Here is a 144,179-nt window from a genome sequence, read left to right as displayed (position 1 = left end):
AGGTAAATGAAAGTCGCAATTACTTGCCATAAAACAGGCACCGCCATGTGATTGTTATCACTTACCTGATACCCCTGGCCGGTGCTCCTGTTACCAGAAACTGCCTGGCCCTTAAATTAGCAATAAAACTGCAGGTATTTATTATATACTGCATTGTGTGGGGCCCTTGACTGTGAGACTCCCCAGACTCATGACTCATTAACTGTTTGCATGAATAGATGATCATTATTTAAATCGGATATAGCGACTGAGTAAGCTCTGAGTAAGTCACTGGTTTTGATGTGTGGACAGAATAAGTTGGTTGGAAGTGCAGACCATTAAAGGGATTCTTTCATGATTTTTATTTCTAAGTTTTTATTTCTAAATAACACTGTTTACACTGCAAATAATTCATTCTACAATATAAAAACTCATTCCTTATCTTTCTGGAGTTCAATACCATGGAATCTCCAGAAGTCCAGAAAGATCTTTGTACAAGTCATTCTGAATTGAGAAAGCCAGTCAGATGACTAGCAACACATCTTCAAATAAAAAAAAAATAAAGACAACAAATCCAGTTGACTTAGATACACAATGACCTGGATGAATGAGAACCTTCACAGATACACTATTTGGCAGCCTTGGAGAAACAGCACCAAAGGTGGTGACTCACAACAGAGAAAAAAATGGTAAGTCTCATACAAATAACCTAGAGGTGAAAAGAAGTAGTAATGGTTGTAATAGCTGGGGTGACAGATTTTTGGGGGGCATGACACCGTCCTTACAGTATAGTTGGTAGCTGCAATTCAATGTTTATCAGATGGTTATTGATGTCTATGGGAAAAAACTGGAACAGAATTAGGAGAAAATTTTTTCCCCTCAAAGTAAATCTCCCTATACGTTTTCAAGTGATAAACCATAGAATAATGTTTTTCTTATGGGGTTGAAGCTGACCCTATGGGACAATCTAGGAGCTGGACAATCTAGGAGCTGTTTTATTCACCTCTGGCCCATTATCTGTTTTATACATGTGCCTTTTTACCCTACTCAGCTGCTTATTTATATAAATTGTAGTTGTTTCTTACCAGTGCATAGATATGCATTTAAAACCCTTTCAGTTTTTGGTGTTACTGGTTCCTATATTATGAGAAGCTTCTTATTAATTTTACCACCATACTGCTTCCTCCTTTGAGGGAATGAGCTCTTTATCTGAACTCTATCATGTTTCTGTGTAGCCTCTCCCTACTCTTTGAAAGGGTAACATGGATTAAGGTTATGAGAAACCTTTTGCATGGTAATCCTGTCATGTACGTTTAAGAGTCACACTCACGGCTAAAGGTCTCAAGGATAGAGTAGTCATATCATTTACTGCTGTGTTTCTAATTTTGCTAGTGGCAATCTTTTCTATTTATATATATATAGAGATATATACTGTATATATATATATACTTTAGTTCACTGTGGTCCTTGTGAACAGTTTTATAAAGCTATACAAATAGCCGCCAAGAAAGAAAGTACAGTTATGTGCTATTTTGTTACTTTCGGAAGCTACTAATGCAACATTTCTGTTTTAAATATTTGACCTTTAGAAAAGTAACACTAAAACAAATAAATGCTACACTTTAAGCTCAGTCAGTAATCCATGCAAAGTGATCATGCACTATAGACAATCCCTTCCGAACATGGTGATTATTGCCTTGACAAAGTACTACAAGCCTAAATCTGGTTTAACCTGTCTGAATTTTGCAAACATTCCAGTGGTTTTCTCAGCAAGAAGAATAACTAATAAAAAAACAAACAAATACAAAAAGTATTGTAGAAGTGATACCTATATTGGCTAACAATAAAAATACATTGCAAGCTTTCAGAGAACCAAGGCCCCTCCGTCAGGCAAAATACAAATGAAAGAAAGGCACAGCAAATATACTGTTAGAGCAGTGAAATGTATTCATGGGTAATAAATTAGGAAGTTACAGATAGATAGAGATCAAATGTAGAGATAATATAATGAATTAGGGTGGGTTGTAAATAGTCCAGGAGTCTGGATTCAGTCAGGTCACATAGTGTGACATGAAACCTGACCCTAAATAAAGGCCCTGTCTAAATGTGTTAAATAACTCCATATATTTGAATTCATAAATCTTCCTTTATCGTTCAGTTTTAAAGTTCCCTTTTAGAATTAAGACCTGCATGTCCTGAAGACTGTGATTTTGACTGCAGAAGTGTTGCCCCACTGGTGTATCACATGATTTGGTGTTGATTTTATGTCTGTGATGGTTCATCCTGGTGTGCAATCTTTGTTTCACCAATGTATATGCCTCCTGTAGAACACCTAGTACCTACCACATTGGATGAAGCACATGAATAGTAGTCCAGAATGGTGTAGACTTTTTGTGTATTTGGAATAGCAACTTGATCTTTGCACAGGATGTATTTGCAGGTTTCACATCTGTTGCTGTTGCAGGGAAATGTACCTGCTGTAGTTGTTTTAGGAAGAGCACTTCTGACAATCATTTTCCTCAGATTAGGTGTTTGTCTATAAGACAAGAGAGGTAGCTGCGGGAATATTTGTTTTAGTCGGGTATCTGTGTGGAGCATGGGTTGCAGGTCTCTGGCTATTTTTCTAATAATGTTCAGTTGTGGGTTGTAGGTAACTACAATTGGTACCCTGTTGTTTTCTGTCTTTTTTTTGTAATCCAAGAGTGTGTCTCTGGGTATTTGAGTTGCTCTGTCGATTTGATCATCAATAACCTGCAGATGGTATCCCTGATTAATAAAAGTTTTCTGTAAGGAATGGAGATGTTTATTTTTGTCATTAAGGTTTGAGCAAATCCGGCTGTATCTCAGAGCCTGGCTAAACACAATTGATTTTTTTATGTGATGAGGATGAAAACTTTCCCACATAAGATATGCAGGACAGCCTGTTGGTTTTTGGTATAGGGATGTTTGTATGGTTCCATTTTTGATGTAGATGGTTGTATCCAAGAAGTTGATGTGTGAGTAAGAGTGGTTAAGGGTAAGGTTGATGGTGGGGTGGAATTGGTTAAATCTTTGGAATTGGAATGCCAATAGTTGTTTTTCTGATGCTGTCAATTGATAAGTATGTCATCTATATACCATAAATAGGGTAAGGGCCTGGTGTTGCAGGAAGTTAGGTAATTTTCCTCCAACTGGGCCATAAACAGATTGGCATACTGAGGTGCCATTATGCTTCCTATAGCACTTCCCATCAGTTGGAGGTATATGGCATCCCTTAAAGAGAAGTAGTAGTGTGTCAGTATAAATCTGATCAGTTGTAGAGTTGGTACTGTGGGCATATGATTTATTTCTAGGGAGTGCTAGCAGCCTGCAATACTGTCTTCATGTGAGATGTTGGTATACAGAAACTCCACATCCATGGTAGCTAGGATGGTGCCCTCTGGAAGTGGACCTATATTGGCCAGTTTGTTCTACAGAATATATGCTGTGCCTTTCTAGCTTTCATTTGTATTTTGCCTGACGAAGGGGCCTTGGTGTGAGGATTCAGGTCCGCGTTCTATCCGGCGCAGGCGCCTAAGACGGATGTGACGTCAGTACGGCGACGCTGGCAAAAAGGCGCCAAACTAACAATATTTAAACCTGGTTCAGATGGAGATGCATTGCCTGGTTATTAGGTTGTTCAACTGAAACCCTAGCGTCTCTATACTCTTGAATTCCTGTTGTTGACCTTTGCCTGTTCCCGGACATGATTTCTGCCGCCTGTCTCGACTCTTCGGCCTGTCTCATCGTTTACGAATCTCGCTGCCTGCCTTTTGACCTCGGACCTCCTGACTACGACTTTGCCTAATCCTTTTGTACTTCGCTGATCGTCTCATTGGCTACTCTCCACAACCCTGCTCCCTGTTCCACTCCAGGTGGGTAGCGGTTGTGTGAGGCGCTTGTGGGTTCACTATCTACGGCTCCAGCTCCTTCTACGACTGGATTATACTGGTAAGCGTGACACTTGGTGCTCCGAAAGCTTGCAATGTATTTTTTTAATTGTTAGCCAATAAAGGTATCACTTCTACAATACCTTTTGTATTTGTTTGTTTTTTTATTTGTTATTTTTGCTACTAGCTAACACGGTACCATGTTTTTGTTCTCAGCAAGAAGAAAACATTTTAGGGCTCTGACTGCAGGGCCCTTGGTGATTCAGTCCGACACTACTTTCTGTATCATGATGGTTGCGCCTTTCCGATGTGTCTACTTTTCTTTTATGAGCCTTTTAACATGACAGGGCAATAGGAACACCTGCAAACTCCAAAAGTGCAGACAGCTTTCAAGAATAATGACTGTGCATGCTTTACATTGGTCTTACTCCCAGTCTGCGAAATGCCCTGATGGGGCAGCACAGACAGTTACCTTATTGGCAACCAGGCCTGGACTAGGAGCAGCCCTTCTGGCATTTGCCAGAACCCACAGATTGCCAGTCCGGGCCTGTTGGCAACATCCATTCTTCCTAACAAAGAACTCATTGTCCTACCTACTCGTATTGGTTCCCATAAGTGTGAGAATCTGCACTGAACCACATAAGCTTCTGGATGAAAAAGTGGAAGCCACAAGATAAAACCATAACCTGTCTATATTATGGCAGTCACCCCTTATTTATTCAATTGCTAAATTATATAAAATAACAGAGGTACTGGTCAAGTTTCTATCATTCATATTCACCTACCAGAAAGTATATAAGTGGAAATATGTGAACTATTAGAAAAATACAAAATCAATATACTGTGCATATTGTGTATACACTGGGTTTATTTCTTTTCTATTCGTATCTTATTTCTTTCTACGGCGTTAAATGTTAAATAACTGTCAAACACTAGGTGGAGCCATATATCTCTTTAAGGCGTAGAAAGCATTCCTTGGGGTTGCTATAATTTTTTACCATTTAGTGAAAGATTAGTAGTAGTAATAGTTTCATGTTAGTTATTTTACTAACAAGCACAATAAGATATCAGTCTAGTGATGTGCCTGTGCTTATTTAAAGGGGTTGTTCATCTTTGCATTAACATTTACTATGATGTAGAAAGTGATATTCTGAGACAATTTGCAATTGGTTTTCATTTTTTATTATATGTGGTTTTTCAGTTATTACGATTTTTTTGTTCAAAAGCTCTCCAGGTTGTAATTTCAGCAAATCTGGTTTCTAGGGTCCAAGTTACCCTAGCAAACCTCCATTGATTTGAATAAGAGACTGGAATATGAATAGAAGAGAGTCTGAATAAAAAGATTAGTAATAAAAAGTAGCAATAACAATAAAGGGCACATTTACTAAGTGTCGAAGTGAATTTGAAGTGAATATTCGAATTCAAAAACTTCGAATTTCAAAGTAATTTTTGGGTACTTCGACCATCAAATAGGCCAAATTCGACTTTGACTCGAAGTGAAAATGCTTTGACCATTCGATAATCAAAGTACTGTCTTTTTAAAAAAACTTCGACCTCGACACTTCGCCACCTTAAACCTGCAGAATTGCTATGTTAGCCTATGGGGACCTCCTAAAACCTATAGCCAGTATTTGGCTAAGTTTTGAGAAGCCGAAGGATTTTTTTGTAAAATTGTACGAACGTACGATTAAATCGTTCGAATCTTTCGGTTCGAAGTAAGATCGAAGTACGATCGTACAATCTTAAAAATCCTCCGACTTCGGCTTTGAATGGTGGACTATCCTATTCGATGGGCGAATTTTGAAGTTTTTTTCACTTCGAAATTCGACCTTTATAAATCTGCCCCTAAATGTGTAGCTTTACAGAGCATTTTTTTTTTTTAGATCGGGGTCAGTGACCCCCATTTGAAGGCTGGAAAGATTCAGAAGAAAAGGCATATAATTAAAATAATAAATGAAGTCCAAATAAAAATGAAGACCAAATGAAAAGTTGCTTAGATTCGGCCATTCTATAACAAACAAAAAGTTAACCACCCCTTTAATAATACCATAAATACATAAAGTACTCTGCTTTCTAAGTTACTGAAAGGAGTCTTGCTTTGTTATCCTAGTGAAAGATGAAGAATATTAGCTGATTTGTTTGGAAAATTCCCCTCCTGTGTTAAAACAATATAGAGCCCACAGGGGTGCCTAGAACCTGCTAATGCCTATTTGTGGTAAGTATGTACCAATTCAAGAGTATTATCAATCTACAGACAAAACGATAATTTTACTCCAAAAATTGTCTCCAAAAGCACATTTCTGTTTAGTTTTTTGCAACTTGTATTTTTTTTATGGCTTTGATTGGCATGCTTGATTAAGGGGCAGATTTATAAAAGGTCGAGTTGTGTTTTCCACGAAAAATTTTAGTTTTCAAGGGTGTTTTTGAGTCAAAAATAGATTTTTCGGGTTAAAAAAAAAAGAAAATTTTTCGAGTGTCCTTATAAAAAACTTGAGTTTTTTTTTAGATTTATTATACCCCAACCCTGGAAATAGCTCAAATCTGAAAATACACCATTCAAAATCTGTCGAGGTCATGTAGAAGTCAATGGCAGAGGTCCCTTCAACCATTTTAAGATGTTAATAGCCTTCATGATGTGTGATTTTTTTCTGAGGCTTTCGCTTGATCGATTCGAGCAATTCCAGTTTTTTCCATTGGAAAAAGTGATCAATTCAAGTTTTTGAGTTGTTAACCCCGAACTCGCTGATTCAAGTTTTTTCTTAAATTAGAAACCATTTGAGTTGGGAGTTGATTAGAGGTCTTAAAAAGCTCACATAACTTTGACCTTTGATAAATAACCACCTAAAAGTTACAGGCAAATCTATTTACATATTCTTTCATTCTTACTATTTAGACCTTGAGCACTATTTCTTTCTATTTCTGTTTTTTTTAATTCAATTGAAACTCTTCTGGATGGCAGCAATGTACATCTGATTGATTCTGGCAGAGTTTCTTTTGCTCATGCATGCTGGGCTGGGGCGGTGCTTGCTATTCACAAGCAGACAGCATTATCATATAAACAAGTGCCTGGCATGTGTTTCCCATAAACCAGTATGCTGTGGAAATGCACTACATACCAATAAACAATACAGCTGGTTTATTGCACATGGGACATGTTGTTCGTAGGTTATTTAGAAGTCAGGCAAGCAGTAATTACAGAGGTCCAGGAAGTTCCAACAAAGGAGGCTAGCCTATAATTCAATTGTATTATAATCCTTTTATAAGTAGCTATCAAAGTGCAAGGCCTGCTGTGATTGGGAGCATCCTTAGTCTCTATGCCCCATGCAGCAAAGTACTGTGTCCCCTAACTGAGAGGTTGCATTAGCTGGTGATGGAAACATGGGCTTAATACTTTTGTATTGCATAGGGCTGCTGTGTGTGTGTAAACATGAATAGCAGACATTTTTGAATTGTAGTTAGATTTCATTATAGCAGAGGTTTGAGATTCTTAGGGTGGCTACATATATCTGTGTGTAGCATAACCTCAATAAATATAAGTTAAGCTGATAATGCATTGTCTGTGTGTTAATTCAAAAAGCATACATATATTATTAATGTTTTGTTATTAATCCTTTAATCCCCTGTGAAGGTGTAACCTGAACTCTCTGACATATGGAATAACCTGTAAGTCATTATGAAAAACAAGAATAATGTGGGTGGGAATATGAATACAAAAATATCAATCTCTTAACACAGAAGGAAAGATATGTACTATAATTGCCAACACAAAATCCCACACCCAGGTGTGGAGCGCAGTTGGTGGAATAGATTATATTAAAAAGTTGTGATCGGGGACATGAAGATGGTCCATCCTTGAAAGAATCCTCCACCCGATAAATGAATTTCCTTTTTTTTCTTTATTGCATAATGAAGAATTTATCATTCTAAGCAACACTCCAATATATATGCATTACATATTTTCAGTGGTTTGAAACATATTTATAAATTTAAATACAATTAAAAACATTTGTTTATCCCTTTCTGTTCTCTGCTTCCGACTCTTGAAACCATGTGGCAGAAGTCTGTTCTCATCCAGGTCTTTTAATCAGCCGGATTGTAACACTGTTTCAGTAGTGCAGACAAAGTAAAGAGCCAGACATACCTCTTTTAATAGCAACTATATTTAAATGTTGTGTGAAAACCACTAAAAAAGTTAAATAAATGTGTATAGATATGTTTCTTAAAATTAGATTTTCTTGCATTATGCAAACAAATGTTTTTTTGAGTGGAGGGCCCCTTTAAACATTTCCATTCCCTTATGCATTGACTTGTCTAGTGTCTGATAGGAGGGAGTCATAGAAATGTGATTTTATCAATCAGGTCTTCTTATATAGGCATGTTCACTTGGTTTATTCAGCTATATCATGCAAAGCATTGAAACAGCATTGTCTGCAAGAGTCATACTGTACCTCCAGAACTGTAATGAAAAACTGTAAGATCCTTTTTCCTGTATGCATAAGGATTAGTTACTGTACATGCTGTGCTAGACCAAATGTGTATTCTCTATGCCTGTGGCAATCTCTCCCTATGCCTGTTTTCTTTCATACTACCAAAGTGATTCTTGACGGGATACTGTTATGGGAAAACATGTTTTTTTTCAAAAGACATCAGTTAATAGTGCTGCTCTAGCAGAATTCTGCACTGAAATCCATTTCTCAAAAGAGCAAACAGATTTTTTTACAGTGTCGGACTGGCCCGGCGGGACACCGGGAAAAAACCCGGTGGGCCCGACCCTCATGGGCCTCCATTGGGCCAGCTCCACTTGCGCTCCACCTGCGCGTTGCGCCGAACGAACCCTCATGCGTGCGCGCCGGCCGCGTCTTCATGTGCACACACTGAGCGGCGTCTCATAGAAGGGGGCGGGCGGAGAGGCCAGAGGGGGGCCCTGGACAGCAGTCCCGGTGGGCCCCGGGCCCCCCAGTCCGACCCTGTTTTTTATATTAAATTTTGAAATCTGACATGGGGTTAGACATATTGTCAGTTTCCCAGCTGCCCCAGTCATGTGAGTTGTGCCAGCATTTTAGGATGGAACTACTTTCTGGCAAGCTGTTATTTCTCCTACTTAAAGTAATTGAATCATTCTCAGTGGGACTTGGCTTTTACTATAAAGTGCTGTTCTTAGATCTGCCAGGCAGCTCTTATCTTATGTCACTTGCAGTACAGCAGTAAAGAGTGACTGAAGTTTATCAGAGCACAAGTCACGTGACTGGGAGCAGCTAGGAAACTGACAATATGTCTAGCCCCATGTCAGATTTCAAAATTAAATATAACAAAATCTGTTTGCTCTTTTGAAAAATGGATTTCAGTGCAGAATTCTGCTGGAGCAGCACTATTAGTAAACTTTATTGTCATCTCAGCAGTATACGAATACACAGTGAGACGAGACGAGACGAAGTGGCTCCAGCTAGTACATATCACAAAAAGGCACTTATAAATACACAATAAATATGTAAACATGAAATGTGCAATATATTGGCAGGAATTTGATATATGCATTAACTGATATATTAACTGATGTGTTTTGAAAAAAACATGTTTTCCCATGACAGTATCCCTTTAATGATAACGGTGAAGGTAATAACCGGCAGGCATTGATCCCATTCAGTGCTAAAGAATGGCACTACAGCCAAAACACCAAGGTGAGACAGGTGACATGACATGTATCTATACTGTTCTTTATTGCTGCCTGACTCATAGTTGTTTAGCAACTACATTACATCCTCTCAGAAGACAACTGAATGCATAATATCTGCATAATGAGAAACAGAGATTTATCAGTATTTTAATCACCCTGTGATTACAGAGTCCTATTACAATACCATTTCACAAATAATCAGAAAAGCATAGTTCATCCTGAACAAAATGTATTGTTTTATTGCATAGAACTACCCCTAAAATTACTTTTTAAATTAATTTCTTTTTTTTTTTTTTTTTACCATTTTTACAAAATACCTTTTAAAAATTATTTAAACTTAGTTCACCGATGTTTCCCAGTAGTAACACAGTAAGGGGGTTATTTATCAAAGTCGGAATTTATCTCAATATTTTCTGCTACAAATTCCGATCAAATCCGGTAGGGTTTTTTACGCTTATTTGTTATTACATTTTCCCGAAAACATGCTTTGCAGGAAATCTGATTTTCACAAATTTTTTGGATTTTTTCATCTGATTTTCATGATTTTCCCGTAATTTTCACCCAAAAACTCAGAAAACTTTGGGGTATTGCCCGAAACCCAGCGCACATCAAAGAATTATTGGGACTTCTCCCATTGACTTATATGCAACCTCGACAGGTCTGAGATGCCGGATTTTCAGATTCAGATTTTTCCATCCTCGGGGGTTTAATAAATTCCGAAAAAATTCGTGATTTTTTAAAAGTCAGATTTTTATTTAAAAAAAAAATCACACACTTTTCGTGATTTTTGCATTCTGAGTTTAGTAAATAACCACCTAAGTCTAGTCGCAGACTCTCTTAACAGCTACGGTTTTTATACGATAGCTTCTGGCTTCTCTCAGCAGCAGCTTCAGCCCCTACTGTGCATGCTTCCAACTTGCATCTTACTAAAGTCTGATAAAGAACAAATGCATATTTGAAACACCTCGGTTGGTTTTTATATTCATAATTATATAAGATAGTCAACATTTTTCTGAGTTGAAAATCTGGATTTTGTCCATCTGGCAGCAGTAACCTGTTATGCATGAACTGGGTTTAACAGATGGGCTAATAACATATTTAGTGCTTCTAACCATTGCAACATTGTATGACCTACCTCATATCACATATAAGGTGTGTCAAAATTACTGGTTTGTAGAAACACTTCCCTCTAATTAGGTATGTTAGATCTCATACACTTGTTTTTTTTATATATATTTGTTGTCTGTGTATATATAAATATATGTATATTTATATATATATATTTACTACATACATTCACTAGTTGTTTATACTATCTCTGGCAGGGAAAGCTTTAAAATTGTCTCCAATCAGGGTGAGAGTGATATGCTGTTTTGTTGTACCCTCTTTATTAATGCATACAATAGACACAAGAAATGTTACAGTTCCTGCAACAATATTAGAGCAGTGGATACTGTGTGTGAGTAATTGGATAATGCCCCAGAGTAGTTTTCGTAATCATAAAAGAAGCTGCACAACTCTGTGCATGTGACACCAGCGTCTTGTACATGTTAAACACTGAAGTTTGCTTAGACATAAACTGTTAAATCTCTGTGTGTTTTTCTGTGTTATAAATTTAATTACATTCTTTTTTTTCCATATTTTAGCTTTCATATATCAGTGTATGTTCTTCTAGGAAGAAAAGTGTAATATAAAGACACAGTTTAAGATGCCTACCTTTTACTGCATATTGTGACCTAACTTCAGCTTAAGTATGCATGGCTTGATCACTGAAGGGAAACGACTGGCAGTTAATTATTTAACTTCAAGCATCACTTCATTAAATAGGGATTTGATTCCAGTTTTAACCCTCACTGGCAAAACTGTTATCTTACATTACTAGGGATGCACCGAATCCAGGATTCGGTTCTGGATTTTTCAGCAGGATTCGGCCAAATCCTTCTGCCTGGCCGAACCGAATCCGAATCATAATTTGCATAAGCAAATTAGGGGTGGGGAGGGAAATCGCGTGACTTTTTGTCACAAAACAAGGGAGTAAAAAATGTTTTCCACCCCTAATTTGTATATGCAAATTATGATTCAGATTCGATTCAGTATTTGGCCAAATCTATCACTAAGTTTTCGGGGGCTTGGCCGATTCCAAAATAGTGTATTTGGTGCACCCCTATACATTACAGCCAAAATATAGTTTAATGATTATAGTGAATTTCAAGAGAGAAGATTAGTAGCTAGAGTTTCTTTTGTGAATGTCGAGATTTCAGATTCTGTATGCCTTTTCATAATGTATATGGGCTTAATCCTATATTGTTGTTGTTCTGTATGGATTCTCATGAGTGAACAGTCAACCAGTCTATTGACTGTTCACCTTTAAGTTGACTTTTGGTTATAGGACAGCTAGTTCTTAGCAACTTTTCAACTTTATAGTATTTGAATATTTGACTTTTTCTTCTGACTCTTTCCAGCCTTCAAATGGGGTTCACTGAACCCATCTAAAAAACAAATGCTCTGTAAGGCTACAAATTTATTGTTATTGTTACTTTATTTTTTATTGCTCACCTTTATATTCAGTTCCTGGCATTGGGTTTCATGTGACTAAAATATATAAGATACCTTGTTCAATTCTGCTTGGGCATGCCAGGTGTATCAGATAACTCATTAAAACCTGCAAATTATAGGAAATAATGTACAATCTGCTGTTAAATAATGCATGGACATGTTTATATTTTTGTGTATAGTTACAGTTTGTTACAGGTCTAAAGTCATGCAAAGTTAAATATGAAAATAAACGTAAACATAAATAATAAAGTCGGCTCATTTAAAAAGCTTGTCAACTGACAAACATGCTGGCCTTACTGCCAACATTCGGATCATGATGGGGCCTAGGCAAACCTGCCAGGAGAGGGCCACATCAACGCGTCAATTCTTAGCCAGATATCAGGCAGGCAGGCTATCAGGAGGTCCCATACACCAATAATCTTTCAACTGGTCCTACCAAGTGTCATAGTAGAATATTGCTAAATCAAAAAGTAGAGAGCTCTGACCTCCAAATGAATGCCTTTTGTGGTACCAGTTGCTGTACTGGGAGACCGACGCCTGCCACAAGGGTCAGAAACTCATATGAAGAAAGTACCAGCAGTACACATTGAAAATTGAGTTGCAAGGTTTATTTAACCCCAAAACATACAAAAAAGGGTAACTTTTTGGGCTACATCATCATAGTAAAATATTGCTGTGAACCTGAGTGTGTGTGTGTGTGTATTGTGGGGGTTCACTCGCTGGTAGGCTGCAAATGAGGCGACTTCACACACCAGGAATGGTTTAAGGGCTTCCTGCCCGCGTTTATTTTCCAGCGGCTGCAGAAATTTCCCCTCGCAGGGGGAAGTTAACCGAAAAACAGCAGTTCAACAGAAAAAAATCCAACCTTCTGGTTAACACAAAACAAATGCTTTGCTTTCTCTCCTGAAGCTGAGAACACCAGCAGTTTGTCTCACACACATTCAGCTCTGCTGCTCAGCATCAGGTGTACTAAATAGGCCTAGGGCCACTTGAAAACCTGGCCTACGGATTTGGGAATCCGCCCCACCCTACTCTTGCGCGTTCTCAGTAAGACCCGGATCAGCAATTACAAAAATCTTGCAGAGAGACATAGGGGCAGCTTCACTAAAGGGCGAAGTGACTAACGCTGGCGCAAATTCGCCAGCGTGATGTCATTTTGTAACTTCGCCAATTCAATAACGGGCGCTGGCGTAAATTCGCTAGCGAAGTAGAGCTACTCTAGCGCTACTTCGCACCCTTACACCAGGCGAAGTTGCGCTATGGCGAATGGGACGGAACTACGCTAATTCACTAACTTGCGCATTTTACTGAACGTTACCTCTTGCGCCAGACTTGCCTTCGCCACCTCAGACCAGGCGAAGTGCAATAGAGTACATAGGGATTGCTTCAAAAATAGTTTAAATTTTTTCCTTTTTTAAGGGTGATAGGCTGAAAAAGATCGTAAATGTTTTTGGGGGTACCCTCCTTCCCCCCTACATTTCCTAACATATGGCACCTAAACTATACAGTGGGCACATGTGTAGGGCAAAATAACAACTTTGAAGGTTTCCCAGGCTTGTGTAGTGTAATGTATTTGCTGCTACATATACGTCCATTCAACTTTAACTTGGCGCCATATGCAAATTAGGCATTGCTAGCGTAACTTCGCTTTGCTTAACTAATTAACGCTTGCGCAAATTTGCTACCGTTCGCCTTCCTGAGCGCAACTTCAGATTTTAGTGAATTAGCGGCGCCCTGTCGAAACTTCAACTGGCGAAGTGCGGCGAAGTGTGGCGAAGCCTGTGCTAGCACAACTCCGCAGGTTAGTGAATTTGCCCCATAGTGTTTCTCTGCTAAGAGCACTACTGGTCTCACCACAGTAACAATATCTGAGAATCCGTGGCCCAACATACATTCCATCAATCACTTTTCCCCTGGAAACTGGGGACCTTTTTGTCACCATACCACAATATATAGTGGATAATGCACCCCCTACCGTAATTTATAAAGATATTACAAGTCACCGAGGAGTTACGTGACCATATAAAAGCACGAGGCCGCAGGCCGAGTGCTTTTATACAGGTCACGTAACTCCGAGGTGACTACAAATATCTTTATAAATTTCGGTAGTGGGTGCATTATTCATTATAATCTACACATACACATAATCTATGCACACTTCAGTTTATTTCCGTTCCATTTTCCCCTATGCTTTACATAGTCCCTGTACCTGTGTTGTAGCTGCATTTTTGTCCTCCTTTGATATGAGTGACTGTGGCATGCTGACTATATATGCCATATTTCTGCAGGCTGTTGCAGTGGAGGAAAGGGAAAAGAGATAGAGAGTGGAAAGTGCACGGGCACAGAAGAACAAAGGGTTAAAGCAGCAGTGTGAGCAATACAGACAGAGATATAGTAACCACCTATAAATCTGTGCTCTCCTTAGAATCGGACCATTTGTTTTCCAGAGTTGACATGAACTGTAGTTTCAATGCCGGCCCGTAGATGAGGTGGGGGGTTGAAAGACGGAGAGAGACTCTGCCAGTGTAACCGGAGATTAAGGGGGCGGGGCGGAAGAGAGACACAGGGGGAGCGGAAGAGAAAGACTCTGAGGAAGCATCGGCAGAGGGCGCAAGACCTGGGAGGCAGTGAGAGGGAAGGCTACAGCCGTAGCGAAGAAGGAGTAGCGACTGTTTGAAGTAAGGGAGGGAGGAGGAGGAGGAGGAGGGGGGGAATATGATGCGAAGCTGGAGGAGAAGCTTCAGGGACAGCACGCCAGTAATGATTGCTGTCTCTTTAAGATATAAACGGCGCGTTCTGACGCAGAAACGCGCCGTTTATAAGGATATAATTTACAGTCTGGCCAATAGGGAATTAGCTGGTTTGTAGATTATATACATATATAGTCCATAAAAGGAGCACTCACAGGCAGCGCCGGATTTCTTTGCCGGCCGCCCCTTGGCCGCACGGTCCGACCTGGCAAAAAAACGCTGGCGCAGCTGGTGTAATTGAATGGGGACGCACACGTCCCCATAATGCGGCTGGGCGGCATGCCGCCCCTATTTTTTGCCGCCGTAGGCCGGGCCTATGTGGCCTTGCCACAAACGTCAGTTTTTGTATATATATATATAAATATATATATATAAATATATATATATATATAAATATATATATATAAATATATATATATATATATATATATATATATATATATATATAGATATATATATAGATATATATATATATATATATAGATAGATATAAATAGCAACCAAAAAAACCGCACTCACAGGACTTGATTTGTGCAAACAAAAGTGGTTTTTATTCCGACGTTTCGGCTCTAACACTCGAGCCTTCTTCAGGAAGTGAAGGCTCGAGTGTTAGAGCCGAAACGTCGGAATAAAAAACAGTTTTGTTTGCACAAATCAAGTCCTGTGAGTGCGGTTTTTTTGGTTGCTATTGGTATTATTATGTAACCAGCACCCAGGCAGTTGCCTATTTTGCATGTGAGTGCTCCAGTTTGCTTGTGATATAGATAGATATATATATAACTCTGCTGGATTGGAGTGCACCACAGCCTGAACTGTATATATATATATATATATATATATATATATATATATATATATATATATATATATATATATATATATATATATATATATATATATATATATATATATATATATAAATATGAGCCCCTACTTTAAATAAGGCAGGCCTGCTAATTTGTTTTGTTTGCCAGATAATAAGAACTTGTCCCATGACCTTCAGGAAATACACTGCCCGATGCAAGCACAAAAAGTCTTTCTGTTGGAGGAAAAAGTAAATTAACTTGTTACATAACATTGTTTTCAAGCATGAATAAGTACTTTGATGAAATTTTCCATTTAGGTTACCTTCTATGCAGAATGTCCTACTATTAACAGAATACAAGAGAAATTGTATTTTCCTCTTAACATTCCCCTCAACCTTCTGTGTGCCAGCAGTCAGCTCTTTGATCTTTCAACATAATGTAAAGAAATGCATGTCATAGATCAAAGAGCCAGCAGGAAACGTATAATATATAGCACTAGCACTATGTTCTCTTTATGAAGGCTCTGTAGACTCTTTTTTTGGTGGCACTAAAATAATTAAAACAGGGGAACTACTGTGGGTGAAATCTGATCTGTGCATTGGTCTCCCTTAACAATGTCTCATTAAATGTAGGTTTCTGTAGGATAGCTAACTTTCTTGTATGCATAACTTTCTTAATGAACCTGTTAATAATTTACAGTGGGTCACATGACACTGTGTGAATGTATCTCGTAACATTTTCCATAAGGTTTTTATGTTATGAAGCACATGCATGATGGGAGAGTCTGAAAGCACTAGACAACAGAACATTCAACTGATTATAGGACAGTGTCTACATGCTGTACAATCCTCAAGTGACTTGGTCACATTTTCTTCAAGGCCTTATGCACAGAGAGTATCTGTCTTTGAAATTAGATGTTAGTAAACAATGCCATAAATGTGTCACACTCTAATTCCTGTATGTGTAGGAATACATGAACACAGTTTTAAAAGTCATGTAACACCTGCAAATTATATTGCTCTAAATGCATTTACATACAATGTTAACTCTGGACTTTCAAAAATGTTGTACGATTTCTAAAAAGCAACCTGAAAAGCAAGCAGACCAGATTAAGGGGGTGATTTACGAATTTCTTTTTTTTTCTTAGCAGTTTTATAACATATGTTAGCATTTATGTCCAGTGATTAGGACACGTTCAATGGAGTTAAAGCAGATATGGGTACATTTCACATGTCATATCAAATTGGTAATATGATTTGCCATAAGGAATCAAGGCTATTTCCACATTGAAACCGTATGAACATTCGGGTGTGGAACTATGTTGAGGAGGTCAAAAAAACTAATAAAAAAGTTGGATTCCGAGGAGATATAAGTTGTCTTCTAGTGATCAATACAAGTGGGTGGGTCCTGTATATTTTAACTTTTGGGGAGATCTAGGCACTACGGGTACAGTTCCTTGACTACTTCTGTAGTGGTGAAGATATTCCATTAAATATTGATATTGGTTCAACACACTAGGAAAAAACTGTATATGTGATCTGACATGACAAACCTGTTTGACAAATCAGTTTGGCTGATTTAATATAGATACTGATGGATATGTGATGCATATATTAAAAAAATATCATTTACTCCATGACTCTTGGGGGCCCATTTATTAAACCTTAAAATTTTCTGGTCCCATTTTTAAAGGGGAAAACTCAAATTTTTAGAGGGAAAAAAAAAACTTGAATTGTTACAGATTTATTAGACCCCAAAGCTGCTAAAAATTGGAATCCAAAAATTCTCCATCTCAAATCTGTCGAGGTCATTTAGAAGTCAATGAAAGATGATCCCTGAAGATGTTTCTTGACATTGTGATCAGTGCTGGTTTTCAATAATCCCATAAAGTCGGGTTTTCGCAGTGACAATTCAATATAGTTGAGTTTTTTGGAGCATCAATTGTACGTTTCGAAGTGGCGCTCGATTATTTTGCGGTGTTTTATCGTTCCGACTCTTTTGAGAAGAATTATTGGTAAATTAGTTCAATTTGTGAATGGGAGTTAGGTCGACGTTACTAATGATAATAATGAGTTTACGAAAATACCCCTCTTGGCCTGACCCATGGGTAGATCATGCACATACTACTTTCTAATCTAAAATAGTACCTTATCTGTAACATTTCGTATTGATTAACTTAATGACCACAAGCCTTCAGTGAAGATACAGTAAGGGTCATGTATGACCCTGGAAGGTGCAAGAGCACTAAGGGGTGTAAGACCTTTGGGCATGCAGTAAGGACAGGGCCCTAATGCAGACCGCACATCCTACTGCTCCTGCGGGTAGGGGGTTGGAGGAAATCTACGTGCCTCTGCTGCCCCTTTTGAATTAATTGTAGTCTCATTCAGGCCACACTCGATTCAGAGCACAGTCTGCAGGTCTCTGGGTTCCAATTGTGGCCTTTTTGTGCACACCGTGTGTGCATTGTAAATGAGCCCTATTATGTTCAGCCAGTGTTTAACCTACACTGTGATATTTGTCCCTGACTTAATACTAATATATGCGTAGAGACCACAGGGCTCATTTACTAAATGTGAAATTTCTAGCCTGAGAGCTGCAGAACAAAAATGCAAATATGTCAGGCTCTGCTGGGATTCAAGCCAGGGACCTTTGAGTTTCTGGTTCAATACCTTATCCATTGGGCCAGGTGAGCAGCCTGTAGGATTGCTCACTATATGTTTCCTGGCCTCTGCAGCCCCAGCCCAGCAGCAGCCTGATTGGTTGCAGTCAGCCAATCAGGGCTGACTCTGCCCTTTATTAGACCAGCCCTCCAAACACTCCTGGCCGGAGCATTGTTTCCCAGACTAGCAGTGTGGCATTGTCCCTAGCTAAGGGTTTCAGCTCTAGCTTTAGGGTTGCCACCTGGCTGGTAAAACACCTGCCAGGGCCGGGCCAGTATTACAAATTTACCAGCAATGTAGCTGTAGGTAAATTGTAATACCCTTAACAACAGCCCTTGTATTTTTTTCATCTTCTGGTAATGTGGCCCCGCCCCCTTTTGCGGCCCGACCCTGTGGCTGTGCTCCTTTTTGTGTCACGACCTGCCTTTAGTTCCACTGGCCGGTAATTTTTTTAAAAAAGGTGGCAACCCTATCTAGCTTCCTTGCCTTGTCCTGTCCTGTTCTGCCCTACCTTGTACCTTTCCTCCTTATCTTTCCTTGTTCTGTTCCTGCCTTGTCTTTCCCTCCCAGTTATGCTCCATTCCTACCTTTTACCTTGCCTTAACCTATTTCTGCCTTGACCTTGATCTGACCTTGCCTGTTCCTACTTCCTGTTCTGACTTGTAACCTTGCCCTGCTTTCCTTGCTATTCAGCTTCTCACTCCAAACCTTTCCTTGCCTTAACCCTGTATTGACCTTGCCTTGCTTGTTCCTGATTCTTGCTTCCTGTCCCTGCCTTGTACCTTGTAACCCCTCATCTCGCTCTGCATCTTGCCCTGCCTTTTCCTCCCTCTCCTGCTATCCAGTCCTCTCTCCTTTTGCTTCAGTCTCCTTTTGCTCCAGTCTCCTTCGTCCAGTCTCCTTCTGTATCCTGTCCTTCCACTACCCTGTCCTCCCGCTATCTTGTCCTCCTGCTATCCTGTCCCCCAGATCTACACCCGCACCGTCCTGTCTCATCCTTTCAGTCTGCCCCCGATCGACACCCTCAACGCCCCCTGTCCTATTCAGTCTGTTCCGGTCCTGACCTTCACCCTCTCTGTCCTGTTCCCCCATCACCCGTTCCAGTCTGAATCGTCGCCCTGTTCCTGCCTTCCCTTTACGTGTTCCCTAGGCACATTCAGCTCCTACCTCAAGGACTCATCCTTTCCCCATCATTCTTCACATATCTAATCCTTGACAGAATGCTCTGGCCAAAAGATTCTTCATGGGCTGTTCCTGTGCCTTCTGACCCGATTCGCAAAAATACTAAATACTCTTTTTTGACCCGCAGATACTGTGTTGGCTCCCCAAGTAAAATTTCAATATTCCTAGAGGAAGTTCTGCTCCTTTAAGAGAAAGAACACTATTTGAGTGCTCCTCCAGTCGAGCAAGTTCCTGAGATCATTTTCTTCCTGCTAGAAGGTAAAGCTCGTTCCTGGGCAGAGAACTTGCTGCGCAGTAGATCCCCTTTAATCTACAATACTGCTCAGTTTCTGCTGGCATTTCTAGATGAATTTGTTCTAGTTCCAGGGCCAGCTACTCTGCAGCAGTCTGCCTCAGTTTCTGAGCCTGCTACCCCTCAGCTGTCTGCCTCCGTTCCCAGGCCAGTTACCCCTCAGCTATTTGCATCAGTTCCCGGGCCCTTTACCCCTCAACAACTGGTTCCTCAGCAGCAGTTGCTGGCCACAGCTCTAGTGGGGTTTCCCCAGCAGCATCCACTGCCTACAGCTCCAAAGGTGGTTTCCCAGCTGCAGCCACTGCCTGCAGCTTCAGAGGGGTCTTCCCAGCAGCAGCCACTGCCTACAGCTCCAGAGGGGCCTTTCCAGCTGACTACAGCTCCAGATGAGCCTTCCCAGCAGCCCCAGAGACTGGCTCCCCGCTGGCTGCCTCCCATACGAGTGCCGGCTCCCCAACAGCTGCCCCCTGTACCTGTGCCGGCTCACCAGCAGCTGCCCCCAGGAGAGGGGCTTCTGCCGTGTCCTGTCCTCCTGCTATCTCCTACCGCTCCAGTCTCCTTCTGTATCCTGCCCTCCCGCTATCTCCTACCGCTCCAGTCTACTTCTGTATCCTGTTCCCTGCTCGGCTATCCTGTCCTCCTGCTAACTTGTCCTCCTGCTATCTTGTCCCCCAGATCTACGCCGCACCTTTCTGTCTCATCCTTTCAGTCTGCCCCTGATCTACGCCCTCATCGTCCTATCCAGTCTGTTCCAGTCCTGACCTTCGCCCTCTCCGTCATGTTCCACCTTCACCCGTTCCAGTCTGAATCGTCGCCCTCTTCAACCTGTTCCTGCCTTCCCTTTATGTGTTCCTTAGGCACATTCAGCTCCTGCCTCAAGAACTCACCCTTCCCCCATCAGTCTCCACAGCGCCCCTACCTAATCCTTGACAAAATATTTCTGAATAGCTGTAAGTTTTCTTACAAATAACTACTCTTTCATGTGATTTTTTTTGGGGTGGCATAATGGCATTCAGTTTGTGGGGTCGTATTGTGTATATTTTCTGTCCCATCCCATGTGTTCCCCCTTTTTAATTCTAAAATCTTGTAGCCCTAGCAGTTACCTATAGCAAATAATAAGAAATCTACTTTTATTTTTAAATTTGTAACAGACTGATAGATGGCCAAAGACAGATTGGTTGCCCTTTGCAACTGCAGTGGTGCAATTTCCACCTATGCTAGGAAAGGCCTGATGTAGATGCGTGTAGATATGCAGTATTTTATTAATTTTGAGGTTTTAGTAATGATGTAGCATGGACCATATATGAAGTATATTTAAAGGGAAGCTTCTATATATGTATATATGACAATTTTATTTTTCTGCCATGGAGTCCCTGACTGCAGTACCCCCAATACCTCCCTTATGGCAGGCCTGTTAAGATGTAGTGATTTTAAAGGGATCTGCTCCTTTTCATTCCCTTCATACCATATTGTTTTAAGATTATCTACGGTGATTCTTTGCCCCTAAACCTCTGTGAATTGTGGCAATTTCTCAAAGGTACACTTGAGAAATATATTTCTTAATAGAGAGCATAAACTGTAAATAGTAGTTACATCTTCATTCATATTCTTTCATAAAAAGATTAGCATTCATCAATGGCGGAATCCAGGACTTACCTGTAAAAACATTCAGTGAGAGCATTTTGTTTAGAAAGTCATAATCGCCTGATTTGCAATTGCATAGACAATCTCCTGGCAATTACATGAAAGTTGGCAAGGGCAGAGACAATCCAGGGTGACAGGTTTTTGGGCATAGGTTAGTTATGCCTATGGAAATATTCCTGATCTCCCAATATTCTGAAATATTCCAGCACCCCAGATGTAGGAAGAGCATTGTGTTACAACAATAGTAACATATTTCCAGGAGTCATCTGCCTCCTATTACACCACCTAATTCTTTTAAGATAGATGTGTGTAGGGTCTTTCATAAATGTAATCCATCAATTGCCTATACACTACTGGGCTATAATCTGCATAATCCATGATTACAATCCTCCCACCCTGTTAAAATGGTGTAATGAAAGTGACACAGACTCATGCAAATTCTTTTGAGCTATTCATTTGTAAGACTTGCAAGAATTTATGTATATTTTATTTATATAGTGCAACTTCTGCATATTAGGCAAAGAAAAGTGAGTAAAGGGAAACACTTTAAAATTGCTCCCATCTGATTATTAAGTTGACTGAACATTTAAACAGGACAGTGACGGAAAACATCCAACTGTCAATACAAACCCAACCCAAATCCAAGTAATTTACATATTCAGTTACCTATTATGTTTGAAGCAGCTCTTTGTATGCCTCTATTCTCAGAGCATCCGATTCCCAGACTGTATTACAGTGCCTCCTTGTTAGGAGCTATTGTCTAGGTTGGTTTATTTTTTCTTCGAAACAAATGCGCACAAGGACAGCTCTCTTTGGGTCTTTCTTACCGACTTCAAGATCTCTATAAATAGTAACAACACTTTGCAAAAATATTTATTTAGAAGATGCCAGTATAGTTAAAGGCTTGTTCAATTACACAGTTTATTGTTACAAGCAGTAGGGGCGAGCCATTTAGGTAACTAAAAATACACAATGTGTTAAGTAAAATGTACAACAACAGGCCTTAATAAATAATCAACTATATACAATAGTAAACTGTAAATCATTGCATAATGGGATAATTGCTCCCCTATACCTCCTTGTCCTATCAATGAATAAACAGGCTATATTCTTATTCACTGTCTCAGCTGGGCAGGAACAAATTTCAACAAACATTTACCGCTGTTAAACATGCACATATATGTCGAGTGATATCATTCTGCAAAAGTACCCAATTACATGTCAGACATATACTATTTCTTTTAAGTAGATCAATACACTTACACATATGTGTACCTATACCATTATATGAGTTTGCATGGTGAATACGTTTTATCGATATTAGTTGCAGAGTATGTTATGGAATATTGTAGCATAGTATGTCAAATTGTATCATAGTTCTGTGACACTGCTGCAGTTAGGGTATTGTTTAGACATTGGTTAGACTTCTGCCTACATACTGATTGGAGGAGTGCAAAATGAAATACGTTTACTACACATATAAGAAGAATTATATTAGGAGAAATGCTGGTACTGGTTTATGTATTAACAGCATATGCCTTACATAAAAGTATGTGTTCCTATATATTGCACAGCAGCAGAATTCATAGAATTAGTAGACCCTCATCTTCATCTGAAAGAAAAGTATGTTAAAATACAACAACAATATTCCCTTCAAATATTGGGTAGATAGGTTGGATAGAGCCCAGGGCACAGTGTGGGAAAATTGGGGCATGGGGTTAGCCAAGATTCTAGGGAAAAAATAGTATTCGAATATTCAAAGAAAAGAGTTGAGTATTGAACTGCCAACTATACGTCTGCATGTTTGATATCATTTAGTGGATTTTGCCTAAGAGTTTGGTCTTCAAACTCATGCTGCGATTCGGGGAGATTATTCGCCCGGTGACAATTCTCCTCTTCTTCTGGGTGACTAATCTCCCCGAACTGCCTCCCCTGCCTTCCGACCGGCTAAAATGAAAATCGCCAGGCCAGCATGACTTTGGAAAGCAAAGCAATCCGAGTGCCATCCCGCCAGCGATTTTCATTTTAGCAGACAGGAAGGCAGGGAAGGCAGTTTGGGTAGATTAGTCGCCCCGAAGAATAATACATTCTCTACTTGGAGTATGGATCTTAGTAGGGTCTTCAGTTTGTGTACTAACCACTTTTATTTAATGTTAATTAATGACTAGGAGGTGGGCATTGTACATGGATAGAAAACTGAATAAGGGCAGAGACACAAGCTGCGATTCGGGGAGATCAGTCACCCGACAACAAATCTCCTCTTCTTCGGGGCGACTAATCTCCCCAAACTGCCTCCCCTGCCTTCCTGCTGGCTAGAATGAAAATCGCCGGCAGGATGGCACTCACGAGGAAACGTCGAGTGACTTTGAAAAGCGAAGCAATACAAGTGCCACCCCGCCGGCAATTTTCATTATAGCCGGAGAGAAAGCAGGGGAAGAGGCAGTTTGGGGGAGATTAGTCACCCCGAAGAATAGTACATTCTCTACTTGGAGTATGGTTCTTAGTAGGGTCTTTGGTTTGTGTACTAAGTTCACCTTTATTTAATATGTTAATTAATGACTAGGAGGTGGGCATTGTATGCAATGTACTGGTGTTTGCTGATGAAATTATGTAGTACAATGAAATCCACTCAGAATGTGGCATCTTTGCACAGGGATCTGGACAAACTGGCCAGCTATGTGACAGTGTAAGTGTAATGTTGATAAATATAAGATTATTTTGCTGAGATTTAAAAATTTGCAAGTCACGTATACCCATATACTAAGTAGTTAGGCAAATCCTTGTTGGAGAAGGACCTAAAGATCCTGCAACCTTTTGATCAGATTGATAGTCTGCTCAGATATTGCCAAGGCTTTTGTTACAGTGTGATAAACATGTGCTTTGTAAATATATGTCTGTCAGTCTTGGAGATGCTACGTGTACATGGTAGTAGATTGTGTACAGAGATCAGCAGTCAAACATATACTGTGTAACGAGACTGAAGCAGGCATTAAAAGAAAAAAAAGGCTATTGGTACCCTTTAAAGCAGGGGTCCCCAACCTTTTTTACCCATAAGCCACATTCAAATATAAAAATAGTTGGGGAGCAACACAAACATGAAAAAGTCACTTGGAATGCCAAATAAGGGCTGTGATTGGCTATTTGGTAGCCCCTATGTGGACTGGCAGCCTACAGGAGGCTCTACTTGGCACTATACTTAGTTTTTATTCAATTAAAACTTGCTTTCACGTTTGGAATTCAAAAATAAGCACCTGCTTTGAGGACCCTGAGAGCAACATCCAAGGGGTTGGAGAGCAACATGTTGCTCACGAGCTACTGGTTGGGAATCACTGCTTTAAAGCTATGATTATACAATATCCATTTAAGTTTAATAGATGTTTCATAAATATATTTCACAAATATTATTTTTTTTTCTTCTAACAGGTGCAAGTCAAAGGGAGCACTTTAAACTAATGCCTCCTCAAGGCAGGTTTTATAGCTATTTTTTTATAGCTGCCGAAACTTCACTGCAGCAGCATTATCCAAAGAAGTGACTAAACTTCTATAAAAATGCAGTTAAGAGCACTCTCACATATGAATGCTGTTGTCATTAAAGGTCATAAATGGGCCTACCCATACAATGCTCTGACGGATTGTATGTGGACTGAACACACAAATACTTTAGGATACACTTGTATGGCTACTTTTCAGTTGTTTTGGTCAACAATTTAACAGCTGTGGCTTCTCTTCACACGCTTTCTGCTGACCAATGGAAATTTTCCTTTCAGACAGATAAACTTGGATTCACAGGATTATCTATTAAAAAATGGCACAAATTTGCCCAGATGGTCAGGCAGCATGGCCGAAATTGGACAAACTGTCAGTCCAAATGTGGGTATGTATGGCCAGCTTAAAGTTGTCCATATATGCACATATATTATCATTGTCTGTTTTTCTACAATTGGGCAGATGCATCCCTTCATTTGTATAACACCATATGTGTGCATGTACAACCAATCTAGCAGTAGCAATAGGTGACTAAAATCTTATTGTTACCTTTGGGGCCATTTACTAAGCTTGAGTGAAGGATTCAAATGAAAAAAAACTTCGAATTTCGAAGTATTTTTTTGGGTACTTTGACCATCGAATAGGCTACTACGACCCTCGACTCGAACGAAAAAAAATGGTTTGACTATTCGACCATTCTATAGTCGAAGTACTGCCTTTAAAAAATACTTTGACTAAATACTGTGACAGTTTAAACCTACAATGTTAGCCTATGGGGACCTTCCCCAGCACTTTTCTTACATTTTTTTGATCTCAGAAAAATCCTTCGATCAGTCGCTTAAAATCATTCTAATCATTTGATTCGAATGATTTTTACTTCGATCTTCGATTTTCGCTAAATCCTTCGAATTCGATATTCGAATTCGAAGGATTTAACTTCAAAGGTCGAATTCGAGGGTTTATTAACCCTCGAAATTCGACCCTTGATAAATGTGCCTCTTTGTGTACATGGCCCATCTGATTGCTGATCTTTTCTCAAAAAAGTAACATTTTCAAGAGAGCTATCTTCATGTAAATATGTAACTGCTCTGTTTAATAACTGGTCAGTCTTATGGCAGTTTGTTGCTTATATGAAAATACCTTTGCGTGTATGATAAGCTTTACATTGGCCTGTAACCAGTGGTCCTAGATGCAGCCACTTTGCCCTACCCCCAGGAGCCTGCACGAGTGTGCACCATCGAGATGACTAGTGATGAGCTAGTGGCATGGGAATATGTGCAGAAAAAAAAGCACAGTTATTTTACAATGTGTTAACTCTGTTCTGTTATTGTCACATCTTTGGCCCTGCACCCAAGCTATGTATAAGGCCAAATAACTACCATTTGCTCTATAGCAGGTGTTAATTACAGAGTTCCATGTCTGCCGACAGGACAGGTCTGACTTTTTGCAAATTTTTGAATACAATTGTCATGTGCTTTCTGTTGTTTTAGGGTGTTGTTTCTCTATGACAAATGGCTGCAATCATTATCACAGAGTCTCCATGAGAAGCTTTTAGCAGGAATAGTCTCTGTGTCCCCACTAATGTAGTCTGATTGCTGTTTGTTTCCAAATTGACAGTTGGGGAGGGGCACACCGCTGGGCTAAATAGGGATCCATTTTAAGCTCTATGAGACAGCCTCAGAATCATAATGATGTCGGCAACATAGGAAAGCTCAGCATATGGGGAATGAAGCAACAGTGAGAGATTAGTGTATAGAACCAGAAAAGGAGAGCAACATATATATATATGTGGAGAACATACACAATATGTTACTTCAGCCACAATGCCAGGAACTGTGGCTAAATACACTGTAGGTCTGAATGCCTCCTTGGTTCATAGCTTCCATTCTCTTCCTTCAGTAACGTACCAGAACAATCCTGCACCTACAAATCACAGCAGACAAACAATACAAAAGTATAATCCTAGAAATGTGCAAAGCAAATATTCATTCCATAGTATAGTTAGATTTACTGACATTTTATAGGTTAGTCAACCAGAAAAAAAACGTAAGACCAATGGGAGAGGGTCAGAAAGCAAATGTAAGCATTTTAAAATAAAACTAACTGTAAAATTGACCCTTCACAGTCCTTTTTTTTTGTTCATAAAATCTAATGCATTAGGCCACAATTGATTTAAAAGGGCAGGCTGGGGAGCAACGTAGGAGTCCAACAATCCCACCAACAACTCACCCCTACCTAGAGTTGCCACCTTTTCTGGAAAAAAATGTTGGCCTTCCTATATATATTTATCTTTTTTCTGTTTTAATATCATCGGGATCAACCATCGTTTTGTACCTGCCAATTGGCAACCCTACCTTGTACATCATTCAGGAGCATAAGATATGGAGCAGCAGGATGCTGTTCATATCAATCATGTTAGTATCTATAAGAATTGGGACATTAGAACTGGCTAGCTTAGACTGAGGCGTGAGGCCAGACAATGTGGCTCTCAGCCTGTAGAGAAATATAGGCCGAGAATCCGCTACTGCCCTGTTGCCCATTGTGCCTGTAACTGAATTCATTGCCTCATGTGGATTTCAATGCCAAAATGTGAGATTTTACACTTTGCAGCTAAAACAGCTGTGTCTGTCTGCATATGAGCTGAAGCAATGCATTTGGGTGGCAGTAGAGCAGCAGAAAAGGAGCGGATTCTCGGCCTGTGTTTTTTTTCCAAAGGCCGAGATCCGAATCGTCTGCCCCCAGCCTTAACATTGTTAAAATGCGATAGCAGATACTTGGGTTGATGCTGTCCTGGGTGAGGGGGATAACATAGCTGTGGTTATTTGTTAGTGATATTGACACAATAACTATCATTTTAAAAACAATGACCCTGAGACTGAATGGATTGGTATTTGCTGACAACAGATAAAAGGTCTGTTAATAAAGGGGATACAAGCAGATGCACTAATAAGAATCAAGATTGGAACACCAAAGAAAATTCACAAATACTTTGTATAAATAACTAGTATCCTATTACAAATATGCTCTTTGTTTCCTGCTGTATGCCAGTTGATACACGTTGAGATGAAGTCGCTCTGTATCTAGACACCCATGCAGTACAGAGAAGTAGTGGTGAGACTTGTACTGTGCAGAACCAGAAAAATAGTCTGGCTATTTAAGCTGCTGTTCTGAATTAATGGGCAAATGTGAGTCATAAGTTAATAGTTAGTTCTGCCACACAAAACTGAAAAAAAAGACTTCAGTTGATTTGCACTGTGGGCAAATAAAGTTACTAATCTTGCCTTTGTTTGCCTCATGATTATGTCATTGAGAGACCCTGGCAAGCTGTTAGGCTATTGATCATATACAAGGAACGTTTCTACCCTTGCTCAGATTTCAGTATATACAGTAAATGTTGTGGAAAATATATATAGATATACACACACACACACATACACACACACAAATGCATGGCACACACACTGAGTTGTTCAATATCAAGACATTAAATTGAATTGTTCACAAATCGGGATTGGCGAATTTGACCCGTTTAGTCTTGCCAAAGTCTATGGGCGCCAGAAGTCTATGGGCGTCATTTCTGTCATTTCAGTATTCACAAATACTGAAAGGACCAATATGCGCCTTGCATTTTGTTTATGTATACAGGTATGGGATCAGTTATCTGTAAACCCTTTATCCAGAAAGATCCAAATTACCCAAAGGCCATCCCACAATCCTCAGGTCCCAAGCATTCAGGATAACAGCTCCCATACCTGTATTTTTACCTGAAAAAGTAGAGCTATAGTTAAAGAATCTGAGGTCTTGAAGTTGGTCTGTTTTGTCTCAGTGCTTAACTCGTCTTTGTATTTTATTATAATACACAAAAGCCATGAATATCTTGTAAATTATATCCTTATAAATGGTGAGTAGTGATGTCATCAGTTATAAACGGTGAGTAGTGATGTAATTTCTGTCACATGACTCACTAAAATTTGTGTATTATAATTAATAAAGTACCCCCAGTTGTAAAATATGAGGATATTATAAGTTACCTCGGAGTTCCATGACCTGTATAAAAACACTCGGCCTTCGGCCTCGTGTTTTTATATGGTCATGAAACTCCTCGGTAACTTATAATATCCTTATATTTTACAAGAGGGGGTACTTTATTCACTATATTATGCATCTCTTCTACTGAACCAGTCCCTATCCCAGTAGTAGGAACAATTTTCCATGTGTTTTTCCATGCAAGCTTTCAGTTTTGTATCACCTAATGATAGCCATGCTCTGCCTCCAGAAAACTCTGATTTCTCCCTCTCTGATTTCTCTTGATATAGTTGAATGTTTCAAATAACCAACCTCTACTAGTCCTCAGCTTTGGGCAATATTGACATAGTAGTAAGTTTTACTAAACAAGCCTAAAGGGAAATGATTTCAGCCTATCTTGCCTATCTTGCAGTAACCTAACTTTACAATTGCTCTTTATGTTTTTATTATTTGCCTTAATTATTTGCCTTTCTATTCTAGATTTCTATTAATTTAAATTTAAAATGGCGTGGTTGGGTGGTTTTATTAGTGAACCCATGAACTAGAAAGCACAGGATAGTTGTTTTTGTTTTAATTAAAGACCATTCTGTTTAGGCTTGTTCCTGTTCATCCTTCATACTGACAGTCATACAATTGCCTGGTTGCTAAGCGAGTCTAGCATATGCTATAACAGTTACAAACTGTAAAAAGAAAGGTTAAACTATTCAGAAAAACAATAGAATTACAAGAACTGAATAGAAAAGCTACTGCAATATAAATCATAATTTCAAACTAATTGTTACATTTGATACGAATTCCACTTCATTAAATTAAAATATAAAATACCCCACAATCATTAATATCTTCCAGGTTGTCTTAACAATATACTGGCAGCAACAATGTACTATATATCAAAATGGGCAGTTACAGGAAATATAGTTCCATTTGTCTTTATTTTGGATTGTATTTATTTTAACAAATAAAAAAGCAATAATAAGGTTAAAGAGAGGCAGAAAGTCTGAAAACAAGTCGTCAAAGACAATAAAACAAAACAATAAGAAGGAACAAAGGGGGATGGGCACAGTGTGACTTAGACACAGCAGCACTGAACAGGAATACTGCACAAAGAGTTCAACTAAGGTCAGTGATCTTATAGCAACCAGGTTAATTTTAAATCATAATCTCCTTAATCCTGTGCAGAAAGCAGATTCGAGGCAGACTGTGAAGGTGCAGGAGGTGTAATCCAGAACTGAATAAAAATCTGGTTGCACATCCAAATAAGCGCAGACATTTTTTTTTTTTTTTTATAACTCTTTATTTAAGTTGTTTTATGAGTTTTACACAAATAATAAGTAAGACATAATAAAAGACATAAGAAAACAGAAAAAAAAAACATAAAGGAAAAAAGAAAAAATTACACAGTTAAGAAACTGAAGTATGCATAGTTGTGGATATGATTGACTAAATACAATGCAATGTCATAGCTTTATAAGGTTTCACAAGGTGCAGACCCACCCTACAGCAGAGTTTGGAGTGTAGTATCTGGGCAAACCAGTCAAAAAGGGTTATCGATTTTGGAGGTGGAGGCCTACAGCATCCCAGAATAAATGGAACGGGGAGGAATTAGCCGCAGATCAGCCCTACTCGAGGAACGCAATTGTGTCCAGTCTCTGTAGCCACAAACTACATATGTAGTGTGGGCGCTCTGGGCCCCAAACTTCCTAAAGGTTGGAGCGACTAAGTTGTGGTGTAAATGTTGGGAAAATGGTATATCCAGTTTGTCCATATCTTATCGTAAGCCGACTTGCTGTGACTATGTATAGCCGACATATATTCCATTCTACGTATATCTTCCACCTTATCCTGCACTTCAGTCATCGTAGGGGCTAATCTTTGTTTCCATTTTGAACATATAAGTCTCCGAGCCGCTGTGAGTATGTGGTTCATTAACCTTTGGTCTGCGTTAGAGTTCTCCTCAAGGGGTTTACCCAGTATATACATCCAGGGATCCAGTGGTATGGTAAGCGCAGACATTTTAACAGTTGATGGAAAGGAAAATGTAACAATAAAATAAGAGACAGTAAACATGCTTTTCAATTTTTTTCATGTGAAACGCAGAAAATGAGCAAGGTAGAAGAATTAGATATTGGGTATTAGCTGGTAATTACATCAACTAAAGAACTAATTAATACAGTGTTACAGTATGGGTAATATCCAGATATGGATTGCATATCTTCACAGTTCAAAAACTTGGTTTTAAACTATCTCAGGGAATAACATCTGCACAAAAACAATTTGTTGGGAGAATAATATTTTTAACAGCTATGTACAAGCCTAACATCACTATGCACATTGGCAAGTGCCTGCTGAAGTGGTATTAAAGTGAAGATTCATTCTCTGGAGTGATAAATATTGCTTCACAAACATATGGAAAAGTCTGGGATTGGCAAATGACAGAACTGTACCAGCCTGAATACATAATGGCAACTGTAACATTTGATGAGCATAATGATTTCTGTGGCTGTTTTCCAAGATTAAGGCTATGGCTCCTAATTGCAATACAAGCATGTTTACACTACAGTGTAAATGACATTCTTGACAATCCCATGCTGCATTCTTTATGGCAACAGTTTGTGCAGGTGCTTTCCTGTTTCAACAAAATAACATCCCATTTACAAAGATGGGTCCATACATAATTGTTTTGTATAGATGGGAATGGAGAAACTTGACTGTCCTGTATAGTGCCCTGATCTCTACCAAACTGAACATCTCTGGAATGAATGAAATGCCAACTGCAAAACAGGCCTGATTGTCTAATTCAGTAACCAACATCAATAATGCATCAATGTTTGCAGATGAATGGTTCCACCAACACTATTCCAGTATCTACTGCAGTGATCCCCAACCAGTAGCTTGTGAGCAACATGTTGCTCTCCAACCCCTTGGATGTTGCTCTCAAGGTCCTCAAAGCAGATGCTTATTTTTTAATTCCATGCTTGAAAGCAAATTTTAATTGCATAAAAACTAAGTATAGTGCCAAGTAGAGGCTCCTGTATGCTTCCAGTCCACATAGGGGCTACCAAATAGTGAATCATAGCCTATATTTGGCACCCCAAGGGACTTTTTCATGCTTGTTCCCAACTCTTTTTACATTTGAATGTGGCTCACGGGTTAAAAAGGTTGGGGACCCCTGATCTAGTGAAAAGCCTATAAATTTCCTTGGTTTGGGGGATGTTAGACAGTCATGCAAGCATGACTGCATAGCCTCAAACCAGAACTAAGAGAGTAGGAGGAAGCACAGGAGAAGTCATAGTCATCCAGACTTATGGTCAGTATAGGTTAGTATAGGAGACATCGTGGTCAGCTGACAAATTATCATAGGTAACTAAACTATACATTCAATAACAAAGCCATTGTCAGGTAGCAGCCAAAACAGCACATAAAATAATGTTTCTGTTCCCATTTATTGTATTCCACATTAAATGAATCCCTGTAAATAATATGTTCGCCGCTTTATGTGTGCTATTAAAAAGCCCTATGACTAGGTGACCTCACAGCCTGGTTCCATTGTAAACTGTGGCATGCATAGGTTGATAATTGTATGTTCACCCTGCAGGCTGTAATAACCAACCACATGGATGCCAAGTTATCTCCCATTCATGCAAGTGGTAGGAACTTGAGACTGGATTTGTAATATAGACAGACCAGTAGTTATCCAGTGGTACTGCTTTGAAACTGCCGCAAAGGCACTCACACAGAGAGAAAGTCTGGCAATAAAAAGAGGCTGTTGTCTCAGTGTATCCATAGTGCTAGGCAGGTACATAAACACTGCCAGAAAGTCTCTTACTTATGCAACCTTCCTTACGTCAAAACCACAGGAAAGATCTAAACTGCAGTTAAAATATTTAATGTGCTTCTTCAGCAGACACACACTAGAGGCTTCATAACCCCAGGAAAGTGTAAAGCTCCAAGCAGAGCCAGAATCAGAAACATACAAGTATTTAATAATTTGGCATTTTAAGCTGTACAAGGTATTGGTTTCCAGGACCACAGCCCTAAGTGAATCCACTTCATTTATACACACTATACCCCCTGATGGCTCCAAGCAATTCAGTCAGCAAGAACACACAATGAACATTTTATACTGACATAACATGTGGCAAATATGATTTCAATAACTATATTTAGGATGCTCTATAAAAAGGGATTTTACTCTGCTGTTCAATATTCACTAAAAATCCACAGCTAAATAACTTTGTATATACAGCTGTGAATTTTCACCAGAGACTGTATTATTTCAAATGTAGATATTGCAGGATATATGGATCATCAAATATTTATTGCTAACTGGGTTTTTAAAATTACTTTAGTGATTGTGTTTTGACATTCAAAAATATGAATACAGAATGCTTAATAAGAATCCAGCCCCCAGGAGGCTTGCTTATATTTTATTTTTGCAGTCCTCAGTTCCTCTCTTTTCAAGTCATAACAAAAATGCTTGATGCTGCCTGTTTTGTTCTGGCTACATCTACAAAAGCAAATTTTACATGTAGTGAAGGGTTTAAACAGACAACACCCATTCCTCAAGTAGTATTTTTTTAATGCAACAAGGAAACAAACAGGAGGGTATCTCAATTAAGCTGTGGGTAATACACAGCTTATCAGCTCTGGTTATTATTGTCTAATGATCTATAGGTAGACTGCAAACTACTGGGCCTCACTGCTCTAAAGAGTGCAAATATGCCATCAGATATCTACAGAAGGTTGTAAGGAGAATGCAAGCATGTGTGTTCATTCAGATCGCTATCTGCAAAAAGGAAGCAATTCTGCATTAAGAGGAAGTACCCCATGTACAAATTTAGTACTGTTCTGAATTACACTTCAGAATAGCCATTGCAAGTATTGCAAAAAGTTTGTCAGGAAATGGCCTAGTTACAGCAATCCTCTAGACTCCAGGCCACATGAGAGATATTGATCCATCCCCTATGAGCTGTAATTTCAAATACTATGCAACATTTTAAAATTATACAGAGGATAATTTGTTCTACAGAAAATTGCTTTGGATCATGAGCAAAGCTCAGTTCCCAAGAGCTCTAGGACACAGACCACAAGTACCCTATACCCCTATAGTACCCCTATAGAACCATGTCTCTACAATACAGAACAAGAGTAATTTTGACAATTTTTTTTGTAAGCAGAATTGTACAATCAGCTTACAGTCGGGATATACTGTATTAAATCATTTACTATTAAAATTCAAAGTTCCAAATATTAGTGTTAATATCTGTAACAGTTTTTAACTATTGTTTTGTTCACTTTATAGTAACAGCCTTGTTTAAAAAGACTTGGACAAGATGCAAAGTGCAACAAAAATGTCAGCAAAGCTCTAGGCATAGCTAAAATGGAATGCAAAGTGTTGAGCCACATTCTGAACAGCCAAGCTCTGGTTGTGTTCAGCATGGCTTCATCCAGAGTGCGTAGTAGGAAGGTGTTATGGAAGGATCCTCAGGAGAGCTATCTAGCTTAAAGGGGTGGTTCACCTTATAAGGGGCGGTTTACCTTTAAGTTTACTTTAAGTTACCTTTAGTATATAATATAATTACCAATTCTAAGCAACTTTTCAATTATTTTTTTATAGTTTTTGAAATATTTCCAACTTTCATATGGGGGCCACTGACCCATCTAAAAGTAAATGCTCTATAAGGCTACAAAGTTAATGTTACTGGCACTTTTTATTAGTCATCGTTCAATTCAGGCCCTCTCTATTCATATTCCAGTCTTTTGGTTAAATCAATCTATGGTTGCTAGGATAACCCATAATTCCAAAAACCAAGGAAGTTTGAACATCTCAACATTTCGATTCTGGTCTTTGTAAGAAATAACATATATTCGGTACAAGTCCTCATTTAAAGAACACATTTTGAATACAAGTGTATATTGTCATTATTTTTAATTGTTTAAGTGGCAATATGCAGCAACATGATAAGGTAATGATAAGGTAATGATAAGGTATAGGTAAGATGCAATAAATGATAGGCAGAGGGCACTGGAGCCAAGAAAGTATATCTGCAGCTGTTCCTAGCCATGTTTATTTCTGGCTGTGACCTACTTATTAACCTGCCAGGACATCTAGTATTTTAATTCACTATGTTGCTAGTCTGATTCGGTATGTGTAAAATATTTTCACTGCAGCGAGCAAGAGCATGCTGCTGAACATGGATAACAATTAATATAATAGCACTTTATAAATAAAGGATAATAATGGTTAGTTTGAGTTAGGTAATATGGATCATATAAATCTGTACTAAGCAGGTTACTGAAACTGAATTTGGGCATTGAAATACCCTCTTTTGTCAAGCAACAATTGTGGTGTGTTGTTTCTAACTTTACTAACATTCAATACATTCCTCCTATGCTACTTTTTCCCCATGAGTTTATTTTTACTCAGTTTACTACAGTATTTTTCAACTTATGCTCTGAGGTGGCATAAATCCTTGTAACCCAATGGAACATTCTGCCTTGATAAGAACCTCAGCTCAGATGGCACTTTAACAGGGGTGGCAACATAGGTGTAACTTGAGATTCTCAGGCATCACCACCACCACCCACAGGACTCACCTACACCCATGACCTACAGTAACTTCCAAGCAAATTCGTAATCTAGTAATTCTTACCCAAGGCCCTTGGTGATCACAGTTAGAGATCTTGCCCTTTTGCAGTGCAGAAAGACAGTTTTTTTTGTCTTAGAGTAAGAGGTTTCTAAATTGTGGGGTTATCTCCCCAAGGTGGCTTAGCCTGAAGGCCAGTTAGGAGCATATTTGGACAAAATGCTTATTTTCTGATACACCTCAAAGCCTATCTGAAAAGTCAATTAGAGCAACATTTTAAGTGAACACTCATGTTTTATTTATAAAAATTAAGTTAATGATACAATTGATTTGATTTGATTGAATATAATCTTGATTATTTCAGAATCAGTGCAGAATTATTAATTGATTGTATTTAGAAAGTTTCTTATTTCAGTATGGTGAAGCTTATGTTAAATTTTCATTAAGGCCAGGAGTGTAACTACAGAGGAAGCAGACCCTGCAGCTGCAAGGGGGCCCAGGAGGTAGAGGGGATCCCATGAGGCCCTAATTCACATACAGTTTCAATAAATTTTGGTAAAACAAGTAAACAGTGGCATAACTAGATATTACTTTGCCCCACTGCAAATAATTTTTTCAGGCCACCAAAATGTCTAGAGGTCAACTTGCTTTACCAATATGTATTTAAATTGTATATGAATTAGGGCCTCATGGGGCCCATATACCTCCAGATTGATCGATTTGATTGATTATTAGGATATTGACCCTGTAGGAATGGTAGCTTAAAGGAAAGTCCCCATGCTCAAAAGAATTACATATTAAGCTGGCCATAGACGCAAAGATCTGATCGTACGGCGGAAATCGGTCGTTTGGTCGATCGGACAGGTTAAAAGATTTCTGTCGGCTGCGGGTAATATTCCTGCATGTATTGGCGATTGTACGATTTTCAGAGGGAGACTGTCACTAGCTTTGGTCGGACATAACTTTCGTACGATTGCTGTCAGGGGCAGAACAACATGTTCTTTTGTACTTTTTTTGATTGGAATGGTGAGTGGCAGGTCGGGAGATGGGGAAGTCCGATCGTACGTTGATTCGTACGATTGGATTTTTACGCATGTGGCCAGCATTAGGCCTCATAGAGTCTAAGTTTTTACTTCCCAGGGAGACCTTTGCTAGAGCTAAAACCTTAGTCAATAGTACAATATATCATAAGTTTGTTTTAATTGCATAAAACTAGGTGTGCTGCCAAGAAGAGCCTCCTGTAGGCTGGCAGTCCATATAGGGGCTAACAAATGGTGAATCCCAGCCCATATTTTGCATCCTCAGGGCTTTTTTCATGTTTGTATTGGTCCCAGGGCCGCCATCAGGGGGACACACGGGTACTCCTGTACCGGGCCCAAGCCTAAAGGGGGGCCCGGCTGTGCTGCACTTTTCGGAATAGCCGTGCCCCCCTTGACAGCGCCAAAGCCGTGCCGCTTCTTCCGAAGTCCTGAACCGTCGAAGTCCGGAACAGCTGAAGTCTCCAAAAAGCCAAAGCCGCGAAAAGACCCAAAGCCACGAAAGGAGCCTAAATTAAAGTACTGAAGCCACAAATTCAGTTGTACTGAACTTTAATGTGTGTTTTTTAATTTTTTTTAAACCCCTATCCACCAATGTATTATATAATATTCTATAGTACCCTGCCACCAATGTTTGTTTTTTTTAAAAAAAAAAAAAAAATTCTCTGGGGCCCCAATGTTTTATTTTAACTTGTAAGGGGGACCCTGGCGCCAATTTTTTTTAAATACTTTTATGGGGGCCCTGATCACCAATGATTTTTTTTAAAAAAAACTTTCATGGGGGAAACCTGGCGTCAATGTTTTTTTTTAACTTATAGGGGCCGTCACCAATTATTTTTTTTAACATGTAGGGGGGGCCTTGACCACCAATTGTTTATGGGGGGCCCTTTACATCACAGTTTTTTTTAACTTATAGGGGGCCCTGACCATCAATGGCTTTTTATAACCTGTGTATGGTGGTGTTTACCGTTTTTAGCTCTGATGTCTGTGTGGTCTTTCAACTGTGGGGTATGCGGGATCTGGGGTGGGGCTTGGCCGGACTGAGACACCATTGGCTTTCCCAAAAACCTTAGACCAGGGGCCCACCAAAAAACCTTAGATCAGGGTCCCACTCTCAGTACTATTATTCTTCCTCTACTTCCTCAACCTTTATTCTCCTAGTCTCTTTTCTCTAAATACTTTAATATATTATTCCATCTATTTAGCCTTTTTGTTCTCATAGAAATAGGGAATGGCAATGAAATAGGCCAAATGTTTAGCAACATGAGGGCCCACTGACACCTGGGCCCACTGACACCTGGGCCCACCGGGAGTTTTCCTGGTTTCCTGGTGGGCCAGTCCGACACTCGGGCTTGGGTGGTCGAAAATTTTATTTGTACTGGGCCCCGTGATTTCTAACAGCGGCCCTGATTGCTCCCAAACTCTTTTACAATTTTAATGCGGCACCCGGGTAAAAAAGGCAATGTGACTATGATTTAATACACTAATGGGAAGGCATGCTGATACTGAATTGCCCCATCTCCTCGAGATGCCATGCATGCGCAAAAAAGTGGTAATGTCACATTTTGCCAAGGCAAACGACATGATCTTGGTGGCACGCAGGGGCGATCCTGGCCCCTCCGCCGCCTGAGGCAGCCCCTCCCGCGGAAATTGGCTCTTAGGGCTATTCCACACGGGGAGATAGCGACGCGTTTGCGGTCGCGGCAACAAAGCGCCGCGACAGTCGCCGCGACCGGCGCAGGCGACAGTTTTGTATGGGCGCCTATGTAAAAACGCCTGTGCTAACCACACGAGGCGATGCGCTTTTCAACAGTCGCCTGAAAATGCCTCGCCAGGCTTTTTCAGGCGACTGTTGAAAAGCGCATCGCCTCGTGTGGTTAGCACAGGCGTTTTTACATAGGCGCCCATACAAAACTGTCGCCTGCGCCGGTCGCGGCGACTGTCGCGGCACTTTGTCGCCGCGACCGCAAACGCGTCGCTATCTCCCCGTGTGGACTAGCCCTTAAAGTACCAGGAGCAGCATTTTTGCTGCCCCTGGTAGCTAGTGGGGCGCTGCCGCCTTTGACGACAGCCTCAACTCGCCTCATTGGCGAAGCACCCCTGGTGGCACGTATTAAAGGAAAAGGAGATGTGGATTCACTAGGGGTGCCAACATGTTAGGCACCGCCCAGTATATTCAATTGTGAATACATATTTTTCCCTGGAATGGTGCATTGGCCAGTGGAAGGGGAAAAACTTAGAAATGGATTCATGAGATTTAATGAGAAGAAACATAAAGTGCGCCAGTAGTTCTGCCCTATGGATATTACAGCTACAGCACCTGCAGGCAGCCTAGTATTCCCAGCATCCACTCAAGGACGAATAGTGTAAAGAATCAACGACAGTGTATATCCAACTATATATAACTAAGAGTTTTTATGAGAAAGGAAAGTAGTTATTATAGATGTTACACAATTTCAAACAGTATTTCCAGGACCTGTGAATAAAAAGAGATTTGTATACAAAAAATGTCCCAATTCAGATCCTACGACACATCTCAGCCACACAACATCACTCCACACAAACACGGCTCAGATGACGCAGAAACAAACTGTCATGGGGGCGTATCTCCTGACGTGTTCAAGGGGCGGAGGGTTGTCCTGCGAGCAGCAGCCGGCCACCGATGAACATCCCCTAATAGTGCGCTCCCCCGCGGCAATTAGTGCTGCTGTCCCACTTTAATCCATCGGTTTCCTCACAATGAGGCGACTGAGCGTCTGAGGGCTCTCCGTGCATGGACGGCTCGGCGGTGAGCTGAGGAGCAGAGTCATAGGGTTATATCACCTCTCGCGCTCCGGTGACAAAGTGAATAATGACGGGCGCTCAGGACGAAAACGCGGTTCGGGTGGCCCTCCGGTAAGTCACTTGCTCCTCATTGTCCTTCCAGCGAGTGTGGGGGTCGTGCGAGAAACGCTCGTGTGCCTTGTGCTGCCCATGATTTATTGATGCACCTGTACTGGGAGGGGGCGGCGGAGACAATGTGCTGCGCTATGGCTGCCTGCTGGGACGCACAGGCCATTTGTACCTTGGACGGATCTAGTGGTCACTATTAACCTCTTCACTACCAGGGCCTCAATGCGGCAAAGACGTGCATTTCTCCTGCGCCTGGGAAGGCCTATCCGCAACGTTCCATATTCATGTGTTCAATATATCAACATATACAGTGTTTAGGCTTGTTCCCTGGCAGGAAGCTGATTATTGGCCTCTCATCTTGCAGTTTGTTTGTGAATATCTACTAGAAAATGACCTTATGGAAATGCTTTATGTCCAGCACAGTTATACGTTTAAAGCAGCCTCAATGTAATAAATAAAGGATTTACCCCCCTGCTAGGACTTGTGGGTGAGGTCAGGTCCCATGTTTGTTACTGCAGATCTGTCAGAGCAGTATATGCTGAGTGCTGCTAGTAAGCCTTGCTCACCTCTGACAGCTCTTACTGGGACACTTCTTGCTCATATACTGCTCCTTGCTGCACTTACAGTAACACCACTTCCCCACTTACATATGCCATCTCATGTTTCACCCCCCACTGCATTTTGGAAGTTGCACTGTAGAATGACTGACTGCAATAGTCTACAAATTGCCCAATATCTATTGTTTAGATTACTTATCATCTTGACTTGTTGTTTTCCCTCTGGATTTTACTGATCTTGTTTTCCATCAGCATCATCAGTGTTCACTGTACAGTGTCAACCGTAATACAGCTGGGTGTGTCCATCGAATTCAGCGCCCATGCCATCTTGTATTGAAAATTAAATTCACTGCTATTTTACTGCTATAGCCAGTCCAACCCTAGGCTCTTCAGATGGAAGGCTCTTTTTGGAAGCTGCTGGACCACAGTTTGGGCATTCACATTTTTGCACTGTAATGTTACACCTCTGCAGTACCTTTGTAACATTTCAAAGGTGTTGTAACCTTGTTTTAATATTTCTCATCTCCCTTTACTCTACGTGGATTCCACTTAGTTGCGCCAAATAAGGCTATGTGCTGAAATATGTGATACATTGCCTAGTCTAATAAAGGAATACATGCAGGTGTTTTCAGAAACCTGGCTTCTGACAAGACCATAGCAGTGATTCTGTCCTAGTGCAAAAATGATTTATGGTAAATAATTTGTCCCGTTGTATAATCATAATGTAAAGCTTGAAAATAATTTAGTGACAAATGCTGTATTTTATGTACTCAACCGACTGCACTAGTCCTAAGACACAGCAGCCATATAACATTATCGATTTCATGCTTACAGTGTGGTCCCCTGGAACTTGCCATCTTTTTTAATGCATTGACCTCCCTCATAATCAATATGTGCTGTGTTGCTGTACACTAGAACAACAAAACTTATATATGGTCTCATATTATCAAATCAGTAGCAGAAAGCAAAAAAAGAGAGCAAATGTATTTGTATTGTAGGCCTGATTACGAATAAACTCTGATAATGTCTACCCTGATTGTATGCTGCCATCTATTATAATGACATTTACACATACTCATTAAAATTTTAAATAATATGACATAAATATCCTATCTGTACTACATCACCCCAATGGATGCCTAAAAATAAGAGCTGCATTACTCGATACTTTTTTATGAGTGCATATTTGTTTATATATTGCTGTTTGAAATATTTCTATAAGTTATTACATTGAACTTCATATTATGACTCAAGTCAGATATATACTATGGTGTGAACTGTCCTCTGTGCAATTACGTAGTATGAGGATTAATAGTTAAGCAGCCATGGAACGTGAGTAAACACTGCAGGGCTTTTAGTGCATTGCATGTCTACCTAGAAGCCAGTGCAGTCAAAAGTTGGCATTAGGGCAGCAGTGTTTTTTTTCTAAATTGACGTACTGTACTTTAGCAGGGGATCAACAAATGACCCTTTATCTGAATTAAAAATGACATATGACCAATATTTTGGTATATTGGGAGCACTTTATCAATGTCTAAATATTTATGGACGTAGCTGTCCTATTTGTTGAAGTCATGGTGAACAAAATGGTATTCTCCTCAAAAGGGTATTATCACAAAATAACCTAAAGCTACCCGATGACCTCTGGGACAATCATAGCCCACAATGTGGTGCACTAAAGTTATTTTGTATACCTGTGCATCACCTGGACAGAGAATAAGTAACTGGTTCGACAGCATTATTACTTGCTTCAGTCTGGACTTTGACAGCTTCATACTGAAATGATCCCTGGGGGATTTTACAGAAATATGATTAACTTATTGCTGTCTTCTGCTTGCAGCATATTTTTTTGTTCTGTGGGAACTGTTGTCCTTTGCAACGTTACCATTTGCACCAGATTATATATATCTTTACCTGGCTTTATAATGTGCATTGGAACTTAATTACACACCCAGAGACAGTTATGAAGACTTTGGGGCATGTTTTATCACTATTATTAGAGCAAACTCACCTATTGGTAAATATTGCACTAAAAATCTATACTAGTGAATAGAGAGCTGCTGAGTTATCTTGTAGTGAACTTTGGTGAAACCCCCCCCCCCCCCCCACAACTAAAAATATGCTACTAATCATTTAAAATAGATGTGTTGCCTTGTCTGGAAAATTAAGTACATGTGTAAATTTCACCCATTTTCTTTAAATGGTAACATTGAATAAAGGCTTTGGAATGGCACTATTTCATAGCTCAGGTTAGGCTCTTTATAAACTAAACATATTTAACAGTTTACATGTATTTGTGAATGTGATTGCAATCAATATTTGTATATCCCGTTTTGTTGTTTGGGTCTCATAACTGAAACATTGTAGTTGAAATCGGCTCTCCGTGGCATTTAATGTGCTTCTGCTACATTGTTCCAGGATTCAGATCCAGAGAGGGATAAACAAATATTTATTTCTAAATACTGAGTACAGAAAATGTAAACAGTCTGATATTGTCTGTATATCACTTTAGAACCATTGAAGATGTATACTTGAAAGTTGCTTAGAATTAACTTTTTCATACAGTTTTTGACTGGAGGACCCCTTTAAAAATGTCATTTGGATATGCTAAATAGTGTTAAGTATGTTAAAAAAAAATCCTGCTGACATTGTTGTGTTGAGTGTAATCACAAAGCATTAGCTTGCCTTTTATGCTTTGAATATCCGCTTACAAGCAGCCTGCAATGCAGCATCAGCACACATCCTGTGTAGACTGTGAAGTCTGTGTTATTTCTGAAGCATTGTCACAAATCCAAGCACCCAGAAGTATGTATAAACTGCCATTAGGAACTTGAGAAAATATGCATATTTGAAAAATATAGGTGAAAAAGATCAATTCTTAAGACAGAAATGTTTATTTATGTAGCATGCAATTAGTGGTATGCTAAGGTTGGGCCTTAGATTCATTAAAACCACATCACACAACACGCCCACTCACTAGGCCATGCAAGTTCTTTTGTCAGATAAAATATGTGGTTTTGGTGTGATGCTTGGCAGTTGAAAGAACCTATAGAATAGTCATGAGAAGACATGATGTTGATTTTTAATCAATATATATCTATGCATTTTTTCCTACTGGCACCCATACAAAACAGGCTACAACAGGTTTCCTTCTCCTTCGTTAATTATGTTTAAGCAAATGGATCATAGATCTGTCAGTTAATCAGATTGGGTGTGCTCTCATAGTTTTTGCCACTCATTAGTACTGAACCTAGAGCCTACATATTCATGTGCCTGCATGTTTGTGTAATAGGCTGGCTTAATTTTTGGGAAAACGTGTTAAACCACCTGCTTTGCTTAAATTTGAAGTTGGCTTCTGAAGTGGAAATCAGTATTATAATTGATAAGAAGTACTGTAAAATATTTTCTTAATAGATTCGTTTAGCATTTTCATTTTTTTTATTTACTGTGGCTTTTTTTAAAGGAATGCAAGGTTGTTTTTTTTTTTGGAAAAGCTATGAAGTAGAGTGTTTGTTTAGTCATGCAACACAGCATGGTAGTAATGGCAACACAAACTGTACATACAGTGCATTGTATTTGTTCATAGAGGGCTTCTTGTGACACACAGAATGTGATATTTGCTTAACTGTGCCTGTAGTATGGCATTTGTGGGACCGACAACAATAGCTGTAAGTGTGAATCAAGGAACACAGGGGAAATATTAGGAATTTTGAGGCTACTGTACCCATGGGCACACTTGTATCTCAGCATTTTTCAGAAACATAGTATGGTGCAACTTAAAAGGGTTTGTTCAACTTCCAACATTTTTTTTTAGTTCAGTTGTTTTCAGATAACTCGCCCTAAATAAATATTTTTTTAAGTTGTACTTTATTTTCTATTTATGACCGTTTTTCTAATATCGAAGATTAAAGTTTCATATTGTTTACCTTATTATTTTTCACCATTCTGTAGCAGCTCTGTTTTAAATGATACATTTCATATATTTGGCCCTGCTGAGCAGAATCCCTGAATCCGAGTTATAATTGATACAATAGTTGCTATTGTTCCACAGATGCTGCTGAGAAATGTATTAACTAATGTAGCAAATTATAACAGTTCAGAATCTGAACCTGGATTATTACTGAGCTGCCAGACTGAAACACCAGAGACAGGAACATTAAACTTTCAACGTCAGTTTTGGAAAAACGGTAAAAAATTATCTGAAAGGTAAACAACCCCATTAAAGGAAAACTATACCCCCCAAACAATGTAGGTCTCTATAAAAAGATATTGCATAAAACAGCTCATATGTTAAACCCTGCTTCATGTTAATAAACTATTTTCATAATAATATACTTTTTGCCATTGGTTAATCCTAAATAGAAAATTAAAAAATAAGGACCACCCCCTGGGATCGCACGATTCACTGTGCATACAAACACACCAAATAAACCATACATGTTTGGTTACATGAGCCAATTAACAGACAGTGTTCTGTATTTTGCTTCCTCACTTCTTACTCTTACAGTTAGAGCTGTGTTATTTCTGGTCAGGTGATCTCTGAGGCAGCACACAGACCATCACAAAATGGTGGCTCAAGGCAAGAGATGTAAAAGGGCAATATTTACTTAAATATATATTCCATTTTGGTAAGATTCTTCCATATGCCACTTAATTTCATATAAACAATCTGTTGCTTAAAGGGCAGCTAAAGTCTAAAATACAACAATGTTACAAATGCTGTATTTTGTATACTAAATATAAACATGAACTTACTGCACCAGCAGCCTAATAAGACAAATGATTTATGCTTTCAAAGTTGGCGCAGGGGGCTGTCCTCTTGTAACTTTGTTAGACATTTCTGCAATATCAAGACTCGCACATGCTCAGTGTGGTCTGGGCTTCAGTTGGGAGGCTAAGCTTAGGGATCGTCATAAATTATCAAAACAGCGCAAGTCAAATAATATCTGCCATAGAAGCCAATACAGCAAGACGATGATTAATAATCAGATTATAGAGACTGCACTGAGTCTCTGGATACAAATCTCTATAGGGAATCCAACATTGCTGCTCGAGTTCTGGGAAGTAAGGTGGGGGTGCTCCCCTGCCATTTGAAAGTATGATCATTTACCTGCACAGCAGTTGGGGACCGTCTGACAATTCCTATTCACGGCAGTAAAAGAAGGGGGAATTTCACTCCATACAGTCAGGTTTATTATAAAAACAGTAGACATTTTTTAATTAAAGTATATTGGATATAGATTTATTTTTCATTAACGAAAGTAAAAATGGGATTTTATATTTTTGCCTTTACATCCCCTTTAAGTATTCATTTTGGGGGTTAAATAGCAATTGTTAGTAAATTGCTATATTATTCAAATTTAGGGGTGAAATTCCTTCTTCAAAGGAAAACTATCTTTGAAGAAGATGCAGCTAAAAAATATTTGGCATCCTTGTTTGTGTGATGAAAAGTCATGTAATTTTCTCGGATTCGGTTTTGCCAGGCAATTGGATTTGAATCCGAATCCTGGGTTCAGTGCATCACGAACTATAAAAATATTCACCTCTTTGGAAGATTTCATGATTTATTTTCATAGAACATTCAATTAGAGTGTTTTTGATGTGTGTTTTATTCTAATTCACAGACTCTTTCATGTCAAAGTAAGAACTACAAAGTGATTTTAATAATTACAACAAAAATTCCACAAAATAAATGATCTCATCGGTAATCAAGTATTTAGTAGATGTACACTTGGCAGCATTTATAGCCTTGAGTCTATGTGACTATATGTCTCACATTATTTGGACTCTTGTTTTTTTTCCCATTGCTTTTTTTAAAACTGCTCAAGCTCTGTTACTTGGGGATTGTGAGCTTTTACAAGTCCAGCCACAAATTCTTTATTGGATTGAGAGCTGGACTCTGAACCTTAAAATTGCTGTTTATAAACCATTTTTGTATAGTTTTGGAGGCATTGCCTTGCTGGAAGACATATCTTCTCTATAGGCTCAGTTTTTTTGTATAATGCATTGTCTTCCTCCAGGATTTCATTGTATTTTGTTGCATTCATTATAACCTGTAGCCTGTCAAGCTGTCCTTCTGTATTGAAGCATCTTCAACTGCATTATGGCGCCATTATCATGCTTTATGGTTGGGATTGTGCGTTCATGATAATTTTCAGTGTTTGGATTATTCCAAACATTATCAAGTATTCCCTGCCTTGAGTTTCTTTATTTTGTAGTATTGTACTTGGATGGAATTCAAAGGGAGTGATTTGTACAGCTGGGCCATTTGTGGAGTTTTTTTTAGATTTTGGCATTATTTTTTGGGGCACAGTCTCATTTGTATTATAGCCCTACATGTAACTCCTTTCTTACATAGATAATATCCTATTACATTAAATAAACCACTTTGTTGACATAATGCCATATTGTTTCACTTGCTTACAAAGTACTGGCTTTATATTTAGATTAAATTGTAGGATGTTTAACTATATTTGTCCTTTCAAGAAATTGTAGCTTTACAAGAAAAATCGGTTTAACTATTGACCTTAACCAATGGAAAACATAAAAGGGCTCCTTTATGTCCACAAGTGCAGTTGAGGTCCCCGCAGTCCGTTGCACATAAAACCACTTTCATTAAAGGTAGGTATCAGAATGCTCTCTTTTCACTTCCGTATATTTGTGCTTGGCGCTGCTCAGTCCTTCTTGCTTTCCATTCCAAATTGAGCTCTGCTGTACCTATTGATGCAAGGGAACCCTGGAGCGCTTCCACCTTCTGACCAGGCACTAGCTCCAGGGGTGCTTCATGCCCAGGGTCAATAATGACTGCAGACTTGCATCTAAACAATCAGGCACAGACATCACTCGCATGTCGGAAATTACGCCAGAATTGTACCAGACACAGTGCAATGTCATCAAGCGCATAGTCCCCTTGTGACCGTAATAATGCGGAAATACTGCAAAAAAAAAAAAGTTGAGTTAAAAAACATGACGATTTGCTTGAAATTACACTGTGCTTAACTGCACTTTCAAATGTAAATGAGTCCTAATGCGCCCACTGGGGGTAAAAGTTTTTAAAAATAGTTTTGTGTGTATGTGTTTTTTTTATTTATTTTTTTGCATTGTATTTTGCATTATTCTTGATTTTTTATACGCAAAATTTTTCAGTGCAATATTTTCATTTTGAAGTCTCTATAGGACAAATACGTTTTGAAATTCGATGCATTTATAAAAAATACTATACATCTTAAAATGATCAGAAGACCTTTAGTAACATAATAGATAAGATGCTGTACACTGATTTGCAAACTTTAAGGCAAGTTTTCAGACATTTTATATAAAAATGATAAAGCAACACTACCATTTCTGGGTTTACTGTAGTTGCCTTATCTGTAATGCAAGCAACAACTGCAACAAAATAAATGTAGCATTTTTTTGTAGGTGCTAAAAAACTCTAATGAATTACTGCTGAATTGTGTACTAGTTTCTAGTGACAATAGATTAATCAGAAATGTATCAGTTTGTTTTATGTAGCCTCTAGCTACCTAGCTAGTAACACTAAGAGCCTTTCAGGGATAAACTGACACCTGCGTTTTTTTTGCCACGTGCTTGAACTCTAAAGAAAGCAAAAATCTTGTAGCCTCTAGGTTTTTATGTAAAGTAACTGGGAATTAAAAAATTAACCCTTTGAGTACCAAAATAAGTGACGGTTACTTCCTACTATGTATATAGTTATGATTTATGCTGAAGCATTTCCTCTGCAGTAGTATTTAGGCTGATGCCACACAAGGGTTGATCTCAGTCTGCGGGGAAAAAAGCAGGCCAGTAAGCAGCCCCAACACTGGCATCAGCTTTCTTCTTCACATGCACTCAAAACTATTGCATGACTTGGGTGCAGGCGCACACGGTGGATTTTCTCATATGCCGAGATCAACCCTTGTGTAGCATTCGCTTTTTGCATGAGGAAAAAATGCTATGTGTCACATTAGCACAACACATAGGGCATTTCTAGATCAGAAATAAAATATTGTATACATTTTCATTCCATGGTTCTGTCGAGAGCCATGAATGGTATATGACACCTGTGTATCTATCTGTACTAATACATTTAAAGCAAGGGGTTTTCACCCTGCCAGCAGTATCTGTGTGCCAGTGAATCTTTTCTATCTGTACTAAGCCCATTGGGTTCTAACTGAAGTATATGTATCAGTATTACCCTTTTACATCTTTTCCCTTGAACCACCATTTTGTGATGGTCTGTGTGCTGCCTCGGGTATCGCCTGACTAGAAATATGCAGCTCTAACTGTAACATGAAGAATTGTAAGAGTAAAAGATAGAACTATGTCCATTAATTGGCTCATATGACCTCACACGTATGTGCTCCCTGGTTTTTGTGTGCACCGTGAATCATAAGATTCCTGGAGGCGGCCCTTTTGTAATTAAAATGGCAAATTTCTATTTAGTATTACCCAATGGCACTTACTACTAGATTTTTATGAAAATGGCTTATTTAGACAAAGCAGGGTTTTAAATATGAGCTCTTTAATGCAATATATTTTTTATAGAGACATGCATTGTCCAGGGTATATATTAAATGATTTCCTAGTACCTGTAAGGTATGAAAATACAAATAACGATCCTTTTATCCAGGGAACCATACCTGGATAATTATTATTGGAGACAAAACTATCCTATTGGGTTTTATGTTTAAATGTTTTTTTTTAGTAGATTTATGGCATATACTTGCACTCAATATAAAATGTAAAGTCAGCTGTCCATCTCTTCTAATGTTTCTGTTTTAGGATTAGGATGCTTATTAACTTCTTCAGGTTCAATGATTATTGAACCTGCTTTTTGGATAACTGGTACCATACCTGTATATTTGTGTTTTCAGATTACAGAAATACAATTATGGGACCCGTTATCCAGAATGTTTAGGATCTGTGGTTTTCTGGATGTGATTTTTCTTTTGTAATTTGAATAACCATACTGCTAAAAAATTATTTAAACATTAAATAAACCCAATAGGATTTTGCAAACAGTAAGGCTTACTGTATTTATTTTGGATCAAGTACAAGGTACTGTTTTATTTTTAAAGAGAAAAAAGGAAATTATTGTAATTAAAGTCTATGGGAGATGGCCTTCCTGTACTTCTATTTACTAAAATCCAAATTTATCCCATTATTTATTTAAAAAAACCATGACTAAACTCCCATCCCAGATTTGACCTTATTTGTTATTTAAAAAGTTTGTATTAATCGGATCGGGGAAAAATCCGAAAAACAAAAATGTATGAAAAATCATATCGAAATGATTGGATTTTCGGGCTAAACCCAGCCCGGACCACAATAACTTCCAATTAGCATAAGAACCTCTGCAATTGACTTATACACAACCTCAGCAGGTCTGAAAGCGCGTATTTCGGATTTGGCCTTTTTGCAGCATTGGGTTTTAATAAATCTTGAAAAATTTGAGTTAAAAAAAAAAAAAATTAGTTTTGCCCCAGAAAGCCCAACCAGATAAATTCGAATTTAAATAAATAACCCCCTTAGTGTACTTATTGACTGTAAATTTCAACTGATGAGCTCTATGTGAATATGCTAGACAGGTACACAATAAGAAGAAGTAAAGACAAAACAAATAAATAAAGAAGCCTGTTCATTTATTTCTGTTGAAACCCCTTTCTCCTCAATAAAATACTGGTTTGGCAGGTGTAATATAGTTTTATGAGCGGTGATAGAATTACATTAATGCGGAGTTGCCCTTCTTGTTCTATAGACTGTATTCTAGGAATTTTGGAAACACCTGCAAAGTCTGATCTTTTGTGTGTGTTGCGTTTGTGAAGTGATTATGGTGGAATTTTTTTGAACTGTCATGCACCTTTTGAGGGTCATTTATGACTTGCATTTTTGTATAGTGGCGGTAATTGCCATTTTATCCTTTTTTTTCCCCCTCTTTTTTTTTTTGAACCCCAGACAAGTGTTCATTTGGTGCCACATAGGGACACACTGAATCTAGGATTCGGTTCGGGATTTGCTCCTTTTCTAGCAGAATCCGAATCCTAATTTGCATATGCAAATTAGAGGTGAGGAGGGAAATCACGTGATGGGGAGGGAAGTAAAACATTTTTTTCCCCTTCCCACTCTTAATTTGCATAATTTGGTTCTATATTCGACCAAGGATTCGGGGGTTTGGCCGATTGTAAGCGCTGCTGGGACACAGACTGATGTAAATGATGAACAATCTCTGTAAAGTGCTGGTAAAATGTGTAAGTGTAATATAAGTACCAGATCATAAAAATAAAAAGTTTGTTTAGGGCAGTGTCACACAAGGCATTTTCTCAGGTGGGGTATCATCTTTTATAGTGTGCCCAGGTTCTTCTAGTAGCATAAAAAATTGAGATGGGTGGGGGGGGTAAGCATTTATTTTGTCTGTATAGAGTTTTTCAGTTACATAGCTCCCAACATTTTGGAAAAAGAAAGATAGACAAAAAGATTTGCCATGCTCTGCGCGGGGAAATTTTTTAACCATGCCCATTTTGTGGCCACACCCTTTTTTACCATGTTCATTTTGCAAAATTTGGCAGGTTATGAAAGTTTGAACATATTTCTGTGTTTTTTATGTGTTAAATGAAGGTGAATTACCCTTTAAGCTGCAAGTCACAGTTTCCCCAAGAGACCTCCTTATCTTAAATACTTACAATTGTTTCTTTGCTTATCTTAAATTGTTAGAAATGTATCGAGATGCACCTGCCATTATGGGCTCTCTGCCAAAAGCCAATTAAGTTTTAGAAATGTTGTATCTTTTTCTGGCTGTTGAGTGCAGGAGATCAGAGATCGAGTCAGAACATTTCAGTAAGAATCCCGGACTGCGGGTTGAACTGTCAAAATTGGGACTGTCCTGTGAAAAACGGGACATTTGGGAAGTATGCAGTTAGATGCATATGTAGTTTGAGAGGTTAGGAAGTATAGTGTTCAAAATTTGGTATAGCTAGGCCTAATTCTTAGATTTGGGAATGTAGTGAGGTTCTAGCAACTGTTGGTAGCCAGATAAAGTCTGCTTGGAGACAAACTATTGCTAGTAATGTGGGTTTGCGTTTGTTACAGAGCAAATTAAATAACGTTTAAATACAAACTTTAGAAGGAAAATAATTTTCAGACAATTTGGGTAAGCAGAAGAGTACACCAATGAGAGAGAGTGTTTTTCAGTGATTGTAAAAGTGGTTGAAGATTCAGAGGGAAAACGCAGGCCACGAATACGATCCTTGTCTGCTGCTTAAAATCTTAAATTTCAGTCCCAAAATCTGCTGCTTCGGCCTGTACCCAAGCAGATGCAATGTTTCATGTTTCAGGCACATTAATCTGTACAGGAGCAGCAGAGAAGTGGATTCTTGTTTCTCTGTAGGCCGAGATCTGCTTCGTGTGGATGATAATGAATACTAAAGGGGAACTATCACGAAAATGAAAATTTTCAGCATACGGAAATAAGAAACTTTGTAAATACAATCAATTATATATTCTGCATCATTTCTGAAATAATCTGGTTTATGTTCACTATCCCCTCTCTCAGCATCTGTTTCTCTTCAGTCTCTCTTCATGCAGGAATTGGGAGTAAGATAGTCATTGACAGTTAGATCCAATATATGTTATTGGGGGGCTTCCTTTCCTAGCTGGTGTATTAGAGCTCACTCAAGTTTGGATTCCAGTCCAAACTAAATCTAACAAGATAACTGCCTTTTGCTCAAATCCTGCATATAGAGAGACATGATGTGATTTTAATAGTGATTAATAGTGAGCGCTAATACATCTAGGAAAAAACTGCATGAAGAGAGTATGAAGACAAACCGATGCTGAGAGGTATATTGAAGATAATCTTGATTATATCAGAATCATAGCAGAATTATTAATTGATTGTATTTAGAAAGTTTCTTATTTCAGTATGTTGAAGCTTATGTTAAATTTTCATTAAGGCTAGGAGTGTAACTACAGAGGAAGCAGACCCTGCAGCTGCAAGGGGGCCCAGGAGGTAGAGGGGATCCCATGAGGCCCTAATTCATATACAGTTTCAATACATTTTGGTAAAACAAGTAAAACAAGTAAACCGTGGCATAACTAGATATTACTTTGCCCCACTGCAAATAATTTTTTCAGGCCACCAAAATGTCTAGAGCAGGGGTAGGAAACCCGCAGCTCCGGAGCCTCATGCGGCTCTTCGTCCTGCTTGCTGCGGCTCGGTGTTGTGACTTTGCCTGTCACGTTGTCTATACAGCAATCGCACCTGCTGGTGGCTTCTTGAGTGTGTGACCGCGGTAAGCTAACGGTTAGCTTACCACGATCGCACACTCGGGAAGCCACCAGAGGCTGTATGAGACGTCCCAGGAGTGACAGGCAAGACTGAGCCGCAGCAAGATGATTCATCATGGTCCTTACCGCGGTCACACACTCAAGACAAGAGAGGGAAGATCAGCATGGAGCTTCAGAAACAGAAGTCACATTAAACAGATGAGAACACTAGCATTTAATAGGGCTTTTCAGTGTTTAATTTATTTCAAAGTAGGCCTACACATACACACTGAACTTCTGATTGTTGTATTTTGTTGTTGTAACAGTAACAATTAAAAAAAGGTTACAACTTTTAAAAGTTTATAAGCTGTGTTATGTTTTGCGGCTCCAGACTATTTTTCTTTAGTGGAAGGTTACTGACCCCTGGTCTAGAGGTTAACTTGCTTTACCAATATTTATTGAAATTGTATATGAATTAGGGCCTCATGGGGCCCATATACCTCCTGGGCTCCCCTAAAGTCACAGGGTCTGCTTCATCTGTGGTTATACCCCTGGCTAAGGTGATCACCATGCTAGTTAACCCGGGTCAATCTGGCTTAATGCTCTCAAATTCCACAGCCATATGGGACCATTTCCGGATATCTTTCTCTAACTCCATACACTTGCTAAAATTCCTAAAGGTCCTTAGCCAACCTTTTTGCAAAAAAATTGACAACTACTTGATATCTGCATTTTGTGGAGGCCTTGAGTTGGTAAATGTCACAATTCTTGAGCATGTTTTTTACAGGCTAATTTCTCTGTATGTAATTCATACAGAGCAACAAGTACATCAGTTTTTAAAAAATACAAAGGTATCGTAATTATATAGTCCTATATATATAAAGAAGCACAAGTTGCAAATGCCAATACATGTTTACAAAAGCAATTTATTGAAATATTCTGTTCATGCTCTTTAATGTCTTATCAAATGCCTTCTCAAAGATAACCTTACTAGTAAAAAAAATCCTTGTACCTTGTTGGTGATTAAGTACAAGAAGATGCCTGTTATAGTTTTTTTTCTAGTTTAGTCAGCTTAAAATAAATGTTATGAACTGGAGTTTTGTTAGTGACATCACATGAATGCCTTACAAACCATAAAAAAACCCAGAAAGAGTGAACAGCTCAGCTTCTGTTTGCAAACAGAGCTCTTGTGTTCTTTTGGTTCCATTTATAAAAACAGATGCTCATTTGAGTTCCATGTTAGAATGCAGAAGTCTACTATTGGTAGAATTTAAATGTTGCTACATGCAAAATATGTAATAAAAAGTACAGATTAAAGGTAAAGTTTGCTTTTAAATGAACTTGAACTGAAGTGAAGTACGTTGATAGATGGACCAGTTCTAAGCAGTTTTCAGTTTATTTATTTTGTATGTTCTTTTTAATTATTAGAACATATTATTATTATTAGACTTATTCTGCTTATTTGCAGCCTGAAACTAAAAATATTATCTGGTTGCATGGAAGTGGTCAGGGTTTTAGTATGATAACACATGGCTTGGGCAAATTACAGGTGTGACCATGTGTGCTAGGGGATTTTTTTTTTAATTAATATTTTAAGAATTTAAAAAACACTAACGATAATATGATGATCTGTTGCAAATTGACTTCGAATACACTATAAAGCAGCTTAATTTTTGGCGAATGAATGGTTTCAGTATTGCAGATTTTGTAAACTTAATTTTCACTCCAAAAATGCAGGGCATTTTTTTTTTGCTTCTGTTGTCTTTTGGAGAGCAGCTGTGATCAAAATGTCCTTTCCTAAATTTGTTACCTATGAACTAAAATGGATCGCACGTTCTGACAGACACTTGCAATGCTCATGAAGCCAGTATCTTTTTGTGGCTTCAACAAATCCTCTGCCATATCTATTTATTTAGGATGGAAATAGTCTTCCTGTTGTTTAGCATAGTAATGATAAGTGCACAGTGAAAGATGTATAACTAGTAATGTGTGTGTGAACCAAAAGTAAGGGGGTTAGAAAGATAGTCAAGTTGATAAAGGCTTAGGTTATAGACTTAAATGAAAAGGTGGGTTTTAAGTGATCATTTGAAAGCCTGTTGCTTCTGAGAGTCTCTAATGGCATGGAGGAGAATTCCAGGGGATGGAATCACCACACGGAGCTAACCAAGCCATGTAAACTAAGTCCCAGTAGTGGTGCACAGGATGCTCAAGCAGAGTGGAACCCAACACAAACTTCAAAAAGAGGAACTACATTCACTTCCTCAAATGATTTTGCATAAAACAAATGTATTGATATTTATTAAAATGACTATAGTGTTCAAATAAGAAGGGGGGTGAGTAGGCTTAAAGCTTTTCATGGCATCAAGCCAGCCAGAGTATAGATGCACCATGGGAAAAGTCCTGAATGTGGGAGTAAGTAGTAAGTTAGAGAGGGGGCGAAAAGGAGGTCATGTGTAGACTATTGATTACTACTAGGGGATGTATTTTGTAAGTTACGTATGGTGGTACAGCATTGTTGAGTGCTAAGAGATTACAAAAATATTTGTGAATGCCATGTATGACAGGTAGCCAGTGCAGAGGCTGGAAGAGAGGGGCAACACATGGAGTGGAAGGAGAGCTTTATTGGTCTGGTAGTAGTGTTCATGATGGATTGCAGTGTGGTCAGTTTAGACAGGGGAGTCTGCAGAGCAGTGAGTTGCAGGAGTCTATATGGGATCAGATGAAGACATGGATGATGGCTCTTTTGTCTCTTATTTGAGTAAGGGTCAAATGTGAGAATTGTTCCAAAGGTGAAATCATCATGATTTAGCTAGCATTCGAATGTGAAGACAAACAAGTAGCAGGTGACTCCCAAGCAGTGAACTTGAGGAACTGGAGATTAAATGCTTGTTTTCCCACACTAATAGTGATGTCAGGCAGAGAAACACAGAAGGATATATTATAAAGATCTGAAGATATACAAGATAATGCAATAATCTTGGATCCCTAATAAAGTCAGAATAAGGAATCAACCAAGTCAAAGGTTGCAGATAGTTTGAGCAAAATTAAGAGAGAATTCATAGGGACTAAGGTTTACCTGCAACTTGCTTTTTTAAGGTTAAAACTCCCAAATTGTTGCCATTTTTTATCAGGCACCACAGGAATCACCTGACCAAAGTTTGGGAAAATTGAAGGTACAATATGAAGCTGGCTCCTGTTTAAACCACTAAACAATTTCAGACAATTAGACAGGGGTGCAATTAGGTTGAGACCACAAAACACATACACAAAAGTCCTGCACTTACCTGTATCATTATATTTAAGACATTTGGAAGTTTTGAACATAAAGCTACTAAAAACGCTTGGGACCTTGTGAATAAGTTTCTTTAATTTTGCTTGCAGAATTCGGCCACAACTAGCCAAAGAAAAAATTGAAGGCTGCCATATTTGCACATCTGTTACCCCCGGGGAGCCTCAGGTAGTCCTAGGAAAAGACAAAGCTTTTACTTTTGACTATGTCTTCGATATTGATTCAAGACAAGAGGAACTCTATATGGATTGCACTGAAAAGCTTATTGAAGGCTGTTTTGAAGGATACAATGCCACTGTTTTTGCTTATGGCCAAGTAAGTAAACTATGATCATGCTAGACCTTGAAGTCTCTCTCTCTCTCTCTCTCTCTCCCTCTCTCCCTCTCTCCCTCTCTCCCTCTCTCCCTCTCTCCCTCTCTCCCTCTCTCCCTCCATCCGTGAATTCCGGGTGAACAACCCAAATAGTCTAATTAATTTCAAGCAAAACCCTCCAAAAAATAACCCCAACATCATGAAGGCTACAAACATCCTCAAATGGTTGAAGAGACCTCTGCCATTGACTTCTACATGACCTCGACAGATTTTACCTGTATTTTCAGATTCAAGCTATTTCCAACTTCTGGGTATAATAAAACTCGAAAAATGATTAAAAAAAAATCAAATTTTTTTTTTATAACCTGAAAATTCATGTTTTGGCTGAAAAATACCCTTGAAAACTCAAATTATTTGGGTTAAATACAACTCGACCTTTAATAAATCTACCTCTATAAAGGTCATGTAACTCTGTGGTAATATAGGAATATTTTAAAGCAAGGCTACATTTTATTTCATTCACAGGTTTCAATGATTCATTTAAAGGTAAGCCTGATATGGCCACCTATGTGCTGGGCCATATTGGGCTCATACAATCATTTGCCTTTGGCTCTTCGCTCACGATAGCGGAGTCCAACGCAGAACGTTGGGAGAAAGCCACATCATTGAGCCAATGTGGTCCTGACAGGGAGGAAGCCAGGAAGGGCCCATACACAAGCTGCCAGTTCAGTCTGAGAGGACCCAATTGGCAGCTTAACATACAGTTAGGTTCATAAATCTTTGGACAGAGACAAGTTTTTTTTCTAAATTTGGTTCTGTACATTACCACATGAATTTTAAATAAAACAAGACTCAGCCACAGTTGAACTGCAGACTTTCAGCTTTAGTTCAGTGGGTTGAACAAAATGATTGCATACAAATGTGAGGAACTAAAGCCTTTTTTTAACACAATCACTTCATTACAGGGGCTCAAAAGCAATTGGACAATTGCCTCAGGCTATTTCATGGGAAGGTGTGGGTAATTCCTTCTTTTTTTCATTATCAATGAAGCAGATAAAAACCCTGGAGTTGATTTGAGGGGGGGGGGGCTGCTTGTGTGTGGAAGATTTTGCTGTGAATAGACAACATGCGATCAACGGAGCTTTCCATGCAGGTGAAACAAGCCATCCTTAAAGGAAAACTATACCCCCCAAACAATGTAGGTCTCTATTAAAAGATACTGAGTAAAACAGCTCATGTGTAAAACCCTGCTTCATGTAAATGAACCATTATCATAATAATATACTTTTTTAGTAGTATGTGCCATTGGGTAATCATAAATAGAAAATTGCCATTTTAAAAAATAAGGGCCGCCCCCTGAGATCGTATGATTCACTTTGCACACATACAAACCACATGTAAGGTCACATTAGCCAATTAACAGACAGAGTTCTGCCTTTTGCTTCCTCACTTCTTCCTGTTACAGTTAGTGTTGTAGTATTTCTGGTCAGGTGATCTCTGAGGCAGCACAGATAGAGTCACGAAATGGTGGTTCAAGGCAAGAGATGTAAAAGGGCAATATTTATGTAAATATATATTCCAGTTTGGTAAGATTCTTTAATATGTCATTCAATTTGATATAAACTATCTGTTGCTTAAGTATTCATTTTGGGGGTATAGTTTTCCTTTAAGCTGCAAAAAAAAAAAACCCATTAGAGAAATTGCTACAATATTATAAGTGGCAAAATCTACAGTTTGGTACATCCTGAGAAAGAAAGAAAGCACTGGTGAACTCGGCAACGCAAAAAGACCTGGACTTCCATGGAAGACAACAGTGGTGGATCATCACAGAATCATTTCTATGGTGAAGAGAAACCCTTCACAACAGCCAAACAAGTGAGCAACACTCTCCAGGAGGTAGGCATATCGATACCCAAGTCTACCATAAAGAGAAGACTGCAGTGCAAGGTGCAAGCCATTAATAAGCATCAAGAACAGAAAGGCTAGATGGGACTTTGATAAAAATAAAAAAAAGTCTAAAAAAGTCAGCACAGTTATGGAAAAACATTCTTTGGACAGATAAACCAAGATCAACCTCTACCAGAATGATGGCAAGAAAAAAGTATGGAGAAGGCATGGAACAGCTCATGATCCAAAGCATACCACATCATCTGTAAAACATGGCGGAGGTAGTATGATGGGACACTAGTGTTATCCATGATGTGACACAGGACAGAAGCAGCCAAATTAATTCTGAGGTGTTCAGAGACATAATGTCTGCTCAAATCCAGCTAAATGCAGTCAAATTGATTGGGAGGCATTTCATAATACAGATGGACAATGACCCGAAACATACAGCCAAAGCAACCCAGGAGTTTATTAACATTCACCTGATCTGAACCCAATTGAGCATGCATTTCACTTGTTGAAGACTAAACTTCAGACAGAAAGGCCCACAAACAAACAGTAACTGAAAGCTGAAGCAGTAAAGGCCTGGCAGAGCATTAAAAAGAAGGAAACCCAGAATCTGGTTATGTCCATGAGTTGGGATTAAATTTTATATTTGATGTAACTTGCTTTGTGCAACATATCCAATTTGATATATATTGTGATGTTTCATAACTTGTATTAACTATACCCCTAAACACCTTAATACCTTATACCCCTTAATGAGAAGTCTTAAAAGCAATGACCTGACCCAAATCTTATTGGTCTTAACTTATGGGAGGGTCTGTTTGAAAATGTATATATATGTATAAGGGGGCATGTATTTGCTCTTTGAGATGGCCTATGATTAAGTGCTGGGTACGCATGAAACACATTAGGCTCCATGTGGGTGAATGTATTTTAGATGTTTCAATAAATATATATTTTAATATAGCATGACTATAGAGATTTTTGTTTTGTCACTGTCATTGCCAGCAAAGGGTTTTCAACCAATTATTAGAAATGAACATCTTATTTTCAGTTTTTTAATTTGTCCAATTGCTTTTGAGCCCCTGAACTGAAGTGATTGTATTAAAAAAAGGCTTTAGTTCCTCACATTTTTATGCAATCTTTTTGTTCAACCCACTTAATTAAAGCTGAAAGAGTACAGTTCAACTGCATCTGAGTTGGTTTATTTAAAATTCATTGCGGTAATGTTCAGAACCAAAATTAGAAAAAAGTTGTCTCTGTCCAAAGACTTAAGTAAAAAAAAAAAGATGTAAGTAAAAAAAACAAACCAAGCTCAAATTATTATTAATATTGGCATTGCTAATAATCATTTGTTAGGACATTTTTACAGGTTATTTATGGCTGTTCCAAAGTTTAAAGAATATAAACAATTTCTCAGAAACAAACTAATGACATGAGAATCTCAGGATCCGTTGTATTTGTTTTGGCTGTGTTAGGGGTTGATTTCTATTTCCCACCCTCTTCTGCATGATGTTTTAAATTTTTTGGAGGGAAACTTGCGTATCACACATTGATTACTAGTAAGTAAGTAAGCATTTTCTTAAAACTCTTAACTGACCAGAGAAAAATAACCATCCATTTAGCCTAATGAATAAACATGTAGACTTTTTGACAACACAATTGAGGGCCAGGCTGGTCACTAAATTCAATAATATTCTTTCTTTAGTTGGCCTAGTGACTAGATCAATTAGGAGGCCTATAAAGCTCTCTCAGTTGAGGATATCCTACATGCTCCAAGCCAGGATTTTTAACTTTATTTAACTTGGTTTATTGTTTAACTTTATTGACATTGTTTGCTTTCTATATTTTGATGTTTTACTTTCCCTAAAGACAGGTTCTGGCAAAACCTACACAATGGGCACAGGATTTGATGTTAACATATCTGAGGAAGAGCAAGGTATCATTCCTCGTGCTGTTCAACATCTTTTCCGGCGTATTGAGGAGAAGAAACGGGCTGCTTTGGAACAAGGCCTCCCACCCCCTGAATTTAAAGTTAATGCTCAATTCCTGGAGGTTTGTCGTTTTTTTTTTTTTTCAAATGTCAGCATTTGTTCATTCAAAACACATAACTTTGCATCTGCTTTCAATTTAAAATATGGTTAGGTTATGCTATTGGTGTTTGTAAAATATTTTATGTGCAGACATCAAAAATTTTATGGACAGTATCTTAGTTTAATACAGTGTAAAGGAAATAGTCCTACCAATGTTTATATTTCCAAGATAGCAAGATACAAAAATACATGCAGTCTCAACATGCCCCATATGGACTATTGCAAAACATTGTGGTCTCCCATTTTCTAAACTGACCCCCTTCCAATTGAATTTTTACATGGTATTACTATACTGTACTAAAGTACTCCTGTTAAATATATCTAGCTCTACAATGAAGAAGTTCTTGATTTGTTTGATACTACAAGGGATGTTGATGCACGAAATAAAAAATCCAACATCAGAATACATGAAGATTCAGCTGGGGGAATTTATACAGTTGGAGTCACAACACGAAATGTCAGCTCAGAAACAGAGGTAAGTGTTTTATGTGACAGGTGCCTACATATCCAATGCTGAGTTATCCCTTTCTTTTATTTATCACAATTTGAGCCTCACCAAAGCTCAGCTTTTTTAAAAACATTAGGACTACCTAACCTTAATGTTACAAAATGTTGTGCTTGGAATTACTTACATTAGTAATTATTATTAATAAGTTAAAATTGTTATAAGTGTCAAACTCATGTGAATGCTGGAGGAGAAGGGTGACATTTTGTTATTCATTTGCCAACACATATTTAGGATCTAGAGTGGTAGGCCCTGTGAAATGGCAGGTGAGCCGTTCAGACTTCTCTTGTTGCTTTCCTTCTTTATAAGGTGCATTTATGTTGTTCACAAAGTTATCACTGGTTGTATGAAAGGAAAAGTCAAGGCAAACCTATGTCAAACCTTTTTTATACTTGTTCACACCACCTATGCCTTTGTGACATATACCGTATGTAATTTTCTTTGCTGTTCAGTTTGCCTTGACTGCTCTCTTTATTCAGTTGTGTCATGATATATATTGTCAGCAGTGATAGCACAAAATGCCAAAGAGGAAGAAGCTCAAGGCCAGTGGCATACACACAACTCCTGTCTGCCCTGTGTTGTGTGTGCACTGACAGGCACAACATTGGCCTGTCCATATGCATGTAGAGTTGATTTAGTCATGAAAATGTTAAACAACCTGTTTTCACTTCAGAATCCACTTGTGTGAGCTGAAGGACTAATGCCATGTGCATAAGGGTGATGGCACATGAGGAAATATATCTCCCACAGTAAAATCTTTGCTACCATACGTGGCAAGTCTCTTGATAATGACTTTCCACAGCATACTCACTGTGGCTTCACCACAGAAAATTTGAATTGAGGCAATTTCCAGTGATTAAACAGGATTGCCATGCCACAGCCCTAAACTGGGGTGGACAGGAGCAGATCAGCCAGTGAAGACAGCCCTGTGTGTGCTACTGGCCTTATTCCAGCTTACCTTATTGTGTATTACACTAAGGCGGTAATATTTATTAAAGGTTGAGTTGTGTTTTTCCAGAAAAATTTGAGTTTTCAAGGGTAGTTTCAGTAATAATTTGAATTTTTTAGGATAAAAAATAAAACACATTTTTTGAGATTTATTATGCCCCGAAGCTGCAAAAAGCTTTAATCCAAAATACTCTAAAATCTGTCTAGGTCATGTAGAAGTCAATGGCAGAGGTCCCTTGAACAATTTGAAGTTGTTCTTAGCTTTCATGATTTTCTGTTTTTTTTTATTTTTTTGGTGTTTTGCATTTGAAAGCTTGATGAATTCGAGCTATTCAAGCTTTGACTGGCTTTCAACTGGATCATTTAGAGCAGGGATCCCCAACCTTTAGAACCCGTGAGCAACGTTCAGAAGTAAAAGGAGTTGGGGAGCAACACTAGCATGAAAAATGTTCCTGGGGTGCCAAATAAGTGCTGTGATTGGTCATTTAGTAGCCCCTATGTGGATTGTCAACCTACATTGAGGCTCTGTTTGGCAGTACACCTGGTTTTTATACAACCAAAACTTGCCTCCAAGCCTAGAATTAAAAAAAAAACACCTGCTTTGAGACCACTGGGAGCAACATCCAAGGTGTTGGAGAGCAACATGTTGCTCACGAGCTACTGGTTGGGGATCACTGATTTAGAGTATTCAAGTTTTTCACCCCAATTGCATTGATTCAAGTTTTTCACATTCGGTTTTTTTTCATCAATTAGCAAACATTCTAATGAGTTTATTTCAGGTAGAAAAAAACTCACAAACTCGACCTTTGATAAATAACCTCCTATATGTCAGCCACAAGTTATCCCTGTTTAAAGAAACTAAGCACAAACTAAATTCAAATTTATAAGGATGTAGAGGTGACAAGCAAACTAAAAGAATGTGTCTATACTAAATATTTTTGTGGTTTTCTCTAGATGATACAGTGCTTGAAGATTGGTGCCTTATCTAGAACTACAGCAAGTACACAAATGAATGTTCAGAGTTCTCGTTCACATGCAATTTTCACCATCCATTTATGTCAAAATCGAGTTTGCCCTAAAATCGACACTGTAAGTCTTATTTCAGTAATACATTTTCAGAGGGAAAATGAGTGAGAAATAACATATTATATAAATATTTCATATTGTGCTTTTTTTTCTTGCTGTTATTTATTTGTTGTCATTTCCTGCACCCCGTTATGAATTAATCTAAAATTCTCCACTAGCAATCTTATATTGCCTGTTTTCTACCTCTATGCCACTAGCATAACAATGTCCTCGCTTCCTTTATACCACCGCCTTCCTGTTCCCTTACTGCACTTCCTTTCCACTCCTCTCTGCTCTGTTGGGTGAGGTTGATATGCTATATTTCTTGCCAGGAGTGTGGGGAAAAAGTGGGATACTTTTCTTACTCTTCACTGTGAATGTGTTATGAATGAGTGTTACTCAGGACAAATGTTCATATACAGTAGAACCCCCATTTTACGTTTTTCAGGGGACCAGATAAAAATGGTGTAAAATCGGGGGAAATGCTTTGTGCATTATATATTGATGTGACCACAAAAAAAGTGTAAAATGAAGAACATAAAATCAAGGGATGTAAAATTTAGGTTTCACTGTAATTTTTAAACTGTATCAAATTTTAAGTAAGGGTAGATTAACGTTAACGGTACACCAGGCTTTAGAACCACCCCAGCTTAATACTTAGTACGCCTTCTTCCCCCCCCCCCACACCATTTATATGATAGTTCGGTGCAATCTCCTAGTAAATTACTCACCCACATGTCCTTTTCCATTATAATGCACATTTTATAGCCTCTGCAGCTAATATCAGCCTACAACTATGAAATATATCTGACTGTGCAACCCCTTGGTTACTTTGAGATGCAAGTTAGTGGGCCTATCTTACTATTTATCAGCACATTTCAAATGTAATGGCTTACTCAGACTCCGAGTGTACCACTGATAATGTCTTGCATAAAAAACATCCGAGACTCAGATCTTAGAAAAGATGTTCAAGTGGCCATGTAGTTTGAAATCTTATGTGGGGATCACATTCTGCATTCCAGGATTGAACTGAAGTGTGAAAATACTAAACAGCCGTGTGATTGTTAGCCTCAATGTTCTTTGTTAGAATTATATAGGAAGAAAAGGATGTGCTGTGTATACTCATTTCATGTGTTTAATAAATAAGGAAATCATTGGCTTTACAGCAGAAGTGTTATACATTATTTCATATAACCCTATCTTATTTAATGTTATTCCAATATTATTCTGTATTAGACTGTAAAGATTTCCATTCAGATAGTAAACAATTTGTTGCAGGAATATTTCCTGCTGTACTCTAGAAAATATTTTCAATGTTACATTGTAGCCACAGTATTTAAAGCATTTACTAACACAGAATTGCAGTGGAGTCTAGTAGCTGCAATAACTGTTGTCCTGTAACACTGTTGGCCAACAAAAATTCAGTCCTAACAATATAAAATACATTCACCTTGGCTTATAAGTGGTTTATGATAATTGTACTTAACTTCTGGTGCTATATAAATAAATGATGATGATGATGATGATGATGATGAAGCCATTGCTTTACTTGATACTGATATGATATTGATATGGTTCCGGAGCACTGATTTTCAAACACAACTGGAATTTTTGGTTGGTGTAAGGCACATCATGAGCTATAAATGGATCACCTTAAAAGTATTATAAACCGAAATGTGGAATTTTGTGTAATGAAATTTCATTTAAAGTTACTTTCCTGTATACATTATTTACACATTTGGTTTTGTAGTTAATAATTCAATAATAATTTCAAAATTGGGGTCTCTATTTGCATTGCAACAGTGTATTAATAGTCCTCTCCATTCCAGCCAGTACTAAATTTTCCTCACTAACTTGTATATTTGTATGACTCTCCTTGTTCACAGGTCTATTAATCACAGAAATAGTAAGGGTTTGTGAGAATTTAAGTGCTGGTTGGAGTGGAGCTGTCTACTGTAGCATTGTATTACTGATGATGTAGTCAGAACCAGCAGTGCAGAGAATGGCAAAACTCAGGAGACGCTCAGGCAAGCTTCCAGTAACATTCATTATCAAGGAGGTGACATCAGTACAAATGAAACTGTGTTGGTATGATTGTAGTTCAGAAATTGATTTGGTATAATTTGTAGAATACACAGGAGGTCTGCAAAAGTTTATTGCTTGTATAATAAAATCAAACTGCTGTCATGCAAAACATAATATGCTCATTTAACAGGAGAATGATCTGGATAACAGGATGGCCTCAGAATTGAATCAAATGAATGAATTTGAAACACTAACTGCCAAATTCCATTTTGTTGATTTGGCTGGCTCTGAACGTTTAAAGCGCACAGGTGCTACTGGAGAGAGGGCCAAGGAAGGCATTTCAATCAACTGTGGGCTGGTAAGATTAACAACTACTTTAAATATAAAACTTTTTCGCCAGTTGCTAGTTTCCCCTCCTAACTGCAGCTTACTGAAATTAAGATATTTTAAAAGAAATAATTGGATTTAAATCTGTCTCGTACACAATTCTTTCTTGTGGATGGAAAGTTAAGTAATATGAAAACATGTTAGTTTATGGAAAAATTTGAAATCAGATTTTTTTCCCATTAACCGCTCTCCCATTCTTTGGATGACTTTAATCTGGGGAAAAACAGCAGATTTTACCTTTATGTACATCATATATATTTCTAGTATGTACTGACAATATTGTGCTTTTTTCATATATTCTAGTTAGCCCTGGGAAATGTTATAAGTGCTTTAGGAGACAAGAGTAAGAAGGCCACTCATGTGCCTTATCGAGATTCCAAGTTAACAAGACTGCTGCAGGACTCACTTGGTGGAAACAGGTAAGTAACATTAGGTAATTTGTCTGTTCAACTGTCCTACATAAAAATCTTTATACAAGGGATTTCTTTGTGGGTGGACACCAATGCGACCAGTTTCTGCCCCAAGTGTACAACCAGCTTGAATGCAATCTGCGTAGCACTGCATTGCAAGGAAACTTTATAAACAATGTACCTTTAACCTTGTTGTGAGCTAAGGAGGTTGGTAAAATATTGGACATTAAAGGTCATGCTTAATCCAAAAAATGGTTTGACCTATGAAAATACCCAGAAGAAGAAGAACGTTCTATAGAAATGTAGGTCTTACTGTTTTGTTAGAACTTGAGTAGCAGCCTCATTGCTATATTGTAGCTTGAATATTAATATTATTATTATTGTTATTATTAACAACACATATTTCTCTGTACGGCCCTTCCTGTCAGTTCAGGACGATTGGGGTTAAGTTGCTCCTCTCTAGAGGCAGGACAAACTAAGAACTCTTCCTTCCCCCCCTCTTCCCGTGACTCCACCTCCAACCTCAGTTTTTTTTAGTTTGTCCTGCCTAGGTTATAAGTATATTCACGGGTAGAGCCTATAACGGTACAGAATCGCCAGGTAAGTACTACATACATGGTTGAGCCCAGGAGTGCTCCCTATATTTTACCAATGAGCCTTGTGCTCCTTCTTGAAGAAGTCTGGTGCTCCCCAGCTTAGAGCTTTGGTTGAGCCAGGATATCCATACGTCATATATAGTGCTTCCCAGCTTGCAGCTTGGTGAGCCCATGGTATCTGTAAGCCAAAAAAAAGTGCTCCCTTATGGTCTGAGTCTGGATAGCTATGGAACTACTAGCCTATCCAAGCCGTCGTTAGACGGGTCGGCAGCCATCTTAAAAATCCTTGTGCTGAATCTTTCAGCAGCCATGTTAATAAAGCTGACGTCACTTCTGCGCAAGAATAGTATTCGCGCCATTCGCTAATAACCATCGCCATTTTGGTTTGTTATACAGAGCAACTACACCATTAAGGCGCAACTCTCCAGCAAATACAGAGAGACTCAACATGGCTTCGGCAGACGAGGAGCTTCTTTCTCTCATTGACGCTAGGAGGAAACACAGACCTTTGAGCAAATAGGGTCATTACCAAGGCACAAATTCATAACTCACAATGCACACAATTAAATATTGCGGATAGCCTATCAATAACTAATGATGTATCAGAACAGCACACGACAGCAGTCATACCAAGGCGAGAGTTCCATAAACTGAATTATCATCATAAAACTGGATCCTTTAGTGGTAGGTCTAATCGAAACAACCACAGGACCAATCCAGCAAGCGTTTCAAACCAGCCTGGCAGTCTTCACAACGCTCCACTAGGAAACCGATCCCACCAAAATGGCAGGATTCCTGATGCTTTCTCCAAAAATAAATCCCATGTTCATAGGAGGCCAATTGATAGACTATTTGCCAGCATGGCAAGCCTCCAGCTCTGACCCTTGGATATTAAATATTGTAAACCATGGTTACAAAATTCATTTTCGCAGAAGGCCACATGAAAACAGATTTGTATTATCTCCAATGCCCTGGCTTCTTCACAAATCGAAAGCACTACAGACTATTATTTAGGAACTCTTAGAAGCCAAAGTCATAGCCATAGTTCCTGCAAAACACAGATTCAATGGCTATTACTTGAACCTTTTTTTAGTTCCAAAAAAAGACAGGCTAACAGAACTCAATGTTCTGTTCGCAACACTGAGAACTCGAGGTATCGCAGTGACCGCATACCTTGACGACATAATAATCACAGGCCAGTCACAATCAATAACTCAGCAACAAGTAAAAACTTGCATCCAAACCCTAACTCAGCACGGTTGGCTCATCAACCACAAAAAGAGCATCCTCATACCTACGCAAAAGTTAGAATTTCTCGGCATGATAATAGACTCAAACATAGGCAAAGTATATCTGCCACCGCCCAAGGCGTTAGCACTTCAAGAGATGGCCAGGGCCTTCACCAATCATCCTCAACAGACAGCTCACAGCATTCTCAAACTCCAGGGACTCATGGCCTCCAGCATAGAGGCGATTCCCTTCGCCAAACGACACCTCAGACCACTTCAGTTGGATTTTCTCCGTCAGTGGAACAAAAATCATCAAAATCTCAGAGCAGTTTTCTGACTCAGTGGCAGGAATCTCTCCTACACAAATACATTTGCATTCAATCCGACAACGGAACAAAGGTTGCGTACCTGAACAGACAAGGCGGCACAAGAAGTGCAGCAGCCCTCAAGGAAGTGTTCAAAATCATGGACTGGGCAGAAAGCTATCAGGTTCACATATCGGCAATATATATTCCGGGAGTACAGAATTGGCAAGCAAACTATCTGAGCCGTCACACATTAGATCCTGGGGAATGGATGCTAAATCCTTCCATATTTCAAAGGATAACAGAAAAGAGGGGAACTACAAGCATAGACGTAATGGCCACTCGTCTCAACACCCAGCTGCCTTACTTCATGTCAAGAGTACACGACCCGCAAGCCATAGGAGTGGAAGCACTGGTCAGCCCTTGGGTAGGCAGCTTAATATATGCATTTCCTCCCATTCCGTTAATTCCCAGACTTCTACAAAACATACAGTCAGAAAGAGTTCAGACCATTGTGATAGCCCCATACTGGCCGAGACGGAACTGGTTCGTAACTCTCATACAACTGTCTGCAGACAAACCATGGATTCTTCCAAAAATTCCAGATCTACCATTACAAGGTCCAGCAAGGGCAGACAATGTCCCAAGACTAAACTTAGCGGCTTGGCTATTGAAACCCAATTATGGCGTAAAAGAGGGTTTTCGTCAAAAGTGACTGAGACTCTGCTAGCGGCACACAAGCAGTCCACTTCCACATCTTATTATAGATTATGGCAGACTTTCAAAGAGTGGAACCATTCACATCAACTGAATTGGTCTGACTGCCAATCCACTCATATTTTAGAATTTTTACAAGATGGGGTGGTTATGGGGCTCAGAATATCTGCTCTTAAAGTTTCCACCCTTGCCGTACTGTTCCAGAAACAATGGGCCTTACTGCCAGAGATCAAACAATATTTTAAGCTCTGGTACGGCTTCATCCTCCACGTAAGAAGCCCTTACCTCCTTGGGACCTTAACCTCCGTTTGAGCAAATGGCGACAGTACCAATTCAAATGGTATCCTGCAAAATAATATTACTCATGGCCTTATGTTCAGCCCACAGAGTATCAGACTTATCTACTCTATCGTACAAGACCCCTTGGACTATATTTCACCTAGACAAAGTGGTTCTATGTACATTACCATCACATGACTTCAGCCTTTCACATTAACCAAGAAATAGTGATTCCATCTTTTTGCCCTAAACTGTCTAATCCTAAGGAAGTGGCATTACACAAGTTAGATGCAGTTAGAGCATCAAAATTCTACTTATCTAGAACTTCAGAATTAAGAAAAATAGACTCTATTTTTGTCATGGATGCAGGCGCCAGAAAAGGTTTACCTGCCTCAAAAGCCAGCCTAGCAAGGTGGATTGTTCAGGCAATTTCCCAAGCTTCTTGCTTGGCAGGAAAAGAGCCACTGACACAATTAAAGGCACATTCCACTCGCAATATGAGTGCATCCTGGGCTTTCCACAACCAAGCATCCATGGATATGATTTGCAAGGCAGCAACATGGAGCTTGTTACATACTTTTGCAAAGTTTTACAAGTTATATGTACTGGCTTCGGCTGAAGCAGCTTTTGGCAGAAAGGTGCTGCAAGCAGTAGTAGTGGCACCTAAGTAATCCTGCACATCAAGACTATAGTTAGAACCCTCCCTTTTTTGAACGGCTTTGGGACATCCCCAGTCATCCTGCACTGACAGGTAGGGCCGTACGGAGAAAGGATGATTTACTTACCTCAAAATCCTTTTCTCGTAGGCCCGTACTGTCAGTGCAGCATCCCATCCATGTGGCAGGGGTGCCGGGTTTTGCTATGCGTCCTTAGTAGGATTGTCATCTTCTCGTTCTCCACCGGCAGACTTTGGGACAAAAAACTGAGGTTGGAGGTGGAGTCACGGGAAGAGGAGGGGAAGGAAGAGTTCTTAGTTTGTCCTGCCTCAAATAGAGGAGCAACTTTTAACCCCAGTCATCCTGCACTGACAGTACGGGCCTACGAGAATAGGATTTTCCGATAAGTAAATCATCCTTAATAAGGCCCAACATATTCCACAGTGTTAAATAAAACTTAAAATGTATTTGTTTGTACCTTGTCTTGGCTATGCCACATAAATATAAGAAATGCTGGATAAACATAGAAATCTACATAATTTAAAAACCCTGAGCATATTTGCCTCTTCATTTATTCTTAAAGTCTTAATACCATAATCAGTAAAAGCATTTTTTTTCCATTTTCTAGCCAAACTTTTATGATAGCTTGTGTAAGTCCTTCAGACAGAGATTTTATGGAAACCTTAAACACACTTAAATATGCCAATCGGGCACGGAATATTAAAAATAAAGTGATGGTTAATCAAGACAGAACAAGTCAACAGATAAATGCACTGCGTAATGAGATTGCACGGCTTCAGATGGAGCTCATGGAGTACAAAACAGTGAGTGCAGAATGCTTTGCCAATTATCATTTTGTTTCTTCTTGTTTTTTTTTTTTGTTTTTTTTTAAATCAGAGCCAGAAGTATTAACCCCTAAGTGGTATAGATGATAAAATCTACAGTGCTGACACTAAAGTTTTTAGACATGTTAGTAATTGAGAATCTTTCCAAAGACAATGTGCTCAGCAGTATGGTAAGATCTTATTTTCCACCATCTTAGTAAGATTTACTCATGTCTCCTCTGCCCCCCCCCCCCCAAACAAAAGCTGACTTTCTTTCTGAAAACAGGTGGGTATGTATTATTTCACTAGGCTATATAAAGAGAGAGAGATACTGACTTACAGGACTTTAAAATATGGTGATAAAGTTTATTTATTATTCTAACATTTATTACTAAGTTTATGCCTCCTGACCCATAAGAATTTGTTTAGAATGAATTGTATAAAATATAACTGAGTATTGTACAGAGCATGTCATTTATTAAAGGGATCCTGTCATCGGAAAACATGTTTTTTTCAAATCGCATCATTTAATCGTGCTACTCCAGCAGAATTCTGCACTGAAATCCATTTCTCAAAAGAGCAAACAGATTTTTTTTATATTCAATTTTGAAATCTGACATGGGGCTGGACATTTTGTCAATTTCCCAGCTGCCCCTGGTCATGTGACATGTGCCTGTACTTTAGGAGAGAAATGCTTTCTGGCAGGCTGCTGTTTTTCCTTCTCAATGTAACTGAATGTGTCTCAGTGAGACATGGGTTTTTACTATTGAGTGTTGTTCTTAGAGCTTCCAGGCAGCGAAAATCCATTTCCTGCTGAAATGAAAAATATAACAGGACTACACTAAGGTGCAGATTTATGAAAGTTCATAGAACAGACATTTCTCTGAATTGTACTTTTTAGCGTGAACAAACAAATTATTCGTATATTTACTTAATCCACCTAGTGCAGAGAATAGAACTCAATAGTAAACAATGCAAGTCCGACCATGACAGTTGCATTGAGTAGAAGAAGCAATAACTATTCTGCAAGCTTTCCCTTTGTGAAGTGCTGGCTCTTTCTGAAAGCACAGGATCAGGCACAACGACCCCATGTATTACAACAAAACAAAATACCTTTATTGGTTCAAGAATAAAATTATAAATGATAGCATTAAATATTTGCAATGTACGCAGTGTAATTTAGTAATAAAAATCATGATAGAATCCCTTTAATATCTTGGATTCTTAAAAAAAGATTTAAATTGCAAAATTACTTATACATTTTACATTCATCTATTTTAAACGTTTACTTGAAGTTAACTTTGCTGTTATAGAGTATCTGACTGTTGCAAAGTATGAGATAATCGACATTCCAAAGAATACCTAAAATAAATACTTTTTTGTTTCAGGGTAAAAGGATTATTGATGAGGAAGGAGTTGAGGGCATTAACGACATGTTCCATGAGAATGCAATGCTACAGACAGAAAACAACAATCTGCGTATGAGAATTAAAGCAATGCAAGAAACTATTGATGCTCTGAGGTCCAGGACAACGCAGCTCATAAGCGATCAGGCCAATCAAGTTATTTCTAGAGCAGGTATCTGTTAACAATGTTTTAATGTATGTAACACTTTTGTTTTACTTTTTATGTAATTCTGTATGTTCATAGTATAAATCATTATCATTATAAATCATTTATTGCATATTGCATGCCGGAATATGTTGGCACTCTATAAATAGCAATAAGATAATGAAAAGTTATTTTTTAAACTTGGCTCCCTTTTCATGGACTCTATAGAGACAATTTTGTAAGAAGTAAATTATGCAGGCCTTTCATTCAGTTAACTAATCTCTATAATGGATCCATTATAATGTATTATACCTCAGATGTGCTTATTTATACTTTTTGCATTAATAAACCGTGCGGCTACATTTCCCCTTTTACCTCTGCACATTTGCTCCACGTGCAATGAATAGCAAAAACCAAAGCATTATTTCTTGGGCTTCTGCTGCTGCATTAGGGAAGCAGAAGAAATAACTATGGCTGGTTGCCACTGATGTAATGGCATTAGTAGATTTTATATGTGACTCATGTCTGGGAAATCTGCAGTATTTTTTTTCTGAAATATAATTATCTGGGTCAGCATATCAATTAACCATTTTTCATGACTCATTTATTGAATAAACCAACTTTATTTTCTGCCGTGGCAGTAATGAAGAGACATTTGGTACAGTATGTTTAGTATCCAGTTATAGGCAGGATACAGGAAACTTCAGTGCAAGAGGGGTCTAAACAGCAGAGTAGAGAGTGATGCTACAATGTCCTTTTAATGGGATTTGGCCAAGCATGTTTATAAACAGTAAGCAAACCAAATCAAATTTTCTAACTGCATAAGCAATACCTTTATTGCAGTGCAACTGTTTAAAATATTATAATGCTTAATAAAAAGGAAGTTACCATTTGAGTAATCTTTTAAATTTGAAATGGCTAGAATGCATATCATGTTTGTCCATGTTGCAAAGGCATGATATTTCCAAGTGCCCTGGGTGCCCCCCTCTCCTTCCCTGTATTAGGATAGTCACACTGTACATTAGGCCTTTAGGCAAGGGCAGAAATTATTGTTATACATTAAGTAAAGATCAATGGAATTTAATTTTTTTTTGTTCATGAGGGCCTTGGCACAAATTATTCAGGTAAAGACTTAGTTCTCAAAGTGTTAAAATTATTGGTTGTGCTAGTTTTTGTTTATTGATCAATCTAGTCTGTACAGATAACGTAACCCTTTTCTTAAGAAAAAAAATCCAATAACATTTCTTGCTATATTCTACAGGGGATGGAAATGAAGAGATAAGCAACATGATTCACAATTATATTAAAGAGATTGAAGATCTCAGGTACAAAAATAATGTTTTAATAGGGAGATGAACTATATAGACATTATTAGAGCATTGGTGCCAGGAAATTCAAAAATTTGATGTTTGCATTCTTACTGGGTTAAGCTTAAATGAACCATGACATAAAACCACTGTGGGCATAATAATAATCATGTTCTATTCACCCTTTAGCTATTTATATTTCATTATTTGTATTTAATATGTGTTCATTGCACATGTATCAGGACTAGTTTGTTCATTATATGTGATGTATAGTTTCACAAAAAAGATGGTAGATATGCTAGACGTGGAATCCTTTGCACATTAATTTTGCTCTGTTTGCCCTTTGGATACTGCTTAACTGATGTGGTAAGAATGGATTTTTGCAAAACTACTGGTGCATGACTCCATCTAGTGGTGAAAATGAATAGCTGAATGCTTAGTTAATATATTTAGTGTTGGTTAGTATTATTTTATGTACAAAACAGGATTGTCCATTTATCGTTACAGAAGTTACAGAAAATAAATAAATAAAAGTTCTTTCAAGTTTATTGAAATAATTTCTTGTGGGCACATTGACCTTATATTGTGGGAAATACCTTACTTAGCATTGCTAAGTTTTCTGATAATGCTAAATTCTTGGGATTCTGTAATTTAATTAGAAGATGTTAAAATAAATAACTCTCTGGCACACGGTTGGGGGACTTCTTGTATTTAGATAACCCCACCAAGCCCTGTTGTGTAGGACTTTGTTTGTAGCCCAGGGTGGGAACCAAGGGGCTAATTTTATGATCACTGTATTGTTTTTTGGGGGGTATATAGTGTCAGCAATTGATAGGGCCAATCTCCTGCCCATGTTTTATTCACTACTGCTACCTGTATTTACTGTCTTGCACCATTGTCTACTTTGCATATGCAAATTAGGCATTGGAATCCTAAGCAAAGAAAAAGTCTAACGCATTTGGCAAAATGTATCAATTACGCATCTCTAGCGAAAGGACCTTTTTCACATTGGCAGTGGAAGAGATTTGTATTGTGAGAACCTGAGCCTATTTTATATAGGTGATATATTTTGAAACATCTACAAGCATTCTTGCCTTATTGCTAAATCTGTTACTAATTTTTTTTACCTACTGTTAAAAATAAATGCGATATTTCATCTGTCTGAATGTGGTAAAAAAACTAAAAAAGAATTTTAGCTTGTTGCTTTAAAGAGATGGTTCATATTTAAGATAACGTAAATGATGTTACAGAATGCCCTATTCCTAGTAACTTTGCGGTTGGTCTTCATTATTTCCTGTATACTAGTATATATAGTAGTATATAGTTTATTTTGTTTGCAGTGGACAGGGAAAAAGTAAATGTGCTTAATCATTTCTTTTACTCATTGTATCTAATCATATTTTCCTCTTAGTATGATTTCAATTAGACAAAAAGATATCATCAACTATATGACTCTGTCTATCCAGTCTGATCTCCTAATTCCTGTTCTTAATTTTTGTAGAGTGAAACTGTTAGAAAGTGAAGCAATAAATGAAAATCTGCGAAAAAGCTTATCAAGAGCTTCATCAAGGTCATCATACTTTGCTGGCCACACTCCTTTTTCCTCATCTTTAATTGCTGCAGAAAAAGAGACCAATGAAATAATAGATTTGGCCAAAAAAGATCTTGAAAATCTGAAAAAGATAGAGAAAAAGAAGAAGAAAAGGTAACCATTCTGGCAAATAGTTTGTGGTCAAACTTTAATAGTTAGCAACTTTTATACTTGGCTCTAGCCTTAGCTGTTCTGCATGCTTTTCAGCAATCTGTCTGCGACTGCATGTGCGTATTTGCTCTGTATATCGGCACCAAATTAATGTTCGTACTTTTTCATTAAAGCTGTCCCATTACAATATTTTTTTCTACTGTCAAGGCTTCTGTTCATCATTTTGACAAACCACCTTTTTGTGGTCAACTAAACTACAATTCTAGTATAGTATCTCTGACAGTGAATATGTGTTCACCTCAATATTTCAACCTGATTGGCATTCAGATTGAGGCTTTATGTGGGCATAAGTACCTCAGTTTAGTTTTAGGCAGGACAAAGAATGTGGCACCCATACCCACAACACTTACCCCAGTTGCTAAACACAACTAGGAGGACTGTTAAATCTGGATGATTACTATGGCAGTAGTTTTTTGCTTTTGTATATTATAATCTTAGGGAGAGTGCCAATAATTTAGATCCAAAAGTCTAAATGCCAGTGTCTTAATTAGAAAGGTTCAGTCCTGCAGGAAGTTTATATTTAACAGCAAAGAAGTTAAAAATATAAATTGCTGTGCAAATAGTACATTCACCCAAGGCAGTTTAAAATGATCAGTACCGTAGTTTTTTCTCTTTATTACTCATGCCCTGCTAAAGAAAATATTTCTGCTGAAACCAGAACTATTCATAAATTTATAAAAGGCAAAAATTGCCTTAGGGCAGCGGCCGACAGGGAGATCTTTCCTCCAGAGGCAACAGTGGCCGACTTTGCAATATGTTGGTTTTACTGCCATTGATTTCATTTTTTTCCAATGGAGACGCATTTTTTGGAGATTTGTTGCTCGCAGTTATGCATAAATATTCGCGGGCGAAAAATATCCTCATTGAGCACTGCTCTTAAAAAATTTAAGATTGCGGGTGAATGCAAAAAAAAAAAAGTATTAATCTATTAAATCTACAAACATAGAATATTTATCTGCTGTATATCACATGTATTTTACTTACATCTGCATTTTGTTAACCAGCGTTGTCAAAGAAGAGAATGCTGATAGTGAAAAGTTGGAAGAAAAGGGCAGTGCGGAAAAGGAATGCCATGAATTGGTAATTGTGAGTAGAAAGGAGTACAGAGAATTTCCCCGTTTCCTTACATTATGTTTTTGGTGCTCTTCACATATTATATTTACAACCAGATAAAAAAAAATACAGAATAAAATATGACTAACAAAATTATTACAGGGAGGCCTATTTATCAAAATATTTATTGTTATTTTAGAGGGTTTTTTTCTACTTTGAATAAACTTTCAATTTTAAAAATGCAATACAAATATTGCATTATTTATTAAATACTTGAAAATAAAGAAATTAATAAAATTGTAAAAAAATGGATTACTGTGAAGTCGTGGTTTACTCATCATTTGTAGTGAGAAAAACTAATAGAATATGTTATGGCTAGAACAGTTTCTATTGACTGCTACTTGATCTCACAAGCTTTTTGATGCCGAAATTTGGATTTGAGTTTTTTTGTGTATTTTTCCACTTAAGAAATATAAAAAAATTTGTTTTATAATCCATTGTTCACATTAATGATTTTTATTGCAAAAAAATTGCAGAAAAAGAAAAGAATACTAACCTTGATAAATAAACCCCCCTTAGAGTTTGTCTCTCTATAACACATTGACAGGTAATCAAAAGGGGAGCTTCCCCATTAAATAAACAGAGATGTTGAAATTATTGTTTACCTGCACCAAGATATTAGATTTATAGATACAGAGCATGCAAGATTATTGAAGCTGCCACATAGTTTTAATATAAAATAGTTGCTTCTGTGCAGCACAGAATACATCTGTGGTTATATTTTCTTTGTGATCACATATTGTAAACCTGATTAATATTAACCTTATGACTCAAAGCAAATGACCAAAATCTAGCTTAGAGGGTGTTTACTTTTATCAAAACTTAAGGGCAGATTTATCAAAATATGAGATTAGAGTTTCCCACAGAAAAAACTTGCCTACTTTCTATTGATTCCTATGGGATTCTTAAAAGTGTACTTATCAAATTATGACTTTCATTCATTAATAAGTACACTTTTAAAAATCACATTGCAATGAATAAAAAGTGGGTGAGTTCTGCGGTAAACTCACATTTTGATAAATCTGCCCCTTAGTCAAAGGTTAAGATACTTTTCCAACACATTACACTACAGACACTGTGTCAAATATAGCAATTCCCACTCATATAAGGGTAAACATCACTGGGCAAGGTGTAATGCCTTTATCAAGTCACATATATTTCTAAATGGTGTATTTCCTATGATGTAGGAAGAAGGTCAAGAAGGTAGTGACCACGAGGAAGATGAAGAGGTAGAAGAGGATGAAGAGGATGAAGATGTAGATGCTGCTGAAAGTTCAGATGATTCAGATTCTGAACTGGAAGAAAAAGGTAACATACTGATATTCTGGATTATATGGGATGTGGGAGCACTTTGACCACTGCTGCTTGCCACTTGAGATGTGCCTTTCTGACCACAGCTGCCTTTTAGCCCCTTTTGAATGAATCAAGGTAATCTCAAATTTAACAAAATCTGCAGTGAAAAGCTCTCCTACTATCTTCCATTAACTTTGTAATACTGATGGTATGTCTGTTAACACTATTGATTAAGCACACTGTCTTGGGGTAATTTTCCCCTTACCCTTCTGTCACTTTTTTCAGTATTGTTAAAATCTGCAACTTGTCTCTGTGAAGCACCTGGTAATGCTAAACATGTCCTAATCCTATCACACCCAGGCTTGTGCAATCTTCTACTAACTAGCTTCCCAGATTCCCCTTGCCCCTTCTTCTATTTCTGCCATAAGGCAAGGTGAAAACTTTGAGATGCCTTTACAAGCCAGAAGGGTCATGGCCTTACTAGGCAATAAGACGTGGCAAGATATCATTGTGGGCATGACTAAGCAGTCATTCCATATCATGGAATGATATCGTTGGGGGCGTAAACAGTGCTGAAAGTGGCACTAGGGATGACTCCCTGAGTATTTAAATGAGCATGTAAATAAGGTTTATTATATAAAATTATACATAATCAGTTTATTACATTTCTGATGCTATAAAACAACTGTTTCCACAACTTTGTAGGTGTCCGTAAGCAGTGTTATATTTTGTATTTCCCTGGTACCCAAATAAACTTACTTTGAACATTGGAAACATACTTAAGATTAGTAGATGGTGGGCAGAAGAACGGACACATCTTAATTTCTTAATTTGATCTTCTCTTGGTGGGATATGTATTGTTTTAGACTTCATAAAAATCAAATCAATCTAATTCAATTCTAAATTGAGTAGTGTTTAATTTGGGCTCAGCATGGCACATCCCATGTGTCCTTTGTAGGAATAGTTTGGCACAGGTCTATGTACCTGTGCCACAGCGCATTTGCTCCATATCAGCTCTTTTGAGATACCCCCAGAACTGAGATACGACAGCAAGAAAACCTAAGCATGGTATTGTGTGATGTAATATATGTGAAAATAAGGACAGAGTGGCCCATTTTTCTGTTTTCTTGCATGTCATGATGTTCTAGACATTATTACTCTCTAAAGAGAAGATGTGCCCCTTTATGACACGAGCTCAGTTAGGTAATGAAAAAGGTGTATAAACACCTGAACTGCAGGCATATCTGATTCTCCATACTAAAATAAAACTATGATAGCCTGTCTCCCTTTAGGCTCATTTCTGCCACCCACTGTGGAAAGCAAGGGGACTTCAAATCCCAGAATCCATCCCTTCATCGCTTCAGAATGGAACAAGCTATAAATTCAGGAAAAAGTATTATACATTATGTATTGGTGGGACCAAAAAATGAAATGCAGGAAAGCTTAAACTCAGGGGATGTAAAAAGTTTCATTGTATTTATTTTGTTTTTGTTACAGAGAATTATCAGGCTGATCTGGCAAATATTACTTGTGAAATTGCTATAAAACAGAAGCTAATTGACGAATTAGAAAACAGCCAAAGGAGACTGCACACCCTAAAACAGCAGTATGAAGAAAAACTGATGACACTGCAAAATAAAATTAAGGACACCCAACTAGAAAGAGATCGTGTTCTCCAAAACATCGGTAACATAATTTTTTTTCTTAAATTAGTTAAATTTGGTATATTCATATATATTTTAAATTATCATCTGATTGACCATTTTGAGTCATGTGCCTGAAATTACAACAGACCATTCTATGCACGGAAAAGGGGTTTAATGCAAATTATTTAATACATAGGCTTTCATCCTGTTTTGGGCTTCAGTCATAATTTCTATTATATTATTATGTTATATGTTATTATAGTTATTTGTTTTATTCATACTTATATTATTTTAACGGTGCCAGAATGTGTGTTTATAGATTGTATGTTTACAACCTTCTCAGGATCAATGGAAACATGCACAGAGGAAAAAACCAAAAAAATCAAAGTGGAGTATGAAAAGAAACTGCAGACAATGAATAAGGAGCTTCATAAACTGCAGGCTGCCCAAAAGGAACATGCTCGTTTGCTGAAAAACCAATCACAATATGAAAAACAAATGAAGAAACTGCAGCAGGAGGTTGTAGAAATGAAGAAAACAAAGGTAATAAAGTTTTTTTCCCAAATGTTATCATTCTTTGGTTCCAGTTACTAAAGATTGATGCGAGAAATCTTAAATTATGATTTAAATGCATCTTATTAAAACCGATGTGTGGGGGGGAAACTGGGCTTCCGTTTTCATAAAGAAATATCTTTACCTTGATATAATTCTGTGGTGAAGGTGGTTTTTCAAAGGCAACTCTATAGAGTTCTGTTCTCGTCAGTGTCCTGGCTGAAATGAGCATGTTTTAACATTTTCCCCCAGGAAACTGTCATGATTTCTGATGGACAAATGAACAAAGACTATGCCTGTTCAGTTCCCCCACGTACCTTTGCTTTATTCATGGACTCACTCTGTATATACTTCAGTGTTTCTGCATAATTCCAACAGTGACCCCTGTCACAGAGCAGAGTGCCTATGCTACTGTGGAACTGAGAATTATGATATATGATCATACAGAAAATATGGGTGATCCAGTCCTGTGACAAGAGTAACTGAAGGAAATGAATGTGTTGACCCCTTATACAAATGAACAGAGCTCTAGCTGAATTAAATGACACAATGGTGCATGTGATAAAGAGCCAAGCCACATATGTTTTTTTTAATATGTAAATGTGTATTAGTCAGACAAGGAGAGAATGAGCTCTTGCCCTGCTCCTTACTGGCTGATGATCTGCATTGCTATGCAGGGCTCTGGTGACCGTAGAGAATCAGCTTCATTAGATAGTCCATACTAACTTGTTAGCTGATCTGACCTGCTCAAAGAAGCATCTCATAACTGAAGCAGATTGATGCAGGATGCTTTCTGCAAGTTAAAGGAACTAGCAGGCAATTTCTTTTTCAGTTTTAGGTTTTATACTATCAATGAGCCTAATGTATAATATGAAGGCAAATGTCACCTTTAATTACCATCTCAAACTTTGTATTTGCCAAGGTTCGGCTAATGAAACAAATGAAAGAAGAGCAAGAAAAAGCAAGAGTAAATGAAACCCGCCGAAATAGAGAAATTGCACAGCTTAAAAAAGACCAGCGCAAACGAGATGTGAGTTTGGTGAATAATGTTTGAGCACTTCACATTAAATTCTTTGGCTAGCTTTTTGCTTAAAGAACTGCTATAATATATTTTCCCTTTTTCTTTTAAAATATGATGGTACCATTTTTATAGTAGCTAGAAAACATAAAGCAAGATAAAATAAAGTCAGGTTTGTTTGTTGCAGCTTTAAGTAAAACACTAAGTGAGAGGAACTTTTTTTCCCTTTGTAGCCCTCCTTTAGTGCAGTAGAAAAGTCTTGAATTCAAGATGGCATTTTCAAATAAACTTTCAGGGTCTGGCCAGTCGAAAAAGTTGTTAGTATTAGTTGGAGCAGCTATCCATACATGTATTTTTTTAAACAATCCATGCGTAGGGCTAATATTGGCTGATGATTAGGCCATTGGTTTATACTGTACATAAAACTCCCTTAATGTACTCCTGTTTCAGGGGGAGTACTAGCTTAAAATTTTTTTGGCAGAGCTGCTTTATTTGAAACAGTTTTGCACCTTGTTTTGCTTCCGCTGGACATAATTAGGCCTTGTATACCATTGACTTGTAGGTAGAAATTTGCATTTTAAGAACTGCCTGGTTACACTGTTTACTTTAGGATTTGCACTGTATGATAGTGAAATCATTCAAGTTGGTGATGACTTTTTTTTTTCGCTACAGAATCAGTTAAGACATTTGGAAGCCCAGAAAAAACAACAAGAAGTTGTGCTGCGTCGTAGAGCTGAAGAGGTGAATTATTTTTTGCAGTATAAGTGTATGGTATTATATTTACTTTTGATACTGTTTTTAACGACACAATTTCTTAACCCTGTAGACTTAAAATATCAAACTGTTTTCCTTAGGTTACAGCACTTCGCCGGCAAGTAAGACCCATGTCTGATAGGGTTGCAGGAAGGCTAAGCCGTAAAGTAAGTTTGCCCGAGCCTATTGCTGAACATATTTCAAATATGCATGAGGAACACGATTCAAGCAAACCTGGTTTGCAGCATAAACCAAGAATTCCTGTTGCCAGAGTCCAGCCCGCCACATCAACTGCCTTAAATGGAACAAGGTAAAAGTTTGAGTCTGCAAACACAATTTTTCTAAAATTCATTCTGCCTTACCACATATTAGTTATATTTTTCACAGAGGAAAATTAATTTTCTTAAACAGGGTACTGGTACTGCCATATTTTAGAGCTTTACAGATAACTGGTTTCCAGGTGATGATAGTTTCCATATCTGTACTTAACGCTGCTAGTGTATCTCATTTATTTTTACCAGCATATTCAACCTCAACCTCTGCTAAATAATCAGTGATGTAAATATAGAGGGAGCAGATCCTGTTCCGTGGGGGGCTTTGTATACTTTACAGGTCACCTGCCATTATGTGATGTTTGAGTGTTCACACACACTCTGAAGAGAATGGGCTGTTTTTTGGAACCAAACATTCTGACTTTAGCAAGTGTATACGCTCTGCATGCCCTTGCCCTAAAGGGTTGCCATTATGTTAGGCATCTCTCTAATGTATGAAATCACCAACTCATTCTTCTGTTCTCGTTTTCCTGTGCTTTTAAGCAAAGTGCCTTGCCACCATGTTATTGTTTCCCAATAGTCCCTTGCGCAAGCAGATGCATAAGTCTAGATTCACACAAGGGAGTCTTGAGAAATACTAATAACATAGCGCTTGGCTAAAATGATCCCTGAAGCAGTTACATTTTTAATTAGCACTGCCAGATGCATTTTAGCTGTCAGTGCAACAGCACTGCATCATAGAGAATCATAGATTGTGCTATACTAAAATATCATTGCATCATTGTGTTTTACTAAAACCAGTTGTCTAATTAAGAATGTCTTTATTGTCCACAGAAAAAAATATCAGAGAAAAGGAATAAATAGTTACACTTCAAAGGTAGCCAGACAGAAATGGCACTCATTGGAGCGCAGAGTCACAGACATTGTGATGCAAAGGATGACTATTTCCAATATGGAAGTTGACATGAACAGAATGTTGACGGTAAATCATTTTGTGGCGTGTATGGATTTTCTTCTACTGTAAAACAAATTAACTCCCTTTGAAAGATGCTTCTGCTCCTCCCTCACTTTTTCCCATTGTAAAGTGATCAATTCTGGCACTTAGTCGTTCTGCTTTCCAGATAATCTGTGAATTATACACTATGCAAAGCTGAAGTCCCAGAAACCATCACCTCATAATGGGAAAAATTGAGGAAGGGGGTTGGAAAATTATTCCTAGGAAATCAGAGTTAGACTATCATGGTTTCCTGTCAGTCTGAGGAATCATCTGTGACTGAAATGTTCAGATGTTAATGCACTTTTTACATAAGCCCAACTTTTTGTAAGTTTATGTCAAAAAGGAGGTATTTTTCCCCTTTAAGCTACAGTTTGTTCTGCACAACTTGGCCAAAGGATTAAATTAATTTAATACCTACGTTGTTCAGCTATAGTTTTCCTTTAATATGTTTATACATTTACATGTCAACGTGATGGTCTGTCAGTGAGCTATACTGTAATACTGTATGAGCTGAAACTATTCATATAAGAATATAAGAATATGTTTGTTTATTCTCTATATTTTTGTCTTTATAGCAACGGGAAGAACTAACAAAAAGAAAGGAAAAGGTCACAAAGAAAAGGGATCGCATTATAAAGGAATCTGGGGATGTGGACAAAAATATTCATAGCCTCAGTGAAGAAATTGAGTCCCTAAATGCAAATATTGACTACCTTAATGATAGCATATCTGACTGCCAAGCTAGCATTATGCAAATGGAAGAGGCAAAGGTATACTTTAACTTTTTTTTCAATAACACATTTGCAGTGCATGTCCATTCTATAATGAAGGGCACTTACACGTGATTTATTTTGTAACAAATGCACTCTTGTAGAACAGTTGGCTAAAATTTTAGGTACATGTAAAGTTGACCATAGAAAGCAAATGCTTTTCATACTGTTGTACAAGCACATAGGCTTCACATGATATACAGAGAGTTAGGGATGTCAAGACAATCACCATTCTGGACAAGCAATCTATTTTGTAAATGTTGTACATTCTGGTTTACCTTTTTATCTGTATTTTTCCTCCGGTTGAAGAATAAATGTGAGGCTGAAACTGTTTAGGTTTTGAATATGGTATTGTTTTAAGCATTAAAATAAATTATACACAGCACACTTTTTAGCATGACACACACAAAAAGGTTGCATTTCTGATTAGTTTGGGTATTGTCATCTCATTTAATAGAGCTAGCTGATTGCCCAATATACCATGTTAACAGAGTGTAGTATAATTCTTAAGGTGGTATTTTGCGGGTCCTAAATAGGTGCAAAATATTTGTATATAGTATGAGCAATTTGAATATGTTTACATTGCATAAGATATTTGCTGTATAAATTAGCTTGATTGCCACGCCCAAGATTTCCCTTATGCAGGTAAGCATTGGAAATGCCAAAACTATGCCAGGCATGCATGCAAATGCTCACCCAAAGTTTTTGCATGATTACACATTTTTATTTACACACTTTAGACTTACCCATGGAAGGTTGTTAAAACACCGGCAAAAAAATGCCCCCTGTGCTATTGTCCTTAAGAGGTATATTTGTTTTTGTGTCTGAAAACAATTGTAATGTTGATTATAGAGTCAAGTACTATATGAATATAATTTGCTTTTCTTTGAACTGTCACTTATGCACTTGAATTTCCAGTTATTCAGGTGCTAGATCTGCTTCCTTTCTCTCAAAAAGGAGACGTATTTTATGACTAAGATTTCTAGCTAACTTAGTAACTGGTAGCTTTTTGCGTTACATTTTAAGGGATTGTCATGATTTTTATGGTTTACTTTTTATTTCTAAATTACACTGTTTACATTGCAAATAATTCACTCTACTATTTAAAATGTTATTCTTGAACCAACAAATGTATTTTTTTAGCTGTAATATTGGTGTGGAGACAACTCAGTGCATTGTGCCTGCTTCTGAGCTTTGAGAAGGAGCCAGCAGGACGGAACTGTTTAGAATAATGTGGCCCGCTCGCACACCCTGGCCTTCGAAGGTAGATGCCTGGTGCACGGTGTTGGAGGGGTCGGCACCCTCCCAAGCAATCAGTTTAAGAATATACTGGATCTCACGGCTGGTTCAAGCAGGGAGATACCCTTGCGTGTTTATTTTCTGCAAATAAACACGCAAGGGGATCTCCCTGCTTGAACCAGCCGTGAGTGCCAGTGTATTCTTAAACGGGAACTGTTTTGAGACGGTTATTGTTTCTCCCCTTCCCATTGTATTATACCATGACCTAGGTTGTGTTTGCATTGATAAAAGGGAGAATATGAGAGAGGGGTTTTCCTGCTTTTGTGCTATTCTCTTGTCTACCTTTAGGTGGTAGCAATGCAAACAAATCCTTCAGCAGAGGTGTAAGGTAGCTGCTATCTGGATGAAGTCACATGACCCGAGGGCACCTGGGAAAAGGACAATATGTCTAGCCCCATGCCAAATTTCAAAATTAAATATGAAAAAATGTGTTAGCTTTTTTAAAAATAAATTTAAGTGCAGGATTCTGCTGGAGCAGCACTATTAACTGATGCATTTTTAAAAAAACATGTTTTTCCACAACATTATCCCTTTAAAGTTTGTTGTTTTAATCATCAAAAGGCTAAGGTTTTTGTTATTTTTTTAGCTAAACAGGGAAAACAGAAAACTACTCCATGTTTCGTCCCTATGAGGTAGAGTACAGTGCACAGGTAATCCCTTTTCATAATGGAATCCTGCTATGAAAACATTCAAAGGAGAAAGGGAGGGGCTTATATTCTAGAAATCTAATTATCTAACTTACAAGGGCCAACGATGGAGTATCTTAAATTTCCTTATTTGTCTTGTGTAGCTAAAGAAATAACAAAAAACGAATATGTTTCATGATTAAAATAAGTGATGTACTGCTATTTAGGTTTCTGTAGTGTTTAAAGAGGTGGGTTGACTTTAAGTACAAGTTTAGTATGTTATAGGATGGCTAAGGCTAGAAATCTTTTCAATTGGCCTTCATTTTTTCTTTTTTTAGAGATTTGAATTTTTGCCTTCTTCTTCTGACTCTTTCTAGCTTTCAAATGGGGTTCATCATCTTAAAAACAAATGCTCTGCAAGGCTACAAATTTATTGTTATTGCTAAACATTACACATGTATCACCAGCAAAAGTGAAACATGCATTTATTAAAAATAGACATTTATATTAATATTCTGTTCTACAGTGACCCCCAACCCCCTTCTTTCCTTGTACTCCACAAGAAGTTTACATATTCAGTATAGGTCACAATTTTGTGCCCAGGTCATGACTTTATATTTCATTATAAAGTTTTATGTTTGGGTGTGGTGCACCAATATAGTTTAAGGTCATTAATTACTCCAATTACCAGATATTCCTGATATAATTTCACAAAAATGCTCTTGTGCTTTGCAGAAATGACTGTTTGGGGCTATTGCTGATGTAAGTGGTTGTAATATTCATCAATCATGGTTGAAATTGTGATGTGTGGAATATATGTCTGTTAAAGTTTAGGCATCTTGCACACATGTGCAACAAGCTAGACAGATCACATACCAATAATCTCATTCATGGACTTCCATTGCTGTTGGTTGTGTGTTCCAGCCATCCTTGGCCTTAGTCAAACTTTCAGGAGGCCTTATTTGGATTAAAAAATGTGTTATTAGGTAAACTTTTTACCTGTTTGTATCTGTCTGTGGTGTTTTACAGGAAGAAGGCGATACTCTGGATGTAACAGCAGTGATTAATTCATGCACTTTAGCTGAAGCACGTTACCTCCTTGATCATTTTCTGAATATGGCTGTCAGTAAGGTAAATATATTTCTTTTTAACGGTTTTTAAAGCTTTTCATTCATCTGCACATTTCTCAAGGTCGCTAAACAAGTGGATCTTTCCCCAATATTAACACCTTGAGGCGGACAATAGGGTGATCTGATTGTGTGGCCCTAGAGCCAAACAAACGAAACACAATGAATGGGATACAGGCCATGGGGCTGAGGACTTCATCAGTAAGCCAATTTGTCATCACCCGGACAACATTTTTAATCCTTTCTGATCAATATCTGACCAATTTCCAGATGATATCCATGGGTGACTGTCACTACTATTTGTCAGACATAACTTTTGCATGATTGCTCTCTGTCAATTCATGACCAGAGCATTTGAAATCAGAGCTTACGCAACTATAACTGGATGCGCAACACAAACGGGACTCCAAAAGACAATATAAGTAATAGAATGAGTGTGTGCCTCCTAAGAATAATATCACCAAAGTTTATCGGATCTGTTCCGTTCCCCAAAACTTAGTCTCTTTAAGCGCACTGTGTGTCTCAGTACAGCAATCACTTTCTCACATCCACCACTCATCTGCGATCCTCAAAAATACAAATAGAGACACTATGGGGCCGATTCACTAGCTTCGAGTGAAGGATTCGAAGTAAAAAAAACGTCGAATTTCGAAGTGTTTTTTGGGCTACTTCGACCTTCGACTACGACTTTGAATCGAACTATTCGAACTAAAAATCGTTCGACTATTCGACCATTCGATAGTCGAAGTACTGTCTCTTTAAGAAAAAACTTCGACCCCCTAGTTCGCCATCTAAAAGCTACCAAACTCAATGTTAGCCTATGGGGAAGGTCCCCATAGGCTTTCCTAAGTTTTTTTGATCGAAGGATATTCCTTCGATCGTTGGATTTTATCGTTTGATCGAAGGAATAATCGTTCAATCGCACTATTTGCGCTAAAATCCTATTCGATATTCGAAGGATTTTAATTCCCAGTCGAATATCGAGGGTTAATTAATAGGGATGGGCGAATTTTTTCGCCTCGTTTCGCCGAAAAAATGACGCCCATAGACTCGTATGGCAGCGTGCGTCAAAAAAAAAAGACGCGCGTCAAAAAAATTTTTTTTGACGCCCATAGACTTTAATGGGCGTCTGCGACATTTCGCCAGCGGCGAATTTTTGGCGAAGCGAAACGGGTCAAATTCGCCCATCCCTGTTAATTAACCCTCGATATTCGACCCTTTGTGAATCGGCCCCTATGTGTAGTACTGTGGTATTAATGATCAGATCCCTGCTAAAGATTGTACTTACAGGATCCTTCCGATCATATAAGCAAACAGGCTTCCAAACGTTGGGCGCTCCGGCTCACAAAACAGTCTGTTGTTTCTTGTTCCACTTGCACACGATCTCCCTTTCTCTTTCTGGTTACCGCATGCAAACTACGGATCCCCAGGAGGGTCAGTCCACGGAGCTCTGTGTGCTGGAAAACGTTTTCGAGCAACAAAATAGGGGCTCAGAATCTTTGATTATACTTTATTACAACAGATGAATATCCAGACTTACATTCAATACTAAAACTTCGCGTTTTGTGAGAATTCTCACTTCCTCAGAGGCTCCTATCCAGTTCATTGGAGCAGTCCTATTATACTCCTCTTAATTTGAATATTCCATTAATTAATCAATGCCAATTAATTAATCAATTCATGCTAACAAGTTAATGCTCCATGAATAAATATGTAGATGTATAAAAGCTGTATAGCTAACATGGTGTGAAGATTACATCTTAGCTACATGTGATGTTACATCATTATATACATGTATAGATCATGAACAAGGCATAATGGATCATAATCCATTCAATCGATTTAATTTGATTTATATTTTCCTTTCAGAGTCTTCAAGCAGCACAGAGAGAAGCTCAAATCAAAATTCTTGAAGGGCGCCTTAAACAAACAGAAATAACTAGTTCAACCCAAAATCAGCTCTTGTTTCATATGTTAAAAGAAAAAGCAGAACTAAATCCAGAACTTGATGCACTACTTGGCCATGCCTTACAAGGTTAGTACTATTGTAGTTTATTATGCATGCTAGTGTGAGTTACAGCATGCTATTTCAGCAGTGCCAAGGGGATATTTATCCTTTGCACACGATGTGGCTGCTTGTACTCTCCAGTATATTTCTGAAAGTGGCATACCATATGAAACATTATATCACTTAATATTTGCATTCATACTCCCTAGAAAATATACATTAATCACTCCACTTATGTCCATAGGTAGATGATTATTTTGTTGTCTATAACACGTTCATGTTAATTTATTATTGCCCCTATATTATATATAAGGGCAGCTAGCAAGGATTGTTCTGTGCCCAAAATGAGATTTGTGTGCATAATGAATGGTATATTTATGCTTTAATCTTAACAGTCCCAATACCATAATCAGTATGAAGTCCAAATGCTTTACCTTTTTCACTATGGTAAAAAATAATCTTTCATAGTTGGGGCTAGGACAAAGAAAGTGAGAAAAGCGGCAAGGTGGTTTCTTGGTTATCGCGTATCAGTTATGTATTCTATATTCATTTAGTCTTTCAGAAAATGTTATATCTGTAGCTTCAGCTTTACTGGAAATCTGTGTTTATAAAATAGATTTAACTTTATTTTTATCCAGGAAGCTGAATTTATTTTTGTCAGGCTATATTAAGTATATAACCTTCTAGAGTATATTCCTTGTTTTATTAAAGATCATATGAAAGCCATTTTATCGTTAGGGAAACTTTCCAACAGTCAGGGTAGTGTTATTACATTTCTACAATTTTAACTATTTTAAATTATAATATATCTACCCCTGAATCTAACAGTAAATGACCAGCATTTATTGTGTTTATTCTTAGACAGGACACTCTAGGTCCTTGGCAACTTTGAGAAGCGAGGAGAAAGAAACCCCACCCCAGAATTTTTTAACCGAGCACCGTCCTTCCCCTTCCCAAACCACGTTGGTGCTTGCCCTGAATGCTCCCTCAATCCCACTTACTGATGCTGTAACAATGCACATGTTTCTGGAAGGCAGTTAGAATCAAAGCACCTTCTAAATGCATACCTTTTTACATCATTGAAATCACCTGTCACAGCTCTAGCAGTTGTCCAATAGCAGCTCCTGAATGGTTAGGATTTTGTTAGGTTAGGGATTTGGTGCTGTTGGTGTTCTGGTGGATTGTTGCTTAACTGGAATTGCTGTAGAAAGGTTTGTAATGGAGCTGTGATTGGATATAAATTATGTAAGCAAATATAGGGAAGAGTTTTCAGGATGTAATTCTACTTTTTGAAGACACTCTGATTCTTTTAATTTAATGTTTCCAAGACCCTTTATGTCCACTTTTTAGATATTAGGGTCACTGCAATTGGTTGCAATTCTCATTTAGAACAGCCTCCTGCTCTGTTGTGTTACCGGGACCTATTTTGTTGTTCGAGCGGGGGATGACATGACTGTTAATGGTGCATTGTTTTAAGTATTATGTCAGCAATGGAAGTTTGCATACCGTTTAATTTTTTTTTTTGCAATTTACTCCAAAACATTGCACCTCAATGGACTATGCAAAGTCTATTAATGTAAATGGAAACAAGTAAATGCTTAAAAAGAAAAGAGAGCGCATAAGGGAGAACTCCCATTGTGTATCACCAATGGTATAGTTGCACGGTTTCAAAATCCTGTTACAGGCAATGTGAGTAATATGTATCAGGTAAGGGTTCACCACAGTGCTCCCCCTCCCGCCTATATACTCGCAGGCACAATATTGAGTCGCTTTTCAAAATACAATTTGATCTGTCAGTGTTTCAGCAATGGCAACCGAGTCGGTGGGTGAGAAAACAATAGAAGATACAAGATATATATATATATATATATATATATATATATATATATATATATATATATATATATATATATATAGTAACAAAAGAGTCCGCACACACAGGGCTTATGTGAAAGAAAAAATGGTTGTTTATTCAACGTTTCGGCTCAGCTACACGAGCCGTCCTCTTCCTGAGGACGGCTCATATAGCTGAGCCGAAACGTTGAATAAACGACCATTTTTTCTTTCACATAAGCCCTGTGTGTGCGGACTCTTTTGTTACTTTACTACAATTGTGTTTCCAGTTCCAGCACCTAGGCATCCGACCTAGCGCTGTTGATATATATATATTTCAGAGCTTTATGGATAACGAGTTTCCGGATAACGTTTCCCATACCTGTCCTGGCCTTGTTTTATATGATATATTCTATATGACTTTTCTGCAGTGTGCATCCAGGCATTTTCTCCAATAAGTGAGTGCAGCTATTTTTCCTTTTTTAATATATTTATATTCATATATAGATAGATATCTATATCTCCACAAACTGTTTCTCAACAAGTCAGTGGTGTACATTGATGCAGCTTGGGACTCCCTGAAAATAATTTTTGGGTGCCCTTCACTTCACTTGTTATCCTCTGTGCAACTTACATCCTCCTGCCCCTTCCCCCCATGCAGTGGGCTCACTGTGCTGGCTCACTCTCAGCAGACAGCATGGAGAGAGGATACAGCCAAATGAGGATGGTGTAAAGTGGTTGAAATGCAGGTCTGGGCCCCATTGTCATGGAGTATGCTGCACACAAGTTACATTACTCGACTCTTAAATCTTAAGGTGCCCATACATGTGCTGATAAAAGTTGCCTACTCCGTCACTCAAGAGATAGTTTGCAACTTGCTGGCCAGTGTACGGGGCCTACTGTCTGAATATCAGGTCCTAAATCAGTCATATATCTTTCAGGCAAGTTAAAACATTTTGCACATTGGCAGGTTTCCATAGGCCCCAGTGTATAATCAGATCATTGGCTCTAGAGATCAGATCAGCACATGGGTGGCGGAATTGGATGGAACTGGAAAAAAAAATACCAGCCTTTATTTTTATTTTGCCCTATTAATAACATAGAAATCAACCATCATTTTTACCGGCCAGGCCAGTAAACTACCGTTCAAGTAGCAACCCTGTCCATACTTAAATCATAACAAACCGAAGCAGTATGGCGGTTTCTGTCCTTTTCAATCAAAAGTTAAGAATATTTTCTTGCAGAATTCCTTTCATGTGATCTTTAATTAAAATATGTTAAAATTTGCTTTGTATTGTTTGGCTGATTAGTTTTTGATTGCAGTGTTTTTGTTCTCTTGTTGCTCAAACTTACACAGATCTAGATAGCATACCGATAGGTAAGTATTTTAGCTTACTCCATGTTATGCCAATGCATGACTAACTCATTTTTCATAAGCGCTAACTAGAAGACCACGCAGAGTTTCTGGCAATGTGCACATTCTGCATGTCTTTTAATGGAAAGCATTCTTAACTCACAGTCTACGAACTTCATTTCTCTTGTAATGCAGAACATCTTAACTGTTAAATGCTAAGTACTATTTCCCTTATAGTAGATTATGCATAACATTAACAGTTGTTAACTTGGAAATTATACTCCATAACATTGTTTTTCTCACATTCGCTCCATTTTTTAATTCTTTTACCATAAAAAGTGCCATCTTTCTTTTTAACACATAATACCAGTGTCTTCCAGGACTAGTAGCTATTTCCTATATATGTACTGTATATCTATTTATATTTGTTGACATGTAAGGCAAACAATATTACATTTAAGGTAAACTAATTAATTTAATTAATTTATTTTTATAATGTTTAAAATGGCAAATTAAATCTCACTTCTACAAATGCATGTTATTCCATTGAATATCCCTACATAGCACACAGGCTAACAAGAGATATCCTAGGTCTCCAGATTATCAAATAGAGAGAGTTGTTCTACAGCTTGGTCAGAACCTTACTAGCGTAGTATGTATTCAAATTTATAGAGAAATGTGCTATGAATGTTCATTATTTCAGCACTTGTCTCATTGCCCATACTCATCGAGAGTAAACACTGGAATAGACAAAAAACATTATGTGAAGACAACCCCATGTCCACTAGACCATTACATTACAGGTCTACATGAGCAATCTTTCCTGTATTCCTGGGGACATTCCTAAATATAGTATTCTAAATCTGTCCTCAACAAAGTTATACTGAGGAAGCAAAAATAAACGTGCTGAAATGGCCAGCAACACCATAAAGTAAAATATACAAAGAAATTCTTGTGACGGATGGGGAAAGGGTATTATATTGGTTGAAACTGCACACCTTCAATCCCCAAGGTCCTATTGGGGATAAAAACAAAATACAAAGAACAAGTAGAAGGTGGACTCCAACACCAATATATTAAAAGTACAATTTATTATATAATCTGGCTGGCCAGGAAACACAGTGAATGAATATGAATAAATAATTCTAAAATCAGTAATAAATACAATCCAGGTCACCACTGATAAGACATTAAATCACTGGAGACTGCTTTGTCCTGCAGTTTTGGCACTTAATTCAACTGTTTTATCAGTGCCGGTTAAAAATCATACTGTGTGCCATTGCCCTAACCTTTTTTTAGCTGGAGAAGTGCTGACTTCTGCTACATTGTCAAAACCAGGAGTGCACAAAGGGACAGACAAATAGTGCTTTCAGTTATATTTTCTATACTATGTATATGCTGTATAGCCTATGTGGTGTCTGCTATGCAGGTAGGGGCAATACAGCCTTATTGGATTTATTGGTTGATTTGTTGCCCACATTAACCCACAGGTGAAAAAACAACCGAAATGTAGGGGGTTATTTATCAAAGGTTAAACTTTAGAGTTTTAAAAAATGAAAAAAAAAGTTGTGAGAAAGAATTCACAATTTGAATGGTTTCTAATTTAAGAAAAAACTAGAATGGTAAAAAACTAGATTCAGCGAGTTCGGGGTTAACAACCTGAAAATGTGAATTATTTCAGCTTTCAGCAAAAAAAACAAAAAAAAAACACAAAAGCTTGAACAAAAATCCCACCGAAAAAACTCGAACATCATGAAGGCTTTTAACATGTTCAAATGGTTCAAGGGACCTCTGCCATTGACTTCTACATGACCTCGACAGGTTTTAGATGGTATATATTCGAATTCTAGCTATTTCCAGGGTAGGGGTGTAATAAATCTTAAATTCAAGTTTTTTTAAACCAGAAACTGATTTTTTGACCCAAAAAAATATCCTTAAAAACGCAAAGGTTTGTTGAAAACATAGCTAGATTGATAAAATTTTACATTGCTGTGAGTAAACTTTTAAAACTGCATAGTTGCCAAAAATTGCCACAGAGGGTTTTTGAAATCATTTGCCCACAGCAAACTACATTTCCAGCAATGCCATGGTATTTTGTTCAAAAAGACTTAGATGTGGAAGAAAAGTGTTTTACCCTTTTAGCTGTGAGCTCCAAGTTTGTTTGTAAACAGTTTAACAATATAAAGTTCACATTTGTCCATAACATTGTTTTTAAAAAAAATGTATGGGAAAAAATCTCATGTCCACCTTTTCCAAATAACATATTTATGTAGCTGCCCTAGGCTTTATAGGACAACTAAAGCTTAATAACGAAGTAGGCTAGACAGGCTAGACATATTTTCCTCAATGTTTTTTTTTTTTCATTCATTTTCAAGACTAACATAACAGTTTAATACATAATATATAAGGGTTACAGTAGGTGGATGGGGTGATTTGTTGCCTGGATTTATAGTAGGGATGCACTGAATCCACTTGAAAAAGAATCCCAAATCCTTCTTGAAATATTCGGCCGAATACCGAACCAAATCCTAAATTGCATATGCAAATTAGGGGTGGGAAGGGGAAAACATTTTTTACTTCCTTGTTTTGTGTCAAAAAGTCACAAGATTTCCCTCCCCATCCCAGATTCGGTTGGGCCAGGCAGAAGGATTCGGCCGAATCCGAATCCTGCTGAAAAAGGCCGAATCCTGGATTCGGTTCATCCGAAATTTATAGACATGCCAAGAATTCGTCCTGTGTGGTAGTACCCTTAGTTCTACATGATGACCTTTCTTACTCATTTAACTCTTTTAAAAAACAACTTGTGTAATTGCCCTAATAGTAGCTTAATACTGTAAACACTATACTTTATTAGTATTAATGGCCTTTAAATTAGTGTCAGTTTGTTAAACAACCCATTGTTACAAACAACTGAAGAGAGTGGACTTTGTTAAATATCAAACCAGTATCTGCTACCTAACATGCTATGGGTTGCTGGAACTGGAGTTTTATTTGGCCAGTAAAGCAGTTACGGAGTGGCACTGGATTTTACTGATTTGCACTGATACTTCCTTGTCTTTCTGCAGAGTGAATGATATTGACTAAGCTACATTTCTTATAGTTACAGATGTTTAATGGAGTATTACTGAGTTTTGCACTTAAATAATAATAATATATATGTAATATGTAATGATATTAATGCTGAATTATAAGTGACTGAGATTAAATCAACACGATTTACTCAAAGACTCATTTGACTCCATCTGTTACTTTAAGAGTGACATATATTTCCTACCAAATAATATTAGAAACATGCTCATTTGGAGGTCAGATGTGATTTGGGAATAATACATGCCACATCTGTATCATTTCAGAAAGTGAGCCAAATGCAAGTTGTTTTGATTTTTTAGGATTATAATGTGATTATTGTGTAAAACAGTTTAGTTACTTTGTATGATTTGACAATAAATATATAGCTCACAGGCATGGTTTATGCCCAAGTGTGCATTTTTGTTTTTAGGTGATAATTGTAGTGATTCATTTAAAGACATTTTCTGAAAAAAGGTCTGAGACAAAACACAGTCAAATCATGACAATAGCCTAATGGTGTGCTTTTGATGTTAATTTACATTTGATGTTAATACCAGCTGCAGGCAATTAACTGGGACTTATATTATGATAAAACCTGCTTGTAACGATCATTTCATATTTGTGTTTTTTGTTTCTTATTCTTGATGTATGCATTTAAATATTTTACCTTGCTTAGCCCCGGGTGCACGGTAGAAATTCCAAAATATACTAAAAAAAGACTAGAAATGTATTAAAAGGTGCATGTACAGACAACGTGACGTTTCGGTCCCACTAGGGACCTTTCTCAATAATATTTGTCCATTGACATAGCGAATTAACCAGAAACCGATTAAAATGTATTATATATATACAGTATATATATATCTGAGAAGGTATTTCTACTCTCCCTCATTGCTTACCGCAGAGCTGCTAATGTGTTTATACACTTTCCAAAAAACTGAAGTGGAACTGTCAAAATGTCCATGCAGGTTTCTAAGGCATCTTATGAGCATGGCCAGTTACTGTAAATGGAATTTTGCTAATCACAGTGCCAACTGCTTAGGTTTTCTCACAACCTGAAATGGGAGATACCATAAAGCCAACATATGTATTGCTCTAAACAAAACTGCTGTTAGGTGTGAGGGTATAGTGGCCCCAATTATTAACAGTTAATTACAAATATTCATTTCTTCATTTCTGTTTATTAGTTTCTCATTTCTGTTTTGTATAATTTTTTGACAGAAAATGCAGAAAACAGCAGTGATGATGAGGACTCATTACAGAGTCCCAATACAGAAGGCAGGTGTGTATTGCTTTTTTGAGTATTTGGAATGTTTTTTCTGTAAGTATTTAGTCGTAGGGTGTGAGTGGGTCATGGGTTAATTTTGTAAATGCATGGGTAGAGAAAAAAGCCCCAAATTACCTTTCCATTAACTTTGAATTGAAATTGCCTGAATGTACTAGTTGCCATTCAATACTGATGATTACTGCTATTCTCATACAGTTGAGTAACTGTAGAGGAAGCCTGAGGAACAGGGGGGGCTGGACTTGCGGGGTCTACTTCCTCTATAACCACTCTGTAACCCCTGAAAGTTTGTGCAACCGATATGAACTATCTACAGTAGGCAGGAGTGAGGAATGGGGTGAACGTGGCAGGTGGGTAGGTTGCTATGAGCTGGGCCCCTTTGAAAATGTCTTTGCGTTGGGGGGGTGCAGTATGCTGCTACCCATCACTGATTCTCTGCATCCATACTGTACTTTTTTCATCTTTAGCTATAGGTGTTATGCGGTCAGTGTGTTTTATTGGTGTCACATTTTAAAGTGATAATGTCATGGCCATTGAATTGAATCATAAAACCTATTCTAAATGCAGTTTAGCTTTCTGCATCATTCCATTAAAACTAAATCAAATATTTTTAAATGGAGACCTAAAAGTGCATGTGTATTACCTATTCCCCTATAATAGACAGACAGGGGCATAAGCAGGCAGCCCTTGCATGGAACCAACACCATTAAAAAAAATAGTAGGATTTGTTTTGCCATCAGCATAAATTTATGCCAGCTTAATTACCACCAAGTAGAAGGTACTCATTTTTTGAGGAATTCGTTTTTTAAATAGGACATAATGGGAAATGTAATCATGGTGTTTGCAAGCATTGTGGATAATGGTTAAAATCTTAAATTCTTAATTTTGAGAAAAATCTCAATATATTTTTTTTTCCTTTTAATAAAGTTCTTTGTCCTCTGATCTCATGAAACTATGTGGTGAAGTCAAGCCCAAAAGCAAGGTAAGACTAATATTTCTACAAACTTTGCTTACATGTTTGTTTCAGAGAGCATTATAATTTGTTGCATTTTTTTATGAGCATTTCTTTACGGTAAGAATAACTGGCAAGAAGTAGGAAGCATCTATTATCTAACTTTATTTCTTTCCTGCCCTCAGGGGCAGACTTATCAAAGTGTGAAATTAGAGCTCACCACACCTACTTTCTGTTCATTCCTATGGGATTTTTAGAAGCGTATTTATCAGAGTGAAATTAGAGTTCACCATTTGATAAATACACTTCTAAAATTCCCATAGGAATGAATTTAAAGTTGGTGTGGTGAGCTCTTATTTCACACTTTCATAAATCTGCAGGACAGCAGATGATCTTGAACCTGTTTACTACAAACACCTATCCATTGAGCCTTAAGCTGGCCATAGACGCACAGATAATATTGTACGAAACAAACTTTCGTACAATATTCGGTGCGTGTATGGTGGGAAAAGAGCCGACCGATATCAACAGAAGACTTGGATATCGGTCGGCTCGTCGTTAGGGCTGGACTGAAAATTTTGATCGTCCATTGTCAGTGCTGAATCGTCATCTACCTGTATAATGTGACGATTCAGCTCTACACGTGTTTATTGAAACGAACGATCTTTCTTGGGAGGATCTTTTCCCACCTTTAGGTCTGATTTTAGCAAAATGTGTTTGTAAGTTGGGCCAAAGAGCACTTCAGAGTAAAAGTACAGCAGTATTTGTATACAAATTGCAAAGGTAATTTGGAATTTTCCGCAGCACCGTAGAACTGTATATGTAAATTCATATAGGGCATCTATTTTTTTCATTATGAAATGCCACACTTCTGAAGCTTTTTTACTTAAAAATTAGCTATTATTCTAATGCTTTACTTGACCATAGGTGTAGATTTTTTTTTTCCTAAGCAGTAATATCATTGAGAGTTTAAAGACTTAAAGGACAAGGAAAGGCTTTTCCCCAACTGTAGTATTTTGTAGACCCCCCCCCCCCCCCCGTTGTACCTGATTGATAAGTTATTTTTGGAAAAATGTGTGCAGTACTCCTTATGTGGCCTTGGATAAGTTCATCCGTTCATCCTATGTCGCGGCCTCCATTTTCCTGAGTGTGGAATCATCATTGTGGTCGCTCCTAATGATATGTACATGCACCAAGCACGTAACTAAATCTTGTACACTCTCACAAAGCTCCTTGTCTAGTCTTATAAAGCCTGCTCATAAATCTTTTTTAATTCATATGCACTGCCTGATGAGGGTGTTGGTCTTCATGAGGGAGAGGTGGATGATTGGTATTTTTATAAATTAACTCAGATCATAAGCGTAATTTCTACAATGATTCTTACAATCTGAAAAGGGGCTCGAACTAGAAATGAATGATCCAGCATGGATGATATACTGGAGATATGCTTGTGATAGAAGATTACCTCTTTATAAACCTTTCCTTGTCCTTAAATAACAATATGATTATCTATTTGGTGATTATGGTTACATTTCATAACATGTCACATTGTAAACATAATTCTGTAAATTCTGAGTATGTAGTAATAAGATTTGTCTCTGATATCACCAGGCACGGAGGAGAACCACAACTCAGCTGGAGTTACTGTATGCAGACAGCAGTGAGTCTACTCCAGATGCAGGTGCTGGAGAGACATGTATACCAGCTACCCTTCTCCCTATTCCAGAAATGCAAGTGTCTGGGCTCAATATGGAACCAAGTGTCATTACTGTTAAAGAAAAAGAGACACTGCATTCTGGCCTACCTTCTAAAATAGGCACCGTGTAAGTCTGTACTTGCAGTTACCAAGCCTGTATGGCTTTCATTACAATTCTTGTATCATTCTAATCAAAATTGATAAAAATTCTCTCCCACTCAAATTCTACATCAAAACATTTTTTGGTGGTATAGTTATCTAATGTTGTGGTAATTCAACTTTACTGAAGTCATGTGGCATTACATCACATGCATATTTTTTCAAGTCAATGTAATGTTAATGAAAATTTATTTCATTAGACTTTTTTTTACTTGTTGAAACTGCATTGGGTCTTTGCTACTATGTTAACGTTTTGGTAGAAATTCCTTACATCTGTGCTAAACTGCTGAGTTGAGCAGAAGTCATTATGAAGACATATGGTTACTAACATGCTATGACCCATACTTATATTATGTATTATATTCTGTATCTTTAGAGTCTTTCTCATATTAATTATGTTATTTGCATGAGCTCAGATGCTTAGTCAACCTCTTACCATAAACATCTTGGCTTGAGATGAGCCTTTACGTCTGTCAGCTTCAGTTATATTTCTGGCAATTAAGACAACAATTAAGACAACTTCCAAGCTCCAAATATAACGGCAAAGTATTTTTTTTTTTTGTCTTATTGTTATCCTGCAGAATTTACTGTATACTTGTACAGTATATTGGTATAGGCAATTCAGGAGAAAAATTAGGTTATAGAAACTTCATCTAAACTGAAAGTACCTGCCTCCCCTCCTACTTATCCACAGATCTATTGTCTTTAGATCAAAACCGGTAACTTTGGCTGAGAAAAGAATTCCAGAACAATCACCAGCAACAAGGAGGAGAATGTATGACAAAGGTGGTGATAAGTCAATAAAAAATAAAGATCAAAAGTTGTAAGTATAACAGTAAGAGTGCCAAAATGCCAACAATAGAGAATGTGTTGCACTGAAAGTTATCTCCAAGGCTGGACATCATTATGTCAAAGTGGACAATTTCAGGTTTCTTTTGCTTGCCAAATATATGGAATAAGCTTGCAGATTTATCTAGGTATATTTATCCTTGTGTAAGCCTCTGCATCTTTAGCCTATTTTTAAGATTAATTTATAGGTTTGATCATCTGCCATTCACCAGACATGCATGTGTATCAAATCATTTGGTGGGTGCCCCATTAATCACTGAATCACTTCTGACTTGAATATTGCATGACACATTGCACTGAGCATTCATGTTCTTTTTTTTCTTGTAGCTCAGATTCTGGAACCTCAGAGGCTAGTCTGTCTCCTCCTTCTTCCCCAACAAGCCGGCCCCGTAATGAAAAGAATGTTTTTAGCCGCCTCACAGTTTCTCAGGCAGCATTACAGAAGGATAAGTAAGTGACAGGAAGATATTCAATTCCTTGAAATTAGCAGACACAAAGGAGATTATTTAATGTGCAATTTCAGAATAATTTGCCAACATGTGCAAAATGCATATAACGTGATTTATTTCACTTCAGATATTTTAACAATAATCAGGTAATAAATATTTTATGTAAAATTGTGTATTGTAAGGGCAAAAAGTTCCCAAACCATAAATTGACCTCATCAAATAAACTAATGGAAAGTTCTTCCCCTTGTTGCATTACACATGTTTATCTTTTAAAACTCTTTATCTTCTGCCAATGCAATCTGTAAGCTTTAACCAGAGCAACAACATATTTTAGAGTAATTTTTACCCCACACTTCTCAACTAACAAGTAGATGAATGAGCAAATGATTGACTAAAAACCCTAACTGGCACTTTCAGCAGTGGCGTAACTACCAGGGGTGCAATTGGGCCAGGACCCGCGCCCCCTCAGGGCCAGGCCTGGACTGGGAGTCAAAATAGGCCCTGCCATTCCAGGTACGCAGAGGCCCAAACAGCCCCCTACCAGCCCAAACAGCCCCCAACCAGCCCACTCTATGGTAACTTTCTATGGAACCATACAGCATTTGCCAGAACCCACAGATTGCCAGTCCGGGCCTGCTCAGGGCCCCCCGGCAACTCGCGCGCCACTGGATTCCGGCCGAAAATAGCATACAGAGGGGGGGGCCTGGCTGCGCGTCCCGCAGCAGGGCCGTCCCCCTCTAGTTACGTTACTGACTTTCATCTTTTTGCAAGATGTATTGTTTACCTTCCAACACCTTTTTCAGTTCAGTTGTTTTCAGATTGTTCATCAGAAATAAATAGTTTTTAAATTTCTTCCTATTATTTTTACAGTTTTTTTAATTTAAACTTTAATGTTCCTGTCTCTGATGTTTTAGTCTAGCAGCTCCGTAATCCAGGTGCAGCTTGTGAACTGTTACAATTTGCTATATTGGCTACACTGCTTCTTAGCAGCATATGTAGAACATTGGCAAGTATTGTATCAATTCTAACAGCTGCCTTTGAAGGAGACATGTCATATAATCTTAATATTCAGATATAATAATCATCCATCCCCAAAATAATGACGCAGAAAAAAAAATTTGAAAGCAATTTACCTCCTAAAACTGTCATTATATCGGAGCTGCACAGAGATTGTCTCTGCTGAGAGTCTAGGCTGAAATGAGCGGTGGAAGTGTCTGTTCATTCTCTCACAGGAAATGGTCACAGCACTGACTGACAGGCTGAACTGAACAGCAGTCAGCGAACCCCCCCCCCACGATACTTCAGAAAGACATTAGATGGTGAAAAACGAAACTTTAAACTTCAATATTAGAGAAACAGGCACAAATAGAGAGAATTGAATTGAAAAAAGTCTTTATTTCTGGTGAACTATCTAAAAACCAACTGAAAACAATGTTGGAACGTTGATGTTACTAAGAATTTTATTGTTTTATATTAATAGTGAGTGCCTTATTTCAACCTATTTATTTTTTTTTATTTTTTTTGATGATCTGTTGGTTTTAGTCTTTTAAACGTACTGTAGTATCAGCATTCATCAGAATATTGTTATTTTTTAAAATAACTAATAGATAATAGTAATGAAATCCCTATTTGTTTTCTGCTTTAGGTTGTATTTTTTTTTATAATCCATATAATTAATCTATAAGAAAAACAGTATTGTTCTTTTATTGGCTCTATATATATATATATATATATATATATATATATATATATATATATATATATATATATATATATATATATATATATATATATATATATATATATATATATATATATATATATATATATATATATATATATATATATATATATATATATATATATATATAAAATAGCCTGGACTGCAGCTGAAGGTAAACAACAATCAAAAATGTCTTGCTTTCCCATTCACCAGTGTAGATCCCATCTTTCTAATGTGAGCAGTACAAGGTACAAGCGGCGCGGGGGGGGGGGGCTGACAATTTCAGGTGGCACAGAATGGGACATTTACACTTGAATATTATTTGTACCCTTACCCTAATGTATGCATCTGACTTTTCTGGAATGTCCCACAGTCTTTATTTTCACAACAGTCCTTCAGAGGACTGAATTAATGAGCCCATGCTCTCCTCATTCCAATGGGATTTTTTAGCCTGTCTGATAGATAAATGCCCAATTTTGGCCACAGATCTCTCTGATAGACTGACTGACCGGGCTTATACCTGGGCAGATAAGCTGATGAATCGCTATAAAGGGCAGTATTGTGCATTAAATAAGCCACTTTAGTTAATGTCGTTTTAATTTTCCTAGTGTGCACCTAAAAAATTACTTTCTGGTGGGCATGTCGTATTTAACAGATTTCAGCAAACTTCTTTTCGGCCTCAGGCAGCTGCACACTGCTCAAAGTCCATTTATCCACCCTCCTTACTGAAGCTCATCTCTTTATCTTTTTATAAGGAAGGTTGTTTTAGGGTCTGGCCACACGAGCAGTTTCTTCCCCCAGGCGATTAGCGATTTTTGCCAGCAGGGGGAAGGCAGTTCTGGGGGGATTGTCGCTCAAAGAAGAGGAATCTGCTCATGTGGCCTGACCCTTTTGGGTCATGGTGACTGATAGAAAGGCAAACAGGGAATATTGTATTTGCGATGTATTCTAATGTTTTTCCTTAATTTGCTTTCTTACACAATGTTTCTGTCATGTGCTGAATTTCAACATGTATGTCAAATTAACTCATTACTAATATTTTAATTAGAATGATTTCAGATATTACTAATTGATTTATTTTAGCTATTACTAATGCTACATTTTAACTAATTTATTTCCCCTTTTTTACTTCTTTTACTGTTTTTGAGAAATGAATTATTTCCTATCTGTCATGGCTTTCTATGAAGTAGTGACTCTCTGCTTGATATACACTATAAGGCTATTAACCCAATTCTTTCCTGAACCAACTTTATTGCTCATTACATTGGATTTTCCACTAAGAGGGAATATTGATGTGCAGAGCATTTCTCAGTTTTACCCCTGAGGCATACACAAGGAATACTGTATTTTACCTAGGAAAAAAGCTATTCACAAGCTGCTCTATTCTGCTCTATGTCCTTTTTTTCTATACGAAGCTCAGTTAATTCATCTTAAAGGAACAGTTCAGTATACAAATAAAAACTGGGTAAATAGATAGGCTGTGAGAAATAAAAAAAAAATCTAATTATTTAGTTAGCCAAAAATGTACTCAATAAAGGCTGGTTAGACTGGATGTCTAACATAATAGCCAGAACATTACTGCTTTCCTACTTTTCAGCTCTCTAACTCTGAGTTAGTCGGAGACTTTAAGGGGGGCCATATGGGACATAACTGTTCAGTGAGTTTGCATTTGATCATTATCATGCAGCTCAGATTCAAAAGAAAAGAGAGCTGCAAAGCCTTTTTTGCCTAACTATATTGAAAACATTTTTTTTGCATAGTTTTTATTTCTATACTGAACAGTTCCGTTAAGGATAAATAATATGAGCATTTTACTATTATATTGACTGCAGCCTTGATAAGAGATAACTTCTAAAATGTATTTCCATGTAGTAGAATATTGCTACATAAGGAAAGTGCTGTTTAGAGTCTGCTTAAAAATGTTTGAACAGTCATTAAAGCCTGAAGGTGGTTGGAATTATCGCTCAGATGTATTCAAAACGTTTATTTTTATTTTTTTGTAAATGCCAGCCTGAACAACCTTCAACACTTCAGCTTGTGCAGAACTACATATTTTAGCAAGTTAATAAATGTACTGTATGTTGGGACCTGTTCTAGCAACAGCTAAATCAACAAAAAAATCTCTTCCTGGGCATGCAATGTGTATGGCTTATAGTATGAATGCTACAGCAAGGCATCTCTTACACCAATTGGCATTTTTAAAATGATTTTTTTAGCAGTTCCTGTGTTTCCTTTGATAAAAATGCCCTTTAATGACTACTTTTGCTTTACCCAGTGTTCTACAGTACTTGGGGGAAAATAAAGGCTTTTCAGAGACTGTGTAGTGCTACTTTTTGCATGATTTCATTGGCCATTGTTTTCATTGGTCAAGGCATTCATTTTACTGTTTATTAGATAAGTATCTGTTGTTCTTATACTCTATAGCAGGGATCCCCAACTTTTTTTTTTCTTTACCCATGAGCCACCTTCAAATGCAAATACGCGCTAAAATTTAATATTTAATAGCCCCTATGTGGACTGGCAGCCTACAGGAGCCTCTGTTTGATAGGACACCTGTTTTTTATGCAACCAAAACTTGCCTCCAAGCATGGAATTCAAAAATAAGCACCTGCTCTGAGGCTACTGGGAGCAACATCCAAGGGGTTGGTGAGCAACATTCATGAGCCTCTGGTCAGGGATCACTGCTCTATAGTGTGATGCACTACTGCAAAACATTTTATCATGTAGATAAAAGCACACTGTTTTCCTAGGTGCAGTAACCTTTATCAGCTTATACAATGTTTGCTTTTAAACATGTGACAAGTTAATGATACCTAGTGATTAGTGTTTATAGAAGACTAGACCAGCAGAACACTTTGCTGGTATTATTATATAAACTTAATTGCTTTTGTACTTCACTGGCTAGCTACTTGTAGTTAAGCATACTCTGAATAGGTTGAAGGTGCCTGGCCTACAGATGGAGCATACTTTGTTCAGGGTAATATTTGGCTCTGATTATACATTGTCTTATCACATCATTCCAGTTGAACAGACGGTTGTCACATATTATTCCACTGAAATGAATGCTGTGACATTTAGTGGTGATGTCAAAACAAAAATTTGCTCCATCTGTATTCTAATGACTTTTAACAAAACAGATTGTACCTTGCTGATATCTATGTTCTTTCCTCTTGCACTTGACTACTGGTCTTTATAGGTCTGATGAAAGTGATTCCTCTTTGTCCGAGGTACACAGGTACAGAATCCTTTTTTGTAGAACTTGTTCCCATCGCAAGTAATGCTTTTCTTTTCCTGCATGCTTATCCGTGTTTATAACTGCTTTTGTCATTTAAATCCATTCTTTGCCAGGTGGAAAGGCCTAAACACCCTTTCAAGCTACATTTTTTTATTTGCATTTTGTTTTCAGTGTTGAAGCAATTTAACCATTCAGTTTCATATTTTTTTATTGGCAGCTTGTGCTCTGGTTTGCATGTTTGAATTCATATTAATGGAATTTACATTAAAAATATGCATGAAGATAATTCCTGTGAAATATTGGGGTATTTTGCAGTACTGCTTTCTGTGCAAAAAAAGTGAAACTATAATGTATGCAGTGCATTTAGCACAAAATAGGATATTTTGCCTAATAAAGGTAGTGCATTTACCTTCTTGCTACACCACCTGTTTCTTATTAGCCAGCTTACACACACCTAATGCATGAAAAATTAAAAAAACATGCATTTGCTGATTTCCTTTGAATGTATTTAAAGGTATTACTATGAATATTGTGGATTGCACAGTTTGAGGATCAACCATGAAATCAATGCATGTCATTTCTGCAGTACTCCACTCATTGGTATGGAGTAGTTTTACTGCTGTGTTGCAAATAAGGATGAGAAGTATAAACTAATATAATTAACATGTATTTATAACATATTCAACATATTTCGCAGCACTGTGCAAATACATAAGTAATCATAATATCTTAATGCATCATTTTACTACTATTTTGTTTGTCCTTATATCTAGGGGCATAATTAATCCGTTTCCTACATCTAAAAGCAATAAGACATCGTTTCTACAATGCGTTCATATAGCTGAAGGTCATAACAAGGCAGTGCTCTGTGTGGATGCTACTGATGATCTACTATTCACTGGATCCAAAGGTTAGACATTATTTTCACTGCTAAAAATCTTCCATGTTATCACCACTGTGTTTACATTTGGATAATTATTTTGGATAATTCTCCTATTCATTGGTGAGCACTGCTTTACAGCTTAATAAATGGGGTATGGAACAATAATAACGTTACCCTGTGAGCTTGGCATCTTAACTCCAGTTACTATTATTTGTATTTATAAAGTACTAACATATTCTTCAGTGTTGTATTATAAATGGTTATATACACTGAACAGATTATATACAAAAATTGAACTGATAACTGATACAGTAGGCATAATGGGCCCTGTCCAAAAGAGCTTACAGTCAGTCAGTTCGGTCATGAATTGGCAAACAGAATTCAGATTAGATCGGTTGCCATTTGCTTTCATGCAAAAGTTCAAGTAGATGCAGCTCTTATGGATTTACATTAGTCAGAGTGGTAGTCTATCTTTTATCTTTTAACATGATGGAATAAAGCTTCAAGTTTTAACCTCAACAGCCTTGGCTGCAGGAGTGCGTGCACAATTATTTCAGAGTGGTGGTCTGCCCAAGTAGTTGGAGCATGATAAATCAGGGAAGGTGTCATTTTCATATCCAGAGCAGCTGTTAATCCCTTATAATATATCTGGACCTTCCAGTGATCAGACCTGATGTCTGTATTTTAGGGAGAGTCTCAGGGTAACACAAAAGCAAGATTTTTAGTTGGAATTGTGTAGGCTGTTGGGACAATGCTAAAACATATCTAAGTACAATAGTTATTGGTCAGTAAAAGCAAATGTAATATTGTTTTTTGTTTCACCTTACCCTCTCTTGTAGATCGTACTTGTAAAGTATGGAATCTTGTTACGGGGCAAGAAATTATGTCCCTTGGAGGCCACCCCAATAATGTTGTGTCTGTGAAGTATTGTAACTACACAAGCCTAGTGTTTACTGTTTCCACATCTTACATTAAGGTGTGGGATATCAGAGATGCAGCTAAATGTATTCGAACACTGACGTAAGTAGTGTTATATTATAATTAGTATTGGAAATGCAAATATCATTCTCAGTAACACCTGTACAGTCACATCTATGTTTTCTTTACCACAAAGACATTGTACATTATTGATAAAGTGGACATTTATTTACACCTTAAGGTCTCTGAGTTAGAAAATGCTGGAACTGCTGTTTTGAGATGCCAGCTGCAGTATTGCATCTGACAGTTTGTCTCATGCCTTTGGATATATGCTCATAGGCTAGTAAAAAGCAGCGTCAAGAATGTGAAGACACAAGCTAATTCATTTTAAAAACACATAATTTGACAGCTTGTAAGAGCAGGTGGCTACTGCAGCTTTCACCTCGGCTTTAGCATTATTATTAGGTGTATAGCTTGAAGCCATTCTTGACAAGTATATATACTTATTTAATATCTTGCACCACAATTTTGAGTTATGATGGATATGTGCCTTTAAAAAACATTTGACATTAAAGATGATTTTTCCCACATCCTATGGAGAATTATGAGGATGAATGGACCAAGGCCCAAGCCCATCTTTGCCATTGAACAGCCATAGCAGGTGAAGAGCAAGGAATGCACCTTGAAGATATTAGGTCCCATTGTTAACATGAACCTACAAATGGACCATTTTGCCAATTGGTTATGTCACAATGAGCTGGTACCCAAAAAATAAACTGTGACAAAGGCTGTCAATTTGTGCAGTTCATGCCTGTGATACAGTGCCAGACAGTTTCTTCTCTGCACTTCAGTTTGGGAAGTGTCTGGAAGGGAATCATTCTGATGAGCAAAGTATATAATTTTGCATTTTCTTCTTCTTCAAAACTTTTTTTTACCACCAAAACATCTGCATCTTTTTTTTTATAAGCCTGTAAGATTTATGATATGGTTATTGAGTCACTAAAACTTCTCAGATATTGTAACAATAAGGAAAGACTTGCTACAACTTCCACCACACACCTATTGGAAGCAAACTCTAGTTATTTTTTTGCCTCAAACAAATCAGCTCTGTTGTGATTTATTTTGCTATGAAACTGGTTAAACAGGTATATTCATTAGGTGTACTTGTGCTTTAGGTCATCTGGGCAAGTCATGACTTGGGATTCTTGTGCTGGAAGTCAGAATAGGACCGTAACCATTCCACCGGGTGAAAATCAAATCAATCAAGTTGCACTAAACCCAACAGGCACTTTCTTGTATGCAGCAGCTGGAAATTCAGTGCGAATATGGGACCTTAAAAGGTATTTATTTTAACAGTTCAAATTATTTAATCACATGGTGTGCTGTTTTGCATTCATATGCATATAGAGCACATATGCTGCTTCCATACTTGTGTGTGCTCTTTTCATGGTATTTTTAGTAATTGGCATGCACTTAATACAAAAAAAGAGAAACTGGGAATCTTCTTTTTTTGTTGTTATTAATATATAGAACTTACTGTGATATGGAATGTGTATACTCCCTCTGAGGAAATAAAGTGTATGCATAAGTATATATATTTTGTGTAGTTTCTATTAGGATGCTGCTTCAGTATTCTCGTACCACATTCTTGAAACACAGGCAAAAGCTGCTGTGATGAAAATGTTATGTAATTGAATTGGTTCTTTTCTGCAAATGTGTTAAAAAATTAATTTGCAAGAGTGGCCCTATAAAAGTAGTGGTAAAAAGAGGGGAAACTGTACTTGTACTTCCAACAAAAGTTTAAATCAACCACTACCTCTATATACTTGGAAGAGATAACAATATATTTAAAAAAAGTTTGGCCTGAAAATAAGCTAAAGGCAGTTATACTTGGGTTACCTTTGCATTTCCCACTGGCCTTTACAGTTGGCGTCAGAACTGGCCATACACTTGGGTAGCCGATAAGTGCCAATCTGCCTATTTAGATAATGACCCAAATAATGAAGTCCCAGTAGATATGAAGTGTTAGTTGTGTACAAAACAGCTGCTCTTGCATTTTGAGTACACTGAGACCCAAAAAGCCCCTGAAAGGCCCAATAGAATGTGCTTGTTTCTGGCAGCTTACAGCAGCAGCCTCTCATTTGCTAAAAAAATACATATTGCCAATATTGGCCTGCTATCCAGGTTGTCTGCCTATGTACCTATTGTTAAATGATTCTGCCAACCTAAGGGGGTGACATTGGGTTGATTAGCAGCATTGCTTCCTCTCAATTAATGGAATTGTATAGTGATATATACCGTATATACCCGCGTATAAGCCGAGTTTTTCAGCATCCAAAATGTGCTGAAAAAGTCTACCTCGGCTTATACGCGGGTCAGCGGTACCCGACCCGAGTAGCTGAGATTGCAGTCACTTTTAATCATTCCTATACCAACAGTTCACTTGGGGAGAGACTGCAATATCCCACAATGCCCTCTGTTGGTTATATGAAAGAATAACAGTGCGCCCTCTGTTGGTTATATGAAAGATTAACAGTGACTGCAATATCACACAGCGCCATCTGTTGGTTGTATGAAAGAATAACAGGGACTGCAATATCACACAGTGCCATCTGTTGGTTGTATGAAAGAATAACAGAGACTGCAATATCACACAGCGCCATCTGTTGGTTGTATGAAAGAATAACAGAGACTGCAATATCACACAGCGCCATCTGTTGGTTGTATGAAAGAATAACAGGGACTGCAATATCACACAGCGCCATCTGTTGGTTGTATAAAAGAATAACCGGGACTGCAATATCACACAGCGCCCTCTGTTGGTTATATGAAAGATTAACAGTGACTGCAATATCACACAGCGCCCTCTGTTGGTTGTATGAAAGAATAGCAATGACTGCAATATCACACAGCACCCTCTGTTGGTTATACAAAAGATTAACAGTGATGGCAATATCAAACAGCACCCTCTGCACATGGTAGTGGGACAGTGGGACAATGCACACAGTAATCCGTTTGGCAATTCTCTGTCACCATCAGCTTTGCAAAGAAGTCCAGTTGATCGCTGGGGGGGTCGCTTTGGCAGAATGTGCGCTGCTGGGAGACAGGGCTGTAGTTGTGTCTAGGCTTATACGCGAGTCAATACGTTTTCCCAGTTTTTGTAGGTAAAATTAGGTACCTCGGCTTATACACGGGTCGGCTTATACACGAGTATATACGGTAAGTACCCCTCTTTCAAAATATAAGGTTATTATAAGTTACCGAGGAGTTTTATGACCATATAAAAACACAAGGCCTTGTGTTTTCATACAGGTCATGGAACTCCAAGGTGACTTCTAATATCCTCATATTTTGCAACAGGGGGTACATTATTTATTATAATACAAAAGTTTCAGTGAGTCATGTGGCAGAAATGACATCACTAAGCTCCAATTATAACTGATGACATCACTAAGCACCATTTATAAGGATATAATTTACAGTATATTCATGGCTTTTGCTTATTATGTAAATATATTTCTTTTTGGCAGTTCAGATAGTGTTTTTACACATTTTTAAACGTAATTATGTCAAAAAGGGAAGAAAGTGGTATAAGGTTCCTTTAATATTTAACTTTAGTGTAAGATGCGTTCATATCCTGCACTTTTTAAATTTCAAGTTGGCATACTACTCAAATTGTGACAGAAAAGCTGAATTGTGTCTTTAAAGGTTTCAGTCAACAGGAAAATTAACTGGACATCTTGGGCCCGTTATGTGTCTTACTGTGGATCAGAGTGCCAATGGGCAAGACCTAATAATTTCAGGTTCGAAGGACCATTATATTAAGGTAATTATCTTCTAGAACTGCAGTGTTGTCATGATTAAAATCAATAGCTCGATAGCTCTATTTATTTATTAATATATATATATATATATATATACAGTAGTAATGGATCAGCACACTCATTTTAGAAGTGATTAAAGTGTTTTTATTGGTAACACAGCATTGTTATCCGACGTTTCGGTCCCAACTGGGGACCTTTCTCAAGAACCTTTCTTGAGAAAGGTCCCCAGGTGGGACCGAAACGTCGGATAACAATGCTGTGTTACCAATAAAAAACACTTTAATCACTTCTAAAATGAGTGTACTGATCCATTACTACTGCATATTATGAACATTGATCGTGCACCTCTACTCTACTGGAGATCGAGTGCGGACACCCAAAGCATTTATATATATATATATATATATATATATATATATAAATATATATATCTATATATTTCTATATATATCTATATATATCTCTCTCTCTCTCTCTCTCTCTCTCTCTCTCTCTCTCTCTCTCTCTCTCTCTCTCTCTCTCTCTCTCTCTCTCTCTCTCTCTCTCTCTCTCTCTCTCTCTCTCTCTCTCTCTCTCTCTCTCTCTCTCTCTCTCTCTCTCTCTCTCTCTCTCTCTCTCTCTCTCTCTCTCTCTCTCTCTCTCTCTCTATATATATCTATATATATATATATATATATATATATCTATCTCTATATATATATCTCTATATATATATCTCTAGATATATATAGATATATATAGATATATATCTCTATATATATATATATATATATAGATATATATAGATATATATAGATATATATATATTATAATATGTTAAAATGTATTAAGGTTTTGCTTTCTGGAGAATAGGTCAAATCTTTGTCACATGGCATTGCAGAAAAAGCTGTGGCAGGTGAATTCCAATAAGAGAGACCAAAAAAGCTTCTTAATACTTACCAGTGGCCTTTTGTCTATTTCCTGTATGCACTTTTAGTTAAATGAAGTATTATACACAACATTTAGAACCGGGGTACTTAACCTATGGATCAGGACCCAAAAATGGGTGACTGTAATCAGCTTAATAAAATAGGCCTCCCTAATGTAGATAATTGTAATCATAATAGGGTGCATAAATACTTCATTCATTTTATTTGATTTGGGTCACCTGAAAAAAAGTAACACTGATTTAAAAATGTTGATAGTGGGTATGAAAGCATGGTGTTGACTCATACTAATATTGTTGCTTTAGTATACCACTGCGGAAACCAGTAGCAACCAGCAACTAGCTTTGATCAGTTAAATGAAAGCTGGTTGCTGCCCTAGATTCTTTACTGCTGCAGTGTAACACATTATTAAATTAACTGTTTTTATTAAACTCGTATTCCTTTTTTTTTTTCCCACAAAGATGTTCGACATTACAGAAGGGGCTTTAGGTTCTGTGAGTCCCACATATTGTTTTGAACCCCCCCATTATGATGGTATTGAAGCTCTAATAATCAGCGGAGATAGCTTGTTCAGTGGATCCCGAGATAATGGAATTAAGAAATGGGATTTATCACGCAAAGACCTTCTTCAGGTAGGTAGTGTTTTGGAAATAAGTGTTTTATTTTGACTTACACTTTATCTTTGAGAACCTGAAAAAACCCATGAAAAGTTGTAGTGTTTGTGCTTAGCTTCATTAGAAAAAAGAATATTATTAATACTAGGGAGGAGAGAAATGAGTGTCTGGTTTTGAGTACCAAAATTAGTTCAAGGTCCCCACATCAACTGATAACAAGGATACATACATTGCTATATCAGCGATAAGTATTGTTTTCCACTAATATGGATTAATGCAACTCAGTTACCATCAAATACAAGGTGCTGTTTTATTATAACAGAGAAAAGGTAAATCATTTCTAAAAATGAGAATTATTTGCTTAAAAGTCTTTGGGAGGTGGCCTTTCTGTACTGGATAACTGGTTTCCAGACAAGGGATCCTAAACATGTGGTAGTCAAAAAATTTTATTTTTAATTGTTATTGTCATTTCTCAATAAATGTCAATGCAATTCCTGTCATAAAGCATCCCTAAAATGCCTTATAATTTTGCTAAGAGCGGGAAAGAAAAAAGCTGACATATTTTAACAAACCAAAGAGAATAAATAACTTAGGGGTCTAAATCACTTAGCTTACTTTACTAACATTACAGTTTGTAAACAATATATCTTTGTTTTGGTTATAAAGGTTTAAAATAATGTATTTTCTTTTTCAGCAAGTTCCAAACGCACATAAAGACTGGGTGTGTGCACTTGGTTTAGTCCCTGGTTCCCCTGTTCTTTTGAGTGGCTGTCGTGGAGGCATTCTGAAACTCTGGAATGTGGACACATTCTTTCCCATTGGAGACCTCAAAGGACATGATAGTCCAATTAATGCAATTTGTACAAACTCAAGTCACATTTTCACAGCATCAGAGTAAGGAATTTGTAATGCTTATTCCATAAAAGTGAAAAAAGTCGTTTACATTGGGATGGTTGATGGAAATATATTCAAAAACTCTTCTAGAATTCGCACACACATTGCTACCTTTAATGAATAGTTTGTAATAATATTTGATCTGTGCTGGTGAAACTTAAAATATTTGTCAAAAGAGGCTAAAATATATATACAATGGTAGTAACCCCTAGCTAGTCATAGATCTATGCTTGCCAAGTATTAACAGATTCCTACTTGCCACATCTGAAGCACTTAGGGGGTTATTTATCAATGGTCCCGCTTGTGAGGTTTTTTTTCTACCTCGAATAAACTCACAACTTGAATATTTGCTTATTTATAAAAAGCTGAACATAAAAACTCACTTGAATGCAATCGGTGAAAAAAATCTTGAGTTCCTCAAATTGATTGATTTATAGGCGAAAAATACCTAGATTACCTTAAATTGATCAAGTTTTCAAGCGAGAACCACTGTAAAAAAAAAAACCTTGAAGGCGTAAAACATCTTCAGATGGTTCAAGGGACCTCTGTCATTGACTTCTTCATGACCTTGACAGGTTTTAACTGGAGTATTTTGGATTTTGGCATTTAACAGCTTCAAGGTGTAATAAATCTTGAAAAATGTGAGAGTTTTTTTAATCCTGAAAAAGTTTTTAGTGAAACTACCCTCGAAAAACTCTATATTTTTGGGAAAAACACAACTCAACCTTTAATAAATAACCCCCTTAATGTCGAGAATGCCTGGTAAATAGGATTTGTATTTGCATGGAATGCTTGCTGCTAAGCAAGTGAAAATCAGAATTGATATCGATGTTGTTAAATGGGGAAGAAGATCTACATCTACAATGACAGGTTTTAACTAGGGTATTTCTGGATTTTGGCTTTTAGCAGCTTTGAGGCGTAATAATCTTGAAAAATTCGATTTTTATTTATCCTGAAAAAAATCGGTTTTAAGTGAAACTACACTCAAACTCACTTTTTTTAGGATATGTATTTGCATGGGATGTTCGTAGTTAAGCAAGTGAAAAGCAGAATTAATATCAGTATTATTAAATGGGGAAGAAGATCACATTTGAAGTACTGTTGTGCTTAGTCCAGTTTTTACCTGAGCACTCTGCATGGAGTTTGTATGTGCTTTGTGGCTTCCTACCACACACCAAATAAATACAGGCAGGATTATTGACTCCTGATAGTCACCCCAAACTGCCCCAGTCATTGTAAAGCACTATGTAACATGACAATGCTGTACATATATAGGATAATTATAAAAAAATTATATGAATGCAACTGTAATAATGTATAAATCAATAGGGATGCACCGAATCCACTATTTTGGATTCAGCCGAACCCCCGAATCCTTCACGAAAGATTCGGCCGAATATTGATCCGAATTCTATTTTGCAAATGCAAATTAGGGGTGGGAAGGGGGAAACATTTTTTTACTAGTTTTGTGACAAAAAGTCATGCAATTTCCCTCCCCACCCGTAATTTGCATGTTCGGATTCGGTTCGGCCGGATTCCCAATCCTGCTGAAAAAGGCCGTATCCTGGATTCAGTGCATCCCTAAAAAATCAATAAACTCCAGTTATGATAACTAATACATAGTATAAAAATAGCAAAAAGCAAATACAGATAATATTGTATGCATTCAATCAAATGTATATGACTAGCTCTTATTTGTTCTATGTTTCAGTGCTCAAAAGTTAATTTTCTTTGTTTTGTTTCTGTAATGCAGTGATCAAACTGTGAAAATTTGGAAGGCTCATGGTTCACTAGATGGACAGATATCTGATACTGGTGACACAAGCGAAGATGTAGCCAGCAACTGAATTGAATGTTCAGGTTTAGTTCTTGAAATTGGTTCAAGGAAAGGAGCTGATCTTGGAGCAGAGAGTATGAAATAACCAGAGCTGAACTGCTCGGAGCAGGATGAAGAAGTGCAAAACTTTGAAAGTGGACTTGATTACATGATATGCTTATAACCTGGTTATAGACACTAAGTCTTATAATAGTCTCTGCATTTACTGAGGTGTGGATCTGGTAAACTGATCCATGGACAAAAGAAGTATCTTTTGTTAGACTCTTGTAAAGTTATCATCACATAGCAGTTCACTCCATCTTTCAGACTGTTAGGCCATAGTAGTCGACTAGCACATGTCCTGTGTCATTACACAACAATTACTGAAGCCATAACCTCATTTCCAGTGATGATTGCGTTCCTTTAGCATTTGGAAGTAAAAGGTCCTGGAGACAGAATGATTTACAGCATTTAATTTTATCTGTTTACATGTTAAACTAATTTGGGCATTTTGGTTAAAAATAATAACTGGATAACTGGAAGGTACTTTTTTGGAAATAGCTGGAAATATTAAAATCTAAGTATTATACAACATACAAATATATTATCATAACATACAAATATATACACACACACACACACACACACACACACAGTTAGGAATTCTGAAAAATATGTTTTTGAAATGTTAATGTGTGTTTTAAATGCATTCTAGGTCCATCACTCAGATAAGACGCCTGCAGAAAGTAATTTAAGAACACATTTACCATCAGACACTGGCTAATGTGCATAGCCCATAACCTGATTTGCTTAGTAAAAATGCTCTACAATTCTAGAGCTATTTAAAAATTCCTAAAGACAGTCTTTAAATATGAATGTCTGTTTAAGCTGTATTTATTGACCTGGCAGGTGGTCAGCAACTTAGCTGCTTGCTTACCTATTAAGAAAAAATATCTTGTGACGATGAAAAGATCATCTGTATAACAGCGGCTTGGCCTTTCGTTTTAGAAGCCAGTAGTCTGCTTATTTAACCTTAGCTCAACTGTATTATCGTGAAGCAATGTTGTATTTAAGCAAACATAGCATACTGTTTACTTGAAGTTCCTTCCTTCTTTCCAACATCACATCTGAAATTAAGTTGAAACTGTGTGCCTGTGGTTTTGAAACTCAGTAACTGCCTAATGCTGTGGTGTTGGACCAAAGCCGTACTTCTTTGTAGCATTATGCACAGGATGTGATGTGTATTATGTCTTCATGTTTCCCGTCAGACTGCTACCCCCTAACTGTTGAAAGGATATGCCTTGCTGTGCGCGTGTTACTGTCTAACTTATTTGTTCCCTAAATTTTCTTCACAGCTGCATAATCTTGCTTTTATCTAATTTAATATGCTGCTATATATATATTTTAAAAACCGTTCCTCGCTGAAGAGTTCCTAGTTGAACTTTACCTGTGGTAGAAAGCTATGTAAATTATTTGGTTGTAAAAATATAATTTGTTGCTTCTGATTTTGATCTTAATACACTGTAGTGTCTTACAGAAAAGACTTAACTGATGATTTTTTTTAAATCTTATTTTTGTAAATTTTTCACATTTTAATTCTGTCAATCGTTAGCTTGTTAAGTTCTGCAAAGCTAATGCATGAATAAACACATGCACAAATACAAAATATTGAAACTGTATCTGTATATGTATCTGGAAAATAATAGCATTTCTGACAAAAGAATATGTTTTGGGAAAGTAATAGCTTTAACTAAGGTCATTTTTCCTCCTACAAAAACTAGCATTTTTAAAAGCACAGTACAAGGAGAGTTCTTTGTGTTTTATCCCTTTTCATTCTAATCTCACTCATTTACCATTGTTTCATGTTAACCCCTCCCCTGCCCCCTATTTTCTGCTTTTCCCTTCTCTCCCCTTTTTATTTAATGCACTTTTCATCAACTGTGGACTGTTCAATTGTTATCAAAGAAAAGGAGAGAATCCTAAATATTGAAGTATACAGGAAGCCCACTCACACCCATCAGTATTTGTTGTTTGATTCCCATCACCCTTTGGAACATAAACGTTGGGATATTAGAATTTACACCTTAAGGCTGAAACTGTGGCAATCAGTGCAGAAGTGAAAAAACATTTTCAATTAAAAAACTCTTAAAGGAAAACTATACCTAAAAATGAATACTTAAGCAACAGATAGTTTATATCATATTAAGTGGCATATTAAAGAATCTTACCAAACGGGGATATATATTTAAGTAAATCTTGCCCTTTTACATCTCTTGCCTTGAGCCACCATTTCATGATGTTCTGTGTGCTGCCTCAGAGATCACCTGACCAGAAATACTTCAACTTTAACTGTAACAGGAAGAAGTGTGGAAGCAAAAGACACAACTCTGTCTGTTAATTGGCTCATGTGACCTAACGTATATGGTTTGTTTGGTGTGTTTGTATACACTGTGAATTGTACTATACCAGGGGGCGGCCCTTATTTTTTAAAATGGCAATTTTCTATTTATGATTACCCAATGGCACATACTTCTCAAAATGTGTATTATTATGAAAATGGTTAATTTACAAGAAGCAGGGTTTTACATATGAGCTGTTTTATACAATATATTTTTATAGAGACCTACATTGTTCAGGGGGGGGGGAGAGTATAGTTTTCCTTTAAGTGTCCAGTTGCCTTTGACTTAATTCTACTAGATACTGTTTTTCATCAACTACTTTCAGTTCTCTGTTATATTCTATTCTTCTACTTTACACTTTTCTCCTTCCTTTCTTCCTATTTTTCTACCTACTGACCAACCCTCCTCTGTTCCTGACATTTCAGCTTAATATAGTCCCTTTGGTTACTCCCCAAGTGATAGCCTTCTGAAAGCTATAGCTAGAACCTTCCTCAATGCAGAGCCCCTCTCAGCCTAGCTAACTCCTAGCTCTCTTCTGTTCCTGCATTATCATTGTTTCTTTGGGCTTTCTTCTTAGTGGTATAAAGCTAGAACCTGCATAGAATATTTTAAGCCAAGATCATTTATTCAGACCTTCTACCTATCCTGGTCCTGTCCATGTTTCTTTAGGCATATTTCTTTCTTCATATTCCTTTCTAGTCCTACTTGATAACATGCTGGAAGCTGTAAGGAGGATTTCCAGTCAAAAAGTCTTTCTAAGCCCTTCTAGACTGACTTTTCCTTTATATTCCTGTATATTATACTTTGGTTCTTTACCTGGATACTGCTGAGTAGGTTCATGGACCCAATTTACAAATGTCTGTAAATAACCAGGTTTCCATGGACCTCATTTTCTGTTGTATCTCATTATAAACAACTCTTTAAATAACTTACCTTAAATGAATCTATAACACATTATACCTCCATAGAAAGTACAAAATTGTGATTTTGTTGTCCTCTGTGAATTTTTTTTTCCAGATACCTTAGTATACACCTATATATACCTATAGTATAGTGCCACTTTTTCACTTAACTACACCAGAAAAAAATATTTTATAAGGTGTTATTAAGACAACCAGGAGATTATTCTCTTATTGTCATCTCTCCTTATAACCTAGGAGGGGTCAGTGAAAATTAAACTGAATGACAAACAGTGGCCAAGAAGGCAGGTAACACACTTGTTGATGTCCCTCACTGCTGTGGAAATGGGAGCCTGAAAAATATTCTTTGAAAATAAAGTAGCGATTTGAGGTGGTTTTACTAGGAGTAGAAAAATATTTAGGTCACATCTATGCCACCCATCAATCTCAGGTGCTAGAATGCATTATTTCTGGTCAGCACAGAGACCATCACTAAATGGCACAAGGTAAGTCATGTAAAAAGACAATTCTTACTGATATATATATATATATATATATATATATATATATATATATATTCTGGCTAAAATGAAAAATCGGCGGCGCTAAGCACACGCTGTGATTCGTTTTCCCCAAATCGCTCAGTGTGACCTACTAACAACACATTAAAACACTTACCAACCCCAATAGAATTGTTTTACCTTAAATAAGGATTAGTTCTATTTTAGTTGGGCAGTACAAGGTATTGTTTTCTCATTACAGAGGAAAATGAAATCATTTTTAAAAATGTGAATTATTTTTTTTTTAAATGGAGTCTTAGAGATGACCTACCAGAAATTCAAGGCTTTTCTCGATAATCGGTTTCCAAATAACAGAACCCATAAACTATCATTTGGTTAAGTATTCATTCTGGGGTTCTAGGTTTCCTTTTTAAGGGACAGTCACTTTCTGGAAACACCTTTCCATGCTGGCTGATAAGTTCTTGTGTAAGCAAACACCTAATCTTGGGTTTCTGTTTTTTTCACGGGAGAAAGGGGTCGCTCCCCCTTCTTCATTACTCTGGTGCATCAATTAGCCATAAAGTGTGGGCACTGCAAACTTTTCCTGCTATTGTGTGGCCTGTGCCGTCATGCTCATTTGCATAGTACTATCGGTTATGCTCCCAACAAATAAGTTTAAATGAGTAGTGAAGAAATAATGTATGTTCAGTAGCTGATACACTTCCTTCAGACTTAATGCGCATGAAAGTTATTGGAAAGTATGTTAAAAGAATTGGTGGGCTGGCTTAAGACTTTGTATTATTACCTTACAATCCTTATATCATCCACTGCAAGTTTTCTGGACACATTCATGTGCGAAATGCCAATGGGATCCACTAGGTGGCACAATGTGACTGACTACAGATTGCACCTAAGCCAAATGATACTGGCTGGATAGCAGGTAAATACTCAAAAAAAAAAAAAAAAAAAAAAAAGTCTCTTGTGTGCTGTGTGGCTGTATCAGTATAAGCCACTGATGGTGTTCTTTTGAAGTGCTATGTACTTGATTGCTGCAATAATCTTCTAAGTGACATTTACATATAGTAGCTACAAATCTATTCAAGGTACCGTGAGTATGTTTTCTTAATAAAGCTCATGCAGGGTAATGTTATAAATGGAGTAGAGTTTGCATGAGTTTTAGTAACCCATAGCAACCAATCAGCCTTTACAGGTCACTTGGTGGCTCATTGGGCAGCATTTCAGTCTTGCGGGTTTGATACCGACTTGATCACTATACTATGTAAGATTAGTTTGTTCTTTCTCACCAAGTCTATTAGGGTTTTCTGCTTTACTCCAAAAATGTACAGTTCGATTAATTGGCTCCTGATAAAAATCAGGAGAACTAAACCCCCCTTACTGCTAAAAGCCCCCATTTGCATTCTCTACTCCCCCCCCCCCTGTTTCCACCCCTGCATAGTGTTCAGCAAGAACAAGTGTCCCATCCAGCCACACTGACAGAAATTTGAAAAGTAGCTCAGGTCATTTCCGGGTCCTCTTCCTTCTTTCCTGTTATTCTTTGGCGTTTTCTCATTCCAACTGTGCATGCGCCAAAGGCTTAAGTGTTGGAGTTCAGTTCACGTAGATACGGAAGCAACCAAACATGGCACATTTTGGTTAAAGGGATAGACACCAGAAATGAAAAACTTTTTTTTACATCTATAATAACATTGTCTTTGTGTGCTGTTTGTAATTTTGCCATAAAAGTATGCGTTTACATTCCTATCCAATCCCCATGTCCCTGTATGAGGGGGCTGCTATACTTGTGCAGCAGGAGTCCATTAGGATTAGAAACTTTTAACTGTCAGGCTGAGACGGGACACCAAAATGTGTCCCATTGGCAAAACAGTCAGGTTTAGGAACTTCTAATAACAATTAAATTCAAACGCAAACCTATCAGCGAAAAACGATCAGCATGACCTATAGGTAACTTTTAACATACATTAACATTTTGAAGAGTAGATTTTTAGCGTCCGTATCACTTTAAGGGCATGCCTGCTGTTTTGCTATTGCCTTATGATTACTATTCATGTTTCTTTCTTCCTGTCTAACCGGGAGCAAGTGTGGAGCAGGCCAGACCTACCTGCATACCTCCCAACTGTCACATTTTTCACGGGACAGTCTCGATTTTGACAACTTAACCCACAGTCCCGGGTTGTAACTGAAATGACCCGACTTTCTTGTTGATCTCCTGCATTGTGTAGCCACAAAAACGGGAATGGTTACGTGCAGCACAGCTTTTTGTCCCTCTATTTCCAAAATGTTGGGAAGTATGTACCTGCCATGTTGTAATAAATGTTCTGTGGTTGTCTGACTGCTTCACCTGAACTAACACAGCAGAATCATTTAACCCACTGCTAGCCAAACAGTTTCACACACTTATAAAAAAAAAAGGCTGCTTTTTATTCTGTCTATGTTCTTATGGTGTATCCACCTTCTTTCTTTTCAACACCGTGATAATAAAAGAAGCACTCAAAGCAAAGAGAACAATAAGGCAGGATTAGAGAGAAAGTGCAAATGGAGGAAATGAAAGTCAGGGGTCATAATTACGGTCCCAAAGTGTTTGTCTTATTAAAAGCACTTACTTTAGAGACTTGTAATATCCCTGAGTGGTTCCTTCTATTTCTTAGGACAATTAGTTGGATGTCCATCACCTCCTTATAACTCACCAAATGTCTATAGCAAGAGCCCCATCCTATTTTGCAGCAGGAATCAAACCAGCATCTGAACTGAAGAGAACCCTGAGACTTGCATGTAAGAAGTGGCATATAGGCAGTGCCGGAATCTTTATTTGGATGTTATTTATAAAAGTACTTCCACACCTCATACTTGTCATTATACATTCAAATCAAAGAGCACATTCAATCGGTGAGAAAATGAAGCTGTATTTTTTTTTAACACAGCATTTAGGAAGTGACCACTTCTTTTTACTCTCGTCTTGCCAGATTTAATGTATTGGACTATTGCAGGAAGGTGGAGAATCAAGTGTGTGTGTGTTTTATGCCAATATATCTTATTTATTAAACATCCACTACAGTTTGGGCAGATTTTTGCAGCTGTAAGTTTTTCCTTAAGACCATTTATGTATTGGATACCTTGTTGACCTAATGATATCAGGCAATATAGCAACTGCTTGGGAGGTACTGCTGCTCCATAGTAGTGCTGAGTAGGAGTTGTCAGTATGAGAAACTGACAAGGACATTAGGATTCAAACCAGCACCATAGAGGAAGATAGATATCTTACTTTGTTATACTATTTTAACTGCATATTTTCTGCTGTGTGTTTCTTAAAGCTAAAGAGCAGTTGGCAGCACATGAAACAGTCAGCGTCTTTGCTTCCTTTGACTTCTAGAAGCCGCATCTCACTAAAAGGAAAAATAGATTCATAATAACCTGATTCTTCCAATCATTTGGAGTCAGGGCAAAATATTTGCATTTCCTGTAATGATTTTACTCTATTTGAAATTGTTCAGTTTTATTTAAATCTTCAAGTAAGTGACTGAAGACAAATGTGTCATTTAAATAGCATTTACTATTACTACTAGGGTTGCCACCTCACCCCTTTGAAACTGAACACGGATGGAATCCACACAGTGGCATAACTAGATGTTGCTGGGCCCCATAGCAAGTCATTTTCAGGCCCCCAAAATGTCTAGCGGTTGACCTGTATTAGCAATATGTATTGAAATTGTATATTAATTAGGGCCTCATGGGGCCCCTATATCTCCTGGACCCCCCTGCAGCCGCAGGGTCTGCTTCCTCTGTAGTTCTCTGACACGACTGTTGGATGTGGACACAGCAGTGTCTTCATCCGACAGTTATATCTTCACGTGTGCGTCTCCATCTGACTTGTGGAGCTCTACCCTTAATGAATTGCTAATTAGCCATGCAGGCTGTGGATTCCATATGTGTTCGGATTTAAAGTGGTGAGGTGGCAAATCTATTTACTTTATTTATTAAAAAAAAAATTAAGCTATTCCTATCGGCCACTTGTCTAAAAGGTGAACATCCCCATTTGTTCTTATCTAAACCTCTGTCAGATCTATCAGAAGGATTTTTTAAAACACTGACATAAGCAGGAAGTTAAAGCAGATGCCACTTAGAATGATAGCTGCTGGTGTTCCTGCCCTTTTACATTGACCATAAAATGCATATGTGATGGGGAATCCTGTATATGGAATGCTCAATCAAGCCTCTCGCTTTAAAGTATTACACCAATCCATCCCTTAAACCTCTCAATCTATAATAAAAAAAAAAAAGGCAAGGCTGTATTTTATTACAAGATGAGCAATACCTAATTGATCGTCATTTATAATTTCTTTTGCTTAATTAGACAACCAAACGTGCATGCCGAGGCCTTTTTTAAGCTTCTGTGCATATTTGCAGCTGTATTGATTGCTTCAGCATTAACTTAACGGAAACATAAGCCCTGCATGCGACATACACTGCATCGTTGTACTAAAGTTGATCAAGGATTCCTCATCAAGGCAAGCGTGACAGATGGAAAACTGTTCTGAGTGTCCAATTACCCATGCCCTCACAGTTGTTTGTTTAAATAACAATCTATGGACATTATGGAAAAACCTTGCATATAAATAAGGCTTTAGTTCTCTTGGCCTTGATAAAAAAAAAAAAAGGGTGGCATATACGTTCATGATATTTCAGTTTAAAACAGTGAGTCACAAAGATGCTTTTCATTATCTTCACTTTTCTTAGCCCTATATGTTATAAAAGGCACAATGTTTGCCTAGCTGCAGTAATCCATAGCAACAAATACAATGTTTACTTTAAGTGACCAGTAGATTCTTCTTTCTGATTGGATGCAATGGGTTACTTCTCCCAGGCAAACTTTGTGTATTTTATTTCCTAAGCCTGTTGGTCTACTGAATGAGGGTTACATAGATCGGATTCATCCATTTGTGGTAATAAATATGTGATACCCCACACTGACAATACTATTTTTTTCAATCTTTTTTTAAGGTGTATCAGCTTTTATGTATGAGTTCCCTCAGTGGTGCCTCTTATAGACTATGGGGCAGATTTACTAAGCTCGAGTGAATAGTTTGAATGCAAAAATATTCGAATTTCAAAGTATTTTTTTGGGTACTTGAATTGGTCAAATTCGATCGAATTCAATCGGATCAAACGTTTCGAAGTAAAAATCGTTCGACCATTCGATAATCGAAGTACTCTTTAAAAAAAAACTTCAACTTCATACTTCGCCACATTAAAGCTACCGAAGTGCAATGTTAGCCTATGGGGACCTTCCAGAGCACTTTTCTACGTTTTTTTTGATCGAATAAAAATCCTTCGATCGCTTAAAATCGTTCGATTTAAAGGATTTTATGGTTCGATCGAACAATTTTCGAATACAAATCTGTAAAGATCTTTTGAAAAGCCATTGCATTTATTTTTGTTTGTCACAAGAGAAAAAAAAACTAAAAAGAAACAAGGTATAGTATCTCTGAAATGCTGGAAAGTGTAACTGCCCAGAAATACTGAACCATATCAACCTAAGGAAAGCCCATGGGTACTCATTAGGCAGAGAAAAACCATTATAAATAATGCATGTGTAACTCCTCTTGATTTTGTTGTTGTTAGCTATTGTTAGGTTAAAGATGAATAACTATATATCCAGTACTTGAAAAATAACACATTCCTATCTCACAGAATATTCTGCACTCATGGTGATTTCTTGCAAAATTGCTCAAGCATTGAATGGAGTACATTCACTTCGTTGCAAAAGCCATTGGGGTGAACTGTAGTTGTAAACTGATACTGACACATTCCAGTTTTTTTTTTTATTGAAAGGCATAACTAAATGTTACTAAAACAAAATCTTAGAAATGAATATGGCTAGAAATGCTATATTTTATATCTTGAGCTTTGCAGCAATGTAAAGTTTCAGCATTTTTATAACATTAATAATTCAGGTTGTGTACAGGAGCTCACCATCTTGGATTTTGTTTGGCACTGTACTTACTCTGTGTGATTTAAGCAGCTGTTGAGAAGCTAAGCTTTGGGGTACTCACAAACCATCAGGAAAAAATGAGGTTTATCTGTTTATCTGGGCTGATTATTAAATTCTGATGCAGAATACACTGGTTTTAGAGCTGCCATGTAACAGGAATCTAAATTATTTACTAATTAGACTTGTAAAGTGACATTTATATTATACAGTATATATATATATATATATATATACTGTATAATATAAATGTCACTTTACAAGGCTAATATACTACACACACACCCACACACACACACGGACTGGACTATTGGGGGCCCACAGCGGCATGCATGCGTGAACGCCGGCGCATGCCCTGGCCCACAATTTTTTTTTAATGAGCCCTGCCAAATGGGGAGCGTGTCTGTGCCGGCGGGGACCCATATATATACAGTATATTGTGAGTCAGACCATAAGCTCAGTTAAGAGACGGCTGCACAGAGCATGTGCAATAAATCAGCGGAAAATATATATATAGATAGATATGCAACCTATTATTCAGAATGCTTGGGACCTGGAGCTTTCTGGATAATGGATATTTCCGTAATTTGGAACTTCATACCTTAAGTCTACTAGAAAATCATATAAACATTACATAAACCCAATAAGCTGGTTTTGCTTCCAATAAGGATTAATTATATTTTAGTTGAGATCAAGTACAAGGTACTGTTTTATTATTACAGAGAAAAAGGAAATCATTTTTAAAAATGTGAATTGTTTGAATAAAATGGAGTCTATGGGAGATGGGCTTTCCGTAATTCTGAGCTTTCTGGATAACAGGTTCCCGGATTACGCATCCCATACCAGTGTATATCTTTATAGAATCTTTATAGAATTATGCTTTAAAAAAACTTGTATGTATAATATTTATTCAGAAAAACATTTTTTATAGCTCGAATGTTAAAACCGTGCCATCTAAAAGCTGGCAAGTTCATGCAGAGTCAATGGGAGCCATCTATGGCAAATTTAAGGAATATTTAGAAATTTTGATTTTTTTTCAAATTTTGTGACCCATTGGCGCAAATTCACTAAAGCGCCTAATGCTAGTGCAAAATCATCAGCGTGACTTCATTTCGTTACTTCACTAATTTACTAACGGGTGCTGGCGTAAATTCGCTAGCCAAGTGGACCTACTCTAGCGTTACTTCGCACCCTTAATCCAGGCGAAGTTGTGCTATGGCGAAGGGACGTAACTACGGTAATTCACTAACTTGCGGATTTTACTGAATGTTACCTCTTGCACCAGACTTGGCTTCGCCACCTCAGACCAGGCGAAGTTCACTAGAGTAGATAGGGATTGCTTCAAAAAGAGTTTGGCGTCTTTTACTTTTTTTAGGGTGATAGGCTGAAAAATATCGTAATTTTTTTTGGGGGGTACCCTCCATCCCCCCTACATTTCCTAACATATGGCACCTAAACTATACAGTGGACACACGTATAGGGCAAAATAACAACTTTATTTTATTTTATGAAGCTTTCCCAGGCTTGTGTAGTGTAATGTATTTGCTGCTACATATACGTCCATTATACTCTAACTTGGCGCCAAATGCAAATTAGGCATCGCTAGCGTAACTTCGCTTTGCTTGACGAATTAACGCTATCGCAACTTCGCTGCCGATCACCTCCCTGAGCACAAATTCGCATTTTAGTGAATTTGCGTATCGCTGGCGAGACTACGCCTGGCGAAGTACGGCGAAGCCTTTGCTGGCGCAACTTCGGATCTTGGTGAATTTGCCCCATTGCCTCCAAATTTTCTTTTATTTTGATTTTTTAATAAATAAGCAAGCATTTAATTTTTTTTTTAATTCAAGTTTATTTGAAGTAGTAAACCCTCTAACATAACAGAATTTTGATAAATAAGCAAGCAAACAATGCAGCATTAGGTGTAAAATCAAAACTGAGAGAAATTTTGTCTTATAGCAAAATTCAATCTAATAAACTGCCTAATTAGGACGTTAGCATATTTTAAGTGAAAAGACATGTTTGACCTTTGATATATCAGTTCTTTTCTTGCAATAGTTAGTAAAAGGCCTACGTGAGGGCATAAACATAGGATAAACTGGGAGAAAGTCACTGCTCAGAGCTACTTTCCTTGGATTCCATGAGCCATGTCAGTGATGTAACCACCAGCACTAAAATGTACTGAGAGGAACTGCAGCTGTGTTTCCATGACTACCAGCCACATTTCTAACGTATATTTACCTGACATTTCACCTGATTAATCCTCTCCTCACAGCCAGCCTTACTTAAATGAAGGACATATATACCCCCATGTGGATAATTGTATAAATTAAATATTTGTTGTTAATGTAAAGTTTTGGCAAGAGAAACTGCACCGCAATTTACAATTTGGCATTTATATTTCTGCCAACTACATGTTTCATTATTCTGCTACATGCAGAACTGGTATTAGGGAAAAAGGAGTGTTTCTTCTTTCCTAAAAGTACATGTCATAGCATTGTGCAATAACTGTGAAATGTGGACATGTTTATTATTTATACATGTCTCTCTATGTGACAGTTTAGCAATTATTTAACTACAATGCTCAGAAATGACCCTGTCAAGCATTATTAATATCACAAAGTGTGGTAAAGAAACATATATAAATATATATATATATATAGTTGCAAAGACAAAGACGCTCTCACAGGTCTTAAGAAGAAATAATCAAAATTATTTATTTGGCATGACTGACGTTTCGGCTGGAACACCAGCCTTTAGTAAAGTGGTGTTTGAGAAAGGCTGGTGTTCCAGCCTAAATGTCAGTCGTGCCAAATAAATAATTTTGATTATTTCTTCTTAAGACCTGTGAGTGCATCTTCGTCTTTGCAACTTTAAATTTCCCCTTGGAGGACAGCATCCAGGCACCTGTGACTACGATATCATGAGTGCCGATACCCATATCTTTGAGATCTATCAATGGGGTCTTTATCAAGACATTACTCGTGTAGATTGTGGTTGGGTGCTAACAGCAAAAATAGTAAAATATCCAGAAGCAGGTGAGCACACACAGGTCTTAAAATGCAAAAATGGTGACATTTATTAAAGTGGACCTGTCACCCAGACACAAAAATCTGTATAATAAAAGTCATTTTCAAATTAAACATGAAATCCAATTTCTGTTTTTAAAACATTCATAGCTGTTGTAAACTCCTTTAAACATCTCAGCTGTCAATCACATATTTTCTGCCCCTCCTCTATGCCCTGGGCATAGAGGCAGGGGAGACAATTACTTTCACTTTCCATTCAGCACTTCCTAGATGTCACTGCTCTCCCCACATTCCCCCCGTTCTCTTCACCATATAATTGTGTAGCCAGGACATGGGGATGGACATCAGGTCCTCCATTCTAGTGCACAAACAAGATTCTGAGATGATACGAGGCATGCTTTAATAACAGTGTCCACAAAATGGCTCCTGCCTGCTTTCTATAATTATGAATTCCCAGACTGGAGGAAACAAGATTCAAATAATTTATATAGTGTAATTAAAGTTAATTTTGCTTGACTGATGTGATAAAATAGGATTGTGAACCATTTTTTTTGGGTGACGGGTCCCCTTTAAGATGAAAAAGTAACTGACGTTTCGACTAGCCTTCTAGCCTTTCTCAAAGTACAACACACAGTACAAACCAAACATTTAAACGCCCAGTGGCATCAGGGGGAGTGGACTAAGGTGAAGTGAAAAGATATAGAGTGCCCAAAAAGTCATATATACATCTATATGAAATTAGGAATATCACAAGCCACTCTATGTATAACGTGGTATCATAATATGAAGGTAAAATAAAAACAAATATCAAATTAGATTAGTGGGTTAACAGTAAATCATTTCCTAAATGTAATTAGCGCACAGTATTGCATAGACAGCGCAGCAGCAAAAAGCACATTGTGTTAACTGAAACAGATTGGTCCAGTCAGTTTTGCTACATAATAAAGACATATTGATACCTTCAGGAAAAACGGAGTAATCAGTAAAAGACATATTGTGATCATAAAGTGTAAACAAAGTAAGCAAAAAAAGGCATCTTGTTACAATAGAGTGTGAACTGAGGTGATATGCGGCAACCAGGCGTTTTGAATACAATACTAGGGGTAGATTTACTAAGGGTCGAATTTAGAAGTTAGAAAAACGTTGAAATTCGACCCCCGATTTGAAATCCTTCAACTTCGAATATCGAAGTCGAAGGATTTGTAGCATATTCGATCGATAGAACGATTAAATAGTTTGAATCAAACGTTTCGAAGGATTTCTATTTGATCAAAAAAACCTTAGAAAAGTGCTGTGGAAGGTCCCCATAGGCTAACATTGCACTTCAGTAGCTTTAATTTGGCAAAGTATGAAGTCGAAGTTTTTTTTAAAAAAGACAGTACTTCGATTATCGAATGGTCGAATATTCGAACGATTTTTACTTCGAATTGAAGTCGAAGTAAATTCAAAGTCGTAGTATTCTATTTGATGGTAGAAGTATTCAAAAAATGACTTCGAAATTCGAACTTTTTTAACTTTGAAAATTTACTTGAGCTTAGTAAATCTGCCCCTTACTGTCCATATCGAAATTGAAGCTGGATCAAAAAGACGATCGGTGGCGGTGTCCACGTCTGTAATGAGGGATATCAAGTCCGGTTCTCAGCTCCTCCCATTTTGGTGGATAAAAGATTCCACTCCAATCCATACCGGTAAGCGTTTGGAGGCTCAGACCAGCCATCTCTGCCGTCTGTCAACCCTCGTGGCTAGGTTGCTAAGGGCTGCTCACATCGCAACAGAGGGCGGGAATATCAATATCAAATTCAAAGTGAAGAAGGGAGAATCGCTCAATGGCAGTATCACTATCAATAGTAAGGGAGTGTGCTGGCCGGTACTCAGGTCCTCTCATCTTAGTGGATATTAGTTAGCACACTGATCCGAGCTGGAGGGTGTTGGAAAACTCAGGCCAATGGGCGTCTGGCTCCGCGTTGGAGCACAGCCATCTCTGCCATCTGTCAATCATCATGAAGGGGACTACTCGCATGCAACTGGGGGCGGGATCTACAAGCAATACCCCATGCAGATCAGACCCAGCCTGATCTGACTACGATTCTGTCTAACGCCTTGTACTGCAACCTTCTGCCCAAAGACATTTGCTTTACAGTTGTGCCCCTCAGCCTGTTTAGTCCAAGAAATTACCAGCAGCACACTGTTAGTCTTGCATAAGTGCTCAAGTGCAGATTTATTGTGTAGCCCATAGCATACAAAGGCAACGTTTCGGACCTCCCAGGTCCTTTGTTTAGAACCCCTCGCCTTGCACCTCTCGTTTTAAGACCTGGCGGCATCTGTGTAGCTGAGCCCTCCTCCCGAGGCCAAAGGCGGCTGCTACAGGCAGAAGCAAGAGCCGAGACCAGGGTGCTTGGCATCGGTTCTAGATTTAGGGTGCCAACCTTTACAAAAGTGATGGAAAGAGAAGATAGGAGCAGTAAGATCGCACAGCACATAGTGTAGGGACACGACTCTAAATGATCATGTGAAGAATCTGGATATCCACTGCATGATTATTGATACCACACTGGGTACGGAGCTGGGTAGACCACCTGTCTGTGGCAGGGGTACATAACACCAAGCCTGTCCACAATAATGTGTGGTATAAATGCCCAAGTGGGGGCCATGATTAAACTAAAAGAAAACGTAGCAATAATCCTGTACTGAGTGCGATCAAGGGTAGACACTATGTGTCATCTTCCCCACTCGTAAGGTATAGCATCTCAAGCTGGAGCTGTCGATTGTGCAGTGTTATAGGTTAGGGTGGTGTCCACAAGCTATTGCTGTGGCGAGAATTGATAGATATAGTCTACAGTCTATAGTGACAGTCGTGCTTGGTAGACTTTTTAGGGTCATAATGTCATAATCGCCCTTTGCGCGTGGCAGTGTGCTCCACATGAGAAAGAGGGAAAATAAACAACAAAAGAAGAAGAAACTAAAAGACAGCAAAGAAAAAGACATCCATGTTGCTAAACTTCTCTACACTTTTGGAAGGTATGGGGCCTCAGTGTCAGGTACACAAGAAGTCATAGTAGCCTATGAATTCAATAGAAAGGAGCATATGATATAAGTTTGTTAAGTCCTCTGGGACTCAATGTATCCAAACGGTGTATCCATTTAATCTCAGATTGTAAAAATAGACGGTCACCACCACGTGTGGGTTTCGGGGTAAAGTCTATCACCATGCTCTTCAGTGAGGCCAGGGTGTGTCGATGTTCCACAAAATGTTGGGAGACTGGGGTGTCACCTGTGCCCTTAAGGAGAGCTGCGTGGATGGCTGACCGGTGATTGGCCATCCTGTCACTGAAGGTGGTAATGGTTTTACCAACATAGACAAGGCCACAAGGGCATTTAAGAATGTATATGACAAATTTTGATGTGCATGTCACCCGGGGTCTAATCGAAATTAGTTTTTTCGGAATGTGGGTGGGTGAACTTGGGCCCTGTCATGAGTTGTCTGCACGTTGTGCAGTCAGTGCACTTGTAGCAGCCAGTTTTCACTGGAGGAAGCCAGGTAGCTGTTGAGGCAGAAAGATAGCAATGTTCAGGATCAGTCATCACTTACTTTTTCATCTTAATAAATGTCACCATTTTTGCATCTTAAGACCTGTGAGTGCTCGCCTTCTTCTGGAGCAAATTGCCTGGGTGCCAGAAGAAAAAAAACTATTTAACATCATATGAAACTGACATTGAAGCAGAGTTGAGCACAGTTCAGAAAGGTCTCTGCTGAGACCGAAATGATGGTTAAATAAATTACCACTTTCTTTTCACTTTGCAAAGACCTGTGCGTGCACTTTCATATGAGATATATATATATACACACAGTATACACACACTATATAGACAGAAGGTTCCTGGCAGACTGCTTTTATACAAGTCATTCAATTTCAAGGTGTGGCTTCCAATATTCCTATAGCATGAACTAAAACAGATGACAACACTAAGCTGCATTTAAATGAACATGTTCTGCTCTATTTATAAACTTAAAGTAGTAACCTCCGTTGTTTGATTGCACGTACAGAAATCATCTAGACCTGATGGGGTGAAACGTGAACAACTGGCTTGTGAATTTTGATGGTTACTCCAGGACAGAGCCATTCAAAAATGGGCAGAGATTTCAGCTGGATGCACAGGCCTGGATTTGTGGAGAGGCACGGGCCTATGGCGGCATAAAATGTAGGGGCAGCATGCCGCCTAGCCGCATCCTAAGGATTACTGGGTGATCTGCTTCTTGAGAGTGTGCTCGGGGGGTTTTCGTGTCTAAGACACCGGTGCTAGGACCCATAGGCCACGGGAGGGGGTGCACACGCAAAGTGTCTGACGCTGGCCTTGGGGCGCAGGTTCCTAAAAACCGGCCCTGTGGATGCAAGATTACTAAGAACATTTTCGTTGGTGTATGCTACAAACTATAAATGACAAGACATTTCAGCTATTTTTACAAATGGAAGAGGCTTCACAACTAGATGAAGTTTTTATTATGGTTGATTTCAATATGCCAAGTCAGAAAAAGCTAGTTGGTTTGTAAATATGCTAAATGACAACTTTTTATTTCAGATAGTTTAGGAACCTACTAGGAAACATGCTCTTTTGGGTGTGGCAATAACTAATAATACAGAATTCATCTCAAGCATTTACAATTGTACGTGGGTGAGCATTTAGGGAAAAGTGGACATGGTCTCCTTTGAGATTATGTTAGAGACAACTGTATAAGGGAATCTCTTCAATATACTGAAAGGAAAATAATTTTCACAGGGACATGCTATTTAGTGACCCCTGCATTTAAAGACATTCTGTCATGGGGAAACATGTTTTTTTACCAAATGCATCAGTTAATAGCACTCCTCCAGTAGACTTCTGCATTGAAATCCATTTTCAAAATATCAAACAGATTTTTGTTATATTTAATGTTGAAATCTGACATGGGGCTAGCTGTGTCAGTTTCCCAGGTGCCCCCAATCATCTGACTTGTGTTCTGATAAACTTCAGTCACTCTTTACTGCTGTACTGCAAGTTGGAGTGATATGAACATCCTATCTTTCTCCCCAGCCATGGGCGTCCACAGAGGGGGGCAAGAGGGGGCAGTGCCCCCCCCCGGGACTGTCCACACAAATCTCTCTGCACGCAGCGCTTAATTTTACCCACAGCCAGGCCCAAATTCTTCCCAACTGCCTCCCCCAGTCTCCGGGCCGGGCTGACTCTGATTGACGTAACGCAACGTGACGTCGCCGACGCAACGTGACGTCGCCGACGCAACGCGACGTCACGTCGCCACTCGCCAGGGACGTTTGGGAGGACGAGTGTGCGCGAGCTGAGCTGACTGAGCACTGATAAAGAAATAGGTTAGGACAGGGACGGACTGGCCTGCCATCAGATAATGCGGATGTATGTGGGCGGTGGGCCCTACTGAAATCAGAAGCGCTCAGTGGGCCCACTGTGCCTGCTGCTCACATCCCTCACTCTGCATCCGCCCACACTGCCTGCCAGTACCTCACCTCGGCATCCCATAACCCGGTTGGAGGTTGCAGCTGAGCTGCGGGGGACCCGTCATCAATAGATCATGTGCTACTAGCAATTGGCCTGCTGAATGCCTGCATGAAAATTCTACGCTGGGATCTGGACGCAATCATCATCATCCAAGATAGTAAAAGTTGGGGGGGTGGGAACACACGTGAAATTTATGACTACACTGAACTCTCCCTGCACAATCCGTCGTTTCTCACTAGCAGCCCAGCCCCCAGGGCTCTACAGGACGGACGATCGACCCTTCCAAGCCAGGCAAGTCTGTGATTAACAAACTAGCAAAGATTTGTTTTTTTGCATCCCCTTTCCATTCTGCAGGACTTCCTTAATCCTTGATCAAGCCCTAGCGAGATATATATAGTTTAGGAGAAAGTCTTATCACTGACTTGGTGCCTGACCCTGTTTCAAATTAGTGATCTGGACTGGGTCAGCAGCAGGGATTGGAACTTTACTTTGTAATGAGCTTAACAGAACTTTTCACCATCCTCTGTGCCTGCTTATTTTAATTGACCCCTTGGGACATTTCCTAAGGTTTATTTCCATGTTATCTTTAGTGTAATCTGCCTCTGGGACAGATCAAGACAAGTATATGGTAGACACATTTTATTGACATACAGCACTTCTGTTCGATCTATATATCTAATGTTTAAGCAGAGCATTCTGTCCCAGTGGCTGCACAGATCCTATCTGATCCCCATTGTAAGCAGCAGTCCTGTCCTGCTTTATGGCAGCTGAGATTCTAGCTTTCTGTATAACAGAGCATTCTGTCCCAGTGGCTGCACAGATCCTATCTGTTATGTTTTGTTTGTATAAACACCACACTATCTGATCCCCATTGGAAGCAGCAGTCCTGCCCTGCTTTATGATATTTGTACCGGGGGTGGCTGCGGGCCCTTGAGATTAAGTTTCCTGGTGGGCCCCAGGCACCCCAGTCCGACACTGGGTGAGGACCTGCCCTTTTCTCTCCAGCCCACTGTGCCCAGGAGTTTCTCTCCAGCTCTGCTGCTCTGCCTTCACTGACAGATATTCAGATTTTCAAGCTGATGTATTATAGATGAAAAGGGAAAGCCAATCCTTGTCTAAATACACTTGAGCTTCGTTATTATTGGAGGGAGTCACAGAAAGTACTTTTAGGCATCTAGAGATGATCCTAGGGTGTTTTGTTGTGTCAGACTGTATTTCTAGCATGGGCAGTGGCATAACATGAATGGGCTCAGGCCCCCGCAATGGTACCCTCAGGCAGTCCTTCCTCAACCACCGTCATACCCACAGTCCATGCCAGTCTGTCCCTAGGGTTGCTGTCTTTTCTAGAAAATATTACTGTATATGTTGTTTGTCTTCCCTATTACTAACATTGGCATCAAATATAATTTTTACTGGTACTACACCACTGCCGTTGGTGCCTTGATAACTATAGAGGAAGCACATATCCTCCTGCAACAGCTTACTCAGCTCTATTTTTACAGCAGCACGGATAGCTAAAGGGGGCCTGCACAGTGGGGCAGAATCACTAAAGGGTGAAGTGGTTATGGCTAGCGACAATTCGCCAGAAATCTCATCCACAGGGACATTGCCAATTCACTAACAGTCGTGGAGGACAAAACGCTAGCAAACAAGACTAGTGATCATTATATATATATATATATATATATATATATATATATATATATATATATATATATATTTGTCTGTTGGGGGATGCTACCCTAAACTAAATTACTTGCCCCCCCTGGAAAATTTTCTGCGGACGCCCATGTCCCCAGCAGCCCATTAACAGGAATGAGAAACCAGTTAATGAAGTTTTTCTTTTAAATAGATCCAGTTTTGTTGATGGATGAGTATAGAGGAAATTCAAAAATAGGCTAGAACATTTATGCTACAAGTTTGTGTTAGCATGGTTTTATGAGCAGAGCAGAAACCTATTGGGGTTGCAATGAATGTGATATACTTTGATTTGGCTAAACCATTTGATACAATAAATCAAACATTCTTTAACAGGACTGTGCCTGACCCAGACCTCTGACATGCAACCCGACATAGATCCGCCAACCTGCTATAACCCTTGGGTGTTGGGTTAACTTATCTGCATACAGAAATTATAGCTCTTAAAGGATATAATGTTATTGTTAGTTTTTATTATCTATCCTTCTGTTCAGGGCCTCTGTTGTTCATCGTACAGTCTTCCATTCAAACTACTGCTTGGTTGCTAGTAAATTAGAAATTAGCAACTAGATAACTTATGAAATTTCAAAAAACAGATCTGCTAAACAAAAAGCTAAATAATTAAAAAACATAAAAAAAAATCCTCTCTTTCCCATCTGTTTACTGCAGCATTTACATTCCTAATTATAAATGACAATAGGGGGTACAGTATATTGTCCAATAAAGTAGATACATATTACTACATTACTCCTTGCAAAGGGATAACCAACCACATTGCAGCAATTTGTAGCATGCTCCAGATGAAGATTTGCATATGTTTTTTTTTTCTTTTTTTACTGGCACATCAAGGTTTTAGGCTTGACTCTTTTCATCTTGACTGTTCGCTCAAAAGCTACCAAACTCTTGGTAAACTTTTTATCTCATGAAGTTCAGTAAGAGAAATTACATAAATATTTTAAACTTTGTCTTGGATTTTCAGTAAAAATAAATAGTTAAGGAGATATTTTCACAAAGTCTTTACTGTGGCAATGAAAAGAAAGTGAGGAAAGAAACTTGCAGTGATTTCCATTAGCACTATTAAATGCTGGGAACAATACTGTACGTGATAGAAATCTGATTATGCAATGAACACAAACCATCCACACCTCATGTCTGAAATTGTTGCTGAAGGCCGGTAAAAAAAGTTCAAAGAAGAAAAACATTAAACAGAATGGTAAGAGTTCATCAGAAACTTTTAGAGGCAGTAGGCACTAGGCGATATATTTAATTCGGCTTTATCTTTTCTGTACTGTATGACAGGCATGGCAACTATTATTCAGAATGCTCAGGACCTGGGGTTTTCCGTGTAAGGGGTCTTTCTGTAATTTGGGTCTCCATACCTTCAGTACACTTAAAAATAATTGAAACATGAATTAAACCCAATAGGATTGCTCTGTCTTCAATAAGGATTATTTATATCTTAGTTGGGATCAAGTAAAAGCTTCTGTTTCATGATTACAGAGAAAAAGGAAATAATTTTTAAAATTTTAATTATTTCATTAAAATGGAACCTGTGGGGCAGATTCACTAAAGGACGAAGTGGCTAACACTAGTGACAATTTGGCAGCTTTGTCACCCGCAGGGACATCGGCAATTCAGGCGCTGGCGACAATTCGCTAGCGAAAGAGAACGTCGCTAGCGTTCATTCAGACTCTATCACCTGCCGAAAGGTCGTTACTCCACAAATTTAGTAAAGTGCGGATTTTACTGAATGTTACTTTCGCCAGAGTTGAGTTTGCCACCTCAGACCAGGCATAGTGCTTAAAATAAGCTAAATCTTCCTCAATCTTCTGTCACTTACATCATATCCAGTGTGCCGAAAATGCATTAAAGTTCCAAAAATGCTTGCGACTTTTCCTTTTTTGAAGCAGGATTGCCTGCAAAAGTCCTAACAAACTTTTTTTGGGTAATCGGTTTTCTCCAGACATTTCCTGACATATGGAACATTCATTTTACAGTGGGCTCATGTGTAGGGCATTATATTAACTCTCTTGTCTTTATTAAGGTTCCTTTGACATTTGTAATAAAAAGTGGTAACTTCAAGCATTTGCACCAATATATATAATAAAGATCTCCATACAACTTTAAATGCAAATAATAGCAATAGCAAATAAGCTCTGTCTGTCTAATGGTGTTATCTGTTATCCATTAGTTAACCTGTGCCATATAGCTGTTTTTCAATTTCCGCCATTGCTCCACAGCAGCTTGTTTATATGAACTATAGTAGTGTTTCTGAAGCAAACAGATCTGTTTTACCAGTGCAGGGCAACAGTACATGATATTTTCATTACTTTAATACATTTTTATTTTTTGGTGTTACTGTTCCTTTAAGAGCTTTCTAGATAAGGGAATTGCTGGATAATGGAGCCCATACCTGTATAATATCAAAGTAAAGGTGGGCTTATTACCTAGTGGAAAGTACTAATGTAAGCGACAGTTTTCACTTGCCCATACTTTTATCTGCAAATTATTGCTATGTTTTACTAGAGTGGAAGCAATGTCTATGATAGATTTTGCTTAAAAAAAAAAAAAAGAAAGAGAATTTAGACCATTACCAAATTTGCATTTAGAAAATGATATATCATGTAGCTTGGTTTTTTGCTTTCAGTGCATTTGGTGGCAGTATGTGAAAGCTTCAAGGCTTTTTAACAGAATACTGAGAAATCTTATTAATGTGACAGACAAAAATACCAAAAAATATGGATAGATTACAAAAAAAATCAAAGAAAAGTCAAGATGTAAAAAGTTTGAGAAGTGAGACTAGGTAGAAGAAGGAGTCAAGATTCTGATATAAATGACAAAAAAAGGAACAATGCTGGTGGCTTTAAGGATGCAGCGAGTAGTGTAAATGTCCATGATGGAAGGAAGAGAGACACCTATGATCTTCTCTGTTGTCTTCACTATCCTCTGTAGGGTTTTGCACTGCACTGTCATGGAGCACAAGACCCTACAGAGATAGTGAAGACAGCAGAGAAGATCATAGGTGTCTCTCTTCCTTCCATCATGAATATTTACACCACTCACTGCATCTGTAAAGCCACCAGCATTATGGCTGATCCAACACACCCCTCACACTCACTGTTCACACTCCTGCCATCTGGAAAAAGGTACCGAAGCATTAGGGCCCTCACTACCAGACTGTGTAACAGTTTCTTCCCCCAAGCCATAAGGCTCCTGAATACTCAGGGACCCGACAGATCTCTCTCACACACACTCCAACTGACCTTACTATATACCACAATGTTACACAGCCACTGTACGCCATTGTATGGATGAATAGCCATTGGATACAGTTGTTCTCTATGAGCACATCTGCACTTTATCATGTTCTTTATCATGTTCTTGCTACTGTCATGTCACAATGATACACCCATCATGTCTAACGTTTAGCATTATTTACTTAACATATTACATCTGCTGAGTACTGTCTTGTCCTATCCCTGCACTGTGCTGTCCTGTCTTGCAGGAGTTGTATATTTTTGCACTTGCACTTTATGTCTGTTGTCTGGTCCTAGAGGAACGTTGTTTTGTTTCACTGTGCACTGTACAAACGTATATGCATGAAATGATAATAAACTCACTCTTGACTATCCTGACTCTTGAGATGCTGAGTAGCACATGATTATTTGTCAATAATGTTGCTTTACCTGGCTGGGTGAACCTTCCCTTTACTGGGAAAATGGAGACTGTGAGATGAGTACAACATGATGATATGCCAGTGAGGTTGCTTAACCTAACTGCTAAAGCCTAGATAGAAGGGGAGCAAATATACAGTACAAGCTATGCACAGTTTTACATGGGTGTTCATGGCAGCAGAGTCAAAGAAAACATCAGCAAACAAATTTGAGTGATTAAAATGGGAGCCTTACTGGATGAAATCATAAGAGCTAGATATGTGTGTATGAGCCTGATAAAATGGGAAATGTATTTTTAGGTAGAAATGGGAAACATATATACATCTACCGTTTAGCTAGTTTTTTTTTTATCATAATCATTTATAATCACTACAGCTAAATTGTTGTAAGGAATTCATAAGAAATTGACATGCAAGATATGCAAATGAAGAGTTAGGAAACAGACACAAGTTTGTTTGGCAAATGTATATATATATATATATATATATATATATATATATATATATATATATATATATATATATATATATATATTGCCTTTGGAAAAAGCAGAAATTGATTATTGAGGGTGTGCATCTCCAGGGAGCATTTGAAGGTTTGTAGAAAAGAGTACAATATTCCAGGAGATGGTAAATGACTCCAGGGCCTGAGAAGAAAACAATGGACACTGAATATGTTTGCAAAGGAGTGCTGACTACAGTATGTGCAGATAAATCCAGGTTTATTATTTTCAGTATCATTTAAGATCAAAAAGGTTGCCAAAGTAGGATCCCAAGAAAACATATGTTGTCCAAGTCCAATTGTGATATAATATTGGAGTATATAAGTTACTTTCTATTTACTAAAATAAGACAATTATTTTAGCGATGTAATTATGACAAATGGGAAGCTTTGCCAAATTCTCCTGACAGTCAGGAAAGTGTTCATAATTTGACATATTCATGAATACTAAAGCAAGCATTCAACTGGTTTCAGATGCTATGCCACAAGGGGATACATAGATCTGACTTAGATGTGACTGAAGAACTTGTTCCTTTTATTTGTAGTTTTTGAGACCCCATTTGAAAGCTGAAATTTATCAGAAGAAGAAAAAGACATATAATTAAAAAACTATAAACAAAATAATGTCGAAGACCAATTGAAAAGTGGCTTAGCATTGGCCATTCTATAACATGCTAGAAGTTAACTTAAAGGTGAACCACCCCTTTAAAGGGCATGTAAAGGCATTTTACTTTCTTTAATGAAAAAGAAATCTATCTCCAATATACTTTAATTAATAAAATGTGTACAGTTTTTATAAGAAACCTGACTGTATGCAGTGAAATGCCCCCCTTCATTTTACTTGTTCTGACTGCTATGGATAGGAAACTTCAGACGGTCCTTAACTGCTGTGCTGGGAAACAATCATACTTTCAAACCCCTCAACCTTCTTCCCTGACCTCAAGCAGGCCCTGCCCTGTAGAGCAGCTGGCGATTGTGTGGTGATTTGTATCCGCAGACCCAGTGCAGTCTGCATATTCTGATTATTAATCAGTCTTGCTGTATTGGCTTCTATGGCAGATATTATTTGACTTGTGCTTTTTTGATTATTTATGACAATCCCTAAGCTTAACCTCCCAACTGAAGCCCAGACCACACTGAGAATGTGCATGGTCTTGGTCTTGCAAAGATGTTTAACAAAGTTACAAGATAATGACCCCCTGCAGGCAACTTTGAAAGCATAAATCATTTGTTTTATTAGGCTTCTGGTGCAGCAAGTTCATGATTATGTTAAGTATACAAAATACAGCATTTCAAGCAATATTCTATTTTAGACTTTAGTTCCACTTTAGGGGGCCTGCAATTTGTGGATTTAATGTTTGTGTTCTAATCTGGTGTATAATAAAGTATATTTTAAAAAAATGATCATCCATTGAATTGTGTGATTAATGTCACCTCTGCCTCCCATGTATGAAATAAAATTATTTATATAGTACTTTTCTACCATGGGACTCAAACCACTTTACAGCAATCAAGGCAGTCTGTACCGAATGAATATTAGGAGACCAAAAGGATGAGCGACTTATTCAGGGTTACAAGGAATTGTCACAGGAAATCAAGTTCTCTAGCACGAGATCCCATGTCTAAGACGTGCCCTCTAGTCTAGGCCAACTTCATGTACACTGTACAGTAATAATTGTATATCAAAGAAAAAACAACTTATATTTTATTTTGGGTTTTTGTTTGTTATATTGCTTGTGTTTCATAACCTTATTTTAATTTTGCAGTAATTATTTATAAGTAATGTTTGCAGTCCCATTCTCATTTCCATTTACTTTCAATTAATATGTAAGTATGAGCTTTGTAGTTAGCATTTATGAAGCATAAATTATAATTCTCATAAATGGAGATGATTGCAAATAACTTAGCCTGCCAAAATGCACTGTACTTGAAAAAACCAAATCCATTTTTATCTGTTTGGCACTCCTGTTTATTTCCAACACTGACTGTGTTCAGAAGTTTAACTCAAGTATAAAAAACAGTCCATGTCACAGGATGGTACAGTCATCCATGAAAGATTGTGGAGCCCTGTCTCAAATATATCACTTGGGAAGGAAAAAAAGCGAGTATCCTTATAAAATTGTATAGACTGTGTAAATCTACATACTGACATAGTGCAAAACATTTAGGACAATGCAAATACAGTAATTAAGGTGTAATTTATAATATGTTTAGTCAATATAGTTTGTTAATTTGTATGCTTTTCAGATTCTAAAACAGACATAAGAATGCTGGTTGCACAAAACCATCAGGTATCTGTATTGACCTGTACCTTAAATATCTGAAAAGTATCATTCCAAAGTTTAGACACAATAGTACAAGACCACCAGGAATGAATGTGTGTCCCTCTATCCGTACATTCCCTAAAACATGTGGCTGGAGAATCGGGAACAATTTTTTGTTTTTGTATAGGGGTCGTGTACCACTGACGTATGAGTTTATTTGCAGTTTCTTTAATGCTAACGCATGGGAACTAGGTCAGAAATGCTAGCTATGTTTTATCCCATTTGTCATAGATATGTCAGTTTCCTATACCTGTGCATAAGTAGGAGCTTTTTTTTCTTGTGGGACCTCTTTTAGTTGGGAATATAGCTAAGAGATTACCCCAGTAGTTAATTCTGTTTGTTTACAACCTGATAAAAAAAATTGTGCAGCATAAAAATTTGATATTTGACAATAGTGCAAAAATTGGGAAGGTGGAATCTGGTAATTTTCTTTCAGATGTGCATACGACATTATACCTCTGGGGTCAATAAATCTCTTAGTCTATGAAAAGTTTCCTCTGAGCACCAAGTAATTGAGGTAATTTAGCATTTTCAAATCAACCCAAGTAATATTCCTGGGTACAACATGCCATTGTGTCAATTGGCTCATTGTAGATGCTTTGTAATAAATGTGTAGTAAATTTTTATAATGCGCAAGTCATAGGGTGATGTATCAAAATGTAAGAATAGAGCTCAACCCAAAAACGCTTTTTTATTCATACCTATTGAATTGTTTAAGAATCTTATTTATCAGTGGGTGCAAGTTCATCATTTGATAAATCTGCTCCTTAGTCTAGTAAGGGATGCCAGGGAAGTAAAGGAAATCACAATATTTCCTAATGGCACTCGCATTACACTGCAATGTGCAATCAATTTGTAATTTCAAGATCCCAGCAAACGTTTCGGGGGCAACCCCTTCTTCAAGTGCTCCTAATGATGGCAACACTGGACTGGGTTCCTATATAATTGAATGTAAGGTGATTTGTTCAATATTACATTATTGAACATATTATTTTACATAGTGAATTCAACTTTAAATAAGTTATGTTCAAAAAGCTGTGTATTAAAATGGCTGCTGCTTTAGTTATAATATAATGTTTATTGTTTAAAATGCTTAATTAGCTGGATATATAGCTGTTATGCTTCAGTATTTATGTACATAAGACTAGAGCTACATATCATCCTTGGATAATTTATTATTTACCCTAAATAACGACTGCCATTATATGTGCCTTCTGCTATGGTGATTTGTTTTTTTAGCAGGTGTCAGGAGTTAAATAAGAAACTTGTGATTTACTTATATGATAATACATTCTACAGATACTTAACTGGGATACTAAAATGCAATAATATTACTCTCCATGGAAATCAAGGCTGTCCAATAACTTCACATGATATTTGCTGTTATATTTAGAATTTTGTATATCAGCCTCAGTAAATAAAATGGAAATGAATGGATGTTAGCAGATTGTATCAAATGAAATCTGAGCTTGTCAAAGTTCAATAAAGCCTAATATTAAGAAAAAGGTGCACAGGCAATGCAAATTGAGACTGCTGTTGCAGTGCATATTTTGGAAGTATCCTTGGGGAACAGAAAATCAGCAAGGTGTGTAATATACGTTCTTCTAGAATACAAGTCTTCCGCCTGTCAGTATACTTATGAAGCTCTGCAGGTTCTCTTATGGTTATAATGTGAGGCTTAGATGGGTTCAAACTGTACAGAGGCATTTACCAATATTTAATATGAAACTATCCTAACTGAAAGCTGTAATGGGTAAAACAGGAATTTAGAATGAATTTTCATTGAATTCTTTTATTCTGCATGTTTTTTTCTAATATTTTCTGCTAAGGCATAGCTTGCCAATTTGTATATTCAGGATGGTACAGTTTTAAGATACACTAATAATACAGAGAGGAAACATACATTACAATAAACATACATTAATATAAACACGTACATAGATTAAGCACTAACTGGTCCCTGACATGTAGTGTTTACAGTCTAAGTGGATGGGTAATTTACAGGCATAAAAACTAACTTAACAGGTGCCAAGAATATGGATGTTTCCATCCCTAATTAGTATGAAAGGCAGATAAGGTAGTTATACTGACTCTTGGTTTCAATAGGCTTCTACTGTTTTGCCTGTTTGCCAATCTCCATCCTTTTTAGCCAATAGCACCACATTACCATTCTAAAAACTATGAGAATTTACTTACATTTTATGATGAAATCATGCCAAGTCATTTAAATAGCTACAAGTTACCTTATTTCAGAATGACTACCATTATATGTGCCTTCTGCTGTTGTAATTTTATGATGAAAGAATGCCAATTCATTTAAATACTGTAGCTACAAGTTACCTTAATTCAGAATGACTGCCATTATATGTGCCTTCTGCGTTGGTAATTTTATGATGAAAGAATGACAAGTCATTTAAATCGAGGGATTTTGTTTGTTGCCTTTCCAGAGTGCACATTGGTTTTCTACTTTTGCCTCTGGTTAAAACCAGGCAAAGAGGGCTTGATGAATTTGATGAATTTAGGGAGGGGAATGATGATGTCAAGCAGAATGAAAGATCTTTATCTCCTTGTCAACAGGGTCAAACTGAGCTGGCAGGACACAGGGTAAAAACTTGGTGGGCCCTGCTGACCTGCCTGCCCTCCACGGTTGCTCCCCACTGCCCTCCCTCTATTGCTGCAAAGTAAGTTTGGTGAGGAGAAGGGACTGGTGGTGGGTGAGCATATGGGCCCCAGGGACCCCATGGGGTAGCAGCCCTGGTGGGCCTCACATGCCCCAGTCCAACCCTGCTTGGCAGCCTATACCAACGGGTAAGCTTTGACCCCAGACAGAAAACCCTCCCCTTGAAAAACTCCACAGGCTTACACACTTGTTTTTGTATTTTCTGCCTTTGGTCTAATGCAGCAAGTGAATTGTAATCCTATATTGGTTTTAACTGATGCTTTGGCTACTCATACTTCAAGTAAGACATAGTAACACTATGACCCTCTCTCTCAGCCATGCCCCAGTGGCATATCTATAGAGGAAGCAAACCCCACAGTCGCCAAAAGGAGGGGCTTGGGTACTCACATAGTATTAGGTAACAGAAGAGGTAAATTAAAGTAGTGTCTTTCATAGACAAGGCACTGACACCACTGTGGAGAAGGTGTTGGTAGGTTTAAGATTAAACTTTGAGTTCAGTGATGCCTTGTTTGTGTGCACAGTGAATGGTATGATCCCAGGGGGCGGCCCTTATTTTTTGA

The 144,179-nt window shown here is 37.8% G+C and overlaps 1 protein-coding gene across 7 annotated transcripts; it reads left to right on the top strand.

Moving 5' to 3' along the window:
- Positions 1-39,144: 39,144 nt before the first annotated feature.
- kif21a.L (kinesin family member 21A L homeolog) lies at positions 39,145-116,069 on the top strand. 7 transcript variants are annotated; one of them, XM_041586450.1, is made up of 36 exons: positions 39,145-39,482; positions 55,679-55,901; positions 59,664-59,846; positions 60,210-60,359; positions 62,292-62,426; positions 64,618-64,785; positions 65,118-65,233; positions 69,635-69,830; positions 71,219-71,408; positions 72,643-72,706; positions 74,190-74,393; positions 75,455-75,530; positions 76,751-76,871; positions 78,354-78,542; positions 78,846-79,045; positions 79,977-80,084; positions 80,745-80,813; positions 80,927-81,135; positions 81,932-82,079; positions 82,670-82,864; positions 85,819-85,920; positions 87,786-87,951; positions 91,115-91,135; positions 95,402-95,462; positions 96,393-96,447; positions 98,029-98,240; positions 98,982-99,095; positions 99,449-99,571; positions 104,490-104,528; positions 105,302-105,438; positions 106,251-106,431; positions 107,505-107,669; positions 110,038-110,155; positions 111,541-111,711; positions 112,388-112,587; positions 114,341-116,069. In XM_041586450.1, exons 1-36 carry the CDS (start codon positions 39,439-39,441, stop codon positions 114,432-114,434), a joined length of 4,947 nt encoding a protein of 1,648 aa, XP_041442384.1. In that variant the 5' UTR covers positions 39,145-39,438; the 3' UTR covers positions 114,435-116,069. The 7 variants fall into 7 exon arrangements, with proteins under 7 accessions (XP_041442384.1, XP_041442383.1, XP_041442385.1 ...); XM_041586449.1 differs by having other exon boundaries at positions 39,146-39,482; positions 75,455-75,536; XM_041586451.1 differs by lacking the exon at positions 91,115-91,135 and having other exon boundaries at positions 39,147-39,482; positions 75,455-75,536.
- The last annotated feature ends 28,110 nt before the right edge of the window (positions 116,070-144,179 follow it).

This window comes from Xenopus laevis, chromosome 3L (assembly GCF_017654675.1).
Source record: "Xenopus laevis strain J_2021 chromosome 3L, Xenopus_laevis_v10.1, whole genome shotgun sequence".
NCBI lineage: Eukaryota > Metazoa > Chordata > Amphibia > Anura > Pipidae > Xenopus > Xenopus laevis.
Note: the sequence above shows the minus strand (reverse complement) of the source record. Positions and strands in the feature narration are given on the sequence as shown.

Excerpts from the sequence above, each read along its gene's own strand:
- kif21a.L (XM_041586449.1), top strand. The coding sequence starts at position 39,439 with ATGACGGGCGCTCAGGACGAAAACGCGGTTCGGGTGGCCCTCCG. Across the intron at positions 95,463-96,392 it reads AGTCCCAATACAGAAGGCAG|TTCTTTGTCCTCTGATCTCA; the intron begins GTGTGTATTGCT and ends CTTTTAATAAAG. Across the intron at positions 112,588-114,340 it reads CACATTTTCACAGCATCAGA|TGATCAAACTGTGAAAATTT; the intron begins GTAAGGAATTTG and ends TCTGTAATGCAG.